General features: G+C 49.8%; 3 protein-coding genes and 1 long non-coding RNA gene across 10 annotated transcripts; 1 reads left to right on the plus strand and 3 right to left on the minus strand.

The window, feature by feature from the left end:
- Positions 1-22,045: 22,045 nt before the first annotated feature.
- Positions 22,046-74,947, minus strand: NDUFA10 (NADH:ubiquinone oxidoreductase subunit A10). 7 transcript variants are annotated; one of them, XM_026491250.4, is made up of 10 exons: positions 74,790-74,947; positions 71,382-71,550; positions 70,480-70,695; positions 67,855-67,941; positions 64,676-64,797; positions 63,186-63,265; positions 57,246-57,300; positions 55,607-55,692; positions 46,752-46,860; positions 22,046-22,396 (listed from the first exon to the last, which is right to left on the minus strand). In XM_026491250.4, the coding sequence occupies exons 1-10, from the start codon at positions 74,862-74,864 to the stop codon at positions 22,328-22,330; spliced, it is 1,068 nt and encodes a 355-aa protein (XP_026347035.1). In that variant the 5' UTR covers positions 74,865-74,947; the 3' UTR covers positions 22,046-22,327. The 7 variants fall into 7 exon arrangements, 4 of the variants coding, with proteins under 4 accessions (XP_026347035.1, XP_057162135.1, XP_026347040.1 ...); XM_057306152.1 differs by having other exon boundaries at positions 46,734-46,860; XM_026491255.4 differs by lacking the exon at positions 22,046-22,396 and adding an exon at positions 27,278-27,440.
- A 43-nt stretch (positions 74,948-74,990) lies between these two features.
- On the plus strand, positions 74,991-80,305 carry LOC125281339 (uncharacterized). Its single transcript, XR_008957083.1, has 2 exons — positions 74,991-76,490; positions 78,305-80,305. It is a non-coding gene; the product is annotated as an uncharacterized LOC125281339 (long non-coding RNA).
- Positions 80,306-84,634: 4,329 nt separating this feature from the next.
- LOC113249761 (olfactory receptor 6B2) lies at positions 84,635-87,581 on the minus strand. Its single transcript, XM_044380433.2, has one exon. It carries the CDS (start codon positions 85,883-85,885, stop codon positions 84,947-84,949), a length of 939 nt encoding a protein of 312 aa, XP_044236368.1. The 5' UTR covers positions 85,886-87,581; the 3' UTR covers positions 84,635-84,946.
- A 4,251-nt stretch (positions 87,582-91,832) lies between these two features.
- Positions 91,833-92,771, minus strand: LOC125281324 (olfactory receptor 6B2-like). The gene has a single exon (XM_048214353.1). It carries the CDS (start codon positions 92,769-92,771, stop codon positions 91,833-91,835), a length of 939 nt encoding a protein of 312 aa, XP_048070310.1.
- Between the last annotated feature and the right edge of the window lie 51,408 nt (positions 92,772-144,179).

Raw genomic sequence — 144,179 nt, forward strand, 5'->3', positions numbered from 1 at the left:
TTCAATCATGTCAGGCTTCCCCTCCGAAAGCACGGAGGGCAGAAAGAGTTGGCACAATGTCTTCCAAAGAAGAATTACCAGTCGCGGAGTCTCTGTGCAGTGAGGGTACCCTGCAGAAATGAAGGGGTTCCACGACGAAGGGGAATTAAGAGAATGCGTCGCCACACAGAGCAAGTGGACATCCGTGGGCAGAAGAGGGGACGCAGGACCGGCGTCTCCCACCGCACACAAACAGGAACTCAAAACCAGCCGCAGACTCAGACGTAAAATGGAAATCTATGAAACTCCTAGAAAACAGCCCAGATGTCCATGGAGGGATGAACGGTTAAGGAAGATGTGTCGCGTGTACACAGTGGAACATTACGCAGCCGTCAGAAAGAAGACACCCCCCCCCCGCCCCGCAGGGTCACTGCCCCCACAGGTCTCCAGCACTCAGTGCCGGCTCTCCACCTGCAGGGCTCCTCCCACCTTCTGGAAGGCTCTCCCAGCCCTCCCCTCGCCGACGCCTTGCGGAGGGAAGCTGCCAGGTTACGCCCACTCCACGGTGGTTGGCAGCGGCCAAGGCTGTCCCTGCTGCCCGCCCAGGGCCTGGCACACAGTAGGTGCTCAGCACACACTGTCACTGGCCCAGTGTCTCTTCTCTTCCCTTTGAGCTGGCCCTGGAGCAGCTCTCCACCTGGACCCATGCTGGGGACCCAAGTCTCCACACTGAACCCTCCAACCATCCTTCTGAACATGCCCCTCCCGGGCTCTCACCTCCCCCTCCTGCTGACCACCCCTCTGGCCACTGCCTGGATCCCTGGACTCGTAGTCAGGGGCGGTGACTATGCTGTGCCCTGCTGCTTTGTCCCCAGTCCCCCTCCCCTCCTGGCGGTGACCACACCCTCGGAGCCCCCTCCCTTCCTCTGCTAGTCTGGCCTCCCACCCCCACGGACTCAGGGACCCCTCTCCAGGACGTGCTGGAGGCTCTGCCTTTCCCTCTGTGTTTACTCTCGGGCCCCCTTTCCAAAGCACACTTGGGCTGTTTCCCCCCAGTGCCATCTCACCCACCTGACCCATGTCAGCCACACCCACGGGGAAGACCCCAGGCAGCCTGGCAACTCCTTCCCACCCCCGCTCCCCCAGAGCCTCCGGGGCCCGGCAGGCACTGCTCCTTCAAGGCCCTCGGTCTCGCCCGGCTCCTCTCTCACCGGCCATTGGCCACGGCCACGGGCTAGCCCGTGTCCCCACTCAAGGCTGGAGGGAACTCCCTGACACACATGTCTGAGCCGGCTTCCCCTTGTGAAACCAGCCTGGGTTCCTTCGCAGGAGGAACCGGGGCCCCAGCGGCCCAATCCCCACCTGGTCACCGGCAGCACGGCCGCCCTCAGCCAGGCGAAGGGGTCTGGCAGGTGTGGGGAGGCACTATTCGCCAGAGCCTCTGCTTTGATGTTTGCACCTCCCAGAAGCTTCCTTGCTTCCCAGGACGGGCCAGATCCTCCAGCTCCGGGGCCGGTCAGCTCCCGTGCCGCGCTGGCCAGGCTGCTGCACCGCAGTTCCACGGAACGCTGATCCCAGCGCTGCTGTGAAGGCATCTGGAATGCGCGCTTAGCACCCAGCATCAGCAGCCTTTGGGCAAAATCATCCTCCATAATGTGGTGGGCCTCATCCAACCAGTTGAAGACCTTAAGAAAAACGCTGAGGTCTCCCGGAGAAAAGGGAAGTCTGCCTCAAGACAGCACCATCGAGTCCTGCCTGAATTTCCAGCCCACCTCTCACGGATTTCAGCCTTGCCCGCTCCACGATCCTGTGAGCCAATTCCTTAACACCCAAGTCTCTCTGGTTCTCTCTGGGGATTCCGTGGCTGATCCATTCAACAGGTGGAATGTTAGCCACTGCATGCAGGTCCAGCTGGGTTCTGGGGACACGGCAGGGGACACAGAAGGGGACGGCTGGGCCAACGCCCTGCCCCACGAGGGGGTGGGAACAGACAATGAGCAGACCCTGTGGGTCAGATGCTGATGCGCCATCGAGAAGGAGAAGGAGAGGAGGAGGGGGAGGCAGCTGCCTTGACTGTGGTCCCTCACAGGTGCGTGTGGCCAGGGAGGTGACCAGTGCTCAGGTCAGGAGGCAGGCGGGAGCTCTTAATGGCGGGCTGCCGGTCCCCCACCAGACTCGGCACTAAGAGACCTGGGCATTTTCTGCTCCTTGTATTCCCAGGCCCCACCTGTGAGGGAAACTCTCCCCCAGGGTGATCAGAAGGAACCCTGGAGAGTGCCACACCCAACCTTGTTATAATCTACACAAGACCCAGGGTGAGCGACTCCACAAAGCTCCGGGGTCCTGGGTGTGTGCAGAAACTAGCCCAAGACGCCCGGGGCCCCAGCTGCCCGGCACCGTCAGGCAGGCCCCCGGCTGGCTGGCCAGGCGGTGGGGGCCTCAGGGGTACCTGAAGGGGACGGACGGCACCCCACCGCTGCAGTTGAGCGGCCGGTGTGTGCACCAGGTGCTCAGAACCCAGGCCCCAGGACCACGTTCATCTCAGCGGCGACCACGGGCTCTGCCACACTGTCCTTCCACCCGCCAGCTGGGCCTGGTGACGACTCCGGCACTTCCTAACCCACTGGTTTGATGCGTGTCCCCGTGAGTGTCACACCTACCCCCAGGACAGACCCTCTGAGACCGGGTTTGGGGGAACACGTGGGCCCACGGCAGCTGCGGAGGGCCACAAAGGAGAACGCCACGTTTGCAGCAAAAGCCGAGGAGGTGCCCTTACCTGACAAGGGCGGGCAGTTACACCCTTCCACTTTCAAAGGGATTAGTCAGTCTGGGTGGGTCGCGAAGGAGCAGGTTTAAGTCCATGCCCACTTGTGGGTGCCCCCTCTGTGAACCTGGCTACTGCTACTTCCTCAAACACAGTAATTCCGTGTTCTTTCAAGCTGATATACGTCCCTCGCTCTTGTGTAAGCACCAGGTAGCTTACTCAGGGATCCCACGATGTGCGGCCACAAAGCACTTACTAGCAGCGTTTTAACAGCTTCTGACTGTGCCTCGGACCCTTCTGGTCCCCCTGCCAGAGCCAAGAGCGAACTAAAAGAAGGGCTTTGCCTCCGAGCTACCAGGTGGGACCCAGAGCTCCGAGGCCCTGTCGCGCTCCCACCGCGCACTTCCTGCCAGTGGGCAGGACTCAAGGCCTTGCTACGTGAGGTTTGGGTCTTACCCACAGAGGGAAGCAGCACTCTGCCCCCGACGTGGGAGGCTTGTGTGGCTGGGGTGTCCAGGTGACACCCCGCAACCCATGTCCCCGCGAAAACCTGTTCTCCATCGGCACGTGTTAGTGGGACGTGTGACCTTGGTCAAGTGCTCACTCTCTGAGCCCCCTTCTCACCCATAATGTGCTGGTTCTGCCTAACCAGGCAGCCAGGGGTGGGGGGGTCTGCAGACATCAATGGCAGTGACCATGGCTTGGAAGCCTCGCAGGTGCCCACGGGTCCGAGCTTTGGGTGGCAGCGGGCATGCTAGGCTGCTTGCACAAGACCCCTCGTTCTTCTGGATCGCACAGGCCGAGAAGCTGTGCTCACCACCCGAATGGGGGCCAGGAGCCCCAGGACCCCGCCATCCGTGAGGGCAGCCTGCCGTTGGTCTCCTTGGGCTGCGGGATGTCGGGCACCCAGGGCTCACGGCCCAGCAGGTAACTCCCTGTTTCACTCTGGCCGTCACTTCTCTCGTGTCTCTCACTGTGACCTGGGAAGCAGCCCCTGCCCTCTGACCTCCCTTCGGGGTCGGCCCCCATGAGCCCTACTGGCTCCAGCCTCACCTGCTCCCTCTAGCACTGTGCTCTTAAGTTCTCGCCGGTGTTTTCAAAGATGGCTCTGGAATACCTAGAACACTCCTCCCAGAAAACACTTCCTAAGGTGGGCAAGGCTCGGGCCTCTATTCCGTACCACGCGCACCGTGATGTCCCCGTGCAGACGCAGCCCGCTACGCGCAGGGACAAAGGAGCCACACGTCTTCCCACAGCGCGCCTGTGGCCGAGGCCAAAGCTAGACCTTGGGCGACCCGCAGAGTCAGAGAGACCTGTGCCGACAAGCAGGGCCGGGGCCCCGTAACATCAGGCAGGAGGACACGCACCCAAAGCCGAGCTGCTGTGGCGCCCGCGGCCTCTGTCAGAAGGTCTTTCTTTGGGGTCTGTTTCCAGAAGTGAGACTCTGGTCAGAGCGTGTCATGAATTCCATTAATCCACTGATCCAAAAGTCTACACGGTGAATGACCCCACCCGACACTCTAGAAGCTTCCTTCATGGGGAAGACAGGCCTGTGGACCACTGCTGCCGCGTGTGGGGTCTGGGGGTCTGACAGGGTCGCTCTCGGTGGCAGGAGGGTCCGCGGCACCCGCAGTGCAGGGCTGGGAGGGCGCAGAGCCGGGGGCTCCCTGTCTTGTGCCCACACCTCTCCGAGGCCAGCGACAAACCAGGCAGTAGCATCCCACCCCATCCACGTCCCTGTTACCCCGCCTGGCTCAGGCCGGAGCTCTGCCAAGCTCCAGCTACCCTGCTGCCCACCACTTCCCGGGGAACATCAGGGCCACACAGACGGTCTTCACTGGGGGAAGAGGCTGCAGGTGGCGGGGGACCTGGGGCACTCCGGCCGCCGAGCCCTCATTGCTCAGCCCTTGTGGGCGCCCCCAATGCTGGCGGGAGTCCGTTCGGGACCCTGTGAAGACGTTCTCCCGGGAGCAAGTGTTTCATGCTCTATAGAACTCGACACTGGGTGCGTCCCGAATGTCAGCGACGCAGGGAAGACAGAACTGATGGGCCAGAAGCCTAGGAGTGCCCTTCGGTGCCATTGCCCACCCTGGACCCGGGTCCCCATGGCGTCCCATGGACCTTGCCTTCCTGCAACCGTCCCCCCAAGGGCGCTGGGTTCCCACCCGTGAACCTGGGCACTGAGCGTCCTCTGCGTGGCTCTTGCACACCCTCCCCTTCCTCAAAGAGTCCTCCTCCTCCTCCTCCTCACGGGCCTGTCCTCTGACCCTGTCCTTGGGCGCTCTCCCTGAGGGCCAGGCGCCTCCCAGCAGGAGCCCAAAGCCACGCGGGCACGCTGGTGATGGCAGTGGAAGGGCGCTGTCCTCACAGGAGCTGGTCTGTGGCGTTGGGGGGAAGATCGTTAGCTGGTGGCAGAAGACGCTCACATGTCTCTGGACTCCCTCGACCCCGCTGCCCACGGGGTCACACGGGTGGCTGCTCTGCCCTCCACGTGTCCGCTGTATCTTATCTGACTCTCTCCCAATTCCCCACGTGTCTGCACCAGTCAGAATCACAGATGATGTCGCACAAATGTCCACTCCCCCGGCATCCTGACCCAGAGGGGGCGCCTGCGATTCTCAGAAATGGCCAGTGTTGCAGTAACTGGAAATCGCCCCGTGATTAAGGGAAATGTCCACACCTGCTCACTCCGGGCTCCGAGGAGCTGACTAGGCAGTGGGTTTGTGCCGTTATTAAACTGCTGACTGTGGATCCAGCCCTCATTCTTCTGTTCAAGAGCATTCGTTTGCGAGGATGCAGGAGGGAGGGGGAGGGAGGGAGAGGGAGGGGGGAGCAAATAAACACAGGCAGGACGATTTTAGCTGGAGTAGCAGAATTCTCCTACACACACCCACTAAAGGAGGACGTTTCCAGAACCCAGGATCTGCCCGTGTCTCTATCAGCTTTCCTCCTGGTCGCAAGACGGCTGCGCCCACGTGGAGACGTGAGGGTGTCCAGAGACAGACACTCGCACCTTGTCCGGTGCCTCCTTCTGGAAAGTGATGCAGTTCTTCCAGAAGCCCCAGCAGCCATCCTGCTGTCTCCAGCCAGTCACGGTCCTGTGCCCCTCCGGATGACTCCAGAGCAGAGGGGATGGGCCCCCCCGGTGCTGGCCATCCTGCAGTGAGGAAACCGCAGGGGCCGAAAGCAGGGGTGTCCATCTCCCACTGTCGCTGTGACTGATGAAAGCAGCGGCAACACACACGGAACCCTTAACTTTATCTTTTTGCAGCTCAGTTCTTAACAACTTAATAGACGCACAACTCACACACCCTAAAAGTCACCATTCAAAGGGCTCCACGTGATCGTCTTTGGTGGATGGACAGGGCTGTGGCCAACACACTCTGGTCATCCCGAGGGGCCCCTCATGCTCCCTCCACCGCCAGTCTCCTTCCCACCCCGGCGGTGAGATTCTGCACATTTCAGACCCACGGGACCACATGACATGTGGTCTGTTTGGACTGGCCATGTTCACTGAGTGCCACCTTCCAGGGTGGCCCACGCTGTGGTGGCTGCCGCGCTCCAGTGCTTACTGTGGCTGCACGACAGTCCCTGTCCGACTGCGCCATGTTCCGTCTACCGCTCATCTGAGGACGAACATCTGGGTTGTCCCCGCTTTGCGCACCGTGGATAGTGCCACTGTGAACATGCGTGGACAAGTTTCACGTGGACATGTGCTCTTGATGCTCTTGGGGAGACACCCGGGCGTGGCACGTTGTCACGGGGCAGTTCCACCAGCCTTCTCAAGGATGGACCCGTCTGTTTCCAAAGCAGCCGCACTGTCTGCATTCCCACAGGCAGTGCAGGGGGACACTGGTGTCCTCACATGCCTACCTGCCCCATGTGACCCCGACACCGGTCACCTCCTGGAGCAAGCCCTTCACTGTAAGAACTGATTATGACCCAGCGTGAGGCTGCTCCCAGCAGCCGACTCACTCCGTGGTCCCTGGAGGGCCCTCGGAGTCGTGGTTAGAGTCCCTAGGGGCCTTCCCTGCTTTCTCCCTCGCTCCCATCCTTCCATGCCAGATCCCCAAAGGTGCCTCGATGACTTGTTCATGTCCCATGTGCTACCCCTGTGGGTCCACAGTTACTGCAGGCACAGGGACAGTGCCAGGTGCTCCGGTGAGACCCAGCTCCCCACGGCCAGCAGGCCCCCAGCTTTGCTCTTGGCCTCGATTTCCTCATCTGGAAAGGGGAGGCAGGCACGGCTCACCCCTCAAAGGCTGGTATGAGGTGCGCAGAGGGCAGGCCTGGCACCCCGAGCCGGCGTGGCTGGCGCAGCGGTGACACAATTGTTAGACACAGGGAGCAGCCAGGCGGTGCCCAACCCCTGCCACCCTTCCGCCAGCTGCACGGATGCGCCAGACCTGCCACGGGCCGTGAGCTCTCGAGCACGTGGGGGACCGTGCGTGTCTCCGGGACTTGCCCGCAGAGCTCTTGCTTGCTGTCCTATCAGAGGCTGTTTGCGCAGCAGAGGGAGTGCCCCGTGTTTGTGTGGCTGGAGTACAGGTCCCCACCAGCGACTGCTGGACGCCTTCTGCTCGGGAGCAGCCGTGTGCATGATGCCCCGCGGGGCTGCGTGGCTGAGCCGTCCTAGCATGGGGGTGCTGGCCAGGCCCTGGTTCCTGCGGACGTCCCCGCCCACATCAATCCTGCAACAGGGCGGCTGGCCTCACGGGGCCTGTTGGGAGAGATGAGGATTGTCCGAGCAATGCCGAGGAGGCAGAAGGGCAGGAGTGTCTCCGAGCACTGGTCTGAAAGTGTGCAAGCCACTCACACTCACTAATGGTGTAACACGGGTGTCCGCACAAGTCTCCTTGCTGAGTGGGTCCTGTGCAACCGTGAAGCCGGGAGAAACCCGCGTGGTGGAAAGGCTTTGTCAGGCAGATGGTGGGTGTTTTCAGAGCATGGGTGATTGCAAGCTAGACACCAAGCATTCAGATGGGGTTCCAGGGGCCCGTGAGCAGCGAGAACCCCGGCTGATAGCACTCTGTCCTCCCTGGGGGAGCATCAGACACTCACTGGCTCCCAATGGGGCAGGAACAGGGGAGGCTGATCAGGGTGCATAGCCTTTCAGCCTCATTGGGCCCCATGCACCCGCAGCCTCTGGGACCTTACCGAGAAGGAGATTTATTCGACTGCTGGCATGTGTGTGGGTCTGGGGGGGAAGGCCGGCAAAACTCTGTGAAACAAAAGCATACAAACACAAACTAGGGATGCTTCTACCCCAGAAAGTGACACAGTTGCGTTCAAATGCATCCCCCAGGGTGACTGCTCACTTTCTCCAACGTTCCTGCCGTTGCTGAAAGCACTTCTGTTCTTGGATTTCTAAGAAAAATCACCATTTTTAAGGGTAAAAATTGTATAAGTCCATTATAAAGCATAAGAGCCATACAGAAAAATTCAAGAAATGGTCAAAGATATTTGTAATATCTACAATTTCCAAAATAGAAGAGGGATTTCTCCATGTCAACAAGAAAGGGACAGGTCTCTGCACCAGAAAGGGACAAAAGACGCAGCCAGCAACTCACGGCAGAAATCCCAGAGTCAGGTTCATGACCTGAGGCTCAAACTGATGAGTGAACAGGAAATCATGAATCTAAACCAGGGCTATCCCTTGCCCCCTCACCTGGCAGCAGTCAGGGAGCGGGCCAGCACAGGCAATGAGGGGTGTGGGCTAGGGGGAGCCTCACGGGGCTGGCGGGCGGGCCGTCCGCAGTCAGAACCGGCCAGGGGCAGCTGACGTGCAGACAGCTGTCCCGCTACAGGCTTTCTCTGGCTCAGGTGTCCTGCAGGGCCTAGGAGTGGGCTCTACTGCCCATGGTGCCCCAGGGAGGCAGCTGATGGAGGCCCACCATCTGGAGCAGGGGTCAGCAAGCTTCTCCTGTCAAGGGTCAGGCAGTAAGTACTTGGGTCATATGGACCCCTGGCCGGTCTTCAAGTCGGCCCTTACAGAGCAGAAGCAGCCACAGATGACGGGCAAATGGGAATGAGCAGCTACGTTTTACTAAGGCCTCACTTACAAAAGCAGGTGGTGAGGTGGCCTGGAGGCCAAGGTTGGCAGCCCTGACCTAAGACACTGCCCGTGCACGTGGCCAGGGAAGCGGGACTGCAAGGCTTTGGGATCCCATCCCAGGGCTCCCCTGCTGCTGTGGCCTGGACATGCCCGGTCTCACGTACGCACGGTCCAGGGGCCTGAGCGGGTCGCGGGGTTCAGCCGGGCCAGGGGGAGGGGAGTCGGTCCTCCGAGTCCCTGGAAGGAGGAAACAGGCCTGCCATCGATTTCATTCCTTAATGTGTTTCCCTAAGAAATGCTCACACAGCTCTGCAAGGAGACACATGTCCCCCGAGGGAGCGAGATCATTTTCAGAAAGAAAGTGAAACCAGGGCTCTCGGAGACATCAAGCAGAATGTAAGTTAGCCGCCGCCTTCTGCTCGGTGCACGGTGAGGCCAGCAGTATCGCCTGCTCGAGCATGAGTCCGAAGATACACAACCCTGATCCGTGAGGGATACAGAACGGAGAATAGCGTGGGTGGCGGCCAACTGGTCTTTCCTTCCGGGGACGGTGCCGGCGGGGTGTCGCCCGGGGTCGGTGCCGGCGGGGTGTCCCCCTGGGGACAGTGTTGGTGAGGTGTCGCCCCAGGGGTCGGTGCCGGCGGGTGTCTCCCCGGGGACAGTGCCGGTGGGTGTCCACTGGCTAGGGCAGAATCGCATCTGCTGCTGTGGGCCCACAGCACTGTGAGATAGTTCAGAAGCAATGACAGACTGGAATTCAGTGACTTGGAGCATGTTGTGTAGACAAAGCAGAGTTCGACGCAGAAGCACAATGATGCCCACACCGTGGGGCTGGCCCCGCAGCGGAGGCGGTCTGTGCATCCACACGGCAGAGGGGCGTGAGCCGTGTGAGATGCCGTCGCGGACCCCACGGAGCAGCTGGACACAACCCCACCAGGTGCCACGGCCACACGGATGGTGTTGAGAAAAACACAAGGAGCTGAGGGAGACGTGGGATCCAAAACCACGTCTGTGCACACAAACTCCGGGCGGGAACACAGCCGAGCCACAGAGGGGGTGAGCACGGAGGGCACGCACACCTCAGCAAACACACGAGAAGGGGTGTGCACAGCGCAGCTCGGACAGAGCGCCAGGGACTCGGAGCCCCGCGACCTCGCCCCCCCCCCGCCCCGGGCAGAGACCCCTCCCGCCAGGGACTCAGAGCCCCGCGACCTCGCCCCCCCCCCCCCCCCCCCGGCAGAGGCCCCTCCCGCCAAGGACTCAGAGCCCCGCGACCTCGCCCCCCCCACCCCCGCCCCGGGCAGAGACCCCTCCCACCAGGGACTCAGAGCCCCGCGACCTCGGCCCCCCCCCCCGCCCCGGGCAGAGACCCCTCCCGCCAGGGACTCGGAGCCCCGCGACCTCGCCCCCCCCCCCGCCCCGGGCAGAGACCCCTCCCGCCAGGGACTCAGAGCCCCGCGACCTCGCCCCCCCCCCCCCGCCCCGGGCAGAGACCCCTCCCGCCAGGGACTCAGAGCCCCGCGACCTCGGCCCCCCCCCCCCCCCCCCCCGGCAGAGGCCCCTCCTCTCATCAGAGCAGCACCCGCAGGTTTCAGGAGCAAAGGAAAACAGACCAGGTCCTTCCCTTCAGAAAAATCACAACACAAGCGAACATCACCTTGTGTTTCACCATTAACGAAAGTGACAAGGGATGCTTCTGTGCGCGTGGGCAAGTAGGAGGACAGCTGTCCTGTAAAGGACGTGCCACTTCAAACCGTTAACTTCACTTAGAGTTAGCGTTCGCATAACCACACGCAGGAGAAGCTGGCGGGTTTTCTAAACTTGAACGATCTCTGCACAACGGCCTATACCTTTCATTTTAAAACCCCCTGACAGGAAACAAAAGAGGCTCCAACACTGAAGGATCATGTCATGTACACACATGTACACAGATCGCATGCACACACACGTGTGCACACCAACACATCACACGCATGCACACGTGTACGGACACATGCACACACCATGTAACAAGTCACACACCGCACATGTGTGCACACATCACATGTATGTACACGTGTGCACACATCACCGGGTACATGCATCACACATACATGTATATGTGCACACACATGTCCACATACCACACACGTGCACACGTGTGCACACAGGCACATCTGTCCTCCGCTTGCTGGAAGCTACCTCAAGAACACCCATCGCCCTCCTGCTGGCCGCCTCGGTCTAGTAAACACAGCGGCTCACGCAGTTCTTAATAAAAACCGAGTTGTTGACTCTGTGTCCCGCTTACCGCCACTTACCGTCACTTACCGCCACTTACCGTGATTATCTGAAGGCTCTCCCTCGTGAGCTCACACCCTCTGGTGGCACCAGAACTCTCTGGGAGGCTCGTGAAGCAGGCCGCGGGCCCCACCCCTGCAGCCTCGGGTCGGGAGGGCCGCTCGCGCCGAGCACCCGCGGAGAGCCGCGGCATCCTGGCCTTGTCTGCTTGGCTCCTCGCGGTCTATTACTCAGTTACTGTGTCTTTGCTGAGACTGCTTTGGTTTTCAATTTGTCTTCTGAGGCCTGGAATCTTATTTTCTCATCTTTTCTGTACTTTTGAGGCTTATTTTGCTGAATCCGTGTTCTTCTCCGGCTCTGCTCTGGGAGGAGACTTTTCCGGTCAGTTTTTCCGCGTCGGGGTGCAGGCGTCGTGTGCACGCTGTAACCCTTCCTTGGGCATTTAGCCATTTGCTTTCCCGGGGAGGTTTGCACACCGCCTGCCCTGCCCCTTGCCCTTCCCGCCTTCTCTAAGCCTGAGCAACGCTGTCCAAGCACCCTGAGTTCCGACAGAGCGCCAGGGCCACACTGACATGCTGCAAACTCTGGGGCACAGAGTCTGTGTCCTGGTTGCCTTTCCCACCCGGGGGAGGGGGGTGGCGGCGGGAGGAAGGGCTCAGCCGAGCTCAGTCGGGGCGCTGGCAGGGCTGGGCCTCGCCTTCCCCCAAATCCTGTGTAACTGACCCAGGCCACTGGGGAGAGCAGCGTGTCCCATCCCGATCTGGGCCCCCCAGTGGCCCGTATGTCCCGGGCGCCCTCACTTCTCCGGAGGGTGGCCTGCCGTCCATCTCCCTGTTTCTGCCACGAGCTGTTTTGCTGCTGCCCCGACCCCACACTGAAGCTACAACGAGGGCTTCCTCTTGCCGTGTGGCTCCGGGCTGGGAGGGCGGCCAGGGCCCCACAGGGCTGCACCCCGCTCTGCTGTGGACAGCATCCACTTCTGTCCTTGCCCCCGGCTCTAAACCACCTTGTGTGTGTCTTGCTGGGATTCCATCTCTAATTTTTCCTAATCTCTTCTTGTCCATTCTTAGGGACCGGGAAGGGGCCATCCTGAGATTCAACTTCGCTCTGCCGTCTTGGACATTCCTTCTGAATACTCACAAGTGGGGACAAATCTTAGTCCCCTAAGAACATAAGTGGTTGGGGGACAGTGTGACTGTCACCGAGGAGGGAAAACTTAGCTCTTTAGAGCCAAGACAGGCGCACAGTTAGGTCAAAAAAGCAAGATGGACGTGAAGACCAAGAAGTCGGACTTCCCTCCGGCAGGTGCCGATCTGCACACGTTCTGGACGGCGGGACATGGGCTCCTGAGGAAAGTGAGCTGCGACCCCGGGTGACCTCCCCCGAAGGCCCTGTCCCCAGGTCCAGCCTGCCCCCTCCCCCCCCACATCCTGCTGTGGGGAGCCCACTGAACGGGGCACCACGTCAGGCTAAGTGAGGTGCGGGGGCAGCACCAAAGATTTAAGAAAAAAACATCACAGAAGCTAAACACAAAACTGAGGACGTTCCCTTCGGATTGGGCAGTCGTTCTTTGTTCCTGCCGGATTAAGGAACACCATAAAGACGATGCAAGAACCAGTGGACGGACCGCATTCGCCCCACGCGGCCACCTCTCCGATGCCCCACCTTGGCCGCGAGCTTTCCCCGTTCCGAGGCGCAGTGACCACCCCGAGCTGTCAGTCACACAGGACGGGAAGGGATTTTCTGATGGGCTCCCCAGTGTTCCCGAGCGAGCAGTGAAGGCGGCGGCGGCCCTTTGCTTTCCCCGCGGGCTGTAAAAACCCCATGCCTGGGCCGAGCCAGGGCCCCGCCCCAGGCTCCCAGACACCAGGGCCTCTGGGCAGCTGCTTGGGGACTCGAGAGCTCCAGGAAAGGGTCTTGGGATGTCCCTGTGCCCACCTCCCCTCCCCTCACGACTTGCAGGCCTCTTGCCCAGACCCTCGCACACCTTCTCCGGCCCCTTCTCTCCGCATGTGCTCGTGGAGATCCCTGAGACTGCTGAGGTCCCCGGGCATAGAGCATGACTCCATGCTGTCCACCCACCCTAACCCCAGCCTGGCCCGGAGTGATTTTCTTTGCTGGGTGCTAGGACAGCAACTGCTCAGACAGGTTCCGGAAGCCTTGGGAGACAAGGTGTAAGCTCGTCTGTGACCCCACTAACCCCGCCCCCTCCGAACAGGCTGCCCGGAGCTGGTGACCCCCACCGGCGATGCCCCCCAGGGACCCAGCCTGGTGCAGGGGTGGACACAGGAGCTGCCCTCCTGACAGCCAGGCTCCGGCTTCTGCGAGAAGGCAGGACAGCCCTGCTTGGCACCGCGGCCCCCTTATGAGTCCTGATGTCAGACAGAAAGGACCTGTGAATGCCCAGAACAAGGCCCCCGCCTGGCAGCTCCCTGTGGCCGTGCAGTGCAGTCCTCGCGGCCAGAGGCTCCTCGCGGATGGAGGCTCCCCGGGCCCTGCAGGCCTGGCAGCCCTTGACTGTCCTTCTCCAGAGTCCCGCCCACATGCGGCCGTCAGGCCTGTGCAGTCAGCAGGCCCCAGGAAGCGGGGTTCCCTTCCTGCATATTTCGGTCTGGGCCTGGACCAGCCGGGGAGATGCAGCCTCCACCACACCCGTTTGGGGGTGTTTCTGGGTGTTTCTTCACCAGAACTGGCTGCTGGAATCAACAACGATGACTTGCAATCCAACAAAAGCCCGGGGCTTCCAGGAATAAGATTAAACTCCGCGGCCTGGAGGAGCTCGGCTGCACCCCGCCCCCGGCGGCCCGGGGTCCCTGCACCATCGGGGTCTGGTGGAGTCTGGGGCTGAGCTCTGTCGTCTGTCAGTCAGGCCCTCACACCCGCGGGCCGCTCCCCATGCCCGAGGCCACACTGACTGAGAGACATGTCCCCAGGCTGGCAATGCCTGCTGCTCGGGGCTCAAAGAGTGAACAGAGGAACGCTGAGGCTCGGCTCTGGGGACCACCCCATTCACCCCCTGGGGGGCAAAGCGCCCCTGCTGTGCGCCCAGAGCCTTCCCGTAAGCGCCCACGTGGGCACGGTTCCCCAGGACCCAGGGCAGATCCCTGAGGCCGCGTCCCCCAGAGGCTATCGCCTTCTCTATCGAGTGTTGCATCGATGACGGAATTTCGTGGCTGACGACCAGCCTCCCCACAAACTCTGCGTCCGCCCCCTCTCCATGCCCCTAACAAAGCCGAGCCCGTCCCCTTCGAGGGAGCCCAGGCCCCCAGGAAGGTCTGACGCGCGTGTGATGACAGCGGCACCCATCACCTGCTTCTCAGGTAAATGCCGGTCACTGACGTCACGCACGCAAACATGAAAACGACGCTGTCCCCACCCCCATTCAGCAGCAGAGAGAGGCTCACGGATGAAGCAGCCGGCCAGGGCCACGCAGCCGCTCCGTCACCTGAGCCAGAGCCGCCCGACCAGAGACCACTGCCTCCCGGCTGCCCGCGGACGGGCTCTGCCCGCCCCCACGGAGCTGCGAGCACAGAAGGCTACTGACCCTGGGGACCCAGGGCTCATGGGCGAGGGCTCTGCACTTGGCCGCCACGGCCGGGGCGGGCAGTGGACAAGTGACTAGAAGGGAGCCTTCTCCCTCCGTCCCCACCGTCGGGTCAGCTCCCGCGGCGTCTGTGCAGCGTCTGAGGGAGGGCGAGGAGGCCCTGGGCTCCGGGCTGTGGGGAGAGCACACCTCGTAAAGCCAGGAAGGCCGCCTGTCCTCGTGGGCTCTGTCCGTGAATCCCTGTGCTGTCCTTCTGAAGAGACATTCCAAGGGCCTCAGGCGCGGGGGTCACACAGCCCCATCGCAGAGTCCCGGACCTCATGCTTCCTCACTACGTGTCCCTAGACACCTGCATAACTTCTCTGAACCTCAGGGCTGTCAGGAGGAGTAGAGGAGCCCCAAGGAAGGGCCAGGCACCATCCAGGGTGGAGGAGCCCGGGCAGGAGGTCACAACTCAGGCCACCTGTCCGTCTCCCACAAACGTAGGCCAGAGTGGTTAGGGTGGGAGTGGGCCATGGTTTCAGAGCCTCACCGAAGCCCTCCACCGTCCTGGCCGTGCGGAGGGGCCGCGTGGGGCCTCCTCGCTCATTTGCAGGGACGGGTCACACCCCCTGACCGCACAGAGTAGGTGGGAGGCCCCACGGGAGGGTTCTGCCGCGTGTACGTGCTCCATGTCACTGGGAACCCCCCCCCCAACGGCCCCTGACCCTTCCTGCCCCAGTCCAGGCAGCCGCCCTCTGGCCAGTGCCGGAGCTGCCGGGAGAATCCGGGCGGGAAGCAGGGGTCCGGGGCTCTTCTGCGGCGTGAGGGGTGCTCTGACCGCAGGCCGCGCCAGGTGCAGAACGGGGTGGCTCTTCCTTCACTTCCATTCTGAGACAGGGCAGCCCGCCGTCACTTCCTCCCTGAAGGGGACGCACTGTAACAGCTGTGCCGGGCGGGCCTGAGTCACACCCGCGGGGGGCTGTGGACAGCGGCTAGCAACGTGCCCTCGGGACCACAGAGCACGTTCTCCACGGACAGCCTTCCTGGCCAGGCCCCTCAGGAGGGGAGGCAGGAGGGGGCAGGACCACCAGGCCCTGTCCAGTAGTTCCCACAGTGTCTCAGGGCCTGCAGCAGACAGCGAGCCCCCAACGAGGCACTGACGGCTTGGCTGGTGCCCTTGTGACCTGCGGTGGCACAAGAGACCTTGCAGGTGTGAGGACGGATCTTGGGATGGAAACGGTCCTGACTCTGTGCGGAGCTGACGTCACCCCGGCGTCCTCAGGAGACAGTCGGAGGAGGACATGTGAGGACAGAAGCGGTGCTCAGCTGGGGTGAGGGGATCCGAGAGCCAAGGATCCGAGAGCCAAGGGGTGGAGGCCAGGAAGCAGCCTCCCTCCGAGCCTCCGGAAGGATCCGGCCAGCAGCACGGCGATGTCAGGCTCCTGACGTCTGCAGCCAGCGCAGGCTGCCGGCAGCGGGTTCCAGCCCTCGGGGAGCGGTGTTGATCACGTCTGTGGGGGAGGTGTGCGCGGACCGCCCCAGGGATCAGCTTGGTGAAGCGCACGCGGGGCTCTGCCATCACCAGCAGGGACAGCCGGCCCGTCTCCTCAGAAGGGCGGCGGCTCCGACAGCCCCTCATGGAGCGCCCACAGCCCCGCACGGCCCGCTACCCTCTCCGCTTCCAGAAAGCCACAGGAGGCCTTGAGGCCGCACCCTCGTGCACGCAGCACGCCAGTGCCACGTCGAGGACCCGCAAACTCGGAGCTCGCTCCGCTGCCACGACACACAGGGGCGTCTCGGAGGAGGCCCAGGCCCAGCCCCTCTGGAATTGCGGCAGGGAAAGCCATCTTCTCTCGGGTCCCCACGCATCCCTGCACTACCCCTGGGGGCGCTCCTCGCCCGCTGAGGCTCGTGGACAAGCGGCTTGCAGGGCGGATTTGAAGGAGGCCCGCCGACCTCACATGAGCCCCCTAGGTGAGCGAACACGCTGGAGGAGAGCAAGGGGCTCACTGAAAATAAAGGGCTGGGGTCTCTCGAGGTAAAAATGACCGTCGGATTCCTCCTTTGTGCTCACAGCAAGCCCAGACGCGCCCTCCGACCACACAGGCCGCGGTAGGGGGTGATCACCTGACCCCTAGCGCTGCCACAAGCTCTGCGAAGGGAGGCCCTGCCTGTCGAGATCACAGCGCGGTCCCTCCGCCTCCTCCCGCCCGGACAGCAGCACCGCCTCAGACAAATGGCTCGTTTTGCCGACTCTTTGCGGTGGGATTTCTAGCCAGCTGGATTCTTTCTGCAGCTAAATTACATCCTCTCAGCAAGGCCCGTTCCCCCTTCGCAGGAGGGGCTCATTTTAATTTCGGCTTTGGCCGGTGTATAGCGAGCTCTTTTTGCTTCTCATTTCAACAGAAATGAGATTATTACATTATCTACTGAGAAAGCAAGCTTCACGTTCAGTCTACAAATACCATGGACAGTGTAGACACGGAAAGCCACCCTGAGAACGGAGTATCTAAGCGAGGTCCCCGCCCGCGGGGCTAGGCGGGAGGACCCCAGGTTCTTTCCGCACAGCATGAAGGGCAGACAAGGGCAGTGGGGCCTCGGAGCGTCCGGCAGTGCGGCACCGAGTGCCAGTGCAGGTGTCCAAGCCTCGGGACGGCGGAGAGGTCATGTCAACACGACCAGAAGTTCGCTGTCCCATGGCTGGCACTAGGACTGAGCACTGTCCTGAACGTGGAGCTCCGTCATCCTCATCAAGGTCCAGCCCCAGGGTCCTCTTCCAAAGGTGCTCTGGGGCACAGCAGCTGTGACACGGGCGGTTGGAGTGGTACGCGTCTACGTAGGACCGGACCCAGGCCTCACCAGGTGCCTCAGCAAGGTGTGGCCACCACGCCCGGGACAGCCCGTGCAGACTAAGCTGGCAGGGTCTGCCGGGGCTTCAGGGGACGACCAAGGGGTGGGGGATCAGGGCACAGGGCCAGGGGACTGGGTTCTTAGGGAGGGGGCAGCCACAGCTCTGAATCACGGGCCAGATGAACAGGCTGTGGCTTTGGACACGATTGCGGCTCAGCCCTGTGGACAGCGTGATTCCTTGACTGCACTGAAGGGCGGGAGGTGGGCGGGAGGCAGAATCTAGGGGCAGACACTGCAGGGGCTGCTGGTGTCACACCCGGTGCAGGGCTGCTGGCCGGCCAGCTGTCCAGGCATGGGTACAGGAGAGGGGCAAGCAACAGCAGGAGAAACCGTTTCCGGTCAGGGTCTGCAGTTACCCCAAGGACGGGCACATGCTGCTCACTGGCCCCCCACACCCAGACTGGCCCTGGAGCCCAGCTGCTGATGCGCTGCCTCGCTGAGCCCCAGGGGAGCCCTGGCCGTGCTCAGAGGCCGGATGCGGCACCCACAGCATCGAGTGCAAGGTGTACCACACTCAGAGACACTGGCATCTCCATGGCCTGTGGGCGGCACCTTCCCTACAGCAAGAGCCCGTGAGCAGGCAGCACAAACAGGAGGCCGGGCTACACACAGCCCTGATGTGAGAGTCGTGGCTGCTCTGAAGTAAGGGGGTCTGACACGGGCGTCCACCGAACCCTCCAGGTCTGCATCTAGAGAGAAGGCTGGGTCACTGTCTATTCGCTTTTGTCTGCCCAGCACTCACACGGGAAGCACCGGGAAGAGACAGAGTCTTTCTCAGCACGACGAACCACCAAATGCGCAGGCAGGCAGGGAGCACACACCCCGGGGGTTAGACTCGGACTCCAGCGCATCCCTGGTGCCCGTCCTTGCACCCCTGTCCACCCAGTGCAAGGGCTGGGGCCCCTGGCTTCACTCCCCATGTCTATAATATGAAGATTAAAATGGTCCTTGAGCCTCCTGCCTTTTACAGAAGGTTCCAGGCCCGCACTTGGCACTGCGATGCTCAAAGGAGCGTGGTGCCTTTGGCCTGAGTGCTTGGCGGAGTCTGGTGGAGGAGGTGTCCCCAGCAGTGACCCTCCCCTCCAGGAGGGCAGGCAGCACAGTCAGCGCCCCATGTGGGCACTGACAGAACAGGGCTCCAGAGGAACGGGGGACGCGCTCCTGACACGGGGCGATAGTGGACAATATCTCCAGGAGGAAGCTGCCCCCACGGCCCTGTCCCTACGCACCTCCAGACACGCTCGCCCTGCAGCCCTGTCACCACCGGCCCCCCGTCCAGAGCCACCAGGAACGGCTCCTCTGCTCTTCTGCGTCAGCCCCAGGCTCGGGCCTGAGCTGCTCGCCCCACCGCTGGGTCTCAGGGCCTCACGGGATTATCGCTGCAGCAGGCCGGTGATCCGAGCTGCAGGGACGGCCTGCGGCTGCAGCCCGAGCAAGTACATGCCTGGGCTGCGTGCAGTGCCGGGGACACGGGCGGCTCTGCGAGCATCCGTGCAGGAGGACTCACTACTGCGCGGAACAGTAAGACAGGTTAATGCCATGAAACCACACAGCCCTGAACGGAGTGCTTCCGGAATGCAAGGAACAGCTGGGTCTGACAGGGAGCTCCCCGGCGCCGACTCAGGAAGGGCCCTGACGAAAATGGGGGACTACTGTGATTAAGACGTTTCAGGAGTATGGACAAACGAAAAGTATTTACACGTTTAAAGACAACACTTTACCGTGTCATCCGGCTTTCCGTGAGAAGAATCCTTCCCTAAGCTGCCTTCAGAGATCGCGGCCCAGGGGCAGCGAGCCACACGGACGACCACAGGTTGCACGGGGAAAGTTCAGGCTCTTTTGAGTTTTTTTTTCTTTTTAAAAATGTATTTATTTCAGAGAGAGAGCGAGCGAGCATGTGTGCACGAGTGGGAGGGGTGGAGGGAGAGGGAGAATCCCAAGCAGACTCGGTGCTGAGCGCGGAGCCCGACGTGGAGCTCAATTCCAGGACCCTGAGATGATGCCTAAGCCGAAATCAACAGTCAGATGCTTCACTGACTGAGCCACCCTGGTGCCCCTCGGGGAGGGGTTTCTAACGGGGCTCCGCAGCCCGGGGGAATGCAGGTGGGGGTCCCCGTCACGGGGCATCAGAACGAACCCAGGAGGAGTGGAGGCCTTTCCCTGAGCATATCTCCCCGTTCAAGTGGTGGACATGTCACAGTGCCCTTTCCTTTATGAAATCCAAGATGGTAACAGGTGATCCCTCTCGATGGGAGTGACGACTCAGTCTCTGCCTCTGCTCTCTGGCTCATGATTTTCCTAAAGCAAAGCCTCGGATTCCCAGATTTTATTTCTGTCCAGATATAAAACCTAGAATTACTCGGGCACATTCTTCCATTCATCGAATCCAGACCAGCCAGGGGCTGCTGTCTACACAACTTTCCCTCTAAAAGCCCAAATGGATGAGAGTAATCGTGGCTTTCTCTCCACCCCTACTCTGCCAACCCCCCAAATCCTGCAGATCTGCACCCAGTGTGAGCACGGACCGTGCCTTCCTACGAGAAAGCAGCTGCCTGCCTGCCTCTTTGTTCTGACATGTGCACGGCTACGAACAACCGATCCAGAAATGGGAGCTGCTAAACAGGACACGGAAAGATCCCAAGCTAAAGGAGTGGCCAGCAGGCTGTTGAAAAACTGGGCTTTTGACGAACGAGATGGGTTTTGGGGCTTCCTTTGTCTCTGCAGTAGTCCAGAACCCGACGTAGCTGAGTCTGCTGCCACACCTGCTCCTTGAGGGGGAAGCCTCCTCACCCACGGCTCTGGCCACACACCCCGTCTGCAGGAGCGGGGCTGGCGGAATGAGGCGGCTGCGGGCGCGCACGGCGAGGACTGCATGCGACGTGGATGTAAGAACTGCCTCCAATTCCCTCTGAAAGCCTGTGGACACACCAGCATCGCTCCTGGTCCTCGAAGCTGGATGGTCCCACACGGAGTAAACACACATCGTGTTATTTGACCTCTGGGGCTTCTAAGGGGTTGTGAGCATTTCTGGGAAACTAACTCGTGGCTGCTCCGAAGTAAGGGGGTCCGACACGGGCATCCACCGAACCCTCCAGGTCTGCATCTGGAGAGAAGGCTGGGTCACTGTCTATTCGCTTTTCTCTGCCCAGCACTCACACGGGAAGCACCGGGAAGCGACACAGAGCCCTTCTCAGCACGACGAACCACCAAGTGCGCAGGCCGGCAGGAAGCGCACACCCCAGGGGTTAGACTCGGACTCCAGCGCGTCCCCGGGTGCCGTGCACACAAGCTGGGAAGGACGAGCCCATGTTCGGAGCAAGCCAGCTCCCACCCAAGCAGTCCTGACCACACAGCAGACCCGCCACCCGTTGGGGACGCCGCCACGGAGAGCGAGCTCATTATGGCCGAGACATCAGGGACAGCCAAGATAATTAAAGATGTTTTTCTTTTCCTTCCTCCTCTCCTTAATGGTTTGTGAGGCACTTAGTCCAAAGACACTCCAGAGCTGGCCGGGTGCCGAGCGCACGCCCATGCAGCGATGAAAGCAGCGTGTCGCGGGCAAACACAGGGCTTCCACACTGAAGTCTGACTCCAACTCAGACGCTGCTGGGACACTTTCTTTTCAACTGTTAAACACCCCTCCCCAAAAAGGAAGGAGGGATGGGGAAAGGAAGGAAAGAGGAGAAGGAAGAAGGAGGAGGAGGGGAGGAGAGGGAAGGGGGGATGATGGAGGGGAGGAAGAGAGGAAAGCAGAGGGAGGGAGGGGACTTCAGGGGAGAGAAGGGAGGGGAGCAGGGAAGCTGGGGAAGGGGAGGGGCTGGAGAGTGGTCTGTGGCCTCCTCTGCCCTGTGCACTACGGGGACGGCGGGCCGTGTGCCTACCCAGCGAGCACCTCAGCAAGCACGGGAAGCAGGTGCCCGAGCAGTGGCCAGTGCAGCCTGTGTGGCCGAGGAACTCAACTCTACGCTGCACTGAACGTCAAGCACCCACATCTCAACGGGGGCAGTGGCGGGGCAGCTCTGTGGGACTTACCGCTCACAGCCGCCGGCTGCCCCGAACGCTCCCTGTACAGCGAGCTGGCAGGAAGCTCCCTTCTGTTTTCTACGTACAGACATGTGGCTCTCCCTCTCCGTACAGAGCTCCTTCCTGTGCTCTCGGAGCCTGCGCTTCCTTCCCAGGGACAGATGTCCAGGCCAGCGGCTGACGGTCATTGTGCGAGACCTCTTCCTGGCTCTGGCCTCTCCCCCTCACGTCGTCCCTGCTCTCCCCGGCCGTGGCTATGCCGCCAAATCGGGTGGTATCCACGCTTCAGAAAACCTCTGAGCCCTGGCCTCCGTCTCAATAAACCAAACCCACCACAGCACATGGTCAGTGACGTGTAAGCAAACACGTGTGTGCACAGACACATACGTGATGTGTGCGGCTACGGACGTATGATGGAGGGAAACGCTGTGGAATCGGTTCTATTTCTTGAAGTCTGAAGAAACCAAGTACCAACTCTGCACGACCCAGAACACAACACAGAATGAAATTCTTCTGGTAACATCTGATCTTTAATAGATTTTTTTCCCAGTGATAATTATGGATCATTGCCAAACAAAGCCAGAGGCCGCAAAGCCTCCTAAACCAAGAGGCCCATCCCTCGCCCAGCTACTCTACAGGGCAGCCTGCTCCGGGCCCGGCCGTTCCTCCCACGGTGCCATTTTTGGGTCCTTTACCCCCCCCCCCCCACATTTTACAGCTACAAGAGTCCACAGGAGTGGGGCAGACGGGAAGCGTCTTCGCCATCGCGATGCAGACCATGGAGGACGGTCCGTCACTTCAGCCAGATCCACTTGTCGCCCACGTCCGCGTTGTACCCGGGGCAGTACCTGCGGCCCGGCAGCTGTGGGAGGGAAGGCCACGGTCACAAGGGTTCACAAGGCACACGAGCCCCCGGCTCGCCACAGCGGCCTGCTCGACGGCGGGTCCTGCTGCGAGTGGAAGCGCCCCGCGGGAACAGAGCTCCGCTGGCCCATGTGCGCCCACAACGTGCAGGCGTCTGGGGTGGCCTCTGGCCTGGGAAGCAGCCTGTCTGTTCTCAGGCTTTGAGGGTCATGATTTGAAAAACCCATTCACACCTCCAGAGGGCACTGCTTTCCCCAGTGTCGTGGCTGGCACAGCACACTCTTGGGAGAACTCAGGTGAGTTTACCACGGGGCCCTCTGTCCTCTGCGATCCATGGGGCAGGTTATGGAAGCGGACAAGGGAGGGTGGTGAACACCAGGGCCCACCTCAGCGGGAGCTCCGAGGAGCAGGGGAAGGAAGCGGAATGAACCCAGGAGGGCTGTCTGTCGGGGCAGCAACGGGACTAGGAGGACAGAGGTCTCCTGCCGGCCCTCCCACGGTGTCCAGAGAGACCACGCCACGTGGCCACAAGCCCACTCCCACGGGCAAAGGAGCCTTCAGCAAGAGTCAGGGACCGTGGGCTGAGTGGCCCCAGAAGGCAGCGCCTGCCACAGTGCAGGGTGGACCTGCGACGGAGCCGCGCACGGTCAGGGAAACGCTCCAGCACTGTCTGTCCTGCCAAGTTACGTAAGTGGGAACAAAATATTGAATTTACTTTTTCATATTTTCAAATCAACGTGGATAAACAGATTTGTCCATACTACATACAAAAATCTTCCACATTCTGCCCTTAAGCACTCAAGTATTTTAAAAAATAAATCAGTCTTCCCTTTATCCTAATCAGCAAAAGGCACCCAACCGCAGCCACACAAAGGGGAGTCACTGATGGGGGCTCCGAATGCCACTGCCAAGGCCAGACAGAGCTCTGACAACGGGCTGGGTCTGAGGCCCTGGACCCACGCTCTCCTGTGCGGGTCACGCAGGTCTGCAGGGGGATTCTGTGGCCTGCAGAGGAGGTCGGGCTGCCAGGGGCCTGGCAGGAGGGCTGAGCCTGGGCACGCCAGGGCAGGAGACCAGTACAGGCTGGCTCTGCTTCTCAGGCCTGGGATACCCTGTGAATGGGGCCATCCACGTGCCAGGAGCATTCTGGGAATAAGAGAGGAAAACAAAATACAAGACCCAGCTCCCCAGGAGTCCAGAGTCTTGGGGAGAGACTGGCAAGGGAGGAGGCACCACACCCCCACGGCCCACGGCAGCACCGCAGGGGAGCCCAATGGGGAGCGTGTGTGTGCAGCTGCCCGCAGAGAGGGGGGCAGTCTGGGGGACGCAGGCGCCCGGGCTGCTGCACAGACTACGGCACACGGCGAGTGTCAGGAAGATGTCAGTTTTTCCGCTCTGATTCCAACAAGCACTTGGGAATAAGGTGGGTGCTGGGCCAGAGCAGCGGCGGTAGCGCCCGGGCGAGGGCCGCAGGGACTAACACCCGTGTCTGGCTTCCTCGGGCCTCGGGCTCAGAAAGCCCTGCGTAAGAGGAGCAGGGGGAGGGCAGGTAGTGGCCCAGGGAAGGTGAGCACCGAGCCCGGCCGTGGACACTGTGGAGAAGGTGAGCGGCAGCGGGACGGCTGGGTCTGAGACTGCAGAGACGGGGCTGTGCTGGGGATCCACATGTACGCCGCCACCAGCCAGCAGCCGGGACAGAGCCGACGCCACCCGAGCCGACGAGGGTGCCCGGGGAAGAGCATACAGAAGATGCGTGGAGACACTGAGCCGCGGATGAAGATGGTCTGGACTGGGATGGGGCAGCTGGGAGAAGCTGGGACTATGAAGACGACTAAGAGCGCGTGCACCCACGTGCGCAGAGGGGGTGTGACAGAGTCCCTGTGTCAGGGAGGGGGGCTGCGTCAGGCAGAACAACGCCCCAACCCCAGATCCTGTGCCCGCGAGACCTCACACGGCACAAGGGGCTTGGCAGATGCCCATGGTTCACGCGGGCCCAGGGTCTGCACAGGGGACCGCGAGAAGGTCAGACCAGAGGAGGAGGTGAGGCCGAGTGATGGGGCAGGCACCTTCGGAAGGCGGGAGCAGAAAGGAACAGCCTGACCTGGCAGCCCTGCCCCACCCTGACCCCATGCTCCGGACCTCCGGAGCCGCGACACAACACGGGTGAGCGGCTTCCTGCGTCCCAGTACAGCAGCCACAGGACACACGTGCTGGGGGCGTGTCTGTACACGCCGATGGGGCACGCTGACGGAGAGGCCCCAGCCGCGGGAGACAGCGGGCAACTCGCCGAGGATAAGGAGGGAGGGCAGGCCGGAGCGCCCTGGGCCCGTCCCCCGTCTGGGGGCCCCCATCCAGCAACACTCGGCAAACGGCCGCGAAGGCACAACAGCCCCAGCAGGAAAGCACTGTGGCTTTGCAGTGTCCCAACAGTGGGCTCACCAGAAAGGGACTTCTCTTCCTGAAGGACCACCCCCAGCACCATGCCAGGGAACAGAGAGCTGACCGGTCAGGGATGGGCTCAGGAAGGCTCTCGAACGTCTCCCACACCTGTGGCGAGCCACTCGGTGGCAGCAGTCCCCAGCTTCCGTCAGCAGAGTCCCCGGGGCTCTGACAGCAAGATGTCCCTGAGCGGTGGCAGCCCCCATGAGGAAGGGCCGGTGTGCAGCAGCAGCATGGCTCTGCTCGTGTCTCTGCACGGCGGATTTCAAGCCACAGAGCAAATAAAAGCTGGCAGACCATCAAAGCTGCTGAGCCCGGCCTCACAAACCTGCTCGGGGCAGTGGTTCGCTGGCCTCTGATTTTCAGACCCTCAGGGTCCCTCCAACGGGGACCCTAAGGAGAGTTTCTGTTCGGAACATTTCACACTGAGGGAATGCAAAATAAGCTTTTTCTTTTCCATTTCTTCCTATCTGTATCTGCTCATTTAAATAAACCTGCAAACCACCAAAACCCAGTTCATACCTGCCACATGAGAGAACACACGTGTGCTGCCCTGAGAAGACAGCGTGTCGTCACCTTCCCACACGGGAGCGCCACTCGGGAACCCACACCAAGACACCCGCCTGGGCCCGGCCATCCCTCACCGCACACACACCTGCAGGTGTGCATCTGGGGAGAAGGGCCGTCGGCCCGCCCTGTACCTCCTTCCTCTTCGTCCTCCCTCCACCCGCTACCGGGAACGTGGGTGCCGGCCCGTCCACGGAGAGAAGGGCCACGCCTGGGGGAACGGCCGTTAGCTGGGAGAGCTCTGCGGGACGGAGCTGCGAGCACGTCCAGCGCACATGCCTGCAGCCTTGTGCTGGAGAAATAACCACCCAGTGTGTTCAAGCCACAAATGCCAGGTTTTGTTTTTCGTTCTCCCAGCTGAACTTACTTCTAATCTTAATTCTTTCCTTCCGGCACAGGAAAATGTTTCAGAAGAAATCGTGACTGGCGGAAGGCCCCCTTCACTACCTACATGATTTCATTCAAAAGCTCTGTGAAGATATTACATCCACTGTTACTTATGAAGTGTTTAGAGAAGAAGGAGGGAAGTAGGGGAGAGGGAGCAGGGGGAGGTGGGGGAGGAGGGGTGAGGGGGAAAGAGAAGGGGGGAGGGGGAGGGGGAGGAGGAGGGTGCACACACTGAAGTGGCCTGGACGTTGCTGCAGGTACACAGGACAAGGGAGGAAGGAAGACAACCAAGGCCACCCAGCCCTTCAGTGCTCCCTGTCCGAGTCCCACACGGCACACAGCACCCAGGACAATGTCGCACGTGCTAGACGTCTGATTTGGTGGCACGGTGCCTGGTCTAAAATTTTCAGAAGGCTGTCTCCCCACCTTCCCCATTTCCCATTAGAAGTCAAAGAGTGAGTTTACTAAAGAGAAAACCCTGTAAACACAAAGACGCAGAATCAAAGCCCTTTTCCACGGGGTGGCCAAGCTGCCCTGTGCCCGAAATGCTGGCGAGCTGGCCCCCCTGGGGTTCTAGTGCTGAGTGGGCCCCACGCCCCCGTGAACCTGGCAGTCTGGGCAGGGGGCAGCCCAGAGAGGCTGCTGCTCTCCTGGAGGGGTGTGAGGCCAGGCTTTCCCCCTGGGGTCCCCCTGCATAGCCCCACCACTCAGAGACCAGGAGCCTGGATGTGGGGGCTGCCTGCAGCTCAGCGAGCCCCTCCCCAGGCCCATGTCCCCCCACTGGCACCATTCCGACTGGCACAGGAGAGACGTAAAGAGTCAGGGCACCACGGTGCTCGCAAAATCATTCCCAATGTCCTCCAGTTATTTAATTGTGCAAAATCTGTGTGTCTAAGGTCAGGCCTAATTTAAACTAACATTTACAACAGTGGAAACTGTGATAGCCCTGACCCTCTTGGTAAGTAGCACACGACAGCTTCCTGGGGCACCCCCAGCCACACACACAGGCACGCACGTACGCACTGCTAGCACACTACCCCTGGGAGGGTACGTGCAGAAGAAACTTCTTGCAGGGCTGCCTCTCAGGGGCCAGGAGCTGGGGGACAAGGAAGGTCAGTTACTGCTAACTGCACACTCTTCATACGTTTTGTATTTTCTAGCACACATTTCTTTTTTTTTTCCCCTAAAAGAAAGGCTAAGTAGCTTGTCCAGATCAACAGCAAGGGTGTCCATGGAGCTAGACTCCGAACCCCTGTCCTCCGGCTCCGAGTCCGCGCCCACCCGCTAGGCCACCAGCGCCTCCGGCCCCGCGCACGCAGCCCGTGGGCCCACCACCACCCAAGCTGCCAGTCCCTGCTCTGTGGTGCTTTCCTGATGAGAAGTAACCCTTCGGTGTGCCCTCCAGATTTATGTGCTTAAGGTGAACTTCTAGAAGTGGAACTGCTTACTTAAAGAAAAAATAAACACAGATGCTGACACGGCAATCAGAATGGGTTTGAATTTAATGTGCACAAGAGTCTGGTCCAGATGATGACGCTCTGCTCGCGCTGCGAGGGTGAGTCAGGCCTCCCACGTTCCCTCGTGGATTTACCGCCTAGCATAGGGTCGGTCAACTACGGCCCGCAGACCAAATCCGGCCGACGACTGTTCTGTAGAAACAAGGTTCGCCGGAGCTCGGTCCTGCCGCCTGCTTGCACTCGGCCCCGCAGCAGGACGGAGCCCTTGTGGCCGAGGGGGCGGGGCTGCAAAGCTCAGCTGTGTATTCTCTGGCTGGTCTTAAAAACGTGCTGCCCGCTGCGCTAAGAGAAAGTGACTGGGTGACGACGGGATCAGGGGACAAGTAGCCAGGCAGCTCCAGGGGAGGCTTCAGAGGCGGCCGAAACAGGGACCTTCTGTATGCAAAGCAATGCCACTAAGTCTGACCGTGGGCGAGTTCTGACTCTGGGAAAAGTGGTCCATCATGAAATGCTACAAGCCAGGTTGGTATTTGGCCCGTGAGGTGACTAATGAGGTCGGGGGTCACACGCGGAGACTTCTCCCAGCCGCTTCCCTCACGCACACAGCAGGGACGCTCTCCAGAGCTTCGAATGCCAGCAGCTTGGACAGAACCCAGCTGAGAGTAAATTACATATATTCACTCATTCTCCTGGAAACAAAACTTTGAATTCCCTCTACATGTGAGCACGCTGTGCCCTAGCGGTCTTGAGAGGCATGAATAAATCCCATTTTCTCTAACCTCATGAAATACACAGAATACCTAAAGCTAATCAGAGAGTGGAAGCACAGGAGGAGGAACCGGGTCTGACCCACGGGAACAGAGGCTTCAGGTACAGACGGGAGGTGGTCGGCGGAGAGGAGGACACAGCGTCGGGGGCAGCCCGGGCAGCGAGGGCGACAAGATAGTGCAGAGCACGCCCTGCGGGAGCAGCCACAGTGACCACAGCCCACCTGGACCCCCGCATCCCTGGCAGCAGCTCTGCTGCTCGGTATGGGCCACATGAGGGCCACCAGACCAACCCACGCCACGGAAGGGCTGCAGCTTTCCCCACCATCCGGACACTGGACAAACGGGTCAGGCTGGCTAGTATCCATGGGCAGAGTGCTAGAGGGGAGGGCCTCAGGCAGAAAAGGAGGCCTGTCAAATTGATGGGGACACACTTGGTCTGGGGCTGTGCATGTCCCTGCTCGTGTGGGGTGACGCTCCCAGAGGCGGGCAGAGGCCCCTGGACAGAAAGGGCATTCCTGGGGGCTGCCGGGTGCTCCCCTAGGGCTGAGGGACTCAGCTCCCAGCAGCCAGGGCTCACCGCACACCGGGGTACCAAGCTAACTCTTCCCTAGTCAGGCTGCTCAAGACTCACCAAAAAGCTAAGACATCAAACCCCAAAAGCTTAAGCTGATTTGCAAGTATCTTAAATGCCTCCCAGAGTACACATTCTAACGCTCCTCAAGGGAACAAAACAAGATCAAGTACTCAAAAACAAGAGACCTCACAATGGACGGCGACCACCGAAAAGTCTCTAGCCCTGGAAAGGGGAAAATGCAACCCGTATCCGGGGGAGAACAGATCAAGCCGACTCGGATGTAACAAAGATGATAAATTAGAAAACAAGACTGTTGAAACAGCTATTGTAAAAATATTCAGTATGCTTATGGAATTAAGTGAAAAGCGAAAGTAATGAGAAAACCAGAAAACATAAAGGAAACAAATAAAACTTCTAAGGTTAAAAAAAAAGGACTTCTGAAATAAAATTCCACCGGATGGATGTGGTGGCCCCGACAGTATGCTGCTCCGATGTCCCCACAGAGCCAGCTGCCGCCCGTGTCCACCACCCAGTCATGCTGGGCCACACACCCACGGAAGGCGCCTGCTCAGCCCAGCCGGGAGCAGCAGACGGTCTAGGCCCTCCTATTCCTTCAGGACATGGGACTCTGCCAACAGGTACCGCTGGCCCTGGGCCACCCCATCGGTCAGATGCACCCTGCGCTGCTGCTACACCTCCCTCCCTCTCCTGTCCCAGAGGGCACAGGGCACCGAGGGCCACAGGCCCCCCTGCACCTCATCTCTCTCCTCCTGACTCTTCACAGGTGTTTCCCCAGAAGTCTCCTCAACATCTGATCCTATCTCGGCTGCTGTTTCTTGGAGGACCCAAACTAACACAATGAAATTAATAGCATGTTGTATAAACACGAGCAAACATCTGTGAACTTGAAGACAGGACAACAGAAACTATCCAAGATGAGGCACTGAGACAAAAAGGCCCAAAACAAATGGACGGAGTCTCAGTGACCTATGGGTCACGAACTATCAAGAGTCCCCAGAAGGGGGTAAGAAACGACATCTGGGGAAATCATAACTAACCATGTTATAAACGATAAGGAAACGACAGACGGCTCACACCCAAGACGCTCCATGAAATCCAAGCAGGATAAGCACAGAGGCACGTGGTCACCAGACGGCGGGGAAGTAGTGATAAAGAGATCAAGAGATGGTCTCAAAAGCAGCCAGAGAGAACAGGTCCCTCAGGCACAAGGACAGCACACAGCAGGACTTCAGACTTTCCACAGAAGCCGTGCGGCCAGGGGTCGGGGGCGGTCTCAGGATGTAGGAGGAAACGAGTGGCCAGTGCAGAAGTCCACGCTGGGTGATGCCGTCTATGAAAATGAAACGGAAATACGGTAACTTTTTCGAGTAAGAACTAACATTTCAAGACCTGGGCCATGGGAACAGCTAATGCAGGAGGCGACTCGGGCCACCTGGGAGCCACCACGTGGAGGCCTGGGCCTGCACAAAGCATGCACCAGACAGCACAGCTATGAGCCAGGGTGAAAGGTCATGAAAACATCTTAGCTTCTTTTAAAAATAACTGGCCGTGGCAGAGGCCAAGGGAGCTGGACAGAAGTCACCCCACTGTGCATGGGCTGGAAGGATGTGACTGGCTGCGCGTGAGCAGACGCTGGCAAGGCACAGACACGCACTGTAACAGCCCAGAGCGGTCGGAAAGGAGAAACCAAAAGGTATAGTAAATGAGTCAGCAGTAGAGACAAAACAGAAGAGGGAGATGATCAACTAAGCCCAGAGAGGCCAGGAAAGACAAAAGTACGATATAAACCTAAACCTCACTCGCTACAGGGTTGAAGTGTGAGGTGAGAAACAGGAGGTCCCCCGCTCGAGGAGCCCTCACCTCTACCCAGGGAAGCCCCCTCCCAAGGTCAGAGAGCGGTGGCAAAGGCCCCCAAGTCACTCGCTCACGCACGAGCCCCTCGTTCTTGCCGAGACGGCCGCTGGCTCTCGCAGTCCTGCTCACTAGCCAGCGCCGTCCTCCTCACGCAGCGCCTCTTGTGCAGACATGCGGCCAGAACCGCGGCTTTGTGAGAGCACACCTCGGGGAAGAGTGTCCAGGGAGCCCCAGGACAGGGCGGCAGGATGCCCTCAGGAAACAGCCCTCAGGAGGAAGCCAGCCCCAGCTCCGGCACAGGCGCCTCCCCATCAAACAAGCGTCGGGTCCCCAAGCAGCCGTCCCTGAGCAAGCACGTGACCGGCTACTCTGGCCTCTGCCTCGTCTTCGCCCCTTGCTCTTCTGAGAACACTTCCTGTGGCCAGCTCCTCCTGCCCAGCTCCTGCCCCTTCCTCCAGGAGCCTCCCAACGCTGACAGGGTGACTGTGTCCTCTCATCCCTCGTCTCTCCTCTCGGTGCCCAGTGCGGTCACTTGCCTACTTGTTGATGCGAGTGGTCAATCACCGACTCCCACCACCAGCACCGCCTCTCGCTCTGACGCCACGAGGGGCAGGTGGGTGCCGTTCTCCTTGGAAGGAGGTCAAGTGACCTGCCCGAGCCACCTGGCTGCAGGCGGCAGCTGGACCCCCAAGTCTCAAGTCCAGGAATATCATTTTCCATGACACTGTGCACGGATTAAACTAAACCGTAGCTCCTAGTGTGCGCTAACTTTGGAAAATGATGTAATAGCCTTGCCCATCCCACCGGCATGCTGCCTCCATTTTTACCAGATTCCATTCATTCCTTCCCATGTTCTGTTTGCCCGCTAGTCCGTAGGTATGGAGCTCTGCTGCTATAGTTTCTAGATGTGAGGTGCCTGGGTGTATGTCAGGGCTCAGCCCCCACTCCACGCTGGCCTGGGGGGTGGGCTCTCAGGGTCTCCCACCCCCTTTCAGGTTTACTGCCAAGTCCTGCCAGGGAACTTCGGGCTCCTGGCAGGTGTGTCGGGGGCGCTCACAGACGGTCACAGTGCCTTATCTGAGTTCTCCTGGAGAACTAAAATAGATGTGTTAATTCCAGCACCAAGTCCTTTGTCGTGGGACTGTAAAAAGGTGAATTTTTTAAAAAGGATCAGATGAAGCCCTGCCTGTCTTGGATCTGCTTCACCCCACTGTGGTAGAAACTGGGTTCTATCAGGTACGACAGACTCCACTCTTTTCAGACGCTCAAAGAGCTAAGGAAATCTAGAGTGACTTGGGGATTCCAATTTCCAACTTCTGTTATCCATTATTACATATAAATGCTAATGAGCTCTAAGAATTTTTCATTAATTTTAAAGAACGTTGTAGAAATTATTTAGTAAAGTCACTTCTTTGATACACAATTTCCCCGATTTTCCATTACTGCTAAGCATAAATCAAGTCTAGAAACTCTGAAATCAACCCCCCAAAATCTTATTTTATCAAAGACAATTTTCAAAAGCCATCTTTTTAAGAATAAGTGTCTTCTATTTTTAGCACCAACACCACAGCCTGTTACAAATACATCCATATTTAGCTGCCAAATTCACTGCCGTAAGTATCACGGTACCGTACACTCTAAATGACTCATATTAGCTGGGAGTGGAAAAGCTCCTAACTCAAGCCCTTGTCTGAAGACCTGAAAACAGTATTCTTTCTAGAAATTCTGAAGCAGAAGTACTGAGGGCACACACTGCAAAATCCGGGCCCCCGCGGTTTATCGGGTTGCGTGCAAGGACGTCACCCGGTGACTTGGCACAAGCAGAGCCCCAGACACCACAAGACAATCTGCAATCACACGCAACCCTAATCACCCCGTGAAAAGTCCACGTTTTACACGAACTTTCCCATCCGGGGACCCACGTTCTCTTCCACACGTGGGAATCTAACACCGGGCACGCGGACCAACGACGAGTCTCAGGCCCGCACTCCGCACAGAGCGTGGAGCTGCACACGCGGCGAGCGTTAGCGAGTCCCCCAGCCCCACGAGCGAAGGGCAACTGCAGACACCACGCATTTCCTCTCACACTCAACTGAACAACTCCAAACGGAGAATCGGTAATTTCACACAAACAGGTACCAAATTAAGTTCTGAGGCCTGCCCATCGAGCAATCTAGGAAGCCTTCTCCGTCAGCGCGCTGAGGTCCGCTGACCCCGAGCCTCCCGTTTACTGCAAGCCTGTCTTTATCCAAGTGAACCCCAAGAGGCAAGAGCACACGGTGCCACCGCATTCCAGCTACGAAGCGTCGCTATTCTAGACAACGCTGACTTGGTGCTGAGACAAAAACAACTTGAGAGAGTAAAGAAATAAAAATAGCGGAGAGAAAGCAGAAGACTCTGTCGTCCTGGCAACTGTCTCGGACACAATCGCATTCGCGGAGGGAGCACCGTATCTTAATAGCATCTGGCCTCCCTAAATTGAAAAGACACTGAATCGGCAAAGCGGAAACCAATTCACAGCTTGTCTGCCCCAAGGAAGGACTGCACAGAAATAAAAAGTGACCCAATACAGTGTCTGAAAAATGACTGAAAAAATTAGTAGGCTGCTATGCACATATCAGCACTCACTGAGCGTTCAGCGGTCCATTCCAACAACAGAAGGGCGTCCGAGTGAATGGGAAACGTATGGATACATAGAGTCAGACTGCAGACACTCGTGTCCCTCTGCAAACGTGACTTCAGGAGAAACCTAAGATTGGCCAGTCATCTGGAGTATGATGGGCGCCCAAAAGCCACTCTGACTCCAGCCAGACCAGCGAAAGAGCAGAACAAACACCCACAGGATCAACAAGACAAAACCAAATTTAAAAATCCTATTCATATGGAATCTTAGATCCTTTCCATCCTGAAAAGGTCTGTCTTCACTAGTCTGACCCCCAGGTCACCACCAGAGCTAACCAGGAAATGCTCACCCCATGCTGTCACACAAGGACCCCGAGCCCAGCAGTGCACGGCGCCCACCCCGGCTGCCCCCAGGCTGCTGTGTGCAAGGGGCTGCAGTGGGATGGAGGCGCATATGTGCCCTCCAGGGAACCTTGCAGCCTCCAGCTCAGATAGCCTCTCTGCACTTAGCAGCTCATTCACACTTGGAAAGAACCACCCTGTGGCAGCAGCTTGAGGCCCTGTACACCCAAAATTAGACGTCCTTGTACACAGCTTCCCCGTCAGCCCTGCCTCCCTACTCTCACCCCTGCCCCAGGTCCCCTTGTCCCATGCACCCCACCTCCATCCTAGCCAACCCTCCAGAGGTCCTCTTTCTTACTGCCAACCAGCACAAGGGCATCAAGGCCCTCCAAAAATCTGGCCTGTGCTGCATACCTGCTACTTGCCAACAGAAGCACTCACAGGCCAGGACAACATCTTCCGAACCACCACCCCAGACTTCTGTCCTCCACATCTTCCCTCATTAGGGTGCTACTCTGAGCTAACTAACCTCTGAGCCCCACTCTTTCCCTATCTCTGAAATGCACCTCAGAGGATTTCTTGTAGTCAACGAGTAATAACAAATAAACCCCACAGATCACCATAAATTTAGGACTAATAAAGTCTTTTCTAAGTCTTCTCCTTTTCTTTCAAATACACGACCCGGTACCCCCAAACCAGCCGTCCTGCCTCTAACCTTCACAAATGTTGCTCCTTCTCCCCCAAAACAGGAAGGGAGGCCCCTCTTCTATTTGGCAAGGGACCCCAGGCCCCTCTTGTCCTGAGCAAACCATCGCCTTGTAAATCTCGAGATTCTTGACATGTGACACTTGAACCCCCACCACGAACTTGGAACTACACTGTGTCCTATGCTCATGCATGTGTGGTTCCCACTGGTCAATGAACCTGTAGGGCACAGGAACTGGGTCTGTCCCTGCGTCTTCTGCACGGTGTCTGTGCTCGGTGTGCAGTGAAAGGGCACAGATGGACACTGGCACAGGAGAGCTCCCAGTGACAGGCCGTGCTCTGCAGGAAGAAGTGGCCCGCCACACTGCACGAACTCCATCCTCAGTGCCGAGCCAGAAACTGGGTGCTTAACTGCAGGCCATCAGAGGAGGAAGGAAACACAGAGCTGAACCCTCAGTCCATCAGCTCCCGAGACACAGGCCACTTCTAGGGGCGTAAGACTGCTGTGCCAAGTACAAATCGCGTACCTCAGATTCTACGAGAACAAGCAAAAGTAAAAATCACAAAACCGCAAGAAGCAAAATGAGCCAGCTGGGCCCTGTGACCTGGACACCGCCCAGCCTCAGGCCCCGGTGCCACGGAGTCTGCCCAGCCATGGGAGGAAGTGGGAATCTTCACCCTGAGGGTCTCCCTCAGCTCAAGCAGGCAGTGAGGCTCAGGCTGGGGGACCCAAGATAGACACAGCAGCAGAGGCCCTGGCTCCGGGCCGCCACAGGCCTGCTTTCCTTTAAGCTGACACTCCGAACACACACGCAGGGCAGCTAAGGGGCAGAGGTCTGGAGCCCATCAGGGGTCACCTCCACGGCCAACTGCCACTGTGTGTGTGCGTGAGCACCGCCCTCCCATCGTCCCCACTGGCCGGCTTCCAGGAGAAGCCACACAGGTGAGAAGATCCACAGGGACACACACCACCATGCAAAAGCGACACCAGGAACGTTCCGTAGCTGCAGACTTTCCCTGTAACAGTTGGTCAGGATGTCCCCCGGGAAACCCTATCCCCAGAGACTCATTAGCCATCACATCGCGTTTGGACACCATGCTACACACACAAAGCACTTCTCTTAGGCAAACGTCAAGGCCGGAAGTCAAACAGCTACACTCTACCCTCTACGCCTGGGGCTGTAAGGAGCGCCAGTGAGGCTAAGTCAGGAACAAGACGCTTCGGAACCAGCAGCCCATGCGCAGGCTGGTGTGCGTGCGGGAGGCCAGCCTGAGCTTGCTGGGCCCCACGCCTCCCCGCGGACAGGTTCCCTACCTGGCCAGCGGGCCCACCAGCGGGGCGTGTCTCTGGCACAACAAGAGCCTGAGTCACCCTGGTCTTCTCGAGGGGGTTCTGCTCTCCCTCAAGGTGGCTCCTCCCACAGGAGCTGGGCAGCCCTGTGGGAACGCTGTTGGACTCCTCCGGGGGCGGCCCGGGATCCCTTCTGTGCCTCTGCAAACTCTGGCCCTCCTGCACCTTCTCCCTTACTTCCTACGGACTCTCGCCCTTTAGCCTATGAACAGCCTGAGAATGTCTCAGGCTTTTGAAAAAAAACAACAGGCCAACAAAATACAGAAGGGCCTACTTCTACCCCTCTATCCAAACTCTCCTGTCAAGGTCCAGCAGCCTGCACCACCCTGACCTGCCCGCAGCACGGAAACAGGCGCCATGCGGGCGGCCACGGGGACCGGGGGCGGCAAGGCCTGCTGGCTCTGGGAGCTCCTCCGCTTCTTCCCCTCCTGTGGCAGCTCCTGCCCACCCAGCGGCCCACCCACCCAGGTACCAGGCCCTGGGGCCAGCAAGGTGCGGGGGAGGGGGCCAGCACCTCTGTGGCCAAGGCACTTCTGCTCCCCGCCAAGCCTCCCACGTGGAATGGGTCAGTGGTCGGTTCAAACAGCTATGCCAGTGGCACTTGTCACTGTCACTGCAGAATCTAGTTAAATGTCATGAAAACGGCGGAGTCTGAGTCTGACAAGGAGGACATGGCCAACACGTGGGTGAGACCACAGCGCCACTCCAGGGTGCAGACAGGGCACACAGGTGTCCCCTGGAAAGTTCTCTAGTGAGCCACCCTTCCTGGGTGCATCCAGTTCATCAGTGAATTCAGTGAATGTAAGGGTCAATAACAGGCGTCTGTGATTAAGTGTGCCTGAGGCCCCACAGTGAAACCCACTGTCCAAACAAGCAGCTTCTGCTCCTACAAACCCCATGACCCATCAGCCCAGCTCACGCCTCATGACCCGTCCACTTCAGGGTGTCTACACTTGCTCCCAGCACCGTACCCACCATGGGTCTAGGAGGAAAGCCGTGAGACAAACAGCCCAGTGCCCGCCAAGGCGCCCGCCCCCACCCCCGGCCGCGTTCCTCCCTCAAGCACCGTCCTGTTGGAACCCTTCAAGGATAGCATATTTGGCGGACTCCTGGGAAAGGGCAACGCTGCCCCTGTAAACAGGGCTCTTGGGTAAGGGAACGTAGCTCGCCCCCGGGGGTCACAGCCATGTCCCCACCGTCTCTCACCCAGACTCCCCAAACACTCCCCCTGCTCCGTTTCTCTGCCCCAGCCTCAGAACCCAACATGGCAAGCACAGCGATCCTTCCCGCACATAATTCAGATGCTCTCACTCTCAAAACAGCACACTGGCTTACGGTCTCATGAAAACGTCAAACCAAGCTTCACGGCACTGTCTACAGCCCCTCTGATCATGCCCTGCTAGCTTCCAAGCTCACCTCCAGCCCTGCCTGCCGCCCCCACTCCCCCCATTTCACCACGGCGGGCTCTTCTACTCCTAGACTGCACCCAGCCTGCCTCCAACTCCGAAGCCCTGCCTGCCGGTGCGGCTGGGTCACCCCTCTCTTAAGCACACCTCCCCCCGGAGACAACTTTACTTTTGCCCCATAGCACGCTGATGCCCAGCTACATTAATGTACAGTTTATCGCCTGCCCCTCCTTCCCCAACCAGGATGCAAGCTCCTTGAGAGCAAGACTGTTTTAGTCCCTGATTTGGCCCCAATGCTGAGAATAGTGCCTGGAACAACAAATACTTGCCGAGGGACAGGGAGTAAATGTAAACCAGGAAGGTGACAGTTCTGGGGGGTGGTGGCAATGTTAGCAGCACATGCTGGGGGTAGACTGTCACTCCTAGAATTATCTTAGTGCCTGCACGACGTCTGAGTATGTCCCCTGGACAGGATTCTCCGATGGTAACAGAAGACAGAAAGGCTTTCATCAGCCAGGTTTCCCTTCTTGCCTTGAGGGTCGGGGACTTAATGAATTCTCTATCCTGAGGGTTCACTGAGCAAACATCTATTGAGCCTAGAGAGACACAGAGCCTCCAACTCAGATCCTCTCTAGCATGGATACGGGCAGAACCAGCACACAAACTGGCTTTCAGATCATAAAGAAAAACAGAGGGGCTTTCCATTTCCAGCAAAACATCAGCCCCAAAGCCGTGAAAAAGCTCTTGATATAAAACCTCTAGAAATGCTTTTAGATGCATTGCTGAGCTCTGCAAGAAATCACAAGGGGCTAGAAATGAAGAGCAGGTTGAAAACCAGAGTGGCGAGCTGAAGCCTCGGCGGCCCTGGGGACGTGGGAAGAGCTGCCGGGAGACAGAAGGCAAAGCAGCCGGTCCATGCAAGGTGGAGCACAGGGAGGGGCTTCCTTTCAAACACACAGCTCCTGGAGGGCAGTACCCTCCGTGGAAGGCAGAAGGGAAGAGAGCGCCCGGCCTGCAAGGAGACTTCAGCGGCCATCTTGGGAATTCATGGCCACAGTCTATCCTCGCACGGGTGTGGGGGTTCCAGTCTCACCACCTCTGGGGCCTGGAGCCCCTGTTTGTTATGAGACTCGAGGCTGGCAGCAGCAAACAGTCCTTACGGGAGCAGGACAGCCAAAGCTAGCAATGCTGGATGCCCAGTGAATGAAATGTTTGGGGCATACTCACCCCAAAAGACCATCGTTGTTTCTCTGAATTCAAACCTAACAGGGCATCCTGTATATAGGAGGGACTCTCACTAAGTGCCCATGGATAGAGGCCCACAAAGCATGAACTTAGTGTCCAGAGTCTCCAAAACACAGAAGGGACTAAGCCATCATAGGTAAGAATCAGAGAAAACAATAAATGACAAAGTCTGATTGTCCTCCAAACCTGGTATTACCAGATACAGAAGAGAAGGGACTATATTTGAGATGCTTAAAGAAAGAGAAGCCATTGAAAATATAAGCAAGAAGGAATATCCCAACCACAAGATTCGGAAAGCACTGGTGTAAATAAAAAAGACATTTAAACCCCCACCCAAAACAGCAAAGACAGAAGGTGAAGAAAGATCCTGAAAGAGAAAGGGAGACTGTAACACTTAATTAAAAACAAAAGGTCAGCGCACTGCTCCTGCTTCCAAGAATCAGAAGTGCTCTCCAATAATTCCCAACCACAAGTGCCAGCAAGTTCAGTGTCGACTATAAAATATGCACACTACGTAATGGGTGTATTAGAGCACGCATGGCACCGCCCTCCGCTTCTAAGTGTCTCCATAAGCGCGCTGCAAGCACATTTTAAGTTCCTCGGGACATTAGGAGGTGTGACTTTAGTAATTTTATTACCTTTATTACATGAGTCAGGTTTATAGAAACTTCTCACGCTGTTGGTGGAGTTTGGCTAAAACACATTTTCAACTTTAAAAACTTTTTTTTCCCTAGAAACTGAGAAACAGCCTAGCAGGGTAGTGGTCTTCTGAGCATCCCTGCCATTAAGGTGCCCCCAACCCACTTGTTCCGGGACATAAGTAGCCACAGAATGCCCTCTGCTCCAACACTGAACAACTCCTCCTCTTGAAAGAAGCAATTCTCTGAAACGTCCCCACACCACTCACCCGTGGAGCCCAGCATGTCAGGTGTCCCGGACACAGGGCAGCCATACCTGCTGCTCCGTCGAGCATTTCTGGACCCAAGTGCTGCAGCGCGGCCTGGGACCCCTCTGCCAGGAGCTACAGATCCCCCAGCTCCGCAGCAGCTGCGTGTGGGATCAGCTCAAGGGCTTCGTCGTTCATCCCTACATCCCCCACCACGTGCTCTCCAGAGGAACACTTGGTAACAATGAATGTCCAAAGAGAATATTCCAAGAACGAGGACAAATGGTTATTTACATTCTATCTAATTTCAATTTATTTTTTTAAAGATTTTATTTATTTATTTATTTTGACAGAGAGTGAGCGACCACAAGCAGGGGGAGCGGCAGGCAGAGGGAGAGGGAGAAGCAGACTCCCCGCTGAGCAGAGAGCCCTACGAGGGTCTCGATCCCAAGACCCTGAGATCATGACCTGAGCCGAAGGCAGTCGCTTAACCAACTGAGCCACCTAGGTGCCCTTATCATTTTTTTTTTTTAATATCAAGCAACCGAATTTCCTTTAAAAACATCAGCATTCCTCTAAAGGTTCACACAATTCCCACGCAGCAGGCACCTTAAAGCCCACGGTACGCATGGTCACTTGCACGGCCGCAGCCAGGGGGTCAAGGCCGACACCAGCGGTGACATGGTGTGTGCGCGGTCCGTGATGTGATGGGGACAGAGCTTCACCTCTCCGAAAACACAAACCCAGGCTAATCCTGACAAAAACGTCAGACAAACACCACCTGAGGGACAGTCCATGAATACCTGACCGTCCTCCTTAAAACTGTCATAAGGACCAAACACAAGGAAATGTGACAGTCACAGCCAAATGGAGCTTTTGGAGATGTGACAACTCCGTGTCACGTGATCCCTGGATAGGGTCCTGAACAGAAACAGGGCATTAGGAAAGCTAAGAACATCAAATATGGTATGGATTCTAGTGACCAGTACTGGACAGATGCTGGTCCGTCCCCTGCCACAATACACGGCACTCACATAAGACGTCACCATGGGAAATGGGGTGCGGGGTGCACGAGAATTCTCCAGCAGCTTCACAACTTCCCTGCAAATCTAACACTGTTCTAAAAGTGCTTCTTTAAAATGCTTAGACATTTTTTAAATTCTTTTTTTACTACTTAGAAATTTTAAAAATTAATTAAAAATTTCAGCATTTCTAAACATTTAATTAAAATTGTTAAGTCCAATAGAGTAGGTTCTCTTGATGCTCACGAATTAAAAATAAGCCATCAACACACAGAACACAATAATGATGGAAAACTGCCAAATCCCCCCAGCATGTCTGTGGTTAAAATGGCTAACATACTCAGCCCCTGGGGGACCGGTGCAGACGACACGCCCCTCCGGAGCCACCAGGAGAGACGGGCACCTTGTGGAAAACACCTGTGCAAAGGCACCAAGGCAGGGGGGTTCCAGGTCCCAGGGAGGAAAGCAGAAGAGGGGAGCTGCCTGGTCCCTGCAAGGCCCCCCCCCCAGGGCCTGCCCACTCCTGCAGGGGTAGCTGGGAGCCCAAGGATCTGCAGGGGAGAGGCCAGTAGAGACAGAAGGGCAGGTCAGGACCCACCACAGAGCGGGGCCCCGCTGAGCGTGCCCTCCTCAGGGAGGGCACAGAGCAAGCACAGCAGACCTCACAAACTGATGCCGGGCATCAGGTGGCTCGGTCGGTGGAGGGACTCCGGCAACCTGCTAAAAGTTCAGTGCCTGCCAGAGGACAGCACCCACGTCCTCTCAAGGTAAGAGAACGCCATCCAGGGCGTCCATCCATCTTTACGATGACTGGCACTTAAAGGAAAGAAAAACAAGGCACACGGAAGAACAGGACTGAATGACCAACCGTGAAAGGACTGAGGGAGAGCTGGGCAATTCAAATGGATTGAAAAGAGGTCCAGACGGTGCAGAACCAGGTAACTCTGCGAACAATGCGCTCAAGGAATCAGGGGACAAGATAATCTCAGCAGGTAACTCGACATAATAAAAAATGGAAATTCTAGGGGCGCCAGGGTGGCTCAGGAGTTAAGCATCTGCCTTCGGTTCAGGTCAAGATGCCAGGGTCCTGGGATCGAGTCCTGCATCGGGCTCCTTGCTCAGCAGGAGGCCGCTTCTCCCTCTCGTTCTGCCTGTGTTCCCTCTCTTGCTGTCTTTCTCTGTCAAATAAATAAATTTTTAAAAAATGGAAATTCTGGAATCAAATAGGGCTAGGATTACAATTAAACATGGAAACAAGGAAAGGCAGGTGTAGGAGCAGATGAGAAAGAGCTGGGCAGACTAGCACCTTGGAAACCCCATGAGAAGAACGTGGCCGGCTGCAGCTCACGGAGACACAGGATGGAAACACACAGAAGAGCACCAAGGAACAGAACACGTCCAAAGGCCCACGTGGCTGACAGGGGCCCAAGAAGGGGAGCACTCGGAGAGGGGTGCAGGCCACACTGAACAGGTCCTAGCAAGTCTTTTTGGAAACTGAGACGAATGTCAGCCAAAGAACGTTAGGAACCCCAAGCAGAGCAGAGACAAAAGTACAGATACGCATGGCGGGGGCGCCGGCAGGGGCTGGGACATAGGTGCTTCCTGTGACGCACGCGCATCATGTGAAACGGGTCACACACTGGCTACCCCAGGAAGCACGTACCCCAAGGCCGTAGGCACCAGGCCCCTCGCCGTGTGAGAAGCCCACGAGTGGGGGACGAGGAGGCCAAGCCCTGCTGCGCTACCCTGGGACTGGAGGTGCTGCCGCAAGCTCAGAGTCGCCAGGGCCCAGGAGCCAGAGGTAAATACGGCATGCGGGTGAAAGAGAGGACCCGGGAGTCCGCGGCGACACAACCAAGTGAACGCGCAGGCACGAGAGAGCACGCGCTCGCAGCGGACCCTGGGCGGTGCCGGGGCAGGGGCGGCAGGACTGGCAGTGCGACACCAGTCTCAATCACATCCAAGGACTGAAATTATACAAAGTATGTTTCTGATTAGAGTAGAATTAAGCCAGAAATCAGTAACAAAAAGATAATTAGAAAGATCCCAACTGCTTTTAAATTATCCAGTATAATTCAAATTAGCATATTGGTCAAAACAGAAATCAGATTAAAATTAGAAAATATTCTGAGCTGAGTAAGGAAAACCCAATATCCAGACTTATGAGATTAAGCCAAATCTGGAGGGCAACGTGTCCGGCCTTAAGTGCATCTGTACAAGAGCAAGACGGGATGGAAAGTCAACGACGTACCTGTTCATCTGAAGATGTCTGAAGAACAGCAAATAAAGAGAAAAAATCAAGAGCGGTCATCAGTGAACCAGAATGTGTAACACATGACACCAGACAGGTCCTTGAATGACCAGCTCCTTCCAAGGGCAAAGGAGGAGGGCAACGCCAGGACCAGCCGCAGGGATGAGGACGGGGACCCTCAGGCCCAACCGAGTGAAAAGAACAAAAGGGGACATTTTAAACTGCTCCATGTAAGAAATCAGAAAATTTAAATGCAATGGGGACGAGCAAATTCCCTGATAATACAGGTTTCCCAAGGAGGGACAGAATACTGAATATTCCATATCTATTAAAGAAACTGAATCCACACTGTAGAATATTCCAGTGGAGCCCCACCAGCCAATCTCTGTCACACTGAAGGAAGCTGTGACACTCATCTTACACCAACTCTCCCAGAGAGCAGAGATGACGGTCCCGCCTCAACTCGGTGTTGATGTCAGCATGACGCAGACAATACGATCCCTCTCAGGAGCACGTCACAAGAAAGGGAAATTATCATGCAGTCTCTCAAGAATATAGGTACAAAAACCCTAAATTAAAAATGCGAACTAGGGTCAGCCACACATGAAGAGGATAATGCACACAACAGTGGGACTTAGTCCGTGAAATCGCGTTGGCCTCACAGTCGAAAATCTACCGCTATAACTGAGCACACCAACAGAAAAAGGAGAAAAAATCAACCAGGGCAGACACGTGATAAGACTCAATACCCACACATGACCGAAATTCAACTACTAATAAAATGCAGCTTCCTTAAGTTCTTAAGAAAGAACATCTACGTTAACCCACAGCAGACACAACCCCTGCTGGTGAATTACTGAGCAGTTCTTCCGTGAGGGCAGGAAGCAGACGGGGAGGCCACTGCTGCACCTTCTACTCACCCGTGACCTCGAGACCCATCAAGGCAAGGGGAAGAAAAGGCAGTATACAGATTAGAGAGAAACAGAGCTGTCAGGACTCGCCAGCATGCACTTTTTCTTTTTACATGCTGGGACTTTTAAATGTCCACTTTCCATACAGAGGTAATTCTAACAGTCCCTGTGTGTCCGCAATTGTCATTACGATGGCTGGGGGTCAGCTGGGAGTTTACCTGCTCTGAGCAGGGCCACCTGAAGGTCCCACCCAGTGCAAGGACACCCTCCATGGCGTGGCAGCCTGTTCCACCACGGAGGAGCCACGCCTGGACCTGTCTGGCTGTTGCACATGCCCCACCCGTGCTCGAGAGTCGGGCACAGCCCCCAGCCGATCCCCACGCAGGATGATGAGAGTCTCGAGTGCTCTGGGGACCAGTCCTACTCTCCTGGGATAATCCAGCTCACTCTTTCCTGCTTAGACACAAAGAAATATATGCAAAGCTACACTTCACTAACAGACTTCCATCAAGAGAAAAAATTCCTAGAGGTACCACCCATCCCCCACTTGTAAAAGCAATGACTGAAATAAACACACACTCGAATGCACGCTCCCTGAAGACAGTGATGTGGTCTGGTTCTCTGCTGTCCCCTCAACCTCTTGACCGCACGCTCCTCCTGTCTCTACCTGTCCTCACCACCGGTGACCTCAACCAGCACCGTGACACCAAACATCACTCACACGCTGATGAGCCCCACTTACCTGCAAACCCCAAATCACCGCATGTAACCACCTATTCAACACCTCTTCATGGGTATCATAAGCATCTCAAACACGTCCAACAAATTCTTCACCCTTCTCCGAAAATTGTATCTCTACGTCTTGCAACACCTGCCAGGTCCAACTCGAGTTCTGGTTTCTGAGGCCAAATCCCAGCAAACAGCTTACTTTTTTTTTTTAAGATTTTATTTTATTTATTCGACAGAGATAGAGACAGCCAGCGAGAGAGGGAACACAAGCAGGGGGAGTGGGAGAGGAAGAAGGAGGCTCACAGCAGAAGAGCCTGACGTGGGGCTCGATCCTGTAACGCCGGGATCACGCCCTGAACCGAAGGCAGACGCCTAACCGCTGTGCCACCCAGGCGCCCCCAAACAGCTTACTTTTTTCTCTCTTCCACTACAAAGTTTCAACACACTCCATTGGTTGTACCCACAATCTGACCACTTCTTGAACCTTCTGTGATGACCACCGTGGTCCAAACTCCTACTACCCCTTGGCCTCCTAACTGGCCTCCCTGCCTCCGTGCATGCCCCTGTTCAATCCAGTGTGAGGTCAGAAACCAGAATGTTCCCATTACGAGGTATGTCACACACAGCCTCCCTCCACTCCACAGAGCCCTCACACTGGCCCAGGCTCCTCCCTGCATGTGTGACGTGCTGCCAGTGCTGTGCTTCACCTCTGTCCCTGCCCGTCTCCCCGCCCAGGCCTTTCCCCCACGCCCCACCTGTTCCCCTCACCTCTCGCAGCTCCCCAGGGCTCCAGGAGCACAACCGAAGGCTTTCCAAATCCAGCCTCCACGTCACCAGGCTCTGCCCTGCCGTCTTCTGGGGACTGAATTTTCTCCACAGCACCTGTCACCATCACCCAACACGTTCCCTGTTTTACTGTTTCCTTCCACTCTGGCGTACACCCCATGAGGGGAGCCATGTCCCCAGCGTCTAGGACAAGTGTGGGCCCTGGTGCGCACTCAGAAAGCACTCCATGGAAAGAGTAACTGAACTGATGAACAAAGGCAGTGGATGTGTGGGAGGACCCGATGAAAGGGCCTGGTGCCCACGGAACCTGCAGCGAGCAGAGCTCGGCCACTCGGCTCATCTGAGGCCCCCTCCCCACTCGGGTCACAGCTGCGCGCCAAATCCCTTGCTTACATTTAGAAAAACCCAACAGGTTTAGAGAGGAAACACTGTATCAGAAACACAGGTGGAAAGCCAGCCCCACTCATCATAAACAAGAGAGAGCATTGGAAAAAGTTATTAATCGTCACCACGTACCATGGTTCCAAAGTTTCTGAGCTCGCAGCCTACTGTTTCCTTGCTTAAAAGTGAGGTCCTCCAACACAAGAGACGTTCAAAACCCTATATCCAGTAAATCAACACACTGACATAATCAGATGACTTGTTTAAAAATTTAAAAGGGCAAAAATTTCCCACGAGGTAACTGAATATTTATCTGTCTTTAAATTCCCTGTGTGCACACCACCTTACAGCCCGCAGCACCAGTGCTACGGACCGAGAAACAACTTCGGGGAGACAGCGGCAGACGCCCTCGGGGCTGCGGTGAGGAGGCGGCTCCAGGGAAGCCAGAGCGCCCGCGTCCCAGGGCTGGCCAGGGTCCCAGCGGGGGAAGAGGTGGCAGCGCCAGAAGGGCGAGCTAACAGGTTTCGCATGCAAGCAGGCTGGACACAAGGGAGCCAGAGGAAGAAGCCACAGCGCCACTCCAGGCATCATGGTGGCTGCCTGGACAGAGGTGGGATCTGTGATGACAGGACAAAACGAGGCCACTTGTGCACCAGGCTCAGGAGGATGTTGGTGCAAACGAGGCACCAGAGGCAGGGAGGAGCCAGCCCAGTCCTCAGACACCACAGCCACCACAGCCACCAGCGTGCTGCAGAGCGCCACGCGCTTGCACGCCGACAGCGTCAGAAAGAAGGGACGCGCCAACATGCCAGCCGCACGTGCTGCTGAGCGACTGTACCGTGCCGGCACCAGGGAAGGAGAGCCACGCGAAACACACAGGGTTTCAATGCAGCGAAACGCTGGCTGCTCAGCCTGGTGACCTTACTGAAACGCAATCCTTTCACACGTTACCGATAACAAACCCCAACCACAGTCGAGGTAGAAATGCATCGTGCCCTTAGTCTTCCGCTGACGTCACAATTCCCAGAGAAGTGTCTCCCTCGTCTCTAGGCTTCTGCAACACCCTCTAAGTGTCCTCCAAGCTCATGGGATTCTGCCTGAAATGACTCTCCACAAACAGCTCTGAAAACAAGTAATCCACTAAAAAGGTACGGAAATCAGAGAAGACCAGTAACACAGTCGGAGCCTCCTGAGCTCTGCCTCTTCCTGCCCCGGCTCCGCGCCCCCTGCCCCCTGCGGCCCCTGCCCCTGCACTCTCCCACCTGCAGAAACGCACGCCTTCATTCTTTATGGATGGACGTACCATAAGGAGTAAGGCAATACCCAAGTACAATTCGACATTGAAGAAATGCAGACGAGACCCAGAGAACAGACCGCGTGTCCCTATCACGGTAACACGCTGACAAAGAAGGCTGCCCGCGCACGTCTCCCCGGGGCAGCTCACGGCACGCGGCCCTGCCGAGGGAGGAGCTGCACCAGCGTTAGACGGGACGGCGAGGGGAAAAAGGGAGAATTACTTCAACGAAAAGGAAGCTCACTTACTAAAACAAACAGGCAAAAAACAGCAAAAGCCCCTTTTTGGGGGCATGACCTTGGTGCCAGTCACAGGGCCCACAGCAGACAGCTCACCTGACTTCAAAACCTCACCTCGGTGAATTTCTGGAAGATGCGGTCACTCTGGTGAGCTCCGATGGTTACTTCTGGGAGATAGACAGGGATGGTTGTGTAATTGAGCACCTCCAGCTTGTTCTGAACCCTACAAAATAAGACAGACAATGACCACACTAAACCATCAAAACAAATATAACAACATCAGCTATAAGGCTGATTTTTTTTTTTTTTAAAGTGCATCCAAATAAATGCCCTTCATCCCCAGGTGGTCTTCTAGACGCAAACCCTCATCCCAAAGACCATGAGGTCTGTGTGCGGCTGCTTTTCTGAAGTGACCTTCAGAACGTGCGGGAGAGCCTGCCAAAGCCTGGGCAGCACAGAGGACCATGCTTCAGAAAGGATGAGGTTCGGAAGACATGAAAAAGGAGCCACACTGTGCTTTAGACACAGGAATAGCACCAAAGAAAAACGACACCCCACGCCGTCCACAGCAGTGCCGAGCACAGAGCGAGCCCTCATTACAACGTGCAAAGTCCATGAATCTTGAGGGAAAGGCAGCACGTAACTCCAGTCCCTCTACATTCACCACGCAGCGTCCTGCTGCCCTGCTGCAAAGACTCCAGGAGCAGAAGGGCCCCGGGGAAGTCAGGGGCACGGGCTGGGGCAGGCCCACACAGGATGGCCGGGCGCACCCTCGCCTGGAAAGGTCTCATGCTCTGCCCTGATTGGCACCGACAAATGCCAACCATAGGATATGCTCCTTGTTTCACCATTTTATTTTGCTGAACAGTAAAATATTTATACTGTGTTATAACTGCTTATTTCAAATTAAATTTAGTCTGAATATGACCACTACACTTGAAGATGAAAAGCATTTTTGGGGCTTTTAGAAAGAAACATTTAAATAAATTCTCCTTTCTTAAGGGCTCAAAACAAAGCAAATAATTACTTTAAATGACCACTTTCCCATTAATGAGTTTTAATGGCAGAAAACGTTTCTGTTTGTAACGGCCCAAATGGAAGTTCTTTAAATGCATCTGGCTTTCAGCTACTTTGTGATAAGGAGTCCAGACCCATGTACCCAAGGCCAGTGCCCCCTGGCAGCCGCAGTCAGAACGCCCCGATCCAATCCCGGGCTGGCGCTCCTCGGGCCCCTCCCGCCGCCGACCGCGGTGCACGGAGAACCTGCCGCAGGTTGAACGAGAGCGGAGAGCGGGAAAAGACACATCCCGCATGCCACCGGTACAAACTGTGTCACTCCGACATGGACGCACCATCTGGCAACAAATATCACCCAAGGAAATGGGCCCGGGGAGCCGTCTGTCCTCCCAGGTGCATCTCTGCGGACGTCCACAATCACACAACTGGCTACGATGGACACACTCCAACGACAGGGCTCGTTCTCAGCCCTCCTAGTAAGCTGTGCACACGACAGATCTTTGTAAGCAGGCGCAGGTAATGCATAAACACACATCTCTTTATTTTTAACAAATAGAATTATTCTTATTATTTTATAAAGATAATTTTAAAAATTATCTCACAATAAACAATTTCCACTAAAAGTGAAAATCAGTGTTTTTAAATGTTAACAGATATCAAGGTGGAGTATGATTTGGTTTTCTCAATAGTTTGAAAAACCTACAAAATTCTGAAAAATCTGAAAGAACTTGGCCTGGAGGCTGGTGTGCAACACAGAGCAACAGTGCCATCTATGCCTCGTCCGGCTGAAGTACCGTTTCCACGAGACCCCCCCCCCCAGCACAGTGTCTCTTTCAACAAACGTGCTTCCAACTGCTTCTAAACATTAAAAAAGTCATCTGCTGCAACTGTCGACACCTTGTTCTGTCAATGCGTCACCGTGAGCTTAGGCGGTGACTGCTGGGATGAGCCTACGGCGTCTTGTCTCCTTGAACGCCACAAGTCGTAACCTTCCCTCAACTCGATTCACTCTAGACTGAAGATAAGTAAGGAACAGAGATAACGGGAAGCATTTTATGACCCGGGGAGCAAAAAGCAGAGAAAGAAAACATTCTGTTCACAAAGCACTTAGTCTAATTGAAGAGAATTCAAATACTGGCTGAGAATAATATATCCTCTTAACATCATGAGCCAAAGCACTCGAACGAGAAGATGAGGTAGCGGAGCCTGGTTTACAACACGAGGCAGTACGCCACATATTCTAAAAGAAGCAGGAAAAGACAGAAAAACAGTAAATTGTGTTTTATGGCTCACACTGGTTCCCATTGAGCAGAATGTCTACCCTCGCTCCTAAAACATGTCCACAGCCTGTTAGCTTGTCCTGAACTGCAAAGTTCTGTTTGAACACGACACTCTGATACCAAACTCGTACCCCACTGACTTTGCAGCCCTGGGATTTCCTACTACAATGACCTTGTCCCAGAGTCAAGGAAACAGAAGCCTCCGTGACAAAGCAAAAACGGTGAGCGGGAGGGCAGCCCAGGCTCTGGGAAGCAGGAGGAAGGGGCTCAGAGCCTGCACACGTGGAGCCCTGCCTGGTGACCAGAGTCACCAGCCCAGGAACGAGAGGGGCCAAGGCGGGCGCCAGCCTGTAAGTTACAGAGTTTGCACAGGAACCCAAAATGCTATGCAGGCTGACACATACAGTCATAAGCGCACACACACATAATTACACGCCGGCAGACCTCACTGAGATGGAGCATAAGTGCTCTAAACCAGTAATTCGGTCAGGTTCTAGACAAAATGAGTATAACTGGCAAATACCATGTGTATAGTAATCACCCCACAAAACTGGTCATAACTGTCATTTGAGTCCCCCAAATTAAGAAATGACACTCACGTGAAAATAAACAAAATTACCGCTGCACACTGTTATGAAACATCCGGGGCGCAGGGGCAGGGGAGCAATGGACCAGGAGGAGGAGTGGACAGACCATTTACAGCAAAATAAAACAGTGAACTGAATGCTCTCATCTACAAACTTCAAGGGAATTATTTACTCCTTCTCTGCGCTCCAACAACAACACATCGAAGTAACTACTACAATCATGATCTTAGCACAGTCCGGGATCAAATGAGCACACGTTCCAGACTGTGCTTAGAACACAGCCCCGTCAGCGCTACAGTGATGATCTTAGCACAGTCCGGGATCAAATGAGCACACGTTCCAGACTGTGCTTAGAACACAGCCCCGTCGTCGCTACAGTGATGATCTTAGCACAGTCCGGGATCAAATGAGCACACGTTCCAGACTGTGCTTAGAACACAGCCCCGTCAGCGCTACAGTGATGATCTTAGCACAGTCCGGGATCAAATGAGCACACGTTCCAGACTGTGCTTAGAACACAGCCCCGTCATCGCTACAGTGATGATCTTAGCACAGTCCGGGATCAAATGAGCACACGTTCCAGACTGTGCTTAGAACACAGCCCCGTCAGCGCTACAGTGATGATCTTAGCACAGTCCGGGATCAAATGAGCACACGTTCCAGACTGTGCTTAGAACACAGCCCCGTCAGCGCTACAGTGATGATCTTAGCACAGTCCGGGATCAAATGAGCACACGTTCCAGACTGTGCTTAGAACACAGCCCCGTCATCGCTACAGTGATGATCTTAGCACAGTCCGGGATCAAATGAACACACGTTCCAGACTGTGCTTAGAACACAGCCCCGTCATCGCTACAGTGATGATCTTAGGACAGTCCGGGATCAAATGAACACACGTTACAGACTGTGCTTAGAACACAGCCCCGTCGTCGCTACAGTGATGATCTTAGCACAGTCCGGGATCAAATGAGCACACGTTCCAGACTGTGCTTAGAACACAGCCCTGTCATCGGTGAACGAGTCACCAGGCCTTGGCCCAGCACCTGGCCTCAGTGGAACGGCGGGGCTCGAGGACAGCCACCTTGTCCCACGCTGCCTCTTGTCTGTGTTCAACAGTCACAGACACAAACAAGAATCACATATAAAGCCAGGCCAAGTGAAGAGAGGGTATTCAGAGGAGAAAGGGCGACTACAGCCAGGCTTAGACATAAGCGAGGATTTTTAAGATAATTACTGGGTGGGTGGGGGAGGGAACAGATTCAGGAAGAGAGAGAACCAGATGATCAGGACTGTGAATTACTTCCCAGAAATGAAATTTGGATTCATGACTAAACAAAGGCAGGCCACGAAGGATCCAAAGTGAAGGGAAAACGGGGCCACTGTGACATTTTTGTGAAAATTAGCCTGGTGGGTGTGTGCACACGGGACAAGCAGTAGGAAGAAAGAACTAACAGCAGGATAAAGATCAAGAAGGAGAGGATCAAAGCCCAAAGGCAGCAGACGTCAAGAAAGAAGAGAAGAGGGAGAGAAAGCACTGGGGACAAACACACGGACCTTAGTGTGTTTCTCAGGGTGTGCAGGTAAGGAGTCCGGCCGGGAAAGGAGGGTCCTGGCCACATGGCAGCTGGAGGATGAGGTGACGAGCCCACCAGGATGCAAGCCTGGGCCGCCGAGAGGAGAGGAGGCAGCACGGTTTGCACGCTGGACCCCAGGGAGGGTCATGATGGCCCTTCCACACTGTGCGGGTTAGCGTTCCTGAGCTGTGGCTTCCCCAGCTGTAAAATGAGAGGAGCTCCCACCAGGCAGGAGTGCTGTGGCATTGGGAAACGTTTCTGGAACACCTTCTGGATGCAGTGCTGACCCTGTAACTGTGATTGAGGCCAACACCTCGAGGCTTCCGACCTAGAAGGGCTACGGGGTCTCCAGCAAGGTTCAGAATTCAGCTCCAACAAGAGCTTGAAAGTCATCAGTCCTGTCCTTACAACAACAAGAAAACATCCCTGCAAATCAACCACTTGTCCCGGAAGAAGAGCAGCGACACTCTGACAGATGTCAGCGCTCAGACGAAGGGAGGAAATGGGACACTCTGCTCTGAGGTCCCTGCACCACCTGGGAGGCGGCAGGGCCATGGGAACGTGGACTGAGATGAGCTGCACGTGAAGCCCGGGAGCCCCGCAGCCACGACAACCGCACTGTGAGAAGTGCAACTGCTCTGCTAGGAGAGAAGAAAATGGAATCATGCAGAAAGCTCAGGCACAACCAGAGAAGGCAGGAAAAAGGAGGAGAAGAAAACAAAGAACAAATGCAACAAACGGAAAACCGTGACTGACACAGTAAACGTTCATCCACACACACCAACATTCCTTTTAAATGTAAACTGTCCAAACACAGCAATTAAGACAGAGAGACTGTCAGAACAGATAAAAACACGGGACTCAAATCTATGCTGGCTACAAGACACCCACAGTAAACAGAGACTCAGGTTCAAAGGAAAGGGATGGAGGAAGACGCCTACGCGAACCAAAGCCAGAACAGACAACCCATTCAGACGTGACAGACTGCACGATGGAACAATCATCAGGACACAGCGGGGCATTCTGTCGTGAGGAAGGGGTCAGTTCTCCACAAAGACATAACAACCCCAAACACCAAACAGCAGAGCATCAAAGTACATGAGGCGAAAACACAAGTCAGTGGAGAAAGGGCCACGTGCTCCTGTGGCTGGAGACCTCACCACCCCTCCCTTGTGGACACAGCCCACAGGCAGAGAAGCCGGGGGGGACGTGGATGAGCTGAACACTCCCACCCGCGACGCCAACAGAACGTTCCATTCAACGGCAGGATGCGCATTCTTCTCACGCTCGAGCGGAATGTGAAATCTAGATGGAAAGCACGCCTGACCACGCAGAGCACCCGCGCCCGTGCCAACGAGCTGACATCACAGGAGCTCGTTCTCAGATCATGAGTGCGATTAAATGGGAGGGATGACGACAGCACTGACGGCATGTGTGAAGATCAAAATCGAGCATCTAGCCTCTGAAAAATAATAATAAAAACTAGAGCAGAAATCAGACTGAAAACAGAAAAATAGAGAAATTCAAGGAAACTAAAAGCTGTTTTTTTAAAAAGATCAATAAATGCAAAGAGAAAATTCACAAAGGACAAATAAATGGGCAATAAAAACATAAACTGTTTGAAGTTCAGTGTTTATAAAACGCAAAGTAAAGCAAACACTTTTCTTTGGTATCAAAATCACAAGTTTCTCTCAGCTTTTTGTTCGAACTACATGGTCTGTCTAGGACTTACAGAAGACGGTCAAGCTCGCAGGCTAGTGTGCGCTTTCCGGAGGACAGATTTCACACATGGAGAGTTGTGTCCACACGCCCTCACCCAGTGTGCACTCGCCTTTTACTCCCGACGAGAAGCAAAATCACGGGCCGTGTGCTGGAACCACGGGTGACGGATCCCACCCTGTGAGGTGAGCAGGTGCGGCTCCGACCTCTAATCCACTGGGTTCCACCACCTTTTCTGCATTCCCCACCCCGCCTCACCCACATCAACTCTCTCACCGTCACACTCGCTGGCTTCTGTACATTCTCCTACTCGCCGATCCTGTTCGAATCCAGAGCTCTGCCTCCTCCCTGCCGGCACTCGGGCAGCCGCAGCAGCAGGAAAGCGCTCCCTCCACGGGGCGTCAGGCCCACCGCCCTGCCCCGCTGTCCAAAGCAACCTTCCCGGCCCGTCCTCCCCACCCGACGCCTAGACAACACTTTCCACCTTTCCTCCTTTCCTCCCTCCTCAGACCTCCAACCCCCCCACCCCACTGCCACCTGTGGCTGATGGCCCACTTCCCGTCACTGCGAAGACAGAGCAACCATCAGAGAACGTCCACACGCCCAAGGCACATCCCCACTCGCCCAGCCCCTGCCCACAGCCCTCCACCCCGTTAGAAGCACCGATTGCCACGGAGCACTAGGCCACGCCTTCAGAGGCCACTCACAGCCCTCCCCCACCCCCACAACTGTAGGATCTTTCCCATGAGCCGCTATTTCTTCCATCTTAAGCATAAAACAAAAACTGCTAAAAATGACTAAAATTTTAGGTCTTACTTTCTAGTAACTAAATCAATAGGTTCAACATGAGAAATAACTGAAATATATGGACTCTGTATATGCTGATGTTAGGCTGCATCCCAGCACAGAAAACGAGCGTTTCAGTTATCCAGAGAAACACCGTGAGCTAGCAAACTCCCCAGAGCACAGGGGAAGCTCTGGCACTCGGGGCCCGGCTCTGCCAGAGCTGATCCACCGGGCTGACAGGCAGAGCGGTCACCAGGCAGGACGGAGGCTATCCGTGGGCTCAACACTCAGACTGGTGCTCCTCAAAACGGTTGCGGCCCAGCCACTGTGTCCAGCATGGCAGAGCAGAGGCCGATGCCAGGCTCTGGCACGGCTCGTGGCTGTGGACGAAGGGAAGTCAGTGACGTGGGCTCCCACCCTTCGTGGAGCGGCAGCTACTGACGCTCACGGGTAACGTCCACTTCCTGGGTTCCGAGCTGCCTTCCTGCCCCAGACGTCTGTCAGAAGCCCAGCTCCCGTGCACGTGGAATGCCCTTCCACGGTCCTGAACAGACTGTGGTCTCCCTCGCTGGCGTCTGCGGGCTGTTTGCGCACCACTGGGCACCAGGGTACAAGGGGATTTATGGGGAACACCTGCCTTCTTTCTGGAGGTCAGAACTTGAGCAGCTGCTAAGGCAGAAGGTGCCAACATGACCAGCACCCAGTAAAAACTCTGGGCACCAAGTGTCTGATGGGCTCCGTGGGCAGAAACCCTGCCCAAGCCCTTGCATTACTGCTTTTCTAATGTCAAAGTAGCGCACTTGGCACATCCGTGGGGGGGAGGGCATCGAACGCCCACGCGTGGACTGCTCCAGATGTGCTGTGTCGTTCCCCTCACTGACCGGCTGTGTATCCCTGCTGATTCCCTGTGAGAACCACAGCCATGAGCACAACCACCTGCTGTGACTCCTGAGTCCTTCCAGTGAGGTCCCGAGCTCAGGGCCCCTCAAAACACATGGCGTACTGGGTTGAACAGTGTCCCCCCCAAAATTCATGTCCACTTGGAACCTGTGAATGGGATCTTATTTGGAAACAGGGTCTTTGCAGAGAGAAGTTAAGATGTGACCACAGGGGACTGGCTGAGTCCTAATCCCATGACTGGTGAACTTATAACGAGAGAAATGTAGACAGAGACACAGACACGCAGGGAAGAATGCCCTGTGAGGACAGAGGCAGAGTGGGAGTGACAAAGCCACAGGCCGAGGAAGGCTGAGGATTACCAGCAGCCACCGGGAGCTGGAAGAGGCAGGAAGCATTCTTCCCAGAACCTGAAGAGCATGGCAGCCCTGACAACACCTTGACTTCAGACTTCTGGACTCCAGAACTAGGAGGCTAGGGTGCTGTTTTCAGCACCCCCGGTGTGTGGCCGCTTGTCACGGCAGCCCCAGGGCACTCACACACACGGCCACTGGCATGAGGCGGCCTGACCAAGGGACTCATTTCATGGCCCAGGAGGTGTGACAAAGGCTCCATGCACAAGACATTCACTGTCTTGACACAGCCGGCCTGACGGAACAGTGAACGGTCCCCTGAAGGACATCAAGGCACTAGCTGGAGAAAGCACTGTGTTGTGTGTTTGTGAGAGTCGGGACCCTGTTCGACAAGCGAACAAGCAGCAGGATTTACAGCCATCTCCCCACCATCCTGGGCTCGGGGGCTGGAGGACAAAGGGCCCAGAGGAGATGAAAGCAGTTTTATCTGATTCTAAATCCTCTAAATCTGGAACAGTGCTCAGCTCAGGGTGGAAGCAAAATATCTGCTGAATTAATATTGGCAATCAATCAATTAATTGTCAGACCAGAGAATGCAAAAGCCTTTTGAAGGGAATAGGAAATACACCTCATTATTGGTGGTACTGTTAACACCTAACTTGAAATAGAATTCCTTCAAAATTCTCTAAATTTCTCCAGCAGGCCAGGGACCGCACTCAAAATCCCAGCCCCCCGTCCTGTCTGGCCGGAACTTACAGCATCCGCAGATGGTGAAGAGTACGGTCATTCTGCTTGAGCCACGGTCCTTTGTTGTACTCGAGGTATTCAATATCTTCTACCACCTGAGACAGAGACAATTCCAATTTAATGCAGAGTCCCATTTTGGAAATCAAATGAGATAACATTTTAATACAGTATAAGCCATAACTATCTAGCAGGAACAATCACCACAGAAGCCAAAAAAAAAGGAAGTCGGACAGACGGCCTTCAGTGAGGAAACGGGATTGAGCACTGACCCTCTGATGGGCACCCAGCCCAGCAGATGCTGGGGTCGGCGAGGGGCGCTGACCCTCACTGTGGGCGCCCAGCCCGGCTGACACATGGGTGGTGTAGAAATTGCGTGTGAGGCTGTGAGCAGCAGCGCAGGACAAAAAAAGAATCAAGACTGGGGGAACCAGTGTTAGTGACAGACTACTCATTTCCTCTCCAGGGACTTCATTCTAGAACACGAGACCTCGCCACTGAAAGCAGCAAGAGAACAAGAAAATTAATACATTTCCTAGAGAGCTCCAATAACCTGTTTCCAGCCCCACACCCATGCAGCCTGCAGTCTGACCTCCCAGAGGGGGTGTCTTTTCGCGTGCATTCTATCCCTAGACACACCAAACTCAGGGCCCTCTCCTAACCTGCAAGATTTGAGTATGAACTCAGAACACAACATGGTCTTACAGAGCAAATGCATTCTTCTTCTCAGACGCAGAGCGTCTGAACAGTCTGTCAAGGTGTGAAAATAGCCTAGACACAAGACACGCCCACACCACAGAAACCAAAGCACGCGGAATGTCATCAGTCCGGGAGGAATGGGCCGCGTGCTGTCCTCAGAACCGTGCCGGAGCCAGACGGGGACACGGCCCCCAGTCCTCCGAGAGTGAGTGTGCAGAGTGGGAAAGACCTTCCTGCGTAGCTTTCTCGTCCTCCGCACTGGGCTGCCGGCCAAGCAGTCAACTCCGCAGCGCTGTTTCCCATCACCACCTAGGCCTCAGCCCTGCATCAGAAAACCAGCATCTTCTTCCAGAATTTTCATACCTTTGGTTCTGCTCTTTAGGAATTTATGATTAATACATGAAATACGGGACTTTCTGTGTAACGGATGGTCCACTGCCTCAACACCATCTAAGAAATAACCTGTTTTCTTCTACTCCGTTTTTTCTTATCTTTCAGAGTCGGTTCACACACGCACCTGTTTCTCCACTCTGCGTGCTGCTCCGTTACGCCACATACCGATCCCTGCATTAACACCACAGTGCTTTCATCACCACGCTTTCGCAGGGGTTTTGTATTTGGGAAGGCAAATGTTCCTGCATTATTCTTTCTCAATTTTTTTGGCTATTACTCATTAAGTTCTCTTGAAAATTGCATGGAGATTAACTTGAATTCTACAAAATGCACTTACTAATGTACCTTCTACAATTTTAAGATCCTAGAAACTGAATTATTCAAATCAAAATCAAAATCTCATGCCCAGGGGAGTGTAATGGGCTGCTCTTAGCTTATGAAATACAGACATTTCTAACACTGGTTCCCCCAGTAGGAGCTGAACTGGTTATCTGATTTCTAAGAACTTTATATATGAATCAAATTCAAAGTAATTTAAACTTTTCAGCCTATTTCTTACCTTTTCTGCATCTTGAGCTTCCCTTGCATTATATTGTAAAACCTCACATTTCTCACTGTAAGAAAAGGCAAGAAGAAATTGAAGATAAATTTTCCAAGCTTATATGAATGTACTTATATGAATTAAAGTCTCCGCTGCAAACACTAAAACCGCCCATTCTCTGAAGGGAACAATGTGCTGGCCACATGCTGGCTCGGGGGGCTGCACGGAGGAGGAGGACCTGCTAACTCCCGGGACAACAGCAGGGGTGTCTCCTGACTTCCCTTCTGGCTACCCCACCCCCACCCCACAAGCCCAAGACACCAGGGGCTACGGGGACAGGGTCCACGGGTCACCGCCGCCGCAGGTTCATTACAGGACAGGACGAAGGCACCCTGCACCTCACTGAGACGTGGGCACAGAGAGCACCCAAGCAGTGGAGGAGGAAGGACGGGCTACTTGAGCTGCCGGAATCTGAGACGAACCAGCTCTGCAGCAGGAAGGTAGCAGCTCAGTTCCCTCAGTCCTCAGCCCTCTGTCTGGACGCTGAGAAATCACAGCCAGGTCCCGAAAAGAAGGGGACAGCAGGATGCCACTTCCAGCACTTCTGCCCATGCCTGCACCACGTTTACTGCCATGCGAACAGCTGGCTGCCTGCCCGGCGAGGACTGCAGCCAACAGATGGGTAAGTCTGTACCTGACAAATGAAAGAGGCCGCCTCTGCCACCACCTCCAGACCGACCCGTAGGAGATCTGAGGCCACGACCCCAGCCAGAGAGGCCAGCGAGGCCGCCCAGACCAGAGGCCCACTGGAAAGCCCATCACTGCAGAAATGTCTGACCCCCTTCCAGCAAAGGGGACAGCAGAATGTCAAGGACAGACCACCACTACCCCGGATCACCTGCACAGCCCACGCAAGGAGATTACACAAGGGACACTCTCCTTTAGGAGTCGACAGCACAGCACCCCCCTGCTGATGGCGTGTAAATCCACAGGTCCAAGACTTCACGAGCTATGCTCCACCTGAACTCCACGGCTGACACTCCACGATGCTACCCAACTTCAGCAACCGGAAATCACCGTCCGCAGGCCATCGGCTTAACGAGCTCAGTTAGCACAGCTGAAGTACCTGTCCTGGTACCATGAGCACGGACTCAGGAAACCCCAACGGCCTAGGTGCTGTGATTAGAGACAAGCCCGTATTACACATTTGGAGGAAGTCGTCCGACTAGACGACCGTTTCTTGCTGCAGCCAGATCACTGCATTTCCTGTCTCACTCAAGATAAAGGAAAATGGTCAGAAACCACAGGCACAATAACGATGGATCCATAAAGCCAGAAACAGGAGCTCGGGGCATCTGCCCTTCTGGCTGGAGCAGAGGCTGCCCCTCATTAGAGAACTCAGCGTATTTCCTTCTCAAGGGCCCTCAGCCTCCCGCTGTCACTATGAAGAGAGGCACAAAGGGCAATGTCCTCCCTCCACAAGGCACACGAGTCGGGATTAAACCACGTGTGTAAGAGACAGAATCGTGGACACTCCCTGATGATCAAGGGAGGGCGGCTGGCACGGAAGCATCACCGTCTATCACACAGCAATGTAAACACCCCCCATCTGGCATCCCTGGCGTAGCTGTCACAAGTGTGCGCACGGCAGGTCAGGAGAGCAGTGACACGTACTTCTGACACACAGAACGGCACATTTCCAAAGCCCCTGCCAGGCGGCAGGCACTGCGTGGGGTGTGCAAGGGGACAAAGACAGGGCCCCTGCCCTCACAGAATTTGAGATTCCAGACCATCTCTGAAAACAACTTACAGAGCCAATTTCATAGCCTAACATTTCCATATTCCACGTGACTCGATTCAACAAACTTAATTCTCTGGGCGCCTATAACGAGCAGCGTCCCATGGCAAATGCCCCAGTGACAAACAAACTGACAGAGGACACAGGACAAAGCAAATCCTCTCACTAGGTCCTGCCCGCCCTTCATTCCCACTGGCTTATTTGTGAAGGGAGGCTGAAACAGAGAGGGTGGCCAACAAGGGTCTCAGAGATTCGGGGACACAGTCAAGGCCTAAGGAGGGAACTCAAAGCCACCTGATCCTCCAGGCCCACCTCTCCCAGGAACCCCCAGGTCTCCCAGGAACAGCAGCGCTGACGGCGACATTTACAAACGGAGCAGAGTAAATGTCTCTTCACGGCTGAATACAGGGATGTTTGCTAAACCCGGCTGGAGCTCAAACTTACTTACAATACATTCAAAATCAAGGTACTGAGGATAAAAAACATGTTTTCCAACAATTTTTTTTAAGATTTTTTTTTTTAATTTATTTATTCGACAGACAGAGACAGCCAGTGAGAGAGGGAACACAAGCAGGGGGAGTGGGAGAAGAAGAAGCAGGCTCATAGAGGAAGAGCCTGATGTGGGGCTCGATCCCATAACGCCAGGATCACGCCCTGAGCCGAAGGCAGACGCTTAACCGCTGTGCCACCCAGGCGCCCCTGTCTTCCAACAATTTTAAGCATAAGTATTGACAAAGCCAGAAAACATCTATTCCTGTGGTAGATCACTGTGCCTCCTAAAATCTCACAGTACGACAACGGCCAAGGCTGCACTGTTCTTCACGTGCTCACAAAGGACACGTAAGAAGACAGAGTCCCGGTCGTGAAAGAAGAGAGAACACAGGAGAGACTGGCTTGGGTGCAGAGAGATACCAATCGTGCCCAGTAAATCTGCTTTAATTCAAATACTGACAGACAAGCTAAAAACACTTCTCTTATTCAATTTTGATTTTATTCCTTAATTACTAATATTCTAACAATTCTATCTTCTAAAGTTAGCCACCGTAAATATGTAATATTTAACTAAATGACTTTAAATAAACAAACCTAGGAAACCTAAAGTTGTTTCTGTGGGGAAATATCTCCTGAATTCTAATACACAAAGTCTTATAAACTTTAGATAACCTATTCATGATAGGCGTCTTAAAATTTTCGGTGAAATCCAGCAGTTCTGGTCAAATTTCACCATGAATTTCCAAGAGAAGGGCCTCGAGACACAAGCACATCACACTGCAGCAGGGTCCTGTCTACAGGTGGACGCTGACATGACACGGGCTGCACGCAAACTTCCACGCTGGTGTTCTTGTAAACGTGACAAATGACCTCTAACGTACGTGGCTTCTGCAACTCCACACAGCTTGAGCTGTGACAGCAGACAGACCGTATGTGTTCAGAGACAGAGCTGACAGCACAGCGGGACCACGAGGGGAGACACCAATGCCCACGGCGTAATGAGTCTCTGTGGCAGGACAGCACGTGATCTACAACTTTTAAAAATCCTTATTACACTGTTCATTTGGAAAAATCGAACTAAATCCCACAGACTTTCACCTGTCCGTCCACCGTTCTCATCGTACAAACTGCTGAAAGCAGAGCTCCGCTAGACTCTCCCGACAGCAGTAAGGGGACAGTCCCCAGCCCGCGTGGTGTCTTCAGGCGTGCACGTGACAGTCTGCTGCGTGACCACCAGTCGTGGAAAGGTGCCCTCTCCTTCGTGGCGACAAGTCCATAATCCTGAGCCTGTCCTATGTGCCACCGTGTGCTACGTGTGCTACGTGAGAAACACACACCACCCAAAGCACCTCTTCCCCCCTTCGCCTTGGTCTGCCCAATGCACGGTGAGACAGGACTACAAAGCGAGAGCGCTGCCCTCGGCGTGCGGGGGCGTAACCAGGGACGGGTACCTGGGCTGGAACAGAGACAGCAGCTGCTCATGAGCACAGCAGCATGACTCGGGGCCCACCGCTGACCGCGCCAGCCCCACACACGCGGCCACACACTCCACTCAGACGGGCGCTTTCCCTTTCAGGTGCTCGATGCTGACGACAAAGCAAGCAAGCAAGCAAGCTGGAAGTTCGGCAAGGGTTACACTGCAAAAGAGAGGTCCATGTTCTCCGTGTTAAGTCTAAATCCCCCGACCCAGGGTAGTGCAAGCCCCCTGCACCTGCTGTGTTCCACGGCTCACATGCGCCTCTCCGCGGCCCCTCTCCAAACATTTGGAGAAACATCCAAATCCCTGGGAAGAAAGGAGGGGAGCTCTTTCCCCCAAAGCGCGAGTCTCTGCTGCTCATCAGAGGGGGCCGTGCTGTAGTACCAGGACTTAGCAAAGGTCGTGAAGGCCCCATACGAAGTCACAAGAACACACCACTCCACGCCACATCCTCAGCGCGGCCCGCTAACAAGGACTCTGAAGGCTGAGCCGGGGCTTCTCAGTGATGCACGGAACACCCTGACCTGGATGATTTCGCAAAGTGGCCCGTGGACAGTGACACTGTGGGGAAGGACCGGACATCATCTCCCAGGCCGACAGCATTTGCGACGCTGTGCTGAAAGACATCGAGCTCAGCACACTGACGGGGGTGGGGGTATGAGTAAGCAGCAGCCGCGGCCACCCTCAGGAACTGTCGTGTTAGTCGAGCAAGTCAAGCAACGACTTCCGAATGCCGTGGGCGAGCCACAAGGCCTGCCCCAACTATGGTGGCAGTCAGAAGCGTGCTCTGCTGGGCCGGCCGGCGAGGGAGGAAGGGTCAGATGCTCGGCACAACGGAGAGCAGCGCCACCCCCCTGGGCAGCAGAGAGGCACAGGTGAGCCGTGGAACACAGCACGTGAGGCTTCAGGAGCGAACTCCCACCGCAGATCAAGTCTGAGCAACCAAATGGGGCAAGGGACGCTTACAATGGCTGCTGAACACACTTTGTGGTCAGGAAGCCTCGAGGAGAAGTTCTTGAAAATAACTGCAAAGTAAAAGAAAACCTCACCCTGAGGACAAGTTGAACTCAGGCCTTATTAGCTAAAAATTCTATTTGGGAATTCGTCAGGACGCCCCTTCTGAGTTAATGTTTTCGTAGTCAGAAGATCTCCAAGACTTCTGGAACTGACACGCAAGGGTCAACCATCTGTTTCTTCTGCTTATTCACGTATGCCTATACATTCCCCTGAGCACGACTTACAAACCTGATTTTTTTCTGCACCTCTGGTCCTAAAAACGGAGAGTGCAACAGAAGACAGGGACCCACAGCTCGCCCTGCTCTGCACTGCTGCTAGGAAACAGCTCAGCACGAGAGAGGCAGGAATGCAGGCATCTGCTTATGGTCAAGAAAAATTAGTTTTCAATTTACAAATCAAACTTCTCTTCCAAAGTTACTATAACTTACTTTTTTTTTATTCACAATTTTATACGTTGAAATCTTAAACGAGAACATGAGATTTTTAGGCATCAAGAGGCTTAAGTTTAAAACAATTTAAGACAAGCTGCCAGAGACGTTCAGGAAGAGATCAGACACTTGCCAGTGGGACCCGAGGGACAGTGGTCCCCGACTTCCCTCTCACAGGCCAGCAGGCAAGGACCACAGGACAACGAGCAGAGTAGGGGAACATTTCCTTTGTGCTTTCAGGAAAGAAATGATGAGAGCAGGAGGAAGGAAAGAAAGAGGAGAATCTGGTGGGATTTCATTTAATCCAAACTACCGCTAAGAACAACTTTTAAAAGGATCTACAGGGATTACTTGTCCTCCATGAATTCCCTGTACGGATTCAAGGAGCACTTTCGAGCAAGCCTTCTAGGTAAGCAGGAATGTCCGGATGCCCCCTCAGGTCAGAACACGGGAGCTCCCTGATGCTAACACCCTGTCGTGGAATACAGCATGGCTTCACTTCCAGCCTCAAATGATTTTAGGAATAAAACAAAGAAGTATGGACAAAATAGGCAAACCCAAAGAGCAAAATACCCCCACCAAACAAGCTGAAATGTGTGCTGTCACTCTTGCTTACAAACACGAGACCTGAATAGCGCAGACAGCATCCACTGTCATGAGTAAGAGTGAACTCCCGGGCTGCCGGGTACAGGGAACCGTGTGCAGAGACGCTGCGGTCACAGAACTCAGTCGTGCATTTAGCTCACCTCATCTCCGGCAGGAAGGTTTTCTTATAGGAGTTCTCGATGTCCTGCAAATAGGCAGAGGTGATCTTCATTTCATGCGGCTAAACAAAAGCACAAAAAACAAGTGGAACATTTAGACTTTTTCTTTCACTTGTGCACCTGTAAAAGGTGAAAATAAGCAATAAACACGGTTTTCTTGAGCAACTCATGGGCGTTGCAGGGACGGCAGGAACGGGGCCTCTCGGTGCTGGTCAGGATCACCCTCACTGTACCACAGCGAAGCACCCAGATTTGCCCAGGGGATCCCACTGCATGACCTTTCACGGGCGTGAAGATGCATGCTTAGAACGGGATCAGGAAGAAGCCCCTTTACAGGACACACGTACAGCGTGGCACATGGGATACAGTATACGCACACACACACACACACAAGCACATGTGTGCACACATATACAGTCCTGGCAGCTAAGACCATGACAACGAGGGGACTGGCCCACCTCTCCCCCAGCCCTCACACCCTGTTCTCCACCACCGACTCTCTCCTGCCCTCTCCCTTCACTACTCACACCCCCCAGCCACCTCTCCCACTTCCCCCACGGCTCAGCTCCCTTACCGCCTGAAGTGTGCTAAGCCAAATTCAGAAACCGAAACGTCACGCCTGAGTGGCCAGTTTCAGTATCTAAAACCCCCTACAGTCCAGCAATGCTATGGGCAAGGCGTGCCGTCTTCCATCTCGTCTTTCTTCAAGGCACTGACCTCCACCGGGTACATTCCTGTTTCCCTGTTTGCTGCTGACCACCCCCCACACACACACAATTCTACACTCATATCACAGCATCAGAAAGAAGACCTATTCTCTCCCAGGAAAAAATACGCCAAGTGGGAGTGGTGTTTGCAGATGAGAACTAGTCCGAGAGGCAGTGATGTCTCCGTGCTCTGACTCCTGCCATCGGGCCCACAGAGCCAGGGAGCAACGGCAAACCCCAGCTTTGGGCCACCTAATACAGGCTCAGCCAGCGCCGCACGTGCAGAGGCGGCTGCCTCACTGTTCTAGAGTCACCACGCGGGGACAGGAGATAGAGGGTCTCGACCTGAGTTAGACAGGAAGGAGGAACTGAAAGGGTTCTAGAAATCACATTTGACCTGCAGACAGAGAATAGGGCGAGGAGGCCCCCCTGGAGAACAGGAAGGTGCAGGGCAGGGGGCCTGCCACCAGGACACGAACCCATCCTCACAGGGGGCCTCAGGGGCCAGGGCGTGAGGGCGGGACGGCGCTCGGGGCTGCGGAGCGCTGCCGGAGAGCGGTGACTGACCAGGGCCCCTCCATCCGCCCCACAGGGGCCTGCACTCGGGGCCCCACCATGTGGGCCGCCCATCTCTGTGAAAGCCGATGGTGCCTGCTGACGGCAACATGCCGTGACCGCCACCAGGAAGTGCTGATCTACGAGGACACAGCGAGATAACGAGGACATGTAAACAGAACACGGTCTTCAACTGAAAAGCTGAATTACGTTTCCCTTCTTCTGAATCCGACTCTGGATCTCTGGAACGGGCACGTCGATGTAGACCACCACGTGAGGAGGCAAATATTCTGCGATGGTGACCTTCTTCACCTCGTTGTAGTGGTCCACACCTGCACACATGGGAGAGGCACATCTGTCACACATAGGCCGCCACAGGCTCCCCCAACACGCGCCCTTCCGAGTACAAGGGCAAAGGCAGATGCAGTTCCCAGAGCCACGTGTCAATCCGTGAATCACAGAACGCACAGCTGTCAGCACAAGGGACCCCGCTGCAGGTGCCAGGGACGGCGCACAGTGCCCGCGGCCCTCTCGGCAGCCCCTGCACCACAGTGCTTCTCGTCCCCCGCAGACCGCAGGCACCGGGCCCAGAGACGGCACGTCACAGCCACAGAGCGGGCTGGTGGGACTCACACGGCGGCCATCAGAACATTCTAAAGGCCAGATGCTAAGGCCATCTTGGCCACAAAGAAGGCCAGGGGAGGGCACACAAGGGTCCACTTTGGTAGCCTGTGGCTGGAACGCATCAGAGACACCTGCTGTGTACGGCAGTAACAGACAACAGTCTCATCTTCTCCAGCGAGTGCAGACATTTGTTATTTACTTTATTTTTCAAATAACTGAAAAATGTGAAACTACATTTACCTGGTTTCAATGTGTTTCAGTAAATTTAACCAACTACACAGAACTACCTACTGAAACAGATCTAGTAACACAAAATACAACAGAAGGCAAGTGAGGCTGAGGGATCATTCGCCCCAGGTCATCACTGTGCAGAACAGCCACGTCCAACTGGTGGCGCGAAAGAACACGCATGCTGTCTCGAGGACGCTGCATCTGGACGTCCTCCGGTGTACAGGACGTCACTAGAAAGACAGGCAGAGCACACTGGGTCACTGGATGAAACCACCACCCCCACCTGCCACAGGAGCTGCGTCAAGAAACCAGCGGGAACTTCCAGAAGCAGCAAACTTTGGGCTCACACTAGGAGCCACAGAAAGACCACCGCTTTGCTCTAAAGGAAACATTCAGGTGACCACTGCCAGTGAGTCTGGGTTCAGCAGCAATTCAGGACAGGCCTGTGACGCACGGGCAGGAGGGTCTGAGCTGGAGGAACATGAGGACACACAGGCGGTGACATCACAGTGAGTGACGGGGGCACCCTGTGGGTACTGTTCTCCTGTCCGCGCAGGAGATACCCTGCCCTGTCTCAGCTTCCTACCTGGGCCGCCCGGAACCAGGCCAGCCTCACCCGCCCCCAGGCAAGACGTCCGTTCTTCCGCCTCACGTTCCTGGGAGCGCTCCTGCTTCGGGGCGACCTTCTGCCTTGCCGTGTGCTGTCTACTCTGACGTTATCTGTTCCTCTGACCCAACACGGAAACGAGTCTCACTAGTCCTGGGCCTCCCCCACGGCCCTTCTCAGTTCCTGTCTCACGAGATCCCACACACCCCGTGTGACAACCGTCCCCCTGCCACGCTCATGGACCCTGCTCAGCTTCAATTCTGCAGCAGGCTTCCCTCCCCAGAAACCCCGAAGTCCAAGGATCCTGGCCTCAGTGCTCGGCTCTCACTCTGGGCTTTCCGGGGACGAGCACATCCCCTGTCCGTGCCAATCCCCCCAAATCATGTCTGTGACACGTGGCCACCTGCCGGAATTTCCACCTGGCCACCTCCACCTGGGACCTCAAACCCCACACACCCACGCGGGACACCTCCTTCTCAGCCCGCTGCCCCTTCCCAACCTCTTCACGGGGCAAGAAGTTTGGTGAGTCCACTTTCGCTCCCCCTCCTTCCTCCCGCAAAGCTGACCGCCCAGTGCAGCCGTCGTCCTAACATGCGGCCATCCTGCTCTGCCCTCCCCCCACCATTTCCCCTCCCCAGATACATCCCTCAGATGAACGAACACGACACAAGCACATCCTTCCGGCACCTAACACCTTCGGTGGCTCCTCGGTACTTTCAGGAAAAAGTCAAGCACACTCTCCAGGGGCACAGCCACTCCTGGTGCCCCCCGCATCTGCCTGTCCTGGGCCATCCCCCACCACCACCAGCCTTCTCCGCCGTCAACACCGCAGGCGCCTGCAGGCACACTTCATCTAGCTCACCCGCCACCCCGCTGCCCTGCTACCCCGGGCTCACTCCTCAGAGACACTGCTGCTGATGGTAGCCGGTCTCCCAGCCAGTGAGCGTTCTCCTGTGTGCTCCCACAGCCCCCGGAGGACAGGCACTGACGCTGCTTTCATGCCCACCCCCCATTACTGCAAGAGCCTTCCTTGTCTTTTGTTGTCATATCCCTGGCACCTAGGACCAAGCCTGGCACGCAGCCAGCACCCCAGAAATGTTGGCTGATGGACCTCAACTGCTGCTTGGAATGCCTGGAGAGGACCGGTGCCCTGGTGAGAAGCACGGGAGCCGGCTGCTCCTTCTGCAAGCACAGGGGAGCCGCCGTTGCAGCAGAACGCGCAAGCAGACCAAAGCAGAGCGCCTCAATCCAAATCGTCTCCTGGCTGGCTTGGCTCTCCCCGTTCACTAACCAGCCCCTCGTACTCGGCTCTCCAGGGGTGACCGGCTGCCAGCTCCGGCCAGCCACGCACTTGGGTGAACATGTCCATGGGCAGACTGAGCACAGGGCCCCAAGGCCCCACCCTAACACGCTTCCCTAACTCCTCAGTCAGGGCACCTTTGACCAGTCCTTATCATTGTCCGTGTCCACCTGTCAGACCTCCGACAACCCCACGCGGTGCTGCTGTCCCTGCAAGCATCAGAAGAGCAGGGAATGCTGCTGCTGCTGCTGGCTCTCACGCAGGTGTGGACACAAGAAATACAGACATCCTAATGACCACACACTAGAAATTGGTTAGTTCAGCAAAACTAACCCAGATCAGAGAAAGTGGCTTAGGCATTTGGCAAGGCTGAAGAGAGACAGGGACGGCAGATATGGTTTTGGGGAAGGCTGGGTGGAACCTCTCTGCTTTCACCAGGAGATATGAATTTAGGAGGAAAAGAAGGTGGAAGGAACCCTCTTTTCTCCCGTTAATGTAACAAGTCATGGCACTTGTTCCGGTAGTTAACAGACATGCAGAGCGCACACTAACTGCAGGGCAGTCTGCCAGAGCCTTCACAAAGCGACACAGCACCTCCAGGGAGCCCTGGCCGCAGCCCCGACTCACACTGCTTTCGGATGAATCCCTGGCTATACATCGCCTCCAAGAAGACAAAGTCACTGAAGATGGAGCGCTCCAACACGACCCCTTGTCCTGCGAGACGGAAACAAAAATCAAAAGTCAGACGATTAAAAGTCAAGGCACTGGAAACGAGCAACTTCATTTTAAAAAGGCAAAAGTTATTTACAATACCCTTTGCATACCAAGTATTTTCAAACGTACATACATGCTCTTCTAAGTGGGAAATCACTTTCAAAAACAAGAGCACTTCAGGGGTGCTGGGTGGCTCAGTGGGTTAAGCACCGGCCTTCAGCACAGGTCATGATCTCAGGGTCCTGGGATCAAGCCCCACATCAGGCCCCCTGCTCGGCGGGGAGCCTGCTTCTCCCTCCCCCTCTGCCCCTCCACCTGCTCATGTTCTCTCTCTCTCAAATAAATAAAATCTTTTTTAAAAATAAATAAATATATAAACAAGAGCACTTCTGGTTTGGCGATGTCATCCTGTCAGCTCCAACCTGTCGAGTTAGGAGGAAGGTATTTCTGTCTGAAACCACAGCTTTCCCACCCCATCTACCCACAATCCTGTCCCGGCCCAACCGCCCGGTCAGACCCCAGCAGCATCCACGACTCTCCCCGAGTGGCCCGTGCCCAATTCATCAGCAAACCACCAGCTTCCTCCCAACCACATCTTGAACCCGACCGCTGTGCATGATTTCCACAGCCCCCCACCCCCGTCAAGAGCAAGGCCCCCTCCCTGCAGGCAAGGTCCCAGCCCCAGCCACCAGCTAGGCCCTGCCTCCGCCCCTGCCCCCACCACTCTCCCAGCAACAAACGGGCACTCTCGGAGCGTGAGCAGGCTCACACCTCCCGATGGCTTCCTCTCCCCTCCAGAGGAACAGCCATCTTGCCCAGGTGACTTCTCTGACCTTATCCCGTGCACTCCCAGACCGCTCATGTCACACTGGCCTCCTGTGACTGCAGCTGCTCTGAGCACTGTCCCCACAGACTCTGGCCAGCGTCCCTGCACTTGGGCCTGGTATGCTGGCAGAGGCCTCCCCCACCCCCCCCACCTGGAAGCACGGCCCCGGCCCCAGTGCAAACCCCTTCCGAGCCTCTCATTACCGGACAGGACCCTGAACATGCCCACATTTACGCTTTCTTTCCCTACCACAGTGTCAGCTCCGGGAGGCGGCAGCCTTCGCTTCCTCCGCCTCGGCTCCTAGAACACACCTGGCCCACGGCAGACACTCACACAGTGTGCAATGATTAATGGAACACAAAAAGAAACGAGTAAGTTTTCATTTAAAGAGCTCCTTTTTCACTCTAAGAAATAAGCATCCTAAGATAGGGCTGAGTATACTTCTAAAAGAAACTGTAGTAAGCCAAGTCCCAGTATTGATTCCAAAGCCCAAGCAGCCCTGGAGAGCCTGGTACAGAACATCACGAGGGAGACCACTTTTTCTCAAGAGCAGCACGAACCAAAATCAGGGCTAATGTTCATCTGAGGAAAAGTATCGCTAAGAAAATTTTGGAAAAGAAGCCAGTAACTAGACTCCTCTGTAACTGTCCAGACAGAGTGAGTCCTGCATCTCGGGCGTATGCTGTGTACGCGGAGCCCGCTGGAGCGGGAGGCAGTGGCTCCCGAACGCAGGTTTGTGACCCAGTTCCGTCGTTACCTGGGGCCCCTGTTACACGACCTTCTTGCTCACACCACAAAGCACAGCCTCGAGCTGGCAGCTGCGGTCTGTAAACGAGCTCACCAGGCACTGACGGCCGCTCTGGGGTGGGCGTAGGAGGCGGACGTAAAGCCCATACGGTCTGCATCTCCTTCTCCCACGGGCGCGGGCACGGTGTTTGCTGCCACCCACGCTTCAGCACCTCCGCGGCCTGAGAGCTCTGGCCCAGCACGGCAGTGCCTGCTGCCGCCAGCACGCTCGGGGAGACACCAAGTTTAACCTACGCTGCTGGAACCCAGGGTGCTGCAGTGCCTCCTGGACTGGACCCTGTTCTGCACTAACTTCATGCCCGGACTCCCGTTGTCTCCCAGACTCCACACAGTGCCTGCCCCAATATACGGCCCTTGTCCATTTCTTGCTGGCTTCCAAATGCTTACAGAAACACACCCTCTTTCACTGGACAGGCCTGTGGGGTCCTGCGCGCTCTGCCTCCCCCACCTCTGCACTTTCTCCAGGGTGAGCTGCTACCCAGTGGAGGGATGGTGAATCCCGGCCATCCCTAGGCCCTCAGAAACAAGCCTGTTTTGTGTGTCCCATCTCTGTGACTACAGCTCCAGTGCACGAGGGTGACTCCACTTCGCCACCGCCATGTACAGGCTCTCTTTCCTGCGTCTGTGGATCCCTCTCCCCTGTGAGCCTACAGCAGCGGTATGGAAACTCCCTACCATCCATAAGCCTCATCCCAGTGCACAGAAATGAAATCCTATTAAGTGAACTTTATTCTGAAGCAGGAATAACGTAAATCTCAGGGAATCTATGATCTTATGAGAAAGACAGAACTTGCCCCAGCAAATACCCTCAAAGAAAAGCTCTACTTAGAGGCAATCTAAACTGGCAGGGCTGCGGGGCTGGAGTGCAGCAGGCGGCCGGCCGTCACCTGGCTGCAGGGCCGCACCTGTGCTCAGCAGGTGCTCCAGGGCGTCAGCGTACTGCAGGAGGCGGCTGGCGTACAGCCAGGACTGCAGGCGGTAGCTGTGGCCGTCATTACTCCTCGGGTCGTCATAGAACTTCTCCATGCTGCAGCTGCCACTGAGTTCCAGGTCCAGGGCCCTCCCGTCTCCCGTCGTGCTGTCCGCATAATGCACCCCTGCTTCTGGGAAGTGCTTTAAACCTGAGAAGAAGATATGCAATGTGAGCACCTTGCCTGCCATCAGCGGACAGCCCGGACTCACAGCAACAAAGCTCCATCTGGACACATCGCAGAGGCTGCTCGGTGAGGACCCGGCAGAGTCACCCTCACGCCTGTGTTTACACAGGACACTGAAGATGATGTGCGGGGAACAGCCAAGGTCCAGGTCCCGCCGGTGCCCCCGTGGGAGATCCTCCCAAAAGGAGAGCGGCCCAGGGCTGTGGGAGCCCCCATGTACAAGTGGGCACCAGCCAGTCAAATACTACAGAGAAGTACAGCGGACAAACACCTTCACCAGGAGTCAGGGAGCAGGGTTCAAAGCCCGGCTTCACACTAACCAGCTGCGTGACAGCAGCTTCTTAACCACCGGAAAGCCGGCAGTCATCACGGCCCGCACACAGGACGGCGACGAAGCTCAAGTAAGACCGCGCGCGAAAGTGCTCTGCGGACATTGTCAAGAAAAAATTCCAACTCAAACTGACAACCAGAATGGGTTTTTTAAATGTTCATTAAACTTAACACATTAAAAACAGCTTTTAATGTATTTTAAAAATGTAAAATACCTACCCAGGGCCCAATTCTACCCAGTCAATGTTAAAGTAAAATTGAACTCAGGCAAGCAGCAATGCACCCGGGAGGAAGGTACTCTACGAGACAGAAGTCCGTACCTAATTTCTCTGCTATTTCTTTCGCGAGCTTGCCTTTTCCAGAACATATATTGCCGTCTACAGTTATCACTTTGCTGTATTCTGTGAATCTTTTGGTTGTTCTTTCGCCGAGTATGTAAGCCAAAGGGCCATACCGTAGCTTGCACTGTGCACTTGTATGAATTCCTCCCTGAAAAACACAACAGCATCTGGTTACTGCAGACACCAGCAGCTGTTAGGGAAAAATGCCCAGAAGACCCCTGGTGATAAAAATGCCAACATCTACATTTTTATTAGCTATTCACTTGTTTAATTACCCGTCTCCCTACCCCACCCCCAGTATAAGTTCATAAGGATAGGGGACTGTCTGTTTTGTTCACTGCTAAATCCTCAGGGCCTGGAACAGTACCTGGAACAGAATCTGCATACCATGTTCAATAAAAGTTGGATGGATGGATGGATGGTTGGATGGAAGAAAGGCAGGGAGGAAGGAAAGGGAAGATAGAGAGGAAGGGAACAGAGCATTTTTCCAGGCCAGACTTCTATCCTGAGCTCTACACCCAGTTAACTGCCTTTATTTTTTTTTTGTTTCTTTTTTTAATAATATTTTTTATTATATTATGTTAGTCACCATACAGTACATCCCTAGTTTTAGATGTAGTGTTCCATGATTCATTACTTGCGTATAACACCCAGTGCACCATGCAATATGTGCCCTCCTTATTTCAGATTTAAGCCTGTTACTGTCAGATATTTTCAGGACCTCTAGATGGAGCTGTTTAAAGGCACGGAACTGGGGAATGGGATAGGCCATTACCTGCCTTTAAACAGCTCCATCTAGAGGTCCTGAAAATATCTGAAAGTAACAGGCTTAAAACTGAACTAGAACATCCATACCCTAACCCCCGAATCTGCTCTCCCTCAAGCTCCCTATCCGCTATCCACCAAGCAAATCTGAGCACACGTGGGAGTCACCTTGGATATCCTCCTCCTTCCTCCAACCCTATAACCACTCACAAAATCCTACTGACCTTAACTCTTAAACCTCCCTGGAGCCAACTGTCTTCTCCCCACCCCCACCACAATGATTTTGCAGACATCTTCGCATCTCACCTATGGTGCAATGCTGGCGTCATGTCCTGTCTCCCAACAAATTCAGTCTATTCTCCGCTCAAAAGCCAAATGATCTACCCCCACCAACACACACACAACACACACACACACACACACACACACACACACATCAAGAAAAAAACACAATCAAAACGCAAACAACTAAGAAAATCCTTAGTGTATATAAAGGTTGTACGGATCAATGAGGAATACTGACAGAGTAAGGAAAAACTGGAATGCACAGCTTATTTTGAAAGTATTAAAAATAGCCAAAAACCATATGAAAAAATGTTCACTCACTTATTCATTCACTCAACAAGTATGCATTAGAAACAATGCAAAGCATGTTTTCTAGACAACAGGGATGTAGAACTGAGCCAAAGGATTCAACAGGACAACAAGACAAAAAAGTAATTACAGCTGAGCCTTGAACAATGCAGGAGCTGGGGTGCTGACCTCCCCTCCCCTGTGCACTTGAAAATCCACATACAACTTCTGACTCCCAAAAACTAAACTACTAATACCCTACTGTTGACTGGAAGCCTTACTGATAACATAAACAGTCGAATACACATATTTTGTATGTTATATATATTATATACTGTTTTCTTACAATAAAGCTAAAGAAAACATTAAGAAAAGCATAAAGAAAATACATTCACAATATTGTGCTTATCAAAAAAAAAAAAAAAGGCAGCAAATAAGTGGACCCGAGCAGTTAAAACTTTCCAGGAGTCCACCACAGACAGCATATTAAACAATCACCGTGGAGGGCAGCATGGCGTATGGGACGGGCCTTAGGCGATACTCGGAGGCCAGGGAGCCTTTGACGAGTGATATCTGAACAAAGACTGGAAGGTACCAAGGGAACTGGCCAAGTGGACATTTGGAAGAGGGTCTTTTAGGCAGAGGAAACAGTAAGCACAAAAGTCCGGGGGCAAGAGCACCGCAAGATTGCCAAGGCCAGCGTAGCTTATGCCAAGTGGACTAGGGAACAGCACATGAGGGAAGGGGGTGTTAATCATATCGTACCTTGCACCCTAGAAATTAATCACTCTCTCCTCCACGCTACCTATGAGCTGTGCGCAAATTGCTTCCATGTGTGTCCACGACTTGATCATAGCACAGATGTGGCACAAAGCAGGAGCACAGTAATGTTTGATCAAGCAATCAGCTATTTACTGACTGAAACCTTCAGAAAGTGCTTTTTTATAGAGTTATGGTACAATTCTCTGCAATTTCCCATCCTCAGTCCCATTTACTGCTCTCTAGAATCATACTGAATAGATCTTTCACAACATATTTCCAATTCCTTCAATTATTCAAGTAACAAGGCGTATATCCTTTCCATCTAACTCATTTTTCTCTGGACCTCCTGAAGTTCATCTACATCCCCTGTAGAGGGTGGCAGGAAGTGAACACACTGTTACAAGGGGTCTGTCTAGTGCTCGCATTGCAGCAGAGTATCACCCCCTTTATTCTGGGCCGCTCACTTCCACCAACACAATTCCCAGGACACTGGATATTAAAAAGGTAACCACTTTTCTATGTTTCTTCTCTTTGGTGGCCTGAGTCGTCTCCTGAAAACACATATATGACTTTTTAACAAGACTATTACACTCTTCTACTCCAAATCCTTTGATCAGCATCTGTAGCACAGAGATCAAGCAAGTCCCTTTACAATCAATCTGACACGGAAGTAGTGCCAGGCATTATTAGCAAGCAAAGAAGCGATTCTACAATCACGGTTATAAAATAAAGTTTCCTAAGGTTTCCGGCCTCAGTTCGTTTCTTGTGTTCCCTCTGCGTTGATGTCACCCCGCTGTTGTCTACCATGGGAAGTTATCCTACGCCGTTCTGATCTAACCGAAACGCCTTCTTTTCGGGTTCTGCTCCGCATCATATCCCCGCGGGGCCCAGCGAGGGCCGAGCCCTAACGGGACTTGACAGCGCTGCTACGTTCATCGGTGGGTAAACATCACCCCAGGCTCTCCCTGGCTCACCCACACCTGCTCATGCGTCCAGCGCGTAACTGCACGGAGGCACCCGCAAGCTGACCTCCCACACCGAAGCCGCCAGGCGGCCGATTCACCTCCGTCCCCATCATTCTGCTTGGAGCCCAAATAACACGGCCTGGAGAAGCTCCCGGCCCTTCGAGCTCTGCCGCGACTCAGGACCAAAAACGCCAGGGGCAGTGGGGGTCCCCCCGGAGAGTGACCCTGCGAGCCGCTGCCCAGAGGCCCAGGCAGATGAGGAAGGGTCGGCGCCGGGAGGACAGGCCAGCACCACCCGCCGCCCGCCTGCTCCCCGCCTCACCACGCGCTGGACGACCGCCGCCAGGCCCCGCGCTGACGCCGACGCGGGAACCACTCTCAGCAGTCTCAAGGCCATTGCTCCGTTGTCGGCACGGGCTCAAGGACCCGAAGGGACGCGGTCGCTACGGGGTCCTCTTCCGCGGCCGGCGCGCCGCAGTGACGTCACGGCAGGGGTGCCCGCGCGGCGCCTGCCGGGAGCTTCCCGACGGCCGGCGCAGGCTCCGAGAGCGGGTCCTGGGCTCCCGCTTGCCCGCCGCTTGGGGCCGGCTACCCTTCCGCCTGCGCCCATCCCGGGCCTCGCAGGGGCTGGCCGCCCGACCTGGGCCTGGGGCCGCCACAGAGGCGCTGGAGAGCCTCTGCGGGGGTCTCGAGGTCGTGCGGGGCGCGGATCCCAGGCCGCCCCGGGGCTGGCAGGTGCTGCGCCCGGGACGCCCCCCGCCCTCCCACATCCCCCGGGCTGGCAGGTACAGACCTGAAAATCACCTGGACCTCTCCCCGTAGCCCGAAGGCCGTCCGAGCCCGGAAGGTACCTCGGCACTGGGCGGCGCAGGGAGAGGAGGCAGCCGTGAGGGTGGACACGGCCTCTCCGCCTCAGGGCGCTGGGCAGGGGTCCCTGTCCCCGTCCCCATCCTCCCGGCCGGGTTACGAGGGACCCCAGGCCTGGTAAGCCCTGCAACACCTCGGACGGCATCTGAACACACAGGCGCTGTGGGTTCTCCGTTACTGCAGTCCTTCCAGGGGTCAGGTTAGCACGAGTTGACTTTAACGCGAGATTTCTTTCCTACCAGCCTGCCGTTCGGAAGGGTTTTAACATCTCACATGGTCAGGCTCATGGTTCTTAACATCCTAGGTCTTCTATCGTTCAACTTCCATTTGGTTTTCAGCTTTTCGGGATGATCGTGGAATGTGTGCTAGGGCGGGAGTGCGGTTCTGGAAATGAAGGCCTTTCAGCCTATGTTTCTCTAATTCGTAATTTCCTGCTCGTCGGAAATGCAGAATCCTAGTCCGCGGAGCCAGAGTGACTTAGAAGATCTGGGATGGGCCCTGTAATGTGATGGAAAAGGTCGACATTGAGAGAAACAGTGTTCTAAACCCTTCGTTCCGGAGAGCAGGGGCCATGTCCACGTCCTGCCCCACATTGTCCCCAGCCCCAAGCAAGGCTCCTGACGCGTTGCAGGTGCACCTCCAATAAGCAGCTGTGACTAGGGAGCCCTAAGACCTCAAGCCCCATGGGGTCACCACCTACCCAAGGCCTCCCTCCACATCCCATGTCTCTGGGGTCAGAGTTCAGGGAAGGGCTCTTGTTGTCATCCCATCTTGCTTTGTTATCTATCCCATTCACATATTGCCTCCAGCACTCCAGTTTTCTTTCCCAGCTTTACCCCAGATGAAGATACATCCTTTATATTCTTTCCCATGACTAGGCCCTTGTGTGAACACATGGTCCTGAGGGCAGAGTGAGACAGGGAGAGAGACCACAGTCACACAGCCCTGCCAGGTGAAGCACGGTCAGGCCTCTCAGACCCTCTCCGCCACTCTGTTTTGGGAGCTGCCCCCTGTCAAGGCACGTTCCAGACCCGGCCTCCTCTCCTCCCTGCCACCTCCTCCAGGGATGAATCCCATGACAGAACAACAGGGAACAGAGTCCGAGAGGCACAGCTCTGAACACTGACATTCATGATGAATACTGAACTAAGTGATGGTATGTATCATGCTTCCCAACTACGTTTTGTAAACCAAAATTTATTTAAACAGGTTAATCTTGTAACTAGAGTAAGGTAAGCTCTTGGTACACAGAAATAGATAATATGTTTCCAGTGTTCCTCATCGTGAGACCATTCACAAACAGTATCTTATGGGACCTTGGTAGCCAGCTACAACCAATACTGTCCTTGCCTGTCCAGAAACACTGGAAGAGGAAACTGTGCACTCAGGAAATTCACTTCCAAATGAGCCTCATTTATAAATATCCTGCAAGTTACACTTCTGTCCAGCTTCAGTTTGAGTGATTGTGTAATCACGACAACAGTGAAACCAAATGAGAGAAAATTCAGTACTGGTTCCTAAGAAAAAGTTGATGTTTCTGGATCAATAGGAGCTATTCACTCTATCCTGAGATCACATAACTTGTGAGACTTTCCTAATAAGATTCACGCTTATGTGGTGTACACTTAAAAGCACTATCCCCCAAATCCTAACCTGTCCGGTCTCCATCTGAGACCCTGTATAATACCTGATGGTCAGCGCCGACAAGCCGATTAGCAATGTAAAACGCGTGGTGGACCCAAGCAGCTCCTGCATGCATCCGGCTGCAGGTACAGCCTGATCTAGGTCTCAGGCAGTATTCGCCGTGTCACCTCTGACTTGTGCTTCCCTGAGAACTTGAGTCCCGACAAAACCCCCTGCGTGGACGTTTGTGGCAGCTGTATTAAAATAGCCAGGTGCTGGAGTCAGGCAGGACATCCTTCAGAGGGTGAGGGTGAGCAGACTGACAGGCGCACGCCATGGAGCGCGTTGCACCGAAGTGGAAAAGCAGAACAAACAGGGAATCGCACTACATGCAGAATGACCGGAGGAGGTGTGACTCCATGTACACAACATCTTGAAATGACAGTTTAGAGACAGAGGACGTGTTAGTAGCCACAGGGATTAGCAATGGGGGTTGGTTGGCAGGGTGGCAGGGCGGCGATGCACATACAAAGACCAGCTCAAGGAATCCGCGTGGTGTTGGGCGGTGCGGTGTCTTGATTGTGGTGGCGGACCCAAAACCTACACAGATGGAAACATTCCATAAAACTTAGCACACACCCTGAGGCAGACGCAAATACGTACGGGAAGTGCGGGAAGTCTGAACGAGGTGGGTGGATCGAATCAGCATCCACATCCTGGTGGTGATACTGCACGTTATACAAATGTGATCATTGGGAGAAACGGCAGAGTTTACAAAGGATCTCTGTTCTTTCTTACAACTGCATGTGAGTCTGCAATTACTTCAGTAAAGTCTTTAATAAGACGTCGGCAGTATTTATATGGGGCTTGTCTGTTCTGTCTCATCATCTGTTATTATCTCTCTCGACAATACCCCAGATCGATGACGGTAGCGATAGAGTAAGTCTCAAAGTCGATAGGCTAATCCTCCAACTTTATTCTCCTTCGAAACTGTTGTAGCTGTTCTACTTCTTTTGCCTTTTCATATAAGTTTTAGGATCATCTCTGCATTTATAGAAACTCTTGCTGCGGTTTTGGTAGTGATCATGTTAAACCTCTGTAGCAGTCTGGGGAGGATTAGCCTCTTGGCCGTGCTGCCCCCTCGACCCACGCACAGCAGACACCGCCCGGCTTGTTTGCGCCCTCTCTGACTCCCGCACACTTTCCAGCATGGAAGTTCTACGGTTTTGTTAGCTCTGCACCAAAGTACTTGAAAAACGTGTAGTGCTTTCAAATGGTATTTTAAATTTTGTTTTCCTTGTGTTCATTGCTAGTACATAAAAACACACCTGGCTTTTGTACACTTAGCTTGTATCCTGCGGCCTTGCTGAATACGCTGTTAGTTCTGGAAGATGCCATGTCGATTCCTTGGGACTTCCTATGCAGAGTCATCTCATCTGTAAAGAGGAGCAGTTTTATTTCGTTCTTTCCAGCCTGGATGCCCTCCACTTCTTCTCCTGTCTGGAACTCCCGCTTGTCTGATAGACGGCAGTGGCAAGAGCTGACCTCCTTGCATTCTTAGGGGAAAACACTCAGGTTTGGGTTAAGTGTGATGCTAACTCCAAGAGATTCGTAAATGCTCTTTAGGAAGTTGGAGCAGCTCCCTCGGTTCTTTGTTTCCTGAGAATTGTTATCGTGAATGACCTTAGATTCTGTTAAGCAGTTTCCCTGCATCTGTTGATAGAAGCACGTGTCTTTCTGCTCTAGCCTGTTAATACGGTGGATCTCAGTGATTGGTTTTTGAATACAGAACCAGCCTTGTATCCCTGGACTAAATCCCACATGGTCATACTGTGTCATGCTTTTTGTATATTGCTGAATCCTATTTGCAAATATTTTTAAAGAATTTTTCATGTATATTCACGAGAGAGATGGGCTGTGGTTTTTACTTTGGACTGTCTTTGTAAGGATAATACTGGATTTGTAACATTATCTGGGAAGTGTTCCCCTTGTACTTTCCCCAACCACTTCTTCTTTTTTTTTTTTTTTTAATAATGATTTTTTATTATATTATGTTAGTCACCATACAGTACATCCCCGGTTTTCGATGTGAGGCTCGATGATTCATTAGTTGTGTATAACACCCAGTGCACCATGCAATACGTGCCCTCCTTACTACCCATCACCAGCCTATCCCATTCCTTCACCCCCCTCCCCTCTGTAGCCCTCAGTTTGTTTCTCATAGTCCATAGTCTCTCATGCTTCATTCCTCCTTCTGATTACCCCCCTTTCTTTATCCCTTTCTTCCCCTACCGATCATCCTAGTTCTTATGTTCCATAGATGAAAGAAATCATATGATAGTTGTCTTTCTCTGCTTTACTTATTTCACTAAGCATTATCTCCTCCAGTGCCGTCCATGTTGTAGCAAATGTTGAGAACTCGTTCTTTCTGATTGCTGAGTAATATTCCATTGTATATATGGACCACAACTTCTTAATCCAGTCATCTGTTGAAGGGCATCTCGGCTCCTTCCACGATTTAGCTATTGTGGACATTGCTGCTATGAACATTGGGGTGCATATGGCCCTTCTCTTCACTACGTCTGTATCTTTTCCCCAACCACTTCTTGTTGGTGGACTCCTGACTGCCCCTTTTGCCAGCGATGCTGGGCTCAGCTGGTGGCACTGGGGGGACTGTCCATCCACGCAGAGGAAGAATGAGCCCCCTGGGCCCAGACTCCTGCACCCAGCACAGCTGTCCTTCAGGTGTGAAGGGGGAAACAAAGACATTCTGAGGTGAAGGAACACTGAGAGACTTTGTTTCCAGCAGACCCCGCCCCTAAAGTGTGATTACAGGAGCTTCCAAGCACGAAGATGGTAGCGAGCGGAGACTGGGGTGTTCAGAACGAAGGGAGAACCATGGCGTGGGCGTGAATAGAGTAGACCTTCCTTCAGGAGCTTCTCAGATCACGTCGGCTGGTTGAAGCATGCCTAATGTACGTGGAGAAACAGAGCAATCACACTGAGAAAGTGGGGAGGGTACAAGGACGTCCACGAAAGGTGACTATTCGCCTGAAGTGGTAAAGCAGCGATACGACAGGTGGTGATCGAGTAAGCATGAAGGAAGCTGCACGGTACAGAGCGGCACCCCAAACACCACCTCCTGAGCAAGCAGAATTACTGTTATGACGCTGGAGCTAAATCAAGACGGATCTCTAAGACACGTGAAGGTTTCCAACCAGAAGGTAAGAGGAAAGATGCAGAGGAAAGAAATACAAAGGAAAATATAAACCCTAACGATTATTTGATAACCTAAATTATCCAAATTGAATTTGTAATTTTAAAATTCCCCCCCAAAAAAAAAAGAAATTCTCAGGCCCAGATGATTTCACTGGAGAATGTTGCCAAACCCTTCAAGATTTAACTCTAAACAGTCTCCTCGGGAAAATAGAAGAGGGAATACCTCGCAGCCCATTTTATGGTTCCCAGACAGAGATAACACCAAACCAAAACAAAAGTATAGACCAACATCTCTCATGAACTTAGACGCAAAAATCCTCAGCAAAACATTAACAGAGTGAATCCAGAATGAATAAAATGAAGACCACACCAAATGGGATTTGTTTAAAGGGTTTGTGGCTTATTCGATACTCAAGTCAGTCACCGCAATCCACCTTAACAGATAAAGAAGAAAAATCAGTGATCGGAACACCTGCAGTAGAAGAAGCGTTTGACAAAATACAATGCTCATTCACGTTTTAAAAAACAAAGCAAAATAAAACCTCCTGGCGATCAGGGAATGAAAGGGGAGCTGCTTCAACTTCTGCAAACCCCACGGCTGACATCACACTTCATGATGAAGGGCTGATGCTTTCCTTCTAATCCTCATAAGGAAACAGCAAAGAGAGCTGCTTTCCCTGCTCTCATTCAACAGAGCCCTAGAGTCCTAAGCAGTGCAGTAAGGCAGGAATAAAAAGGATACGAAAGGAAGAAAGTAGACTGCCTTTATTCATAGATTACATGATTGGCTATGTAGAAAATCCAAAGCGATATACCCAAAAAAGCCCCTAGAACTAATAAATGAGGTCTGCGGGGTTGCAGATTACAAGGTCAACACACAAAAATCTGCATTTCTGTATATTACCTACAAATAAGTGGAGGCCGAAATTTAAAAATGCAATACCATTTATCATCGCTCCAGAAAAGAAAAGTAATACTTAGGTATAGTCTAGCAAAGCGTGTATGCTGCAAACCACAGACCACCAGACAAAGAAGTCGGAGAAAATGTCAATCATCGGAGAGGCTTGCCTTGTTGCTGGGTTGGAAGACTCCACAGAACAACAATGCCAGTTCTCCTCAAAATGATCTGTGGTTTTAATGCAACTCCTATCGAAACCCCACCAAGATTCTTTGTACACATAAACAAGCTTATTGTAAAATTTATAAGGAAATGTACAGGCCCTAGAATAGCCACAATTATTTTGAAAAAGAAGAATAAAGGGGGGGGGACAAATCATTCTAGCAATGTTCAGAATTGACTAACCAGCGACATTTCTCAAGCCCATGCAGTGTTGGTGGAAGGATGGACATGTAGATCAATGGACAGAACAGAGGACCAGAAATAAACCAACACAAATATTCTCGACTGATGTCTTACAAAAGTACAAATGTGAACTCAGTAAAGGAAGGATAGCTTCTTGCACAACAATGTTGCAGAAACTGGACATTCTTGATATGACCTTCATGCCACGTGCAAAAATTAACTCAAAACAGATCATGGACCTAAATGTAAATGTAACTATACACCTTTTAGGAAACAGTCCCAGAATAAAACCTTCAGGACCCAGGACGAGGGGAAGAATTCTTGGACTTGACATCAAGAGCATGATTACACAGAAGGAAAACATGCTACATTGGAACTCAGCAAAATTTAAATGTTTGTTCCATCAGGGACCTTACACAAATGGAAAGGCTGATGTTAGATGGGGAGAAAAGGTGTGCAATTTGACAAAGGATTTGCATCCAGAATATGTAAAGAGCTTTCAAAACTACATTGGAAACAATCCACTTAGAAAATGGGAGGCATGCCTGGGTGGCTCAGTCTGTTAAGTGCCCAACTCTTGATTTTGCTCAGATCATGATCTCAGGGTCCTGGGATGTAGCCCTACATTGGGCTTCCCACTCATCTTGGAGTCTGCTCGAGATTCTCTCTCTCCTTTTGCCCCTCCCCCCGTTAGTGCGTGTGCACTCTCTCTCTCTCTCTCTCTCAAATAAATAAATAAATCTTTTAAAAAAAAATAGGAAAGAGATGTGAGCAGACTTCCCTGACGAGGACATGCAGATGGCCAATAAGCACAGGAAAGAGTGTTCGACATCATTCGAGGTTAGAGAAATGTCAATTAAACCCACAGTGAGATGCCACTGCGCACTTTCCAGAGCAGCTAAAGGACATGGTGATGACACGGATGCTGGAGAAGATGTAGAAACTGCTCACTCGCTCACTGCTGGCGGGAACAGAAAATGGCACAGCCTCTCTGCCAAAGAGTTGGCAGTTGCCTTTAGGTAACTTACCTCTAGCATGAAAAACGAGCTGTAACACAACAACGATACAAATGGGCAGTTCTACTGGGCACTTACCCCAGAGAAATGAAAACTGAGCTCCACAGAGAGACTTGCACTTGAATGTTGCTTGCACGTTCACACCTCACGGCTGGCAGCTGAGAACACCCCTGCTTGTCCTTCTACAGGTGAACAGTTCAACGTGGTGCAGAACACTTCTTGGCAACAAAAACAGACTGTTGACACACACAACGGCCTGGATGGACCTCCAGAGAATTTTGTTGAATGGAAAGAACCAAAAGATTGCACACAATATGATTCCATTTATGTAACATCCTTGAAATAACAACATTATAGAGACAGAGACCAGATTCGTGGTGCCAGAGGCTAGGACATCAAGTGTGAGTCCTGTGGTGATGGAAACATTGCACATGCTATGAAGGTGGTAGTCCACAAAGCTATGCGGGTGATAAAACTGCAGAGCTACACGTGTACACGCACACACACGCACACAGATGAGTGCGTGTATAACTGGTGGGATGTGAATCCGTTCTGTGCATTGCCTTGCCATCAGTGTCCTGATACTGACCCTGAACCAGGCATGCAGGATGGTGTCATCAGGGAAGTCTGGGCAAAGCACACAGAGAACCTCCCTCCATATTTCTCTGCAACTTCCTGTAGATCTATAGTTATTTCAAAAAAGAAAGCTTAAAAATTGTTTTCTATAGACCAGAAACAAAGGAACAGAGGTCCTTTTTTTAATTTAAAAAATTAAAATTTAAAAAGAAAAGTTACCATTTGTCTTAGTTTAAAAAACCCCAAAACTCAAATATATGCAGAAAGATGTGAAAGATCAATACGCTGAAAATCACGAAACAGTATGGAGACGTTGAGGAAGTTGTAAATGAATATAGGAGTGTGCCTTGCTCTTAGATTAAGAGTCTCAAAATGATAAAGATGACGGTTCTCTCCAGATTGATCTATAGATTCATTACAATCCCAATAAAAAATCCAACAAATTTTTCTTTTGTTGAAATTGACAAGCCGATTCTCAAATTTATATCCCCCACCACCCATTTGGGAAGGGCTGAGAATAACCAAGGCAATCTTGAAAAACAAAACAAGGATTTAATACCAGATATCAAGATATAAAAAAGCTATAGTAACTACAACAGCATGGCATCGTTGCAGGAAGAGACACATAGACAGAAGGAACAGAATAAAGAGTGCGAAAAGAGGAGGATGGGTGAATAGATAGATGGGTGGGTGGTTGGATAGATAGATCTTTGGTTTATGGAAAGGGTGACACTGCAGAGGGGAAGACATGGTCTTCTCAATACATGGGGGGTGTGGGGTCAATTTGATATCCATATAGAAAAGGATGAACTTTAACTCGTATCACATACCCTAAATAAAAATCAGTTTCAGATGGGTGGTAAGTCTAAACACAGAAGGTAAAACAATAGCTTCTAGAATTAAATAGAAGAATATGTTTATGGCTTGGAATGGGTAAGCACTTATTAAATGGAAAATAAACCAAGAATAAAGGGAGAAAATGGACAAACTAGATATTGTAATAAATCAGTGCTCCTCATTGGAAGATAACCTCATGGGAGTAAAAAGGCAAGCCCAGGAGCTAGGACATTTTTGCAGTAAATGCAGCAACAGAGGCAGGTAAGAATGCTCATGTGTTAGAAAGAAAGAGTGACTAGTTATCAGACCAGGGGATGCTGCGGTGATGGGCACTCGAGAAGGTGCACACCCAGGACAGTAGACCCTAACATCACCACAGCACTCAGCATTTGTCCCCGGGGGACTACAATGACACCAAGTGTCGGGGAGGCTCTAAGCTGCTGGGACCCTCACACACTGCTCGTGGGAGCAGAAAAATTGGGGTACCCACCCTGGAAAACAGTTTGGCATTTCCTACTAAACCTGCCCAAACATGTACTTCATGTTGCGCACTTATCGGTGTCGCTTACCTGTACCTCAGTCCAGCCTAGGCACACCTAGTGAACCGAACGTACGTTAGTGAAAAGAAATGAGTCTGAATGTTTACCGTGGTAGTAGCCATAATAGTACTAGGAACCATCTCTAGCCCTGTCCACACAGCCAATGCCTAGTGCACCGTGATACGCTTACACAGTGCAATATTATACGTGATACGCTTGAATCATTGCTACGTGCAAAAACATCAAGGATTCACTCCAGCATCACACTGAATGAAAGAAACATAAAAGCATCTTCACAACTGCATTCATTAAAACCTCAAAAAATACCCAAAGTGACCGCTGCCCTTTGTGACAACAAAAGCAGATAAAGGTTTATTATTTCTGTGTGGTTCTATAGTTCACTAAATTTCATTTGCAGATTTACTTTAAAAAACATAAAGTGCAATATAAGATAGCATTTTATTATCACTACAAATTAGATTTCAGGATGTTTGATTGTCTATTGTGAAGATTGACCTAGCCCAAGAGCCTTTTTCAAGGCAGCCTTAAATTCTTTGTTCCTAAGACAGTAGATCAACGGATTGATTATTGGGGTGAGGACAGTGTAAATAGCAGAGATAAGCTTGTTGGAGCTCCGGGAATCAATGGCCTGGGGCCGGACGTACATGAAGATCATGGCCGTATAGAAGATGGTGACCACGGTGAGATGGGAGGCACAGGTGGAGAAGGCCTTCCAGCGGCCAGTGGCCGAGGGGATGCGCAGAACAGCCAGGGTGATGTGTCCATAGGAGAGCACGGTGGCCATGAGGGGAAACACCAGGATGATGAAGGCCAGGATGAAGTCCACCAGCTCTGCGGTCGAGAAGTCTGTGCAGGCCAGTTTGAGGATGGGGGAAATGTCACAGAAGAAGTGGTTGAGGACATTGGAGCCACAGAACGTGGCACTGGAGATAAAGTACACCTTGATGGTGGAGATGGAGAAGCCGCTCACAAAGGAGAAGACCACCAGCTGGACGCAGAGCCCCATGGTCATGATGACTTGGTAGCGCAGGGGGTGGCAGATGGCCACGTAGCGATCATAGGCCATGGAGGCCAGGAGCACACATTCAGTGCACACCAAGGAGCTGAAGAAGTAGAGCTGAGTCATGCACCCGACAAAGGAGATGTGTTTCTGCTGCAGGAGGAAACCACCCAGCATCTTGGGGATGATGTCGGATACGTACCAGATCTCCAGAAAAGACATGGAGCCCAGAAAGTAGTACATGGGCCTATGGAGGGGGGAGCTGGTCCGGACGGTGAGGATGATGGCCACGTTCTCCACCAGGACAAAGAGGTAGGTGAGCAGGAAGAGGAGGAAGAGCACATACTGCAGCCGAGGGGCCGTGGGGAAGCCCACCAGGATGAACACGCTGACCTTGCTGACGTTCTCTCCCCTCATCCTCGGGTGCTGGGAGCCTGCAAAACACCATCAGTCCAGAGTGAGGGGCTGCGGGGCCTCAGGGGGAGAAGGCAGAGCTCACCCTGCAGGAGAGTTTCAGCCCACAGATGGGACGCCTGGCTCCCTGTGCAGCATTACCTCTATTGCTATGTCTTCAAGTAGGAAAACCTGGTGCTTCCACGTAGATATAACACAGCAAGAGCTGGGGGGACACACAAGTGCAGCTGCGTAGGACTTCATACAAGGAGCTGTCCGCTCGGCTCATCAGGAGGGGGAGCTGGGGGCCAGGGTGGGGCCGTTCGTTCTGTTGGCTGCGAGGCCTTGTTTTACAAGCAGATGCATGCCCTGGATCCCTGGCCATCACCGGCACCCACTCCTACCAGCACCTCAGTCATGACGGATCATGACGAAGCCTTATTTTATTTCATTTTCCTCCTAAGTTTTGGAGATGGCCATGGCTGGTGATCAATCTCTGCAAAGTGGGGTCATCCCCCCTCTCCCTGGAGGACGCGCTGCTGCAGGTGAATGAGGGGCCCAAGTCTCTAGCCTATGTGCCCTGCCCTCACCCCATGCCACACACTCACGTGCACGCCCACACACCACTACACAAAACACTATACACACGGGTGCGCACACACCACTATACACACACACACACATTGTACACAGGTGCACACACAACACCATACACATGTATGCTCACACACCACTCTTCACACATGTGTGTGCACACACACCACTCCTCACACCTGTGTGTGCACACACACTACTACACGCATGCACATACCACACACACAACTATACACATGCACGCACCGGTATGCACAAACCACTATTCATGCAGGTGCACACACACACCACTATACACTCATGGACATGCACATGCCCACACACCCGCTCCGGGTGTGGCTGGCCTGTGGGAGGAAACACACCCGGAGAGCGGGGACGGGTGTCCAGGCAGCAGCCATGCAGATGGAGGGGCAGGTTGCCCAGGGCAGGGGCAGGACCAGGACTAAGGGCTCCGAGCCCTGGGTGATTCTCACGTAGGGACCCTCTGGGTGGACACACGCAGAGCAGGACCCCCGGTGACTTCCAGAGCCACCTGAGCATCTGTGACTGGCCTGGAAGTTTCCTTCAAGTCAGAGCAGTGGACACTGAGCAGGAACAGAAGGAATTCAGCAAGAAGTCGGGGCCACGAGTCAACCAGGGCAGAGTCCCAAACCGGACCAGAGGGAGGTGTGCAGAGAAAGCTCCCGGGAAGGAGACCAGACGCACAGGAGGGGCTGTGGTCCTGGGCCCCCCTGGCTTGGGGGACTGCTTTTGCTGGGTCATCTAGGTAGCCCGGCGGGTAACGGCCGTGTTCTGTGCCGCTGGCTCAGAGCTGGCCAGAGGGCGCCTGTGCTAGGATGCGGGACAGGAGGAGGGCATCAGGGCAGACCCGCTGGGAGGCCGCAGGGGCTTCTCAAGGCATCACAGGAGGGCTAAGCAGCCCACGCCTACAAAACACCCAGCACCGATGGAGGCCGAGGGCGTGGCAGGCAGGACAGGAGAGCTCAGAGAGCCCTGTGGAGACACTCTGGTTTGCACAGGACAGCAGCGGTCCCCGGACACTTGTGTGCCGGCAGATGCCAGCCACGGTGAGCCTGCTGAGAAGCGGCAGGGTCTGGGGGACGAGGTGGCGTTGAAGACCCAAACCCATGCGTGTTGCCTGGCCTCTGTCCCCAGCTGCCCTGTCTCGCCAGGCTCTAAGGACAGTGACTCCTCACAAGCTCCCACACCCTTCTTGCCGGCCTGTTCCTGTTTTATGAGGCACATTTCTTGAACACGTGCTGAGGGCCGGGCGGGAGACACGCTGTCCTGGTGGGGCTCATGTCCCAGCTGGGGATACGGGGTGACGAGGCAGTAAAGCTATGGAAATAATACTGCGGGTGGGGTTCAGGACACACACCCCGAAATACGGCACCTTGGCCTGTGAAGGAGTTTGAGAAACTGGCAGAAGTGGGAAGGTCCCTCTGACACTCCCCCCCCCCACCCCGGCAGCAGGGCGCACACCCGCAGAGGAGAGGGGCCCTCCCTGCGCCCGAGACAAAGGGCCGCCACGGAGGATCCGGACACCAGGCCTCGCTCAGCAGCCCCGCTTCCCCACACCTGCTCGTACTCCCTGTGAGGCTCCCCGCCCCTGTCCACCCTTCCCCACAGCTCACCTGAAACACTTGCTTAACCTCCCCAGCACACCTTCAGTTTCTTGGAAAGGGTCTCTGTGGTCAACACATCTGCAGGCTTCCTCCTGCCGCTCTGCCTGAGGGCTTGCTAGCAGGCCCACCCAGGTCTGGGAGGGGAGGAAGCCTCCACCCTCGCCGGCACCATCAGCTGGCGGGGAGGGACCGGGAGAGCCAGGCCTCTCCGAGCAGGAGCTGCTCACCCCGAGGTCTGAGCACCACGATGAGGAGCACCTGGGAAATCAGGAAACAGTGTTTCCGTCGGAGCGGACAGCAGGTACAAAGGCAGAGACGGTGAGCGTGGCCAGTTTGTGGACAGGAGGAAGGCCACTGGGCTGGTGGCAGCTTCAGGTTTCTGGCCCAGGACACCCTGATGTTGATCAGATAGGAAGAGCAGGAGAGGGCCACGCAGGTGCCAAATTATCGGGGTTCTCCTGGGGGTGTATGGGGTGCTGGCTGGATATCCTGGTGGCTACAGAAATCTGAAGTTGAGGGGAGAGGGCTGGGCTGACAATGAAATTGCTAGAAAGGAATTGCTCCAGGACACAGCTTTGATCTGAGGGAGACATGTCTGTACCCCCATGTCAGCACAGAGCTTTGTGTGAGAAGCCAGGCCTGCCCACACGGCCAGCACAGCTGATCCAGCCTTAAAGTTCCAGCGAGCAGTTCCGAACTGAGGACCGACTTCAGAAGACGCACTATCTGCTCTAGGATTCCAAACAAACCTACCATGTCCTTCATTGAAAGAGCAAGGATGACCCCTGCCAGGAGAGGGCCCCCAGCATCCCGTCCTGGAGGCCACCTCTCTGCACCCTGGCTGGGCATCCCATGTCGGTCTGCAGAGCCTGAGTGGCCACAGGGCCTGCAGCCTGCAAGGAGGACCCCTGGGGCTCCTCAAAGCCAACTGTCCCCCCACCCCCCAGTGGATCCCTGTGGGGCTCCAAGCCTCTGACCCTCATCCCTGCACAGTGAGGCGCCCGAGGGTTTGTGCTGATTATTTGGAGTGATAACTGATCGTTAGTGAGCTGGATAATTCATACTAGGTTGATCAGTTAAATAAAATACTGTGTTTATTTATAAATTCAGGACCCTTTCAAGCACGCTCTCCTCCCCCTGTACTTTGGACAATGGCTGTATTTTCTTTTTAAATAAACTTTCATCTTGGAGTAATTCTAGACGTAAAGACAAGCTTCGAAGAGAGTGCAGATGGTGCCGCAGAACTTCCCTCCTCTGATGTGAGGCCACGTCTCACACAGGAGCACACGCTTGTCAGATCCGGGGGACTGACGTCCGTGCGTCACTGCCAGCTAGATGCCAGACCCCGCCTGATTTCATCTCGTTTTCCTCCGTGCCCTCCTCCTGTTCCAGGGCCCTGCGATGCTTGTTCTTCCCCGCTCTCTGCACGGGGTCGGAAAGGCCAGGTGGGTTTGGCGAGGGGGCCCTGGGTTCTGTCCGCGTAGGCAAGCTCTCCGAGGCTCTGGTGACAGAAGGCTTTCACCCTCAGGACCCTCAGGAAAACGGCAGAGGGCACGGTGCAGATTTGCCCACCCCGAAGGGCTCTCATATCTGGCAGACGGCCAGCGTGGGACCTGAGCTAGCACGAGGGGCAGGTGCCCTCAGCTCTGCGCGTCCATGTGACGCTGCTGCAGGCCGCTGAGTGTGGCGTTAAAACGAGGGCCCCACACAGGACCTGCAGCCAGGTGCTCGCCATGGTTGCGATCTGGGGACCGTTTATGGAGCACCTGTGAGCCATCATGCAGAGGGGAGTCCCGCTCGGACCCTGCCCCAAATCGCAGGTGGGGATATCCGTGGTTGGGGGATGGTGTGTGCACACGAAAATGCACACGCGTATTCGCCACGATGCAAGGTTTATGCCATGCTCAGAATCGCAGCCAAGCAAGCCACATCGGCATGGACGGCGTCGGCTCCTACCTGCGGGTTCTGGAGGTCTCAGTGACCGCAGCTGCCCACAGGGGTGAGGAGTGGCTTCTCCCCCTGCCCAGCAACTCCCAGGCTGGCCACGGTGACCAACCGTGGCTCGACCACACTCCAGAGAAGCAAGCTGCCTGAGCAGCCGGGGGAATGGTCATGGCCTTTTCTGCTGGAGCACGGGGACTCCAGGGTCCAATTACCCCGCCACGCCAACGACGTTACCCACACTGCCAATTAGCAGGTCCTTGTGCCTCTGGGGCCGCTCTGCCCCCCACCCCCACCCCTGGCTGAGGGCCCCTGGGCAAGTCTTTGGAGCCCACGCCCCGTGGCCCCTGTTTGGCTGTGTCGGCACACACCTTGGTGGCGGAGTCCCACTCTCCTGACGAGGAGCCACCGTCCCTGGGTCAGCGCTGGGCCCCGCACCGCATGGGGCTCAGCTGCGCATCCGCTCTGCCAGGAGGCTGTGCTTTGCCGGAAGGCGGTGGGTGGGGAGAGTGGGCAGCCGTGCCGTCCCCGTCCCCTGGTCGGCCACACCAGTCACAGGGCCCATAGGACAGAGGCGGGTCTCCACCCCCCAGCTCAGAACCTCTGCCAACCCGCACACCCAAGGGGAGGACTCGTCAGGCGGGGACCCCCCTGTGCCTCACTCTGACCCTCCTGTCCTTTCCGCTCTAATCCCGCCCAGCCCCTGCTCCTCCCGCAGGCTGGCCGCCTGCCCCCCAAGCTGCCCAGCCACCTCCGCACTGCCTGTGTTTGCAGCGTTCTTCCAGACGTGAGCACGAAATTCCTGAGCCCTTAAACCAAACACCCCAAACCCCAAATGCCATTACCTTCCTGAGCCTTGGAAAGACCCCCTGCTCCCCTGGCCCGAGTGTAACTCCTCCAGCCTTGATTGTGTGGGTGCCTGCCCCCATGTTCTCTTACTTGTTTCCAGTTGTCCAACAGACTGGCTTTTGAACTCGGAGACAATCAGAGTCATCTGGAAAACTGTCTAATGTTTTAAGGGTCTGTGCGCACACTGGGCCCACATCCCGAGGTTCTGACCCAGGTCTGTTCCCAGGTGGGGAACCAGCATGCTTGGCCCCACAGAACACTCATTCGAAGGGTGCCAGGTCCTATTCATGGCCCTTGAGCAGGGCTTCCTGGGGGATGAGGCTGGGGTCTTGAAAGGGCTCCAGGGTGTTCTCTGCAGACAAGGAGAATGTCCTTTTTGTACCTTGGGGTATTAATTCAACAAATGTTTGTTGACTGCCCACCAGCCTCAGGCACTGTGTTGAGCTGCAAGGGTCCCCAGATGTGGTCCCCGCCTGCCTGGGCATCTGAAGTGTTACAGGTCAACCAAGATCACATCTTATTCTTTGAGCGGTTGGTGGGGGAGCGGTAGGGGCTTACCCACTGGTATCCAGCCCAGGACGTGCCTTGCTGTGGGGACACTTGGGGCTTATTTCACCACATAGTTCAAGAGTTAACTTTTAAACATTGCAAGTATTTAAGAGTTTAACACTTCAGACGACCTAGTCTATTTTGTTCTTTCCTGAAATGTGCAGGGCAATATTAAGGAGGAGGAAACATCACGAGTTCCACTTCGCTCAGATATAAAACGAAGACGCTAGTGGCATAAGGACACCGCACCTCTGGTACCGAGTCTTCCATGAGCTCAGGGATAACGTGGAGGTGGGAGCAATCTTTACAATGACAGAAGGAATTCCCGTTCTTACCAATTAAATGGCCCCATCAGAGAGGGTATATATTTTTAGATTATGTTCTGGTAGAGTAGGATGCCAAGGCATGCCTTCCTACATTGGAACTTGCCCAAAGCCCAGAGCCTTTTTCAAGGCAGCCTTAAATTCTTTGTTCCTAAGACAGTAGATCAACGGATTGATTATTGGGGTGAGGACAGTGTACAGAACAGAGATGAGTTTGTTGGAGCTCCGGGAATCAATGGCCTGGGGCCGGACGTACATGAAAAGCAAGGCCGTATAGAAGATGGTGACCACGGTGAGATGGGAGGCACAGGTGGAGAAGGCCTTCCAGCGGCCAGTGGCCGAGGGGATGTGCAGAACAGCCAGGGTGATGTGTCCATAGGAGAGCACGGTGGCCATGAGGGGAAACACCAGGATGATGAAGGCCAGGATGAAGTCCACCAGCTCTGCGGTCGAGAAGTCTGTGCAGGCCAGTTTGAGGATGGGGGAAATGTCACAGAAGAAGTGGTTGAGGACATTGGAGCCACAGAACGTGGCACTGGAGATAAAGTACACCTTGATGGTGGAGATGGAGAAGCCGCTCACAAAGGAGAAGACCACCAGCTGGACGCAGAGCCCCATGGTCATGATGACTTGGTAGCGCAGGGGGTGGCAGATGGCCACGTAGCGATCATAGGCCATGGAGGCCAGGAGCACACATTCAGTGCACACCAAGGAGCTGAAGAAGTAGAGCTGAGTCATGCACCCGACAAAGGAGATGTGTTTCTGCTGCAGAAGGAAACCACCCAGCATCTTGGGGATGATGTCGGATACGTACCAGATCTCCAGAAAAGACATGGAGCCCAGAAAGTAGTACATGGGCCTATGGAGGGGGGAGCTGGTCCGGACGGTGAGGATGATGGCCACGTTCTCCACCAGGACAAAGAGGTAGGTGAGCAGGAAGAGGAGGAAGAGCACATACTGCAGCCGAGGGGCCGTGGGGAAGCCCACCAGGATGAACACGCTGACCTTGCTGACGTTCTCTCCCCTCATCCTCGGGTGCTGGGAGCCTGCAAAACACCATCAGTCCAGAGTGAGGGGCTGCGGGGCCTCAGGGGGAGAAGGCAGAGCTCACCCTGCAGGAGAGTTTTAGCCCACAGATGGGACGCCTGGCTCCCTGAGCAGCAGAGGAAGCAGAAACTATCTCCAACTGAAACCTTTCCCATCAGGAGGTTCCTGGTGTCCTTGTGGCTGGTCACGCTAAGAATGAGGCTCTGGAATGCCCACCCATATCTTCCACCAAGTATCCCACAATGGTTCTGTTTCCCTACAACCTGGAGTTCTCCAACGATTCTAAGGATAATAAGCTCTCTAAAGCCAGCATTGCCTGGGCCTGTTGGTCATCTGGCACACTCTTCCTAAACCAGTGGATACTGAACCTTCCGCCTGGTTTCAGAGTTGATTTTGTAAGGGGAAGGGACAGCAGCAGGGCTCATGGGATGGTGGGATATGGTGTCCCAGGTTAGCCAGACCCTGGACCCGGACACACCCACAGGGCTGGGCGTCTTCAGGAGCAGCAGCAGTCTCCCAGGCCAAGAGGGGAGAGTAGCTACATATATCTCTTTGTGCCATCTCAAAACCCCTGAAAATATGACAAAGGAGTAAAAAGTTGTGATTCTGGGGTCCTGGTTTTGAGCCTGGCATGTGTGTGGGGTTCCCTGCTAAGCAGGAGCCTGCTTCTCCCTCTGCCCCTCCCCCTGCTTGTGCTCTCTCTCTCGCTCCCTCAAATAAATAAAATCTTAAAAAAAAAAAAAAGATAAAAACCCATATCATCAAAATATTAAAAGAGACCAGGAGGGGGATATTAGCAAGGGAAGGATTTTGAACCAATTCTGGGGGAAAGAAAGCAGATGGCAGAAAGGTGGCTGGGGCAGTAAGAGTAAAGAAGTCTACCATCAAAAAGAAGAATTACAGACCAATATCCCTGATGAACATGGACGCCAAAATACTCAACAGGATTCTAGCCAATAGGATCCAACAGTACATTAAAAGGATTATTCACCACGACTAGGTGGGATTTATTCCTGGAATGCAAGGGTGGTTCAACATTTGCAAATCAATCAGTGTGATAGGTCACATTAATAAAAGAAAAGACAAGAACCATATGATCCTCTCAATCGATGCAGAGAAAGCATTTGACAAAATACAGCATCCTTTCCTGATTAAAACTCTTCAAAGTTAGTGACAGAGAGAACATACCTCAATATCATAAAAGCCATCTGTGAAAAGCTCACAACAAATATAATTCTCAGTGGGGAAAACTGAGAGCTTTTCTCCTAAGATCAGAAACACAACAGGGATGCCCACTCTCACCATTATCGTTCAACACAGTACTAGAAGTCCTAGCAACAGCAGTCAGACAACAAAAAGAAATAAAAGGCATTCAAATCGGCAAAGAAGAAGTCAAACTCTCTCGCTTCGCAGATGACATTATACTTTATGTGGAAAACCCAAAAGACTCTACCCCCAAGTTATTAGAACTCATACAGCAATTCAGCAACATGGCAGGATAAAAAAATCAATGCACAGAAATCAGTTGCATTTCTATACACTAACAATGTAACTGAAGAGAGAGAACTTAAGGAATTGATTCTATTTACAACAGCTCCAAAAACCATAAGATACCTAGGAATAAACCTAACCAAAGAGGTAAAGGATCTATACTCTAGAAACTACAGAACACTTATGAAAGAAATTGAGGAAGACACAAAGAGATGGAAAAGCATTCCATGCTCATGGATTGAAAGAATAAACATTGTTAAAATGTTTATGCTACCCAGAGAAATCTACACATTCACTGCAATCCTTATCAAAATACCACTGACATTTTTCACAGAGCTGGAACAAACAATCCTAAAATTTGTATGGAACCAGACAAGACCCCAAATTGCCAGGGGAATGCTGACAAAGAAAACCAAAGCTGGGAACATCAAAATTCCAGACTTCAAGCTGTATTATAAAGCTGTAATCATCAAGACAGCATGGTATTGGCACAAAAACAGACACATAGATCAATGGAACAGAATAGAGACCCCAGAAATGGACCCTCAACTCCATGGTCAACTAATCTTCCACAAAGCAGGAAGGAATATCCAGTGGAAAAAGGACAGTCTCTTTAATAAATGGTGCTGGGAATATTGAACAGCCACATGCAGAAGAATGAAACTAGACCATTCTCTTACACCATACACAGAGGTAAACTCAAAATGGATGAAAGACCTAAATGTGAGACAGGAATCCATCAAAATCCTAGAGGAGAACATAGGCAGTAACCTCTTTGACATTGGCCACAGCAACTTCTTTCAAGACACGTCTCCAAAGACAAGGGAAACAAAAGCGAAAATGAACTATTAGGACTTCACCAAGATAAAAAGCTTCTGCACAGCAAAGGAAACAGCCCACAAAACTAAAAGTCAACCTACAGAATGGGAGAAGATATTTGCAAATGACATTTCAGATAAAGGGCTGATATCAAAGATCTATAAAGAACTTATCAAACTCCACACCCAAAAAACAAATAAGTCAAAAAATGGGCAGAAGACATGAACAGACACTTCTCCAAAGAAGACATACAAATGGCTATCAGAGACATGAAAAAATGTTTAACAGCATTAGCCATCAGGGAAATTCAAATCAAAACCACACTGCAATACCACCTTACACCAGTTAGAATGGCAAAAATTAACAAGGCAGGAAGCCACAAATGTTGGAGAGCATGTGGAGAAAGGAGAACACTTTAACACTGTTGGTGGGAAATGCAAGTTGGTACAGCCACTCTGGAAAACAGTATGGAGGTTCCTCAAAAAGTTAAAAATTGAGCTACCCTAAGACCCAGCAATTGCACTCCTGGGTATTTACCCCAAAGTTACAGATGTAGTGAAAAGAAGGGCCATATGCACCCCAATGTTCATAGCAGCAATGTCCATTATAGCCAAACTGTGGAAGGAGCTGAGATGCCCTTCAACAGAAGAATGGAGAAAGAAAATGTGGTTCATATATACAATGGACTATTACTCAGCCAACAGAAAGGATGAATACATACCATTTTTATCGACATGGATGGAACTGGAGGGTATTATGCTAAGTGAAATAAGTCAGTCAGAGAAAGACAATTATTACATGGCTTCACTCATATGTGGAACATAAGGAATAGAGTGGAAGACCCCAAGGGAAGGGAGGGAAAACTGAATGGGAAAAAATCAGAGAGGGAGACAAACCATGAGAGACTCTGGACTCCAGGAAAAAAACTGAGGGTTACAGAAGGGAGGGGGGTGGGGGAATGGGGTAACCAGGTGATAGACATTAAGGAGGGCACATGTTGGGATGAGCATGGGGTATTATATACAACTGATGAATCGTTGAACACCACAACAAAAACTTCTGATGTACTATATGGTGGCTAACTGAACATAATAAAATAAATAAATAAAATTTAAAAATTTAAAAAATTTAAAAATTAAAAAAAAAGAGTGGGGAAGTCTAGAATGTTCTCAAGGGCCTGTATCTTCCCAGCATCTGACAGGTGTGATGGGGGGAGGTGGAAGGGGTGAAAACAGGGCTCCTACACGCAGTCTGCTTCCAGAGCAGTCTAGTGGCTCCCCCCGCATGGCTCTCCCCATCCTGTGTGTGGGTCCCCAGAGCCAAACTTGATCGGACAAAGGGCCATGTCACCCTCATCACCCTCATCACTGACCAAGTATTTCAACATGAAACACGTCCTGTCGTCATCACCAGTGCCCTGGGAAACAAGGCTGACATCATCACATTCAGATGAAGTCAGACCCAAAGCAAAATATTCACGGGCTCTCCCGAGATCACGGCAGCACCAGGACACAAACCCGGGCCCTCCGACCCCACGGCTGCAGCTTCTCCCAGCAGACATCAACAAAGGAGAAAACAAACCCATCTGGCTGTGGCCACAAAATCTGGACTTGTTAAGACGGACAGATGGAGTTGCAGGCTGCCTTCTGACATGACTCTAATAGGCTATACGAACCAAAGGTCACAAAATAAAAAGCATTTTTCTGCAGGACAGGCAGACAATGCCCTTTAAGAAAGAAATGCTGGCTACATACATTTGTCACGTCTGTACTTGGAACACTGTGTAGTCACTAAGAAGGGGCACGTGTCTCTTGGAACGATTTCCACAGTTAAATTTTCTAGATAGTCTTCATAGCACATACAGTGGGCCTGCGCTGGTGTACGTAAGGGCGCATATGTGGGACGACTGTGTGTGACCGTCACACGGGGAACTCGGAATGCCATTGCCCTGGCTGGGAAGCCGGTGGCTGGAATACAGTGGTGGACAGAGAGATTTCTATGGTATATTTTTGCTACTTTTTCCATTTTGTTTCATGTAAGTGTGTGTTATTAAAACAGTGATCCATTACTTATTTTTAAATTCTCAAATTCCCCTTTGAAAAGATGATGGTATGTGCTGGATTAAACATTCAGCAGGTAAACATTTCCCTAAGCCGCAGTTCCACATTCATACGGAAAACCCACAGATAGACTGGGTCACTGGGGGTGAAGTGTGTCAGACAAAGGGCCGTTTGTCCTGCATATAAGCAGGACTTACAGGAGTGCTGGTGGTTGGCCTGGGGCTCAGGAGGTTGTAACAGGGTAGGGCACCAACAACCCTAGGTCCCAGGGGAGACCGATTTTGGAACTTCAAGGAAAAATTCCTAAAGGCATCTAGACAGAACAAAATACATTTTATAAAATGGAAGATCAGCAGAGTTAGCTTTACTCTTCACCAAATCTTTAGGGCCCACAAAGCAATAGAGAAACCTCTACACATGCCTGGGGTGGACAGCTGGCCAATGGAGCAGAGGGATGAAGGCTGTGGGTGAGAATACAGTGTCCAGACCCATCACATGAGACTCTCTCCACACACACCTGTTTTGAACACGGGGCTGACCAACGTTCCTCCATAGGAAACTATCATCAGCATCACAGCTCTCAACCTCAGAAGGGGCAGTCCCAGCCCAGGCTGCCGGCACACAGAGAGGGACGGGCAGGGAAAGCAAACAGCCAATACAGCAATTCTCCAACTGTTGTCACTAGAGTTACAGAATGAAATGGGAATGTCTGTCCTTGTGGATTGAGAACATAGACAGTGCAAAGTAATAATGAGAATTAATTAGGAAAAAAAAAGACAGAAACTGGGTTTACAGACATCAGGGGAAATCCAGGACAGGCAATGAATATAATGAGGAAAATCTGTGTTGGGTGCCTTATTTTTTCAAAGGAGGACATCAAACGGGTATGTCTTATTCCTGCAGTTTACAACAAGAGTAACGTCAGTTCTTAACATTTTTTGGAGTAAACAATAGCATCCAAAAGGATGTGGACACTATAAATCCTGAAAGGACAACACTAGAATGTAGAAGTAAAGGAAACACTAAGAAGGCGTGTAAATAAGGTGGGATGGTCACAAGAAAAGAAATACATCGGCCACAACAATAAATGTAAACAGAATAAAATCTGGCAAAAGGAGAAGACTCTCAGCGTGTGAGAAAGAATCTATGACAGAATATGTGTGGTCTGCAGGACAAGACACCAGGAAGGTTGAAGTTGCTGGCTTAGGTCAGGTGTGCCAGACCAACAACAAGAAGCCTGGTTCCAGACCGAATATCAGGTCAGGGACCACAGAAGACCTCAAATGCTCGGGCTTCTTTATGAACTTTCTAGTCCCCGATATGACCTCCACAGAGTCAGCAGTGGCTCCCGGTGTAGAGAGAAGTAGCCAGAATAAAGGAGACCACGGACAAGCACACGGCGCTCATACCTCAACAGGCCCACACAAGAGCCGCTGAGGATGCGGGGCGTGAGAACAACATGACTGATGGGCTGATTACAGGAGGGCGACTCATTCAGTACCTTGAAAAAAGGAAAGTGCCCACAGAAGATTTGGAAAAATTACCAGGAACAGCATAAAAAGTCCGCTGTATTTTCAAAGTAGACCTCATAGATTCCCCAATTTCTTAGAAGCGATGGAACAACAACAGCAAAAAAAATCAAAATCGGTTAACAGCAGACTAAACACAACCGCTAACTGTGGAAAAGAACACAGCGCTGTGCTCACGGGCCCCCGTGTCAGCGAGGAAATCAGAGCCACGGTCGCAGAGCGGGTAGGAAGCGACATAGCAACACTCGCTTGTGCTACACGGCCAGACTGGAATCCGTGCGCGCGTCTGCGCTTCTGAATGCTTCTACTATTGGGCCAGAAAGGGGCGGGGGGGGACACATAAGTATTCAACTCAAAAGGTCAGAAAATGCATTAAGACAACCTGAGGACAATTTGAGGAAAGAAAAGGGAAAAATCTGTTTTAATTAGGAAAAAGAACAGGATTGATCAATATAGGCAAGAACGGGCCCGGAGGCAGCCTCGGGGTAGGGAGCAGTAACACGAAGTCCAGCTCGTCCAATAAACAGGAAATAGGGACCATACAGGCACCATTTTAATGATGAAACGGGACCAACTACAGACAGAGACTCATCAAGTGATAGGAGGATTGGCAGAGTCTATAAAGCACCTACTGTGTGTCCTTGAGTGGCCATCCTGCAGCATCACTATGCCCACAAGCTTCCCCGGCTCCTGCAAGCAGCTGTGGAATGCAAAGGTCGGGGTCTGGGGCAGAGGGATGACTTTCTGAGAGACTGACAAGTGGAGACAGAAAGCCCAACGTCATTGAGATAGAAATTCGGGGATTGTTGGAGTGGTTGAAAAGGAAACCAACGGTCCCAGCTGCTCCTTCCCTCACCTGCACCTCCAGTTCCCCCGGGGCTGGGCTTTCCCATGTTCCTTAAACTATTACAGGGCAGGGCAGTGCTTCTCCATGCAGATTCCTCATAGCACAGAAACCTGGCAAGCATTGCACAGAAGGAAAGCTACATGCCGACCACCTGACTTGTTTTTACTACAGTTACAAAATTCCAATAACATGCTAGCGAACATTAACAAGGCACATGCCACCCGCAATCATGATCTCTTTCAGGGCTGCACGGAGAGCTTATGGTTAGCAAATCTATTGGAATGATCACAGTGACAGCCCAGCTGATGCCAAAAAGATTGAAAACGATTTCAATGTCTTATACATTTGTCACCTGGGAGAAATGATTGGATTCCTGTGGTTAATAATCCCTGCCTCAGCCAACAGCCTACAGCATCCGTGCAGCCCAATACAAGAGTCACTCCCACCCTGCTGAGATTGGGATGGAGACGGGTCCTCAGGAAAACATGCTGGTACCCACTACATAGGGGGGTAAAGAAATCAACAAAACTATCCTTGTTTCCACATAACGTGGCTTTTAACCTAGAAGGCCCAGAACATCATTACAACGGATTAAGGGATGTCAAAATGAGTATTAAAAATGTAGTCGTCCGCCAGTTAGAATGGCAAAAATAGACAAGGCAAGAAACAACAATTGTTGGAGAGGATGTGGAGAAAGGGGATCCCTCCTACATTGTTGGTGGGAATGCAAGTTGGTACAGCCACTCTGGAAAACAGTGTGGAGGTCCCTTAAAAAGTTAAAAACTGAGCTACCCTATGATCCAGCCATTGCACTACTGGGTATTTACCCCAAAGATACAGACGTAGTGAAGAGAAGGGCCATATGCACCCCAATGTTCATAGCAGCATTGTCCACAATAGCTAAATCGTGGAAGGAGCCGAGATGCCCTTCAACGGATGACTGGATTAAGAAGTTGTGGTCCATATATACAATGGAATATTACTCAGCAATCAGAAAGAACGAGTTCTCAACATTTGCTGCAACATGGACGGCACTGGAAGAGATAATGCTAAGTGAAATAAGTCAAGCAGAGAAAGACAACTATCATATGATTTCTCTCATCTATGGAACATAAGAACTAGGAAAATCGGTAGGGGAAGAGAGGGATAAAGAAAGGGGGGGTAATCAGAAGGGGGAATGAAACATGAGAGACTGTGGACTATGAGAAACAAACTGAGGGCCTCAGAGGGGAGGGGGGTGGGGGAATGGGATAGACCGGTGATGGGTAGTAAGGAGGGCACGTATTGCATGGTGCACTGGGTGTTATACACAACTAATGAATCATCGAGCCTTACATCGAAAACCGGGGATGTACTGTATGGTGACTAACATAATATAATAAAAAATCATTATTAAAAAAAAAAAGAGTACACTTATGATGAGCACTGAGTAATGTAGAAAATTGTTTAATCAGTGTATTGTACATGTGAAACCACACAACACTGTATGTTAATTATAATGCAATTAAAAACAGTTCCCTGAAAAAAAAATAAAATAAAATAAAAATGTAGTCGTCTCGTATGCCAGCAATTACTAGTAAGATTGCTCCATGATGAAGAAAACCATAATATTGCAAGGATAGCAATTATCTCCAAGTGGATTTCAAAAATTCACTCAATTGTTGTTGAAATCTCACCAAATCTTATTTTTCTTTAAACAGGAAGAAATAATTCTTAAAATCATCTGAAAATATGCACACATGGGAATAGCCGTGAAAATTCAGAAAAAAGGAAGGAGACTCATGAAGGGGACTTGTTATGTTGGGCCGACCATAAAAACGAAGATAACGCTTTAATGAAAGAAATCTTAACAACACTGACCCACCTTGTAAGCCAACACAGAAACAATACAGAAAGCTCGAAAAATGCAACTGAGGGGATCTGGGGATGGAATTAGCAAGGTAAGGGTGGGTCGCTTAGTAAATGACGCCCAGGGAGTGCGTTACCCGAATTTCTGAAGGACGCAGCGTCGGGGTGCGCCTGCCGGTCCTGCGGCCCCCGGCTCCCTTCCTCTAGACACCCGCAGGTGGCCCGCTAGGAATAACTCAATCCAAGATGATTTCGGACGTACGTCGGGGGGAGATACCACTGTGGGCGCAGTGAGAACCTGAACGACCTCAGACATTGCTGTGCTACTGTGTTTCCACTCCATCCTTCACTTTCCTTCAAGGGAAGGCTTGACAACTTTCACTGTCACCATCGCTCTGGAAAACCAGAACATTCTTGTGGAAGCACTGATTTCTGGGTTCTCTTGAGCAACTGGAACATCGGGGGCACCGTGGCCCCACATTGCTGCGTGTGCCTACCAGGGGCAGGACCCTCTGCACGGTGCAAGAGCCGCCTGACCCCCGCCCCGGGCAGCACCTGCCAGCTCCTCCGCTACCCACCCCGCTGTGGAGTGTGGAGCTGCTGCGGCTTGCCCCGCTCCCCAGGCGCTCTTCTCTCCTTCCTGTTGGCTCTGCTGGGGCTCTGCACCTCATGGAGGAGAAAAGAAGGCTCCTCTGTCATGTAAATGCTCCCTGCAGCCATGGTCTGGTTCCTGCCTTCCCCCACCACCAGCTGGCCTCTGTCCCCACACATCCTGGTCTGGCTGTCCTGCAGATGCCTGGCACCAACCTGTCGCCAGTTTCCGGGCACACATTTCACTGCCCACCTCTTCTGCACGTGGCAGTGTGGCCCAGCCTTCTGTTCTCACTGTCCACACTGAGCACAAACACCAGCCTCATGTGTCCCATGGTCATGCCAGCTGACCACCGCCAGCCCGCCCTGGTCTGTCTGCAGACTCCACTCAGGCATCCGGCCAACGACAAGAGACCTCCACTGGCCACGGAGCTCACATGCTTCTTAGGTTCTTCATCTCAGGAGATGGCACCACGGTCTACCTCACTGTTCAGGGCAGAAACCCAGCTTCTGCTCCACTCTCCCCTCTTCCCCGCCCCCACAGCTATGCAGGCACGGAGTCCTACCCACGGCACTTCCTAAATGTCTCCAGAACCAGTTCTCTTGCCTCCACACTGCCCGCCCCCTGTCCAAGCTCCATCGCCCCCCCACACACCTGGATTACTGCCACTGCCTCCACTGGCCTTCATGCAGTCTTTCCTGCCCGCCCCCCGTCCGGTGTCTGCGTGGCAGAGAATGGCAGGTGAGGCACTGTCCCAGCCACATCCTTCAAGCGTCCTTGGCATATACACCACTCCCTGTGCTCCTGCCCCCTGTGAGCCACAGCATCCTGCCTGGGGGTCACCACCAGTCCTGAGAGCAGCTCGCTAAGTGCCCTACTGCCCTGTCCCTGGGCAGGACTCAGTCCAGACGCAAACTCCTCCTGTAGGGCCCCCATGAGCCCTGGCACTGCCACTAGATGTCCCCCCAAAATGGAGAGTCCGGTGTCCTCCAGGCATCTGCCTTCATTAGCGTCTGGGTGTCAAGGGAAAAGTGCACTTCTGGAAAGAGAGGAAGAGGAAGAGCGTGGGTGCAGATATGCTGGAGGAGAGGCGTCCGTGGACCAGCCATGGGGCCCCCGCGCAAGCCCAGGTGTCCGAGCCCACGGAGAGGCAGGGCAGGGTGTCACCTGGGGCTTCCCCTGTATTCACCCGCCCAGTATTCCCCAGTATTCCCCTACTATGTGGCAGTCATTGTGTCAGGGCCAGTGGGATAAATCGGGAGAGAAAGCCATCTAAACCTTCTGCCGTCGTGAAGAGTAAGTTCTGGTGGAAGCAGAGAAGGCAGACCATAGTAATACTCCCCACAGAGAAGGAACTGCTCAGCGCACAGGAAGGGGGGCAGAGAGAGGTCGGGGCAGCGCGGCTGGGGCGCTGGGGCCGGAGCCAGGGTCGTGAGAAGGCGACTCTGGGGCAGAGTCTTGGAGGAGACGAGTGTTAGCCATGGGGCTGCCGTGGGAACATGGGAGCCATGTCTGGAGCACATGGAGGGCAGCGTGGGAAGTGCACCGAGCAAGAATCTAAGCATCAGCATTTAAACAAGAATCTTCCAGAAGGTGACTGGGGGCGGGTCAGGGACAGTGTCGGGGAAACATGCTCAGGTCCCGAGGTATGAGCAGCAGTAGAGGGAAGAGCCCACGGGGCAGAGAGCAGACGGAGGTCTGGGGGCTTCGAAATTGAGAACGTGCCCCCATCCCTCTCCACACCCCTCCCTGAACGCTCAGACTGGCAGAGTCCCGCCCTGACCCAATGTGCAGGGGCGGGGGCTCTGTCCAACTGCTAGTTTAGGATGGAGCTTGGGTTTTGTCCAGGATTCGGGTTTGGCACTGGAATTCAGGCTTCGTTATCGGTCAGGGCTGGGCTGCCCGATGCGTCCGCTCAGGTGCACAGGTCCCAGCATGACTGGGTCAGGGCCAGGGAAACGATCCCACAAAACGGCCGACAGCTCCCCTGACCCTTAGTCCACCTGGCCGTGCAGAGCATTTAAGGGACGTAATCTCGGTGTTTCTTTGAATCCTTTTGTACTTCTTGCAGCTCCCAAACTTCCCAACTTTAAGGCAAATGCGTGGTCATTTCTGGCCTCGTCAAAGACGGGGTAAGCGGAGGTTTGAAGGAGTGAGAGCTGGAAGTGGGGGCAGTGAAGGGGAGAGTGAGCAGGGGGAGGCGAGGGGCAGTAGGGGAGGTGGGCAGGGCAGTCCTCCCCTGAAGCTGGGACCCATCGGCACCCAGACGGGGGCAAAGGCAGAGGTGAGGCGGTGCCCTGGAGTCATGCCAGCTGCCGCCCTGCTTCTCCCACCACCCGGGTCCCGCCTGCTCTGGTTTTGCAGCAAACTGGGAGCTGGTTTCATTGACACCAGGCAGAAAAAGTGGCCCCTTCTGAAACATTCCTCCATGCCCACTTCCAGCAGACTGCAGGCTCCTTGCGAGGACAAAGGGGACAGGAGAGGACAGGGAGGCAGAGAGCAGGCATCACCTGTGTGCTGCGTGCACTTGGGGCTGAGAGTGCAGAGCAGGCAGCCCTGGGGCGGTCTCTCTGGATCCTGGAGCGGAGAGGAGAGCGCCACTGCAGGAGGGGCACCCAAGGCAGACGGTGGGCAAAGCGGTCAGGGGGAGGAGGGGCTGTGCCCCTCGGTGGAGGATTTCAGAGCTCAGAGGAAGAGAAGGACGCTGGAGATACTGATGACGGTGGGGGTGAAGCGTGGGTATGCAGGGGCGCAGGGGGAGGAAGCCCCACACTGCCCACTCAGGGCCAGGGGCCAGTGCCAGTGAGGGGCGGCTCAGTCCTGGCCTCACTCCTGACACTTCCCTGAAGGTCCAGGTCCAGAGGCCGCCCAGACCACCACCTCACTGAGAGGAAGGACGCCATGGGGACGTACCTGGGATAGCTGCAGGCGTCACTGGCCTCCCTTCTCTCTGACACCCTGAGTGAGCAGAACCCTGGTGAGGCCTGGCCAGCCCCCAGAGCTACTGATGGTTTAAAGGAGGCGCCAGGGAGAAGGGACTGTTGGCTCCTTTCCCCATCATGCACAGATGTGGGGACCCCAGGGTCCAATTACCCTGCCATGGAGAGCTAACTGCCCCACACTGCCAATTAGCACAGAACCTCATGTCTGCGGGCCTCTGGGCCCTGATGATGGGAGCTGGCTGGGGCCAGAGTCCTGTCTGGCTTCTCTGCTGGCCAGCCCCCATGCCCTCTCCAGGGTCCAGGCCCCCTAACCAAACACCCTCCCTGTCCACCCAATCTCTGGCCACACAGCACTGTCCCTACCAGGACCTCTGGTATGCTTCCCTTAGGGCTGTGGAGGGGTAGGACTCCTGCTCAGGGACAGACAACTTTTCTGGGGTCAGTGACGGTGGCCTGGTCCAGGGAGACGGACTCAGGGGGGCGCTCTTCCAACAGTGTGGATGGAACCTAATTTGCATGTGTCTGGGGTCCATCTGCACATCTGATGTTTTCAATGTGCATTTCCCTAATTGCTGATAAAATTGGGCCCTGTTCGTATGTTCATATGCTATCGGCCAGCTGGCCACCCTCTTTCGGAAGCAAATGCTTTCCTCATTTACTTGTTCCAGTTGGGTGCCCCGTATTTCTCTCATTAGTCTATAGGGATTCTTCGCCTCATTCATATCTTTAGATATATTTTTGGAACTTACATGTGTCACAAGTGTGTTCTCCCACTCTGTGTCTTGCCTCTTTACCCCCTTTCTAATTTCTCCTGAGGCACAGAAGCAACAGCACACTGGGCCTCAGCCAGTCTGCATGTCCATCCCTCCCCAACCCAGCCCGTGGGGACACAGGCCAAGGCAACCCACTCCTCCCTCCTGGGAGAAGTAAGAACTAATCCAACCCTCTAAACCACGTGTGGTTATCATATCCAGTTGCCCTGGCGGATCCATAGGAACCCAGATTTAGAAAATCAGCTCATGGTATTGCCTTGGAAACAGTTCGCAGTTTTGGATAGACGTGGGACCTCAGCTGGCCGGTGGCTCTGATGGGAAGATGCTATTCCTTACTCTCTGTTAACAGTCTCACTGATTCAATTGTTCCTTCAGGTCGACACTAACTTTTAACATCCCATTTAGAAACGTCTGCCTTCTCTGAAGTCATAAAGACACCTGCCACGTCTTGTTTTCAAGGCTGTTTGGATCCCCTTGCTGCAAAACAGCATCCCTTTACCTTCAGGCTTACTGCTGTTTCTCTCAATCTGTCACTGATTTTAGCATAGACTTCCCACCTTGGGAAGGGACGTTCGGTTGGGTCTCTGAGCTCCTCCAATTGCTGGTAGCAAGACCAGTCTGGTCAGTGCCTCCCCCTCACGCAGGGTGAGTCCATCTCAACCACCAGGCAGCAGAGCTGCATTCCCTGTCTGCTCCAAAGTTTTCCAGATAGGAAGCAGGCACACTCCACCCCATCGATCCTCAGAAAGCGTGGGCATAAAGCTTGAAGTGTAGTTAGTTTCTTGCTGAGGGATTGTCCGCACCTCCGGCCACAGCTCTGCTCCAAGGACCACCAGTCATAGGGGAAAGGGGAGTTAAGAACCTAGCAATTGTCTGTCACAGGGCATACACCATGTCTCTGCATCTGGAAGCGGTTTGGTCCAAAATCCCAGAGTTTGCCACTAGGCGGCACTCACGGGCTTCAGCCGAGAGCTCCAGTTTGTGAGGTGTGAGCTGTAGATCCTTCCAGAATCCCGTGTGGGCCAAGAGCAGCCATAGAGCTACTGCTTTTTGCAGTCCAGACACAGCCCGTTGTCGCCCAGACCCCCATTCAAACATGGTCTCTGGGTACGGATAGAAGTTAGCAATACTCCCAGAGGTGGGATGTGCAGCCCCTAATCCAAACAGCTCAGTCACGCACTGAGCCCCTTCCTTAGTTCCAGGGACAGGCAATGGGGCAGCTTACTTTCAGTCACCCATGGGACGTCACGGGTGGCTTCTGACTGTGTTATTCCTAAGAATCTCGCCATTTGCGTGGGCCCCACGGTCCGTGCTGGATTTGTCCACCAGCCTCTGTGAATCGCATGTATCAGTACTGTACTTGGCCAGTCCCAGCTAGCTCTTCAGTTTCTGATATCACCATGGCATCAGCTTAGTGTTTTATTACACTCAGACCTGCATCAAGTCCACATCCCTTCTAACCAAATTATGATAGTAAGCTGGTGAATTTAGAGAACCCCGTGGCTGTTCATAAATTGGGATCCTTTCACATGAAGGCAGACTGCAGCTGGCTCCTTTCTGAGATTGAGACTGACACTGAGAAAAAAGCATTTGTAAGACACATCAGTCAAGAAATGGGCAGAAGACATGAACAGACATTTCTCCAAAGAAGACGTACAATGGCCAACAGACACATGAAAAAATGCTCCACATCACTCGGCATCAGGAAAACACAAATCAAAACCACAATGACCTCACAGCAGTCAGAATGGCTAAAATTAACAAGTCAGGAAACAATAAATGTTTGTATGGATGCAGAGAAAAGGGAACCCTCTTACGGTGTTGGTGGGATTGCAAGCTGGTACAGCCATTCTGGAAAACAGCATGGTGGTCCCTCAAAAAGTTGAAAGTAGAGCTACTCAAGACCCAGCAATTGCTCTACTAGGTATGTACCCCAAAGATACAAATGTAGTGATCCGAAAAGGCACGTGCACCCCAATGTTCATAGCAGCAATGTCCACAATAGCCAAACTGTGGAAAGAGCCGAGATGCCCTTCAACAGATGAATGGAGAAAGAAGATGTGGTTCATATATACAATGGATTAGTACTCAGCCATCAGAAAGGATGATTACCCACCATTTGCGTCGACATGGATGGAAATATTATGCTGAGCGAAATAAGTCAAACAGAGAAAGACAACATACGGTGTCACTCATATGTGGAATATAAGAAACAGCACAGAGGATCACAGGGGAAAGGAAGGAAAACTGAACGAGAAGAAATCAGAGAGGGAGAAAAACCATGAGAGACTCTGGTCATGGAGAAACAAACTGAGAGTTACAGAAAGGAGGGGGTAGGGGCATGGGGTAACCGGGTGATGGATATTAAGGAGGGCATGTGTTGGGATGAGCACTGGGTGTTATACACAACTGATGAATCATTGAACACCACATCGAAAACTAATGATGTACTATATGCTGGCTAGCTGAACATAATAATAAAAAAAGAATCAAACCATTTTTGAAAAAGAAAATGACATTGGAAGATGTCTACTACCTGATTTTAAGACCCACTATAAAGTTACAGCAATCAAATCGATGTGAGATTGGCATAAAGATAGATGTATAGTCCAACGGAACAGAATATACTATAACCCATAAATTAACCACATACAAAATGATCAACTGATCTTTGAGAAAAGTGCCAAGGTAGGGAAAGTATAGACTTTTCAACAAATGATCCTGAAAAAATGGAAATAAAAAGAAATTCTCTTAAGGTGAATATATTTGTATTTGGGGGGAAACGTTTAATATTTTATGAAATATAATGTCTGCTGTAGATTTTTCTTATTAGAATATTCCTTTTAATACAACCTTATTGAGTTTTAATTTATTTATTAAAATACACCCATTTTAAATGTAAAGCTCTATGAACTTTGTCAAATGTATTTAGTTGTGTAACATTACCAATCCCATTATTTCATAGAATTTCTTTAAGTTCATTTACAGCAAATGACCCCACACATTGTCTCAGGAAACCACTGATCTGGTTTTGGTCACTATAGATTAGATTTGCCTTTTCTAGAACGTGATGTAAATGGAATCATGCAGTATGGCTTCTATTGATTAACATAACCTTTTTGAGATTCATTCCTATTGTTGTGTACTTAAGTAATTTATTCTTTTTTTTATTGCTGAAGAGTATCTCATCTTATGGATAGACCAAACATTTTTATCTGTTTACCTATTAATTGGCATTTGAGTTGTTTCTGTTTTGACTATTATGAACAATGCAGTTGTATTGCGTATGCTTCTGTGTGTGTACAGAGGTTTTTATTTCTTTTGGATAAATACTTAAGGAGAGCAATTGCTGGGTTATATAGAAAATGTATTTTGAGCTGTATAAGAGACTGACAAATAATTTTCATAGTGGCTGTACTATTTTACATTCTCAATGTAATAACATAATGGATTGTAAAAAACACATGGGTTGCCAATCAGCACATGAAAAGATGTTCGACATTATCAGTAATTAGAGAAATGCAAATTAAAACCACAATAAAACACCCCCACACAGTCACTAGAATGGGTAATATTTTAAAAAATGGCATTGCTCTATCTAGGTGAGGACACAGAGCGATGTTTGAGGGTTTTGTTGCTGTGCATACTAATTTCCCTAATTACTGATAACGTTGAACATCTTTTTATGTGCTGATTGGCAACCCATGTGTGTCAAGAACTGAAGGACCTGAGCTTTTACCCACTTGTGAGCTAACAGCCGGTCTGCCATGGCTTCATGGAGGCTGGCAAAAGACACAAGTGTCCTAGATCAGAGACAAAGGACTTAGTTACTCTTGACACAGTAGGCAGAATGATTTCCCTACTCGCATCAATTTCCCCTTTCCCACTCTCCAGTACCACAGGGATGATGTTGAGTGGCCCGGGCAGATATTGCATACAGAGTGAGTTTGCACCACAACCAAGAAACTACTAAGACCCCAATCTTTCATAAGTGGCTGGGGGTAAACTTGGCCTGGCTGAGCAACATACAAACCCGCCTTGATCAATATAAAATTTCTCTCTTTATTTATTGAATCATTTCTTAGTTTAAAGTACATTCACCTGAGACTAGTATAACTACACAAGATTTCTTTTGCTTAACTTTACATGATGTACATTTTCCCCTCACTCCTGCTTTCATCTTTTCTGGGTCTCTATATTTATGGGAGGTCTCTAGTAAGAAGCATATAGGGCTTTTATTTAGCCAATCTAATAATCTTAGTCCTTTCAATACGGTATTTAGTCCACTAATATTTAATGTAAATGATGATAAAATTTTGTTGACATCTATTGCTTGTTTTTTATTTGACTCCTGTTTGTATTTACTTTTATCTACTTGCCATTGAATGAATTATTTTTTTTTAGTTTTCTATTTTTCCTTTTACCACATTTTTTACACATTCCTTAACTACTGTTTTCTTGTTATTTTATGAAAGCCAATGTGCATCATTCTCTTATTTCAGCTTCATGAAAACTATTACATTTGTAAATGGTATGATAATGTCAGATCTTTAAAACAGTTTAAATTCACTTATTCTCTCCCAAGTTTTCCAAAAATTCTTCATAAATCTTGATGTACACATGCCGTTTTTCTTCTTGTTAATATAAGCAAAAATAAGTAATATTTATCCACTCATTTAAACTTCATTTACTCTTCATTGACTTTTATATTTTAATGTTTTCATCTGGGATCATTGAAGGGAACAGACGTTTGAATGGTATTGCCATGGTTCATCACTTTGTTTACTTAGGATTTCTTAATTTTCTTTCTCAAGGTTTTACAGTTTCTAGTGCAGACATCTTGCACTTTTACTAAATGTATTCCTTATTTTTGATGACAGCATTATAAATGACTTAAATTTTTCATTTTCCTGTTATTTGTTGCTAGTGTATAGGAAAACAGTTAATTTTGTATGAGTTATATCCTATGGCTTTACCAAGTTTACTCATTACATTGAATAGTTTGGGGTTGTAAATTCCTGAGTATTTTATACATAGAAACTCATGTTATTTGTGAATAAATATTTTAATTATTTCTTGTTCATTCTCTGTGTCTTTCATTTCTTTTTCTTGTCTTTTTGACCTTGCTAAAACCTCTAGCACAGTGTTAAATGAAAGTAGTGAGAGCAGATATCCTTGCCTCATTTCTGTTTTAGGGAAAAACATTTAATTTTTTACTGTCATATATGATATTAGCTATAAGCTTAAAGATGCCCTTTTAAGCTCAACAAAATATTTCCATTTCTGAGTTATTAACTTTGAATGGGTGTTGATTTTTTTGTTAAAGATTTATTTTTCTGCATTTATTGAGAAGATCGTATATTTTTTCTCTTTTATTCTGTTATTATAGTGAATTACAATGGTGAATTTTTTTAATGTTCTCCAATTCATGGAATAAACCCTGCTTGATCATGATTTGATACTCTTTTTGCATTTCTGGATCTGCATATTTTTAGAAACTTTTGTGACTATGTTAATGAGGGACTAGTCTATAATCCTCTTTTCTTTTGATGTCTTTATGTTTTGATGGCAATTTCTGTGAAACCATATGGACCTAGAATTTTCTTTGTAGGAAGATTTTGTTTACAAATTCTATTTATTTAATTGAAATATGGCTATTGAGATTTTCTTTTGTGCCTTGTGTCAGATTGATAAGATGAATCTTTAAAGTATATGAACTTTTCATCAACATTGTCGAATTTGTTGGCATAATGTTCTTACAATTCCAAACATCTTCAAGAATAGCTGATACAGCAAAATAGATGGATAGATAAAAAATACATATTTATATGTAGAAAAAATATATATATTTCTTCTACTTTTTAAAATTGCCTTAATAAAAGAAATATCAGTTTTTGCCACACCTAGAAGTCCTGCTGCAAGCAAAAGCAATGTTGTTGATTATAAGCTCAGAAGCTAGAAAATTCATATTACATCAGAAAGGCAAATTACAGCTTGAGGCCTTCGGCTCTAATTGGAATAACTGGGCTCATTGGAGGAGAATATCCTAGCTGGAGAGAACTTGGTGGTGGCTTGGAGCAGACTGTTCCATGAAGAAAAAAAAGAGGTCAGGGGAGGGGTGCCTGGGTGGCGCAGTCGTTAAGCATCTGCCTTAGGCTCAGGGCGTGATCCCAGCGTTCTGGGATCGAGCCCCACATCAGGCTCCTCTGCTAAGAGCCTGCTTCTTCCTCTCCCACTCCCCCTGTTTGTGTTCCTCTCTTGCTGGCCGTCTCTTTCTGTCAAATAAATAAATAAAATCTTTATTTAAAAAAAAAAGAGGTTGGGGAAGAGATTATATCTTGAAAAGGCTGGGGGTTCAATGGTAGCTAAGACATTGAAGAATGGATTTATGGAAGAACAGGCAGAGCAGATCAGCTGGTCTCAGGGGTTCCTGGGCTCAGGGATGTTCTCACTCTTTCCAGACTCTGCTTTCCTCTGCCCATGACCCTTTCTGACCAGAGTCTTTGTCTACACAGCGGAGAACAGCTGCCAACAGTTTCCATGCTCCACATGTCCTATCTCACCTCTTCAGGGAGTTGTGAGTTGCTCTTCTGGTCTTCTAAAGTTGTTTAAAAACTCCTGGTTGGAAGACCTTTAATTGTCCCACCTTCTGTTTGGTGCCTTCTCCCAACAAAACAAGAGTGACCAAGATTCTGAATATGTAAGAAGGTGACAGCATTCATTCAAAGCACACACTCATGGGAGTTCATGTTTTCAGCAAGGTAAGGCATGCTGAGCTGAGGAATACAGGTGAGTGCCACAAAGTACCGGGGTAGTTTCCTTGGAAAACTGGGTTTTGGCCAACTTTACCTGTTAGGTTCCTGGGACTTAGAAGAAGAGAGAATCCTATTAGAACAGCTCCCTTTCTAAGCAACGTGATACTAATACTAACCACATAGATTACATTAGGTTTGGCTATGAAGTCTTTGAATTTGGAAACTACTGGTAGGATGAAAATTGTTTTGGCAGTTTAACCTGTGTTGGGCTGAGAATTTCACAGTCCAGCATGTTTGGAGAAAGCGTCTACTTTACTTGGCCTACATTCCCCTTTCATTCTGCAAAGGGGAAAATGCTAATTAAATGCTTGTCAGCCTTTGCAGTGGATATTTATTTCAGGAGAAAGATAGTGGCCCCATATGCCAGAGCTCAGGAAACCACTAAGCAAAGGAGACAGGAATCTTGCAATTCTTGGACAAGTGCAGAGAAACTGAGTGAACAGTGCTTTCAAAGCAATCTGCCTTTTTAAAGCAAGGTTATTGATTTAGAAATCAGAACATGTGTTCTAAAAGCAAAGGCAACTTTCTGTCCTTTATTTTGAGCATTTTCTCCATTTACACGTAATATAATTAAGGGCATGTTCTGTTCAAGTGTCCCACATTGGTATCATGGTTTCGATCTACTCCTTTTTTTTCTCTCTCTGTTTCTCCCTTCTTCTCTTCTTTTGGATAAGTTGTGCATTTCTTAGTGTTTCATTTTATAGTCCATATGGATATTTTAGCTCTACTTCTTTGGTTAGTGTGGTCGACAGAATAACAGTGATGACGTCCACATGATGTCCCCCCATTGTGCCCACATCTTAATTCCTGGGATCTGTGAATGTTACCTTACATTGCAAAGGGATTTTGCAGATATGATTAAGAAAAGGATCTCTTTAGATAGGGAGATTATCCTGGATTATCTGGGTGGGTCCACTGAAATCACAAGGATCCTTAAAAGATGGAAGGGGAGGAAGAGGGATGATGGATGCATAAAGCAGGGTGCCACCACCAGGAGCCACGAGCCAGGAGTCATGAATGCCAGTGGCCTCCAGGAGCAGGAAAAGGGAAGGCATTGATTCTTTCCTGGAGCCTCCAGAGGGAGCACAGATTTGCACACCCTAATTTTATCTCCATCAGACCCATTCTGGACATCTGACTTCCAGAATTGTAAGGTAACAGTTTTGTGCTGGTTCAAGCCATGAAGGGCGTATTAATTTGTTACAGCAGCAACAGGAAACTAATATGGTTAGTTTCAGGGATTATTCTAGAAATTGAAACATGCATCTTTCATATAGCATATCTACCTCCAGTTAATATTACACCGCTACATAAGCAGTATGAGTGTTCCATCCGTCTGAGTCCGTTCACTCTCCTCCTGAACTTCTTGCTCTTGTTATATTTTCTAAATTTGGTTTTGTATTTCCCCATATGCTCAGCCTTACTCTCTTGGCCTTCTTTATTCCTCTGCTGAAGATTCAGGATTCCACCTCATATCATTTTCTTTCTATCAGGAGATATTCTTTTTTTTTAGATTTTATTTAAATTCAAGTTAGTTAACATATAGTGTATTATTAGTTTCAGAGGTAGAACTTAGTGATTCATCAGTTGCATAGAACACCCAGTGCTCATCCCAACAAGTGCCCTCCTTAATGCCCACCATCCAGTTACTCTGTTCTCCCTCCCCTCCAGCAACCCTCAGTTTGTTTCCTATAGTTAAGAGTCTCTTATGATTTCCCCCCTCTCCGTTTTTATATTATTTTATTTTTCCTTCCCTTCCCCTATGTTCATCAGTTTCATTTTTTTCTTTCTTTCTTTTTTTTTTAGATTTTATTTATTTATTTGAGAGAGAGCGAGAGAGAGAAAGTACGAGAGGGGGAAGGGTCAGAGGGAGAAGCAGACTCCCCACTGAGTGGGGAGCCTGATGTGGAACTCAATCCTGGGACTCCAGGATCACGACCTGAGCCGAAGGCAGACGCTTAACCGACTGAGACACCCAGGTGCCCATCATCTGTTTTCTTAAATTCCACATATGAGTGAAATCATATGATATTTGTCTTTCTCTGACTTATTTCGCTTAGCATAATATCCTCTAGTCCACCCACGTTGTTGCAAATGGCAATTTCATTCTTTTTGGTGGCTGACTAATATTCCATTGTATGTACACCACATCCTCTTCATCCATTCATCCGTCAGTGGACGTCTCAGCTCCTTCCATAGTTTGGCTACTATGGACACTGAGCTATATTCTTTTAGAATTTCTCATAGTGCAAGTCTGTGGACCCCAAGTTATCTCAGCTTCTCTCTGCCTGAGAATGTCTTCATTTCTGCATTCATTTCAAAGAATATCTTTGCTGGAATATAGAATTCTGCATTGACAGTGTTTTCCTTTCAACAACTTGAAAATGCTGTTCCACTGTCCTCAGAGTGTCGTTTCTAAGTCAGATAAATTTTTACTGTTATTCCAGTGTAGGTAATGTGTCTTTTCTCTTGGGCTGCTGTGAAGATCTGCTCTTTGTTTTAGTTTTTCAGCACTCTGACTGGGGTATATGGAAGTGGGACAGTCTGGCTGTAACTGGGCGAGGTGTGGCCCCTAGAGTTTGGTCCGCTTCACCACGAGCTTCTGTTTTGAGGGTGGTAGTGGCATCGAGGGTCTGTGCGTTAGTGAGATCTCAGGCACCTGCAGTCGGAGTACCTCCTTTAGAAACTGTGAGAAGTCTCCTCACACTTCATACCACAGCACCCAGGATTCCAGGTCACAGAGGACGTTTCTCTTTGTTCTCCAGTCACATGCCAGAAGAGATTGCTTCAGTAGCCTTGCCTTCCACCAGTCTGAGTTTCTTCAGGCCTGTTAGGGTCACTGGCTGGGCCTGAAAAGTGAACTGGCAAAGATTAACAGGAGAAGAGCACACAGATTTGATAGAGTTTTTACATGTACATGGGAACCTTCATGACAGAATGAAGATGCAAAGAAGTGTCCAGAGCAGGCAGCTTTTATAGATTCAGACAGAAAAGGAAACAGGAAATTTGTGAAGATTTGACCAAAGGGTTTGGGCTAGGGGTGGTCAATGGTGAAAAAGTAAGTAGGAAGATAAGGGTGTTTTTAACAAGGTTTGTTTGTACAGATTTCTTGGCCCCCCCAACTCCCCATCTCTGGTGAAAAGAACATCTTCCCTCCTCCTGGTACAGGGAGGACAACTCTCACATGGATGTCTGATGACCTGTTTCAGGGAAGAGGGCTGAGGAGGGGATGTCAGAGCGACCTTCCTGCTTCTGCCATTTAAAAAAATTCCTTCAGCTTAGGATATATTTTTAAGATTTTATTTATTTTTTTGGGGGGGGGTGAGAGAAAGAGAACACATGCAGGGGAGGAGCAGAGGGAGAGGGAGAAGCAGACTCCCTGCTGAGCAGGGAGCCCAACATCTGGGCTCTATCCCAGGACCCTGGGATCATGACCTGAGCCAAAGAGAAACACTTAACCAACTGAGCCACCCAGGTGCCCCTCGGCTTCGGAGATTTAACGTGCCAAGGTGCCCTGTGTGGGGGCAGAGCGCTGTGAACCCCAGCGGGTCGATTCTGGGAAAGTCAGCAATGACCTGGAGGGGTTTCTCTCAGTTTCCGTGCTCCACCCTTGGCCTCCCCTAGCTGGAACACAAAAGAATCTGCAGAGTTCTCAATTAGGCTGCACGGTCTGAGCACCTGTAGCTGAAAGCCATGAGTGCCTCTGATGGGTTTCTCTAACAACCCGGCACCTCCCCCACACACGTGTATCCCTTTGCAGGATGGATGTCTCTCAACTCGTTCTCTGCCCACCCCTCACCCCTTGGCATTCTACCCCCTGCATTAGGTGAAGACCCATGACTCCAAGTTTTCCCATGCCAGCAAGATGAGATGACTAAAAGTTCAGGGAAAGCTTGCCTGCGTTTTCCTTCCCCCTCTACAATGGATTCCTTTTTCTTACAAAGTTATGTCAAAGATGGAAACAGCTGTGGAATTTTTTATCCTTTGAAATGTTTGGCACTTTCTAAGGCTTTGTTCACTTAGGTTTTGTTTTGTCCCCAAGCTCACTGAGGAGTGTTTTCAACTACATTTTTATGTTGAGACAACTGTAGGTTTACATGTTGCTGTAAGAAATAATATAGAGGGTCTTATAGTTCTAAGTTCTAAGTTTTTCCATTTAGGCTCAGGATCCATTTGTGTTAATTTTTATATAAGGTGTGAAATTTAGGTTGAGTTGTTTTGCTGATTTGTTTGTGTCTATCCAATGAATCCAGCACCACTTATGGAAAGGCTATCTTCACTCCACTGAATTGCTTTCACACCTCCGTCAATAATCAGACGGTTATGTTAGCATGGGTATATTTCTGGGGTTTTGGAGTATTGGCATTACTTTTTCTTTAAATGTTTCATAAAATTGGCCAGTAAAAGTATTTAGGCCTGCACTTTTCTTTTTGGCAAAATTTAAAGTTACCAATTTTATTTATTTACTTGTCATAGGTCTATCCAGATTTTACATTTTTTCTTTTTTTAATGATAATTTTTTATTATGTTAGTCACCATACAGTATATCCTTAGTTTCTTTTTTTTTTTTAAGATTTTATTTATTTATTCGACAGAGATAGAGACAGCCAGCGAGAGAGGGAACACAAGCAGGGGGAGTGGGAGAGGAAGAAGCAGGCTCCCAGAGAAGGAGCCCGATGTGGGACTCGATCCCGGAATGCCAGGATCACACCCTGAGCCAAAGGCAGACACTTAACCTCTGTGCCACCCAGGCGCCCCATATATCCTTAGTTTCTGATGTAGTGTTCCATGATTCATTAGTTGCGTATAACACCCAGTGCTCCATGCAATACGTGCCCTCCTTACTACCCATCACCAGCCTATCCCAGTCCCCCACACCCCTCCCCTCTGAAGCCCTCAGTTTGTTTCCCAGAGTCCACAGTCTCTCATGGTTCTTTTTTAATTTAAATTCAATTAGCCAACACATAGTACATCATTAGTCTCAGATGTGGTGTTCAACAATTTATCATCTGTGTATAGCAACCAGCGCTCATCACATCATGTGCCCTCCTTAATGCCCATCACCCAATTACCCTATCCCCCCACCCACCTCCCCTCCAGCAACCCTCAGTTTGTTTCCTAGAGTTAAGAGTCTTTCATGGTTTTTCTCCCTCTCTGATGACTTCCCGTTCAGTTTTCCCTCCCTTCCCCATGATCCTCTGTGTTTCTTCTATTCCACATATGAGTGAAACCATATGATAATTGTCTTTCTCTGATTGACTTATTTCCCTCAGCACACCCTCCAGTTTCATCCATGTTGCTGCAGATGTTAAGTATTCATCTTTTCTGATGGCTGAGTAATATTCCATTGTATATATACATATATAGATACACATATATATATCACACACATGCATATATTACACACACATGATACATATATATATAATATATATATTACACACACACACACACACACACACACACACACACACATCTCTTCTTTATCCATTCATCTGTCAATGGACATTTCAGCTCTTTCCATAGTTTGGCTATTGTGGACATTGCTGCTATGAACATTGGGGTGCAGGTGCCTCTTTAGATCACTATATTTGTATCTTTGGGGCAAATACCCAGTAATGCAATTGCTGGGTCATAGGGTAGTTCTATTTTTAACTTCTTGAGGAACCTCCATACTATTTTTCAGACTGGCTGTACCAGCTTCCATGTCTACCAGCAGTGTAAGAGGGTTCCCTTTTCTCCACATCCTCACTGACATTTGTTGTTTCCTATCTTGTTAATTTTAGCCATTCTGATTGGTGTAAGGTGGTATCTCATTGTGGTTTTAATCTGTATTTCCCTGATGGCAAGTGATGTGAGCTTTTTCTCCTGTGTCTGTTGACCACTCGTATGTCTTCTTTGGAGAAATGTCTGTTCATGTCTTCTGCCCATTTCTCGACTGGATTCTTTGTTTTTTGGGTGTTGAGTTTGATAAGTTCTTTATAGATCTTTGATACCAGCCCTTTATCTGTTAGGTCATTTGCAAATATCTTCTCCCATTCCATGCGTTGCCTTTTAGTTTTGTTGACTGTTTCCTTTGCTGTGCAGAAGCTTTTTATCTTGATGAAGTCCCAATAGTTCATTTTCACTTTTGCTTCCCTTGTCTTTAGAGATGTGTCTTGCAAAAAATTGCTGCAGCCAAGGTCACAGAGGTTGCTGCGTGTGTTCTCCTCTAGGATTTTTTTGGATTCCTGTCTCACATTTAGGTCTTTCATCCATTTTGAGTTTCTCTTTATGTATGGTGTAAGAAAATGGTCTAGATTCATTCTTCTGCATGTGGCTGTCCAATTTTCCCAGCACCATTTATTAAAGAGACTGTCCTTTTTCCATTGGATGTTCTTTCCTGCTTTGTGGAAGATTAGTTGACCATAGAGTTGAGGGTCCATTTCTGGAGTCTCTATTCTGTTCCATTGATCTATGTGTCTGTTTTTGTGCTAATACCATACTGTCTTGATGATCACAGCTTTGTAATATGGCTGGAAGACAGGCATTGTGATGCCCCCAGCTTTGGTTTTCTTTTTCAACATTCCACTGGCAATTCAGGGTCTTTTCTGGTTCCATACAAATTTTAGGATTATTTGTTCCAGCTCTGTGAAGAATGTATCTTGATATGTATTGCATTGAATGTATAGATTGTTCTGGGCAGCACAGACGTTTTAATGATACTTATTCTTCCAATCCATAAGCATGGCATGTTTTCCATCTCTTTGTGTCTTCCTCAATTTCTTTCATAAGTGTTCTGTAGTTTTTAGAGTACATATCCTTTACCTCTTTGGTTAGGTTTATTCCTAGGTGTCTTATGGTTTTTGGTGTAATTGTAAATGGATCAATTCCTTAAGTTCTCTCTCTTCGGTCTCATTGTTAGTATATAGAAATGTAACTGATTTCTGTGCATTGATTTTATATCCTGCCATGTTGCTGAATTGCTGTACGAATTCTAGCAATTTGGGGTCATCTTTTGGGTTTTCCACATAATGTATCATGTCATCTGTGAAGAGTGAGAGTTTGACTTCTTTGCCAATTTGAATGCCTTTTATTTCTTTTTGTTGTCTGCTGAAGCTAGGACTTCTAGTACTATGGTGAACAATAGTGGTGAGAGTGGGCATCCCTGTTGTGTTCCTGACCTTAGAGGAAAAACTCTCAATTTTTCCCCATTGAGAATGATATTCACTGAGGGCCTTTCATAGATGGCTTTTATGATGTTGAGGTATGTTCCCTCTATCCCTACACTATGGAGAATTTTAATGAAGAAAGGATGCTGTATTTTGTCAAACGTTTCTTCTGCATCAGTTGAGAGGATCATAGGTTTCTTGTCCTTTCTTTTATTAATGTGATGTATCACGTTGATGGATTTGTGAATGTTGAACCACGCTTGCAGCCTAAATCGCACTTGGTCGTGGTGAATAATCCTTTTAATGTCCTGTTGGATCCTATTGGCTAGTATCTTGGTGAAAATTTTGCCTTTAATGTTCATCAGGGATATTGGTCTGCAATTCTCCTTCTTGATGGGGTCATTGTCTGGTTTTGGGATCAAGGTAATGCTGGCCTCAGAGAACAAGTTTGGGAGTTTTCCTTCCCTTTCTATTTTTTGAAACAGCTTCAGAAAAATAGGTATTAGTTCTTCTTTAAATGTTTGGTAGAATTCCCCTAGGAAGCCATCTGGCCCTGGACTCTTGTTTGTAGGGAGATTTTTTATTGCTGTTTCAATTTCCTTGCTGGTTATGGATCTGTTCCGGTTTTCTATTTCTTCCTGTTTCAGTTTTGGTAGTTTATAAGTTTCCAGGAATGCATCTGTTTCTTCCAGGTCACTAATCTGTTGGCATATACTTGCTCATAATATATTCCAAAAATTGCTTATATTTCCTTGGTGTTGGTCGTGATCATGACTCTTTCATTCATGATTTTATTAATTTGGGTCCTTTCTCTTTTCTTTTTGGTAAATTTGGCTAGGGGTTTATCAATCTTATTAATTCTTTCAAAGAACAAGTTTCTAGTTTCGCTGATCTGTTCTACTGCTCTTCTGGTTCTATTTCATTGATTTCTGCTCTAATCTTTATTATTTCTCTTCTCCTGCTTGGTTTAGGCTCTATTTGCTATTCTTTCTCCAGCTCCTTTAGGTGTAAGGTTAACTTGTGTATTTGAGACTTTTCTCATTTTTTGAGAGAGACTTATATCTCTATGTACTTCCCTCTTAGGACCACCTTTGCTGTATCCCAAAGGTTTTGAACAGTTGTGTTTTCATTTTCATTTGTTTCCATGATTTCTTAAAATTCTTTAATTTCCTGGTTGACCCATTCATTCTTTCATAGGATGCTCTTTAACCTCTAAGTGTTTGAGCTCCTTCCAAATTTCCTCTTGTGATTGAGTACAAGTTTCAAAGTATTGTGGTCTGAAAAAATGCAGGGAATAATCCCAAACTTTTGGTATCAGTATTTCATAATTTTTAATTGATAAATTGATATTTTGGATAATATAACAACACAATTGTGGAAAAAGATAACATCCAGGGTTGTTATTGTTTCCTTGTTTAATGCCTTTCCTGGCTTATTTCTGTAGAGTCTATATTCCTTACGTTGTGTGGATACCAAAGTCTTTGGGTATTTTCTCTAATTCTGTTTTTACTTTTAAGCCTGGCATCCTAAGAGTTTCTTGCTCAGACTAACTTAATAGTCAGCCAATGATTGCTCAGATTTTCTTAAATGCCTTCAGTGGTAGATCTTCCACCCTTTGCTGAGACCTGTGTGTTCTGAGGCACTCTTTCAAAGCTCAGGCAATTTATACATCTGTCTTAGCCTTGACTTTCCATTTGTGATATGTATGAGCTTTGTAGGTCCCCAGTGATATGTATGAGCTTTTCAAACCCCCTTCTGGACCTCTTATTCCCTAGATCTTCCTTTTAAATGTTGACTGAGCTCTTCTTTATCCCAACAATACTGGTATTGCAGCATTGGGCAGCTTCAATGTTAAACACTTGCTGGTGACTCTTCAATAATTCTCTAAGGGTAGAATGGCGCTCTGGGTCAGACCAAACAGCTTCCAGGTGAACGTGGCTTTTCCAGGAGACTGCAGATCAGGTGAAACAGTGACAGTGCTCTAGCGATTGAGTACCTGTAAAATCAGTCTTCCCCTTACAGTGTCTGCAGGGCTGCTTTTCAAGGCTAACAATCCATCGAAGTAGCAAGGCAGAGATGGGAGAAGCCCACGTCAAAATGACACAGCCTTTGAGGTTCTTACCAAGTTTCAGTCATTTTTCTTTAATAATATTGTTGCTGTGATCAGTGAAGAGTTAGTAATAAGGATCCTATTACAATATAATAAAAGGAATTGGATGTTAAAAGGCATTATCAGTCTTTTTCACAGAGTATACCTTGGCCTCCCTCTTTTGTTCATGACTGAAGTATTTTCCAGATGTTTCCCCTTTATATGTCATTGGTCACTACTGGACCGGCTGCAAAGGTGCTAAGAAAGCTAGTGTCTAGTACTTTCGGTCTGTTATGGGCAGGTAGCTATGCAAACAGACAGATAACAGAGAAAATGGTCATTCATCTAGGCAAAAAGCACAAGAGACCATTACTTTTATAATAAACATTAACATTTGGCTGGGAAAAGTGCCTATTCATTGCTCTTTTTCAAAGTATTCTTTGTTATTTATGCACCTGCTTCGGATTTCTCTCTGAATTCATACAGCAAGTCAAATCTGAGTTTACCTAGGCCTTGTCTCCTTCCTCCATGAAAGGATGGGATTTGACCAAATGAGCTTTTGGGTAGTTTTACGTTCTTCCACTCTGGTCCCATGAAATACTGAACTATTTAGAACTCAATGTTTTGATAGTTTCAACAGGTGAGAAGCTTTTTTGTGAGGATGGGTTGCTCAGCAGGACATATGGATTGTGAGACTTAACTTTGTAGGTGTTGGTGGTTTGGCAAAGTGAATACCTTAGAAGATGTAGCTTGCCAAGCTGGTTCACTAGAGGCTGGGGTCAAAAGCCCACATTCATTATGATACACGGTTTGATTAGCTGTGCTTCCTGGGAGCTGGTTGGGAGCCACACCAGGCTCATTAGCATCCTGAGTCATCGGGCTGAGTTCTCCAGAGGATTAAATCCCTATTCTCCCTGTCTCAGAATCCACATTCTCAGGAGGCCTTTTCCTTGGCCAAACTCTATCCCTGTTTAATTAGCTCATTAGAAACTCTTTAATGAGGCAAGAGTTGTAAGACTGTTCATGGCAGAGTTTGTTTGAAGGCAGAGCCCAGGGGAGTATGTAACTTCAGTGTTAAGAGAAAAATAAATTCTGTTATTATTAGTAAATAGTCCAAGGTGATGGTTAAGTCACTTCTGATAGGGCTAGGATAGAGGGCAAATGGAGAAGGGCAGCTTTTGTATAGAATTGGTGCTGGATGTGTGTTCAGAAGACCTGGGCTGGATTCCCAATTCAGTCACTAGCAGTGGACTCTCTAGAAGGACATTAAATATTTCTAGGCACTATTAATATTTGACTCACAGTGTTGTTAGAATGTATTTAAGTAAGCACACAAGTGCACTTTAGCTGCATAGCATAGTACAAGAATAGGTCAATTAACATTATTTTGTAATATGTATTTGTGTATAGTATCTCAACACATGAATACTGGCATATCATTTGAATGTATTTGTAATAAATGTATAAATAAATATTCATATATTTTATTAAATATATATAAATATATATATTCAAATGATATGCCATAACGCATATGTTCAGAAATTTAAAAATCCCTTTTCTTTTTTTATAATAATATTTTTTACTATATTATTTTAGTCAAAATCCCTTTTCTGTCCTTTGAATCTTTTTAAACCCTTTCTTTACTAAATATGATTACTTAACTTGAAAGTTAATGAAAATTCATAGCAAAAATACAAATACTTGGCTGACATAGGGTGTCACTTATTACATTGTTATACAAATTAAAGTTGTATTGGATTGAAAAGGAGAAGTAGTTAAGATGACAGAGGAGGAGGGGCACCCTAAGGTTGCCTCATCTCTCAAACACAGCTAAATAAATACCAAATCATTCTGAACACCCAAGAAATAAATCTGAGGACTGAGAGAATGAAACTGCAATTCTATAAGTAGAAAAAAATAATTACCTTGTGGAAGCTTCTTTTAACAAGCAGACCAAACACACCTAATCTAGCTTCCTCACCCCCTCTTCCCCCACCTCTGGACATAATGACAAGATGGGGGGGATTCACCACAAAAGAGAACAGGAAGTAGAAGTAATGGCCAGGGATTTAATCAATACAGATATAAGTAAGAACTACAATTTAAAACAATAATAAAGATATCAGCTGGGCTTGAAAAAAAAAGTGTAAAAGACACTAGAGAATTCCTTACCACAGAGACGAAAGAATTAAAATCTAGTCAGGCAGAATTAAAAATGCTATAACCAAGATGCAAACCTGAATAGATGCCATGACGAGGATGGACAAAGCAGAGGAACAAACCAGTGATATAGAAGATAATATTATGGAAACTAATGAAGCTGAAAAGAAGAGGGAAAGAAAGGCATTGGATCATAAATGTAGACTTAGGAAACTCAGTGACTCCTTAAAGTGTAATAACATTTGTATCATAGGAGCCTCAGAAGATGAAGAGAGAGAAAAAAGGGCAGAAGGTTTATTTGAGCAAATTATAGCTGAAAACCTCCCTAATCTGGGGAAGGACACAAACATAGAAATCCAAGAAGCAGAGAGAACTTCCATTAAATTCAACAAAGCCAATCATTGCCAAGACATATCACAGTCAAATTCACAAAGTAAACAGACAAGGAAAGAAGCCCAAAAGCACCAAGGGAAGAAAAAGTCCTTAACATACAAGGGAAGACAGATCAAGTATAAAGCAGATCTGTCCACAGAAACTTGGCAGGCCAGAAGTGAATGGCAGGATATATTCAATGTACTGAATGGGAAAAATATGCAGCCAAGAATACTTTATCCAGCAAGGCTGTCATTCAAAATAGAAGGAGAGCTAAAGAGTTTCCCAGACAAACAAAAACTAAAGGAGTTCATGACCCCTAAACTAGCCCTGCAAGAAATATTAAAGGGGAATCTGAGTGGTGAAAAAAAGACCCAAGGCAACAAAGACTAGAAAGGAACAGAGAACATCACCAGAAACACTGACTTTATGGGTAATATGATGGCAATAAATTCATATCTTTGAATAATCACTCTAAATGTAATGGACTAAATGCTCCAATCAAAAGTCATAGGGTATCAGAATGGATAAAAAACAAGACCCATCTATATGCTGCCTACAAGAGACTCATTTTAGAGCTAAAGACACCTGCATATTGGAAGTTAGGGGATGGAGAGCCACCTATCATACTAATGGATGTCAAAAGAAAGCTAGAGTAGCCATATTTATATTGGACAAAACTAGATTTTCAAGTGAAGACTGTAACAAGAGATGAAGAAGGGGATTATATCATAATTAAGGGGTCTATCCATCAAAAAGATCTAACAATTGTAAATATTTATACCCCAACTTGGGAGCACCCAAATATAAATCAATCAATAACAAGCCTAAAGAAACTCATTGATAATAATACAATAATAGTAGTGTCTATCTACTTACAGCAATGGACAGATCATCTAAGCAGAAAATCAATAAGGAAACAATGGCTTTGAATGACATACTGGACCAGATGGACTTAACAGATACATTCAGAACATTTCATCCTAAAGCAGCAGAATACATTCTTTTCGAGGGCAAATGGAACATTCTTCAGAATAGATAACATACTGGTCCACAAATCAGCCCTCAACAAGTATAGAAAGATCAAGATCATACCATGCATATTTTCAGACCACAACACTATGAAACTTGAAGTCAGCCACGAAAAAAATTTGGAAAGACCACAAAAACACGGTGGTTAAAGAACAACCTACTAAAGAACGAATGGGTTAACCAGGAAATTAAAGGAGAAATAAAAAAGTACATGGAAGCAAATGAAAATGAAAACATGACAATCCAAAAGCTTTGGGATGGGGTGCCTAGGTGGCTCAGTCAGTTAAGCCTCTGCCTTCAGCTCAGGTCATGATTCCAAGGTCCTGGGATTGAGTCCAACATCAGGCTCTCTGCTCAGTGGGGAGCCTGTTTCTCCCTCTCCCTCTGCCTGCTGCTCTGACTACTTGCGCTCTCTCTCATTAAATAAATCTTAAAATAAAACAAAATGACACAAACAAACAAACAAACAAACAAAAAAGCTTTGGGATGCTGCAAAGACAGTCCTTAGAGGGAAGTATACTGCAATACAGGCCTACCTCAAGAAGCAAAAAAGTCTGAAACACACAACCTAACCTTACACCTAAAGGAGCTAGAAAAGGAATAGCAAATAAAGCCTAAAGCCACCAACAGAAGGGAGATGATAAAGATTAGAGCAGAAATAAACAATATAGAAACAAACAGAACAGATCAATGAAACTAGGAGCTGGTTCTTTGACAGAATTAATTAAATTGATAAACCCCTAGCCAGACTTTTCAAAAAGAAAAGAGAAAGGACCCAAATAAATAAAATCATGAATTAAAGAGTAGAGATCACAACCAACACCACAGAAATACAAATAATTATAAGAGAATAGTATGAAAAATTATATGCCAAAAAAACCCAAACAGGCAATCTGGAAGAAATGGACAAATTCCTAGAAACATACAAAAAAGGGAGGTGGGTAGGGGGATGGGGTAACTGGGTGATGGGCATTAAGGAGGGCACATGATGTTATGAGCGCTGGGTGTTATATGTTACTAATGAATCATTGAACACTACAGCAAAAACTAATAATGTACTATATGTTGGCTAATTGAATTTAAATTAAAAAATTAAATAAAGTAAAATTTAGTTCTAAAATGCTAAATGATGTTAATTTAGAGAGGTGGGTTATGGGAAAGAATATGCTAATACTTTTGGTTTCTTGAGGAAGAAGATTCTGATTCACTCTAGGCATTAATACAAAATATAACATTAACATGTGTATTAAAAATGTAAGAGTAGCTACTAGAATATAGAAATAAATGTGTAATTTTGAAATACTGAGAGTAAAAATGGAAGAAAAAATATCAATAATTTATACAGAAACTAGTTAGAAAAAAGGTAAGAAAAATGGCCAACACATAATATAAGAAAAAACATGAGGTATAAGCTTAAACATATCAAAAATTGAAACAAAGATAAATGTAATAAATTACCCTTTTCAGAGAAATGGCTCTCAGAATGGTAAGGAAAACACACTATGTTTCTTTTATTTAAATTCAGTTAGCCAAAGTATAGTACATCATTAGTTTTTGACACAATGTTCAATGATTCATTAGTTGAGTAAAAAAAAATTGCTGGGTCATAGAGTAGCTCTATTTTTAACTTCTTGAGGAACCTTCATACTGTGTTCCAGACTGGCTATACGAGCTTGCATTCCCACCAACAGTGTAAGAGTGTTCCCCTTTCTCCATACCCTTGCCAACATTTGTTGTTTCCTGTCTTGTTAATTTTAGTCATCATAATGATGACTTGTATTAGGGAAGAAATCAGAGAGGGAGACAAACCATATGAGACTCAGGGTTTCTCCCTTGAGGAAGTTGTCAACTACTAAGGTGATGTTGAGATGCTAAGAAGTGACTGGCACACTCATGGGGCTGCGACATCAAAAATTGGCAATGAATAGGAGGGAATGTGAAGGGCAACATCCTAGAAGTAGCAGCAAACTTCAAGTAGACCAACTTTTACAAGGTCTCACAATATTTTCCAGATCCAAATCTTAGATTCTAATTGAATTAATGTGGTCAGGATTTGTTTTTCTGACTTCTGAGTAGAAGCAAAAGGAAATTCTCTCAGAGGAGAGTTAACATCATCCAGCATCTCAAATCACCCCTGCATTTATAAATATTTATTATCTGGCATATAATCAAAAGTTACCAGCCATTCAGGAAAATGTGATAAAACAAAAATAAAAGCAGACATTAGAAACATATCCACAGGAAAACTCAGACATGGACTTGAAAATAAATATGTTCAAGGAATAAAAAGTATAAACTAAAAAATAAAATAACTGCAATCAAGAATACAATGGATGGGATTAACAAAAATTAGACATAGCTGGAGATAGAATTAGTAAACTGAAATATAGATCAAAAGGAAATATTCATATTTAAAAGCATGAAAAGTCAATAGGATAAAAAATACTGGAAAAGTAATAAGAGACATAGAGGAAATGGTAATAAACTTTAACATATATATAATTGAAATTCCTCAAATGAAGAAGTGAAGGCATGAGCTGTGACTAATATTTGAATATATAACAGGTGATTTTTCCAAAATTGATGAAACATCAAATAGGATATTTATTTTTAAAAAAAACACTGTAGTTAGGCATGTAACAGTTGAGATTATGAAAACCAGATTCAGATGGAAAATCTAAAGGCAGATACAGAAAAAAATCCTACCTTCCTAACACAGATAACTGTATTTTCAATGGAAACAATGGAAGTCATTTCAAGAATCGGCAGAAGATGAAATTTAACCTAAAGAAAGTACAGAGGAAAAAATTATAGGAGCAAAAAATAACTAATTAAGAAATAAACACTCAATATCAAGGTCAACCAAGGTAAAAATTTGTTCTTTATAAAGGCTAATGGAAGTGATATACACACAGCAAGACAGATGAAGATAAAAGAGAAAGTCATCAATAACCAAAATTGGGAATGAGAAGGGGAATCACATAGAGCTCATAAATATTAAAAAGGTGAAGGGATATTATGAAAAACTTTAAGCTAACTGAAAATTTAGATGCAAAGGATGAATGTTCTTATAGCAATGCAACCTTACCAAAGCCAACAAAAAGTGAAATTTAAAAGCTGAATGATAATTTTATATAAAGACATTGACTCTGAAATGACAAAATTTCCACATGGAAAAATTACAGACACAGAAGTTTCTGTCAGTGATTTTTCCATATAAGATAGAAGCACAGTCATGCCTTTTCAGAAAATAGAAATGGAAGAACACCAATGAACTCATTTTGTAAGAGCAGCATAACCTTGCTTCCTGAATCTGATGGGGACATTACAGAACCACAGGCCCAACTACCTAATAAATATAGATGGAAAGTTTTCCCAAACAAACAAAAAACCTTTTAAAGGAAAAGTCTAACTGTAGATAGATAAAGATGGATGATAGATAGATAGATAGATAGATAGATAGATAGATAGATAGAAAGATAGATGATAGATAGATAGATAGATAGATAGATAGACAGAATTCATTACAATTAACTCATATGTTTTAGAAAGACAAGGTTTGTTAAACACTTAAAAAAATGATTGATGTAACTTAACTCATGAACAGAATGAAGATGAATATACATATAATACAAGCATTTGGTGAAATTCAACATCCTATTTTTACACACTTTTAACAAACTAGGAATATAAAGAAACTTCCTTAGCATCATAAAGGACATCTTCTAGAAACTTACAGCAAATATCACTCTTAAATAATAAAATGTTTAAAGTATTTCCCCTAAAACTGCAAACAGGTCAATGATGCGACAGGCTTTGTCTCACTCTTTAACATTGTGTTGGAGGTACAAAAACGTGGACATAAAAACTCAATAAAAATGTAAAGTAAAGGTCCAGGGAAATAGAACATAGAAAAGGATTAAAACTTCAATTGGCGGGGCACCTGGGTGGCACAGTGGTTGGGCGTCTGCCTTCGGTTCGGGGCGTGATCCCGGCGTTGTGGGATCGAGCCCCACGTCGGGCTCCTCCGCTGTGAGCCTGCTTCTTCCTCTCCCACTCCCCTTGCTTGTGTTCCCTCTCTCGCTGGCTGTCTCTATCTCTGTCAAATAAATAAAGTCTTTAAAAAAAAAAACTTCAATTGGCAGATGACACGATTGTGTTCATAGATCAGAAAAATTTAATAAACATTTTAAGTATATTACTTTTAAAGAAAGCTGAAAAAACCTAAGCATACAACTCAATGAATTTTGAAAGAATGAACACACCTGTGTAAACCACTACCTAGCCAAGAGAAATGAAAATATTCAATACAAAAACCCTCTACTATTCCTTTTTATCTACAAAGGTAATAACTGTCTTAACGTTTAATGCTAAAGATTACTTTTGTCTGTTCTTTTTTTAATTTTTTTATTATATTATGTTAGTCACCATACAGTACATCCCTGGTTTTTGATGTAAAGTTCGATGATTTATTAGTTGCGTATAACACCCAGTGCACCATGCAATACGTGCCCTCCTTACTACCCATCACCGGTCTATCCCGTTCCCCCACCCCCTCCCCTCTGAAGCCCTCAGTTTGTTTCCCAGAGTCCATAGTCTCTCATGGTTCATTCCCTCTTCTGATTACCCCCCCTTTCTTTATCCCTTTCTTCCCCTACCTATCTTCCTAGTTCTTATGTTCCATAGATGAGAGAAATCATATGATAGTTGTCTTTCTCCGCTTGACTTATTTCACTTAGCATTAACTCCTCCAGTGCCGTCCATGTTGCAGCAAATGTTGAGAACTCGTTATTTACGATAGCTGAGTAATATTCCATTGTATATATGGACCACAACTTCTTAATCCAGTCATCTGTTGAAGGGCATCTTGGCTCCTTCCACAATTTAGCTACTGTGGACAATGCTGCTATGAACATTGGGGTGCATATGGCCCTTCCCTTCACTACGTCTGTATCTTTGGGGTAAATACCCAGTATTGCAATGGCTGGGTCATAGGGTAGAGCAATTTTTAACTTTTTAAGGGACCTCCACACTCTTTTCCAGAGTGGCTGTACCAACTTGCATTCCCACCAACAATGTCGGAGGGATCCCCTTTCTCCACATCCTCTCCAGCAATTGTTGTTTCTTGCCTTGTCAATTTTTGCCATTCTAATTTCGTAAGGTGGTATCTTAGTGTGGTTTCAATTTGAATTTCCCTGATGGCTAATGATTTTGAACATTTTTTCATGTGTCTGTTGGCCATTTGTGTGTCATCATTGGAAAAGTGTCTGTTCATATCTTCTGCCCGTTTTACGATTTGTTTATTTGTTTCTCGTGTATTGAGTTTGAGAAGTTCTTTGTAGATCTTGGATACCAGTCTTTTATCTGTAGTATCATTTGCAAATATATTCTCCCATTCCGTGGGCTGCCTCTTAGTTTTTTTTACTGTTTCCTTGGCTGTGCTGAAGCTTTTTATCTTGATGAAATCCCACAAGTTCATTTTATCTTTTGTTTCTTTTGCCTTTGGAGATGTGTCATGAAAAAGGTTGCTTTGGCCGATGTCGTAGAGGTTGCTGCCTATGTTTTTCTCTATGATTTTGATGGATTCCTGTCTCACATCAAGGTCTTTCATCCATTTGGAGTTTATCTTTGTGTATGGTGTGAGAGAGTGGTCAAGTTTCATTCTTTTGCATGTAGCTGTCCAATTTTCCCAGCACCATTTATTGAAGAGACTTTTTTCCACCGGATGTTTTTTCCTGCTTTATCAAATATTAGTTGCCCAAAGAGCCAAGGGTCCATTTCTGGGTTCTCTATTCTGTTCCATTGATCTATGTGTCTGTTTTTGTGCCAGTACCATGCTGTCTTTGTGATCACAGCTTTGTAGTACAGCTCGAAATCTGGCATTGTGATGCCCCCAGCTTTGTTTTTCCTTTTCAACAGTTCCTTGGCGATTCGGGGCCTTTTCTGGTTCCATACATACAAATTTAAGGACTATTTGTTCCAGTTCTTTGGAAAATGACATCGGTATTTTGATCGGGATAGCATTGAAAGTGTAGATTGCTCTGGGTAGCATGGACATTTTAACTATGTTAATTCTTCTGATCCATGAGCATGGAATATTTTTCCATCTTTTTGTGTCTTCTTCAATGTCTTTCAAGAGTGATTTATAGTTTCTAGAATATAGGTCCTTTACGTCTCTGGTTAAGTTAATTCCAAGGTAACGTATGGTTTTTGGTGCTATTGTAAATGGGATGGATTCCCTAATTTCTCTTTCTTTGGTCTCGTTATTCGTGTACAGAAATGCAACTGATTTCTGAGCATTGATTTTGTATCCCGCCACGTTACTGAATTGCTCTATAACTTCTAATAGTTTGGGAGTGGCTTCTTTTGGGTTTTCCATATAGAGTATCACGTCATCTGCGAAGAGAGACATTTTGACTTCTTCTTTGCCGATTTGGATACCTTTGATCCCTTTTTGTTGTCTGATTGCTATTGCAAGGACTTCTAGTACTATGTTGAATAATAGTGGTGTGAGTGGGCAACCTTGTCGTGTTCCTGATCTTAAGGGAAAGGCTAGGAGCCTTTCCCCATTGAGAATGATATTTGCTGTAGGCTTTTCATAGATGGTTTTTATGAGATTGAGGAATGTACCCTCTATCCCTACACTCTGAAGGGTTTTAATCAGGAAAGGATGCTGTATTTTGTCAAATGCTTTTTCTGCATCTATTGAGAGAATCATATGATTTTTGAATTTTTCCTTCTGGATAAAATCTATGACACTGATTGATTTGCGAATGTTGAAATACCCTTGCATCCCAGGGATGAATCCCACGTAGTCATGCTGGATAATCCTTTCAATGTACTGTTGGATTCTATTAGCCAGGATCTTGTTGAGAATTTTGGCATCCATATACATTAGGGAAATCGGTCTGTAATTCTCCTTTTTGAGGGGGTCTTTGCCTGGTTTGGGGATCAAGGTAATATTGGCCTCATAGAATGAGTTTGGTAGCTTTCCTTCTGTTTCTATTTTTTGAAATAGCTTTAGGAGAATAGGTATTATTTCTTCTTTGAATGTTTGGTAGAATTCCCCAGGAAAACCGTCCAGGCCTGGAGTTTTGTTTTTTAGAAGGTTGTTTATCACTGTTTCAATCTCTTCATAATTAATTGGCCTGTTTAAAAAAATCAATTTCTTCCTGTTTCAGTCTTGCTAGTTTATAGGTTTGAAGTCCTCCATCTCTTACAGATTGCTTAATTTATTGGCATAAAGCTGTTGATAAAAGTTTCTAATAATCCTTCCAATTTCATTGGTGTTGGTTGTGACCTCTCCTTTTTCATTCATAATTTTATTAATTTGGGTCCTTTCTCTATTCTTTTGGAAAAGTCTTGCCAGGGGTCTGTCAATTTTATTAATTCTCTCAAAGAACCAGCTTCTAGTTCGGTGGATCTGCTGTACTGTACTCCTGGTTTCTAATTCATTGATTTCTGCTCTAATCTTGGTCAACTGCTTCCTCGTGCATGGATTAAGCCTGTCCCTCTGTTGCTGTTCCAGCTTCTTGAGGTGAGAATATAAAAACTGCATTTTAGATTTTTCTATTCTTTTGAGTGAGGCTTGGATGGCTATGTATTTCCCCCTTAGGACTGCCTTTGCAGTATCCCATAGGTTTTGGACCATTGTGTTTTCATTCTCGTTGGTCTCCATAAATTGTTTAAATTGATTTTTGATTTCCTGGTTTATCGAATCATTCCTGAGCAGGATGGTTCTTAGTCTCCAAGTGTTTGAGTTTCTTCCAAAGTTTTCCTTGTGGTTGAGTTCCAATTTCAGAGCGTTGTGGTCTGAGAATATGCAGGGAATCATTTCAGTCTTTTGGTATCGGTTGAGACCTGTTTTGTGACCCAGAACATGGTCTATTCTTGAGAATGTTCCATGGGCATTAGAATAGAATGAGTATTCTTTGGTTCTGGGGTATAGTGTTCTATATATATCTATGAGGTCCAACTTGTTGAGTATGGCATTCAAAGCTCTTGTTTCTTTGTTGATTTCTTGCTTAGGAGATCTGTCTATTGCTGATAGTGGAGTGTTGAGGTCCCCTACTATTAACATATTTTTATCTATATGTCTCTTTATTGTGGTTAAGAGTTGGCTTGTGTATCTTGCTGCTCCCCTGTTGGGGGCATATATATTTATAATTGTCATATCCACTTGTTGGATACATCCTTTAAGAATAATATAGTGCCCTTCTGTGTCTCTAACTATAGTCTTTAGTTTAAAATCCAATCTGTCTGATATGAGAATTGCTACCCCAGCTTTCTTTTGAGGTCCATCAGCGTGATGGTATTCCATCCCTTTACTTTCAGTCTAAATGTATATTTAGGTTCAAAATGAGTCTCTTGTAGACAGCAAATGGATGGGTCATGTCTTTTTATCCAATCTGCAACCCTGTGGCGTTATGGGAGCATTTAGGCCATTTACATTGAGACTGATTATTGAGAGATATGATTTTAATGATGCCATGTTGCCAGTAAAGTCTTTGTTTGTATCAGTTGTGACTTTCTGTTCTGTATCACTCTTGGGGCCTTTTTACTTTTATAGAGCCCCCCTTAATATCTCCTGTAGGGCTGGTTTCGTGGTTATGAAATTGGTCAATTACTGGTGATTCTGGAATGTCTTTGTTTCTCCATCAATTCTGAATGACAGCCTTGGTGGATAAAGGATCCTTGGCTGCATGTTTTTCTCTGAAAGAGCTTTAAAAATGCCCCCCCAACCCTTTCTCTCATTCCAGGTCTGTGTAGACAGGTCTGGCGTAATTCTGATACCTTTGCCTTGGTACGTGAGAAATTTCTTTGCCCTGGCTGCTTTCAATACTGTATCCTTGGATCTAATATTTGCAAATTACACTATGACATGACATGGTGTAGGTTTGTCATGGTTGAGCTTGGGAGGAGTCCTCTCTGCCTCTTGGACATGAATGTTTGTTTCCTTTGCTAGATTAGGGAAGTTTTCAGCTACAATTTGTTCAAATATCTCTTCTAGACCTCTGTTTCTCTCCACCCCCTTGGGGATGCCGATGATTCTGACATTGGAATGTTTCATTGACTCAGTAATCTCCCGTAATCTACATTCTTGAGAATGGATTTTTTTGAGCCCAGATTCTATTTTAGCTTTCTCTTCTACTAACCCATCCTCCAATTTGCAGATACGTTCTTCTGCCTCATTCACCCTGGCCGTCAGAGCCTCTAGTTTTGACTGCATTTGGCTCATAGAATTTTTAATTTCTGCCAGATTCGCTCTCATTTCTACCCTTAGAGATTCTATATTCTCATTAACATTTTCATTAATACTTTTTTCAAGTCTACACATCATCTTGACCATTGTTACTCTGAATTCCATTTCTGATAACTTGGTTATATCCATATCCATTAGTTCTGTGGCAGAGGCCAGAGACTCATTGTCTTTTCTTTCCGGGGGGGGCTTTTCTCCTTCTCGTCATTCTTATGAGGAGAGGTTGTGGGGTTGTCCAGAGCCCAAATTATTGACCGGGACCCAGGCCGTGTGCCCTTGTTTTATAGGGATCTTAGGGATATGGGCTTCTTGATTTTTCAGCCTGCCTTCTGGGGGAGGGGCCTGCTGCACCAATACTCAGGCAACCCTGTTTGAGTAGAGTCTCCGTGTCCCCTGCAAGGGTGGATGGGGATGGGCACACTGTGAGCCAGTATTTCCAGGCTTTTGTTCTCTGGCGGCTTTCCCTGGCGGTTTGCTTTGCCTCTTCTGAGAGTCAGAGCAGCAGTAGCCAAATCTCAGCCTCTGTCTCAGGACAGAGGGATCGCAGACCATTCTCCACTGATGTTCTGGCCACTTTAACTCTGTTTCTGTTGGTGCTGCTCAACCCTGCAGTGTTCCGGATGTGCGCCCCACACCCGGTGTCCCAGCCCTCACTTCCAGGGCTGGCGCATCTCTGTCCTTTGTGTTTCTAACACCGTCAGCCGCCAGCTGCCAGCCCCCCCCCCCCCCCCGCAGCCCCACGCGATCCGGAGCTCCTGGTCTCAGACTGGTTCCAGTGAGCGCACCGGAGCTCTGTTTCAGTCTGGTCATGTGTGTTCTCCAGCTCACAGTCTCAGTCTGCTCTCTCGCCGGTGCCGGTCTGCAAGACTGCCCACTCCCCCGTGCAGGTGGCTACCGCTTCCCAGCACCCAAACTCAGTGGCTCCCTCCCCCTTCCATTTACCTTCCAATATCTGTGCGCAGTTTCACGGCTCCCCGCTTTGTACCTCAATACTCAGTGCTGGAGATGTTCATTTGTAGAGATCCAGACGTATCTTCCTGCATCTCATGCTGATTCCGTGGATGTTCAGGCTGGTCTGGTACCTATCCAACTCGACTCAGGGGACCGGCTGAAAAAGGGGTCCCCTACTCCTCCGCCATCTTAACTCTGCTCCTGTCTGTTCTGAATTTATATAAATGGAATTACATACTAGGTATTCTTTTACATCTACCTTCCCTTATTCATTATTACATTTGTGATATCCGATATGCTGCTGCTTACAGCAACAGATCATTCACTTTTCATTGCCATAGATTATTCCAATGTGTTATTAATAATATTGAGAAGGATGTAAAGTCATCACACAAAATGTAAATGCACTGAATTCTCTATCAAAAGAGAGACACTGAAAGGTGAGAATAAAATAAAATCCAGCCATATACTAAGGTACAAGAAACATAATTAAAATGATAAAGAACTATTGAAAATAATGTTATGAGCAAAGTGATAGCCACTAAATGCACACAAAAAGCAGAAGGACTATTAATAGCTGACAAGGTCAAATTTAAAGATAAAAATTTTAAACAGGATAGAGTTAATTAGGCAATGAAAATAGGTAAAGTTATGCATAACAGTCAGAAACATGTACACATTAAAATGGAGTTAAATACACAAAGTAAAAGCTTTTAGAAATGTTAGGAGAGAATTCTTACAGAATTTGACAGATCTAGAAGTCAAAATATAAGCAAAGACAAATATAATAAGAGATCAGTCAACAAACTTCTCTACTATTTTTACAAAAACCTTAGATCCCTTGAATAAAAATATGTTGGGTTTGTTTGTTCATAGAATGTTTCAAAAATAGATCATGGTTTGGCTATAAATTAAAATTTAAAAAACAATGTTTTTTTTTAACCAGGTACTTTAGTCATATACAATAAAATTAAAAATATTTATTAAAGGGAACCAAAAATCCTAAATTTTGGAGATTAAGGAATATATGCCTTTGGTTAAAGGTGAAAATCAAACAGAACATCATAAATTATCTGAAAAGCAGTAACATAAGACAATCTCCTAATTCTGGACTTCCTTTGTACTTTTTCTATTTATTTGAGATGTACAGTTAGATTTTTTTGAGATCTTCTTTGTTTCTTAATGCAGGTTTTTATTGTTATAAAATTCCCTCTTGGAACTACATTCGCTGCATCCCGTATGTTTTGATATGTTGTGTTTCCATTTTCATTTGTCTCAATGTATATTTTTAATTTATCTTTTGATTTCTTTTTTGATCCATATGTGTTCAGTAGCCTGTTGTTTTATTTCCATGTTTGTGAATTATCCTTTCATGTAATTAATTTCTTCTTGTAATTATTTTCTAGTTTCTTTTTTAAAAAATTTTATTCATTTATTTGAGAGACAGAGAGAGAGTGAGCATGAGCAGGGGAGAGGCAGAGGGAGAAGCAGACTCCCCACTGACCAGGGAACACGACATGGGACTCAATCCCAGGACCCTGAGATCATGACCTGAGCCGAAGGCAGATGCTTAACTGACAGAGCCACCTGGGTGCCTGTATTTTCTAGTTTCAGACCACTATGGTCAGAATAGATGCCTGTCATTATTTCAATCTTAAGTTTATTAAGATGTGTTTTATGTCCTAACATGTGATCTATCCTGGAGAATGTTCCATGTTCACTTGAAAAGAATTTCTTCTGCTGCTTTTGGGTAGAATGTTCTATGAATGTCTAAGTCTGTCAGGCCTGACATGTATTTTAAGTCCAGGATTTCCTTATTGGCTTTCCATCTGGATGATCTGTTGAAAGCAAAATCCGCCACTATTAATTGTATTACTGGCTATTTCTCCTTCAAATCTGTTCATATTTGCTTTACACATTTAGGTGCTCTTATGTTGTGTGCAAAAATATTTTTGAAATATTATATCCTCTTACTGGATTGACCTTTTTATTATTACATAATGACCTTCTTTCTCTTATTACAGTCTTTGGCTTAAAGTCTATTTTGTTGGAAATAAGTAGAACCACAACTGTTTTCTTTCAGGTTCCATTCATATGGACTAATTTTTCCATCCCTTCACTCTCAGTCAGTGTGTGTCCTTAAAGCTGAAGTGAGTCTTTTGAGGGCAGAATATAGTTATGTTGTGTATGTTTTATCCATTCATTCACTTTTTCTTTTGATTTGAGAGTTTAGTACATTTACATTTAAAGTAATTATTTATAGGTATAGACTTACTATTGTGATTTTATTTTCTGGCTGCTTTATAATTCCTTTGTTCCTTTCTTCATCTCTTCCTTTGTGGTGTGGTATTTTTCTGTTGTGGTATAGTTAGATTCCTTTCCCTTTATCTTCTGTGGATCTGCTATAGGTTTTTGCTTTGTGGTTACAATGAGGCTTACAATAAACATCTTATATTTGTAACAGTCTATTTTAAGCTGATAATAAGTTAACTTTGCATGCATACTAAAGCTTTTCATTTTTGCTTTCCTCCACCTATATTTTATGTTTTTGTTTTGTTTTGGGGTTTTTTTTGGTGTGGTTTTTTTTTTTTATGTTCAGTTAGCCAACGTATAGTACATCATTAGTTTTTGATAAAGGTTCAGTGATTCATTAGTTCTGTATAATACCCAGTGTTCATCACAACATGTGCCATTTTTGATGTGGTGTTCAATGATTCATTAGTTGTGTATAAATTTGATGTCATAATTTGCATTATTACCTCATGTATTTATTAAGAAATTATTGTAGTTATAGTTATAATTATAGTTATAATACTTTTGTCTTTTAACCTTCAAACTAAATTTATAGGTGATTTGCCTATCACCATTATACTCAGAGTATTCTGAAATTAACTAATGTATTTACATTACTAGTAAGATTTATATTTTCATATGTTTTCCTGTTACTAATTAGCATCCTTTCATTTTAGCTGTAGATTCAATGCATCCATGGGAGGAGGTGAGTTCAGAAGCCTCCTATGATACCATCTTGGACCAGAACTCCTCTCTAGACCAAGCATTAGTAAGACTTACCAAGAAAAAAAAATAGGGGTGCCTGGGTAGTGCAGTCGTTAGGTGTCTGCCTTTGGCTCAGGGCGTGATCCCGGCATTCCGGGATCGAGTCCCACATCGGGCTCCTCCGCTGGGAGCCTGTTTCTTCCTCTCCCACTCCCCCTGCTTGCGTTCCCTCTCTCGCTGACTGTCTATCTCTGTCAAATAAATAAATAAATAAATAAAAATCTTAAAAAAATATTCTTCTTAGTGAATTCTACCAAAAATTTAAAGAAGAATTAATACCAACCCTGCTCAAACTCTTCCAAAAATAGAAGAGGGAACACTTCCAAAATCATTTTACAAGCTGAGCATTACCTTGATACCAGAACTAGACAAGAAGACCACAAGAAAATAAAATTATAGGCCATTATCCCTGATGAACATAGATCTAAAAATCCTCAAGAAAATATTAGTAAACCAAATTCAAAAATACATTCAAAGAATCATGCACCATAGTCAAGTAGGATTTATTCCAGGGATCCAAGGATGGTTCAACATCTGCAAATCAATCAATGTGATACACAACATTAACAAAACAAAGTGTAAAAATTATAAGACCATCTCAATAGATGCAGAAAAATTATTTGACAAAGTTCAACATTGATTCATGATAAAAACTCTCAACACACTAGGTATGGGGTAATGCACCTCAACATAATAAAGGCCATATATGACAAACCCACAGCTAACTTCATACTCAATGGTGAGAAGCTGAAAGCTTTTCCTTTAAGATCAGGAATAAGACAAGGATGGCCACTCTCATCACTTTGATTCAACACAGTACTGAAAATCCTATCCAGAGCAAGTAGACAAGCAAAATAAATAAAAGGCATCCAAATTAGAATGACAGTAAAACTGTCACTATTGCAGATGACATGATTGTGTACGTAGAAAACCTAAAGACTCCACCAAAAACTGTTAAAACTAATGAATAAATTAGTAAAGTTGCAGGACACAAAATCAATAAACAAAAATCAGTTGTGTTTATATACACCATGATCGGACTATCAGAAGAGAAATTAAGAAAACTACCCCATTTACAATTGCATCAAAAGAATAAAATACCTAGGAATAAATTAAAGCAACAAGGTGAAAGATTCATACATTGAAAACGATAATATATTGATAATATAAATTGAAGACAAATAAATGGAAAAAACAGCCTGTGTTTATAGATTGGAAAAATTAATATTGTTAAAGTGTCCATACTACCCAAAGCCATCTACAGATTCAATGCAATCCCTAATAAAATTCCAGTGGCATTTTTCACAGAAATAGAAAAATAATTCTTATATGTGTATGGAGCCAACAAAAGCTGTGAATAGCCATAGCAATCTTGAGAAAGAAGAACAAGGCTGGAGGCATCACATTTCTTGATTTCAAACTATATTACAACATGTTAGCAATTGAAACAGTATGATATTGGCCTAAAAACAGACACATAGATCAACGGAACAGAATAGAGAGCCCAGAAATAAATCCACACCTATCTGGTCAATTAATTTATTACTAAGGAACTAAGATATAAATGTAATTAAATAGAGGTTAATAAAAAATAAAACTGAAAAAAAATTTTAATATCTGGAAATTTAAGACATCCTCATAACTCACGGGTCAAAGAAGAAATAATACTAAAAACCTAAGCTGGTAAAGCTAAATGATACTGAAAAGTCTGAATACCAAAACTTAGTTGATACAGTTAAACCAGTATTTATATGAAACTTTCTAGTAACTTCTCACTTGGTAAAATATACCTACTCACATCCTATAGTGAAAAAATCAATAGTGAGATATTAACATGGTTTTTACTAAAGATTTAATACTGTTAGAATGTCTACACTACAAAAAGCAATCTACAGATTTGGTGCAATACCTATCAAAATCTCAGTGGCAAGATCTCATTCTCTTTTAAGGCTGAGTAATAGTCCATTGTATACCTATACCACATCTTCTTTATCCATTCGTCTATGGATAGGCACTCGGGCTGTTGACAGATCTTATCCATTGTAAATAATGCTGCAATAAATATAGGGGTCCATATTACCTTTTCAAATTAGTGTTTTCATTTTGGGGGGCAAATACTTAGTAGCAGAATTACTGGATCATATAGTAGTTCATTATTTAACTTTTTGAGGAACCTTCATATTGTTTTTCACAGTGGCTGCACCAGTTCTCTTTCCCACCAACAGTGCATGAGAGTTCCTTGTGCTCCACATCCTCACCAACATTTGCTGTTTCTTGTGTTGTTGATTTCAGCCATTCTGACAGGTGTGAGGTGATATCTCATTGTAGTTTTAATTTGTATTTCTCTGATGATGAGTGATGTCAAGCATCTTTCCATGTGTCAGTTGGCCATCTGTATTTCTTCATTGGAGAAATACCTGTTCATGTCCTCTGCCCATTTTTAAATTGAATTCTTTTTCTTTCTTTCTTTCTTTCTTTCTTTCTTTCTTTCTTTCTCTTTTTTTTTTTAATGTTGAGTTGTGTAAGTTCTTTATATATTTTGGATATTAACCCCTTATTGGATATCATTTGCAAATATCTTCTCCCATTCAGTGGGTTATCTTTTTCTTTGGTGGTGGTTTCCTTTGTTGTGCAAAAGCTTTTGTGTAATTTCAATAGTTTAATTTTGCTTTTGTTTCCCTTGCCAAAGGAGACATATCTAGATGAAAAAGATTAAAGATGACACAAAGAAATGAAAAGATGGATTGGGAGAACCAATATTGTTAAAACATCCATACTGCCCAAAGCAATCTACAGATTTAATGAAATCCCTATCAAAATACTAACAGTATTTTTTGCAGAACTAAAACAAATAATCCTAATATTTATGGAACCACAAGAGGCTTCAAATAGGCAAAGCAAACTTGAGAAAGAAGAACAAAACTGGAGGTATCACAATCTCAGATTTCAAAATATATTACAAAGCTATTCATTTGTTTTGGTTCTTAAATTCCACACGTGAGTGAATCATATGGTGTCTCTTTCTCTGTCTGACTTATTTCACTTAGCACCATACTTTGTAGGTCCATCCATGGTTGTTGCATTGGTGCAGCCACTGTGGAAAACAATATGTAGGTTCCTTAAAAAATTAAAAATAGAATTGCCGTATGGTCCAGTAATTCCACTACTGGGTATTTACCTCTCAGAAACGGAAATACAAATTCAAGAAGATATCTGCCTCCCTATGTTTACACAGCATTATCTACAACAGCCAAGATACAGAAGCAGCCCATGTCCATCCATAGATGAGTGGATAAAGAAGACGTGGTCTAGATATATATGGCTGAATACTGCTCAGTTATAAAAATGATTGAAATCTTGCCATTTGTAAGATCTTGCCACATTGATAGATCGAGAGGGTAAAATGCCAAGTGAAATAAGTCAGTCAGAGAAAGACAAATACTACATGATTTCACTCATATGGGGAATTTAAGAAACAAAACAAAGAAAAAAATAGAAAAAGAAAAAACAGACTCTTAACTACAGAGAAAAAACTGATGGTTACCAGAGGGGAGGAGGTTGGGGTGATGGCTGAAATAGGTGATGGGGATTGAGAGTACACGTATTGTGATGAGCACTGAGTGATGTATACAGCTGCTGAATCGTTATATCAACACCTGAAAATAACATAACCCTGTATGTTCATTACCATTCAAAAAAATCTCAACGGCATTTTTTACAAAAATAGAAAAAACAATTTTAAAATTCATATGGAACTACAAAGGACCATGAACAGCCAAATCAATTGTAAAAGAAAAGAAAAACGAAGAAAGAAAAACGAAGCTGGAAGTATCACACTTTCTTGTTTCAAAGTGTATCACGATCAAATAATCAAAACAGTATGATACCAGCATACAGACAGATATATAGATCAATGAACAGAATAGAGAGCCAGGATATAAATCCATTTATGTATGTTCAATTGATCTTTGACCTTTTGCACAAGAATACACAATAAGGAAAGAACAGTCTCTCCAACAAATGATGCCGGCTGCAAAAGAATGAAATTAGGCCCTTATTTTATACTCAAAATAAACTAATAAACTCAAAATGGATTAAAGTCTTAAACATAGGACCCCATTCTGTAAAACTCCTAAAAGAAAACACAAGGAGAAGCTTCATGGCATTTGTCTTGGCACATGTAAGAGAACAAAAAACAAACAACTGGTACTCTATCAAACTAAAAAGCCTCTGCCCAGCAAAGGAAACATTCAATAGCACAAAAAAGCAACCTACGGAATAGGAGAAAATATTTGCAAACCATATATCTGATAAGGGATTAATCTCCACATGTAAGCAATTCTTACAACTCAAAATTTAAAGGAAAAACCTAATGACCCAATTAAACACAGGTTAAAGACTTGAACAGACATTTCTCTGAAGAAAATATACAAATGGCCAACAGGCATATAACAAAAAATGCCCAGCGTCACTCAGCATCAGGGAAATGCAAATCAAAACCACAATGGGGTACCACTTCAGGATGGCTGTTCTAAAAAAGACAGGGCGTCTGCATGGCTCAGTCAGTTATGTGTCTGACTTCATGATCCCAGGGTCCTGGGATGGAGCCCTGTGTTGAGCTCCCTGCTCAGTGGGGAGTCTGCTTCTCCCTCTCCCTCTGCCACGCCCCCTGCTTGTGCATGCTCTCTCTCTCTCTTCCTCAAATAAATAAAATCTTAAAAAGAAAAAGAAAACACACACAGGCGAGGATGTAGAGAAATTGGAACATGTGCACAGTTGCTGGGAACCCAAAACAGTGCGGCTGCTGGGGAAAAAGTATAGAAGTTTCTCAACAAATTAAAAATGGAACCACCATAGGAACCAGGAATCCCATTTCTGGGTATGTATGGAAAGACCAGAACTCAGAACCTGGAAGAGTTGTCTGCTCTCCCCAGCTCAGGACAGCACTACTCACAATTGGCCGTGGACACACGAGTCATAGTTTATACATACAGTGGGATACTTACTATCCGGTCTTTAAGAAGAAGGAAATTTTGCAACACGTGAAAACATGGATGGACTTTGAGGGCATTATGCTAAGTGAAATAACCCAGTCACAGAAAGACAAAAATTGTACGATTCCATGTGGATGAGTTATCTGAAATAGTCAAATCCATAGAGTCAAACAGTGGAATGGCAGTTGCCAGGGACGGGATGGTGGAGTTATTAATTAACAGGCATTAATTTCAGTCAAACAAGAGGAATAAGGTTTAGAGATGTGCTGTACGTGGCACCTACAAACAGCAGTGATATGGTGTGCCCTTAAAAATCTGTTAAGCAGAAGATCTTATGTTAAAGTCCTCTTTTCGGAATAAAATTTTTAAAAATGTACAATCCTAAGTAGCCATTCACATAGTTAAATGAGTAAGTCCTGGACCCCATACAACAGAATACCGGAGATACTGAAAGAGAATGTCACTGGCTTAGAAAGGTGATGATTACACAGTATTCAGTAAAAAGATAAAAAATGCAGGCATGGTGTGGGGTATGGTTGTATTTTTGTAAAAGAAAAAAACCAAATTAAGTAAAATACACAAGCTCCCCAAAGTCATGTCCTCCAC

This window comes from Ursus arctos, unplaced genomic scaffold, assembly GCF_023065955.2.
Source record: "Ursus arctos isolate Adak ecotype North America unplaced genomic scaffold, UrsArc2.0 scaffold_1, whole genome shotgun sequence".
Taxonomy (NCBI): domain Eukaryota; kingdom Metazoa; phylum Chordata; class Mammalia; order Carnivora; family Ursidae; genus Ursus; species Ursus arctos.

Coding starts and splice junctions, on each gene's coding strand:
- NDUFA10 (XM_026491250.4), bottom strand. CDS start 74,864: ATGGCCTTGAGACTGCTGAGAGTGGTTCCCGCGTCGGCGTCAGCGCGG. Junction 46,861..55,606: donor CTTCACCATCTGCGGATGCT/GTAAGTTCCGGC, acceptor CTTATTTTGTAG/GGTTCAGAACAAGCTGGAGG. Junction 22,397..46,751: donor TCTTCCAGAAATTCACCGAG/GTGAGGTTTTGA, acceptor TCCCTCCCACAG/CTGCCGGGCCGCAGGTACTG.
- LOC113249761 (XM_044380433.2), bottom strand. CDS start 85,885: ATGAGGGGAGAGAACGTCAGCAAGGTCAGCGTGTTCATCCTGGTGGGC.
- LOC125281324 (XM_048214353.1), bottom strand. CDS start 92,771: ATGAGGGGAGAGAACGTCAGCAAGGTCAGCGTGTTCATCCTGGTGGGC.